The sequence below is a fragment of the Pollicipes pollicipes genome, unplaced genomic scaffold (assembly GCF_011947565.3).
Source record: "Pollicipes pollicipes isolate AB1234 unplaced genomic scaffold, Ppol_2.1 Scaffold_5724;HRSCAF=6776_pilon_pilon_pilon, whole genome shotgun sequence".
Classification (NCBI taxonomy): domain Eukaryota; kingdom Metazoa; phylum Arthropoda; class Thecostraca; order Pollicipedomorpha; family Pollicipedidae; genus Pollicipes; species Pollicipes pollicipes.
Genome location: NW_023596746.1, coordinates 22,867,069 through 22,985,704, shown reverse-complemented (window position 1 = coordinate 22,985,704; position 118,636 = coordinate 22,867,069). Strand labels below are relative to the sequence as shown.

At 52.5% G+C, this 118,636-nt stretch overlaps 1 protein-coding gene across 4 annotated transcripts; it reads left to right on the top strand.

The window, feature by feature from the left end:
* The first annotated feature begins 49,367 nt into the window (after nucleotides 1–49,367).
* Hr39 (Nuclear hormone receptor FTZ-F1 beta) lies at nucleotides 49,368–116,512 on the top strand. 4 transcript variants are annotated; one of them, XM_037225599.1, is made up of 12 exons: nucleotides 49,368–49,543; nucleotides 66,022–66,069; nucleotides 97,289–97,672; nucleotides 106,087–106,223; nucleotides 107,349–107,438; nucleotides 107,703–108,462; nucleotides 109,124–109,323; nucleotides 110,833–111,039; nucleotides 111,980–112,121; nucleotides 112,335–112,451; nucleotides 115,199–115,443; nucleotides 115,775–116,512. In XM_037225599.1, the coding sequence occupies exons 3-11, from the start codon at nucleotides 97,534–97,536 to the stop codon at nucleotides 115,435–115,437; spliced, it is 2,031 nt and encodes a 676-aa protein (XP_037081494.1). In that variant the 5' UTR covers nucleotides 49,368–49,543; nucleotides 66,022–66,069; nucleotides 97,289–97,533; the 3' UTR covers nucleotides 115,438–115,443; nucleotides 115,775–116,512. The 4 variants fall into 4 exon arrangements, with proteins under 4 accessions (XP_037081494.1, XP_037081496.1, XP_037081495.1 ...); XM_037225601.1 differs by lacking the exons at nucleotides 49,368–49,543; nucleotides 66,022–66,069 and adding an exon at nucleotides 86,294–86,391; XM_037225600.1 differs by lacking the exons at nucleotides 49,368–49,543; nucleotides 66,022–66,069 and adding an exon at nucleotides 86,443–86,548.
* The last annotated feature ends 2,124 nt before the right edge of the window (nucleotides 116,513–118,636 follow it).

Here is a 118,636-nt window from a genome sequence, read left to right as displayed (position 1 = left end):
TCAATATGACTCCAGAGATCCCCAAAACTAAGAAGAGAGCTAGAGACACCAAATTGACGGGGTAGGTAGGCCTGTATGTGAATTCAGTTGTATCGAATTTGAGGATCGGGCCTAAGAAGGTGTGATCTTGGAGTCAAATAAGGTCAAATAAGTCTATACTCGGATCGGTCTTCGAAGTGCCCTTAGAGCACCTCATGTAGCCACCTTTAACCAAGATATCTTTTTAATTAAAAGACCGCTGAGGTGCGTTTCTGGTCAGCGATCTCCTGACTATCAGGAGACCACAGTGACCAAAATCTACCAGAATGCTCTGATTTTTACTAATTAGGTAGCATCAATATACTAGGAGGTATGCTCCTGATATCAAGAGGTTGATCCAGGTCGTTTTAGGTCAACGATCTCAGCTGACCTTTATTAAGTCCAAAATGGAAGACGAAAAGGTTTCAGAAAATGGAACCGATCAAGAAGCCTGGCGTCCTAATGGAACGGGAGTTTGAACTTTAAACGCTCGTTCCATTAGTGAGCTAATTTCATTTGGGGCATCATAATAAAATGACGTCATATTGGCTCCCATTCCATTTTTAAACTTCGAAAAGGGAATGCTTAATCTGACTTGTCGACGTCACAAACCCGAAACCGTTTTGAACCCGCGTTTTCGGACCAAGTATACTTATCTTCAAACGGTCCTAAAGGAAATGGAACGGCATTGACCAATACTCGACCTCAAAGCGAATAACGACTTGTTCCTAAAGGTACCCGATAAACCTGATGACAATTAACTCACCACGGTCCCACATCATTTCACACCCCACTAAAAATGGAGCCCGTAAGCACCCACGAACGCACCGCGCCGGACGATGGCGTGCTTACGAGGACGCCATACAGAAGTACGTAAAGCGACCTGGCGACAATCGATGTCGGTGAACATACGACAACCGCACACAGCAAAAATACGCCCCTCACCCCTCCCCCCCCCCCCCCCCCGGGCGTCTCCGCAGAGTATCGCGCGTCCCCTCCGCCGGGGGCAGTGGTGCTCCGTTCGGCACCGCGGTGCTCGGTGAGGATGACGGCGGCTTCCGCAGACGGGACCGGCGACGCACGTCAGCTGAGGAGGAGATAGAACATGTCAGTCAGCTGAGGAGCAGATCAGAACACGTCAGCCGAGGAGCAGATCAGAACACGTCAGCCGAGGAGCAGATCAGAACACGTCAGCCGAGGAGCAGATCAGAACACGTCAGCCGAGGAGCAGATCAGAACACGTCAGCTGAGGAGCAGATCAGAACATGTCAGCTGAGGAGCAGATCAGAACACGTCAGCTGAGGAGCAGATCAGAACACGTCAGCTGAGGAGCAGATCAGAACGCGTTGCCTGTGAGACGACGTCAGAGTTGCCCGGCCTGACTATCACTTGTTGGCCGTGTGCCGCCAGTCGGAGGTCGCTGCGGGGCTCCTGGTGGTCGGCACCGCACCCGTCGGATACCGCAAGTCACATGTGGCCTGAAGCGGCGGAGGTTTCGGGATCAGTTTAAAATGGTAGCTACATGTGGTATGCAGCTGCCTCTGCTTACCTCGGCCGAGCGTTGAGAGTGACTTAAGTGAATGCTTTAAGGTTGTAACTGCAATTCCAGATGCCACGCTCAAATTTCTTCGGCAACCTCTGACATTCTAGCAAGCCTCTTGGAGTTCCCATCCCCTTTAATGAGTTCTTAGTGCCGACGGCAAACGAAAAATGGGCACCGTTATAAATAAGCACGAGGTGTGGGAAAGAGCGAAAGTGACCCATGTGTCAGCTGATAAGGCAGTCGTAGATACAAGCGACCGATGTTTAAGAAAGCGGCTGAAGAACTTCTTCACGGACAGGACGAATAATATATTTTATATCACAGCACTGATGTTTGAATGTCTTAAGATGTCCAGTAAATTGGGCTTCGGATGACTCGTTCAAGGAGTCAGCTGAGATTGTAAAGTTCATTTCCAGGTGATGCATGAGCTGGCGGAGCTGGATTGGCCCTCGTGGACGAGTAGAATTGGTAGTAGAGTAGGTAGAGTAGACGCGGACGAGTAGAATTGCCTTATATTGCCGGCGGAGAGCACAAGCAATATACTGACTGCAACCTGTGCGTGAGCATCCAGTAGAGGCTTCCGCATGCCAGGAAAATGGGTATGTTGGATGGTGGTTTATCATGTTAGCGTATCTCATTTCTAGCGGTCTAGTGTCTTCCAAGATGTGTTACCTATGTTTTGAGCTTTTCTGACTTTGTTCTGCAGACTTCATTTTATTTGTTTTCGTGTGAAGAAAAGTAGAAGGATGTACCGAGCTTCATTTCTAACTAGCATAGGGTTTCCATCTTCAGCATATTCCTTTTTACATATTTTGTATCATGTTACAAGGAAAATACGGTCAGCTTTGGGCGCGGCTTGTGACTCATAGCAGTTTGTTTTGTTACATCAATTAATAACTGATATAATCACAATTTATTGATTGAACTGATAATTGACACCATAATCGGTCCCAAGCCTTCTTCCTCCAAGGACACCGAATGGCAGGAGGACAGCAATGTTGTGCTTCCCCCCTGATGAAATCCTGGATTGGACCTGGAGCTAGAGGGCGTCAAAACGGTCATTTTGAGGCGCCATAACCAATATGTTGAGGAGACCCTTTATCAAAGTGGGTCATTTCAAGTCCCTAAAGCTAAATTTAAACAGGGACCAAAATTCATGCACACAACAATATATGTGCCTTTCACCCTGGGCAAAATTCTGGATCGGTCTGTTCCACGACGGAGCACCAAAAGCTTCCATTATCGGGCATCATAGCTTTCATTTTCCAAAGGCACACATTTCCGAGGCAACACAAAGCATCCTCTCCCCTGGACGCCCTGAGGTTTGATGCCCCGACAGAGGTACCAAATCTCATCGCAAAGGCGTAACAATGCTTTCATTTCGAGGCAACCATAACTGTTATTTTCAAGAAGCACGCATTCCAGAGGGCACCAGAATGGGCCCCGACCCTTTACTCTGAAAGAGCTGGGCTTTACGACGCACTAAGCTGCTAAGGCTATGTGGCATCACCTGCCTCTCACCCTGGCGGGAAGGGCGGGCACTTCCTTTACAGCAACAACAAAAACGCGCGGGCTTTACAACACCCCCTTTGCATGGAATAAAATGACAGTGTTTCCCCCGGAGGGTTTTGACATATCCAATGTTCACCCATGCAGCTGGTGATAACCCTAGACTAGGCAGCCACAAATACTTGTGTCTTGACAAGTGCGACCACCTAAGCCCGAGGTGCGACAGAAGCGGTGGCCCTAGGCCTCTTGGCACCGATATTGACGTTTAAAATATGTGCCCGGACCCTGCGCCCTATAATGAATTTCAGGGAAGTTGCAGGATCTGCTCCTACCTGCTGCTCATCGTTGAAAAAGGGGCCAATGTTTTTTTCAGCGGCGACGTTAGCAACCTATAATCTATATGAAGGCTCATTACAGCAGCGACATGAGGCCTGTGAGGCTTTGTTACTTCAGCCCTGCATGTACAACCAGCCCTGTAAGAGAGCAAACACTTCGCACTGGTTTTCCAGCCTTATCTCTTCAATGTTTGGGCGCGAAATGTCAAAAATGGTAAAAAATTGCATCATTATCGCCATCTCGAAGGGAGCTTGCAGTCTTCAAAGTGCGGCTGAGTAATAGCGTTGGAGAATAGACTTTGTCTTCTTCATAGGCCTCGTATGCCTATGTTTATACTTAATATTCCATTGTTTTATTGGATCGCATTGGCTTGGGTTCAAAGTCAGTACAAAATTGTGATGCATGATGCAATTACAGAACGTAAAGCTTAAGCAATTGTATGTGGCAGGGAACATCAAAGCCATGTTGTGGAAAGCTCTAATATCTCTCACAATGACGATAAATGGTTTGTGCTTTCCAGACAAGATTGCAACGGTGGCGTCCGGAATAACATTGACACCGGAAAACTACCACGGAAATGTTGCGTCGGCACAAACTGAATAGATGTATGTGACTTACGAGTGAGCGAGTTTTATGGACTTTAAACGTGAACACTTCGTAATCAGATGCAACGCAGTTGGGAAAAGTGTTAGGCTTCGACGGGAGACGTGAACTGCCTCTCCCCGCTCAATCCGGATACTGATTTGGACACAAGCAAGTGTAGAGGAATCTGGTGTCCGAGATATTTGCTATCCATGCCGTACAGGATGATCCACATGACACACGAGCAATACGGAAAGGTGTCTGATGCGGTGCTGGAAGCTTTACCAAGCCATCCAGCTGACTAGGTAATAAAAGATCGGAGCACGCAACACGTTTATGTAGGAGGATCTCCATAAAGCTTCATTTTGGCAGATCGCGGTAGCTAGTTACGTGACATGATTTTGACGGACTCCCACCTCAGCACTCAGCTTTTAGTAATGTTCGTTCTTCCTCCGTGAAAAAGCCAGTTTATGAGGCACGAGTAGATGGCAGCTATGGGACCTATGCCAAGAGCACTGGTACCTATGGCAAGAACATTGGTACCTATGGCAAGAGCACCGGTACCTAGTGCAAGAGCACTGGTACCTATGGTAAAAACATTGGTACCTGTGGCAAGGGCATTGTTACCTATGACAAGAGCACCGGTACCTGTGGCTGGAACACTAGTACCTATGGCACTGGTATAAACAACCCTATCGCACAAAAGGACATGACAGCACACTTACAACCTCTTGAATTTAGCCGTCGAGCATCTGCAGGCAACGTTAAAGATAGACGCCGCTCGGTACACAAGGACTGCTGTCCTGCCGCCGTGCGCACTGCCGGGAGGAGGGAGTGGGGGGGGGGGGGGGGGGGGGGGGGGGCGCAGATTATGGTCCATGCGGGTATTTCGATCACTGGTCCGCGTTTTAGCGTATGTTTGAAATAAACAGGCAAGACCCTGCGGTTCATCTCGTTCTCGGGCTTTGTGCGCAGCGATAACAGTTTGTACGTCACACATGTGGCGAGGCGTGGCAAAGCGAAGGTCATCCCGCGCGCCAGACACGTGGTCATACTTTCGGAGGCCGGTAACTACTCTGGTAACGAAGTTAACTACTTAAATCAGTCTGGCCTCGTTTACAAGCTGACTCCTGGCCATAAACACGAAATGCAGTATCTCACGTGCGAGATGACCAGACACCGCACTATGGTCAGCAGCACTCGTCGCGGGAGGAACCGTCTTACGCGGCGGAGACCGATCAGGGTGCACCCTTTTACTATATCACTGACGTGTGCGTCCCAGCTCAGGTGGCGGGTCAAATAGCACACCTAGGTTTTTACGGCCAGGCTCTCCCGAACGGTCTCCCCACCGATCCGACACTGACGGGGGAAAGTCAGCGGGTGTTCTGTCGTGTGCCAAGGAGAAAGAGTTCGGTTTTGGATGCGTTGAGCTTGAGACCGTGGGCATGGAACCACGATGCTGGGGAGGGCAGGGTGGTTTCCATGCGTTGGATGAGAGAAGGGAGGTTGCGTTAAACGTTGGATATGAGGATTTAGGTGTTGTCATCGTTCTGGGTCACATGAGCGTCCGGTGCGTGCAGGCTGGGATCGTTGGCGAAGATTATGAATGATAGAGGACCAAGGGCTGGTCCCTGAAAGACTTCCACGGTACTGCGGAATGGCTTGGAGACCAGTCCGTCACCAGAAGAAGAAAAGGTGCAGGCTGACTGGACATGGTCAGAAAGATAGGAGGAGAAACAACCCGGGTCAATGTTAAAGAGCTGAAACTTGGAAAATAATAAGGAATGACGTTAAAACATTTACTGAGATCCAAGAGGCACAGGATTGAAAGATGACCACGATCCATTTTGGAAAAAATTGCTGTCAGTCACAGGGAGCAGAGCAGTCTCAGTGGAATGGCGGGGACGGAAACCATCCTGGGATGAGGGCAGAAGGTGGTTGTGGGACATGTAGGTGAACACCTGGCGCTGCGCCACATGCTCGACAACCTTGACCATGACAGGGGCGATAGAAAAAGGACGGTAATTGGAGACCAGGGTTAGATCACTGGATAAAAATAGCATGAGCCAGGGAGTGTTTCCAAGAATTCGGCAAATCGCAGGAGGTGAGGCAGGTGTTGATAATATGGAGAATGATGGGGCCGATCATCTTAAAACAGAGCGGCAGGATACGAATACAAATGCCATCAGATCCACACGCCCCAGGACGCTTCATGGAGACCATGACCTCGTGCACTTCACCAAGGGTCGTGCCAGTCACCCGGAAACGGCGAGCGCCCACACTGGGCAGGCGATATGGGACGGCAGGGGCTGCCCGAGACCGACCACATTGGCTGCAACACGGGGGCCGACTTTGATAAATCATGTTTTTATTAATGTTTTGAAATAGTTCATTTATTAATCATTTATCTCGTTTGGCGTCGCGGCTGGGAGGTTGCGAGCACTGCCCTTTTTCCCGCCAGCAGCGGGCGGACAATGCGATGCAGAGAACTGCTCCCGCGGCCGCTCCTCAATATCCGTCGGGCAGTCACGCCTGATCGCCGACCTCACCGTCCGGTCCAGATCGCGGAAAGCCGGCGATCTCCCCTCGCGGCGCAACACGCCCCTCCGCTGTGTCATGAGGTCAAGGGTCGCTGGGGTGACAGCTGGCACGCTCGTATTCCTCCATGACATCAGGTCGATCGGAGCGTGTTTGTCGATGGGTGGTGTCAAGACAGACCAGCAAATGGGACCGCATATAAATGACCAATGAGCGCCTAAAAACACCGGGCCAGTCAACATGGTACAAATCACGAAGCACGCAAACATGGACAATCCGTTTAAACAGTCGAATATGGATGCGGAGAGACTTGACACGACACTTTGGGAAAACTAAGAGCGTGAGAACAAAATGGCACTTATGCACTGCGAGCACTGGCACCTATGGCTAGAGCACACTGTAAGGACACTAACTCTCTCCCTCCCTCTCTCTCTCTCTCTCCTCTCTCTTCTCTCCTCTCTCTCTCTCTCTCCTCTCTCTCTCTCCTCTCTCTCTCTCTCTCTCTCTCTCTCTCTCTCTCTCTCTCTCTCTCTCTCTCTCTCTCTCTCTCTCTCTCTCTCATGTCCTCAAAGAATCACTAAATAATCAATACATAATCAATTTCATTCGGGAGTGGTCATCATCTACACAGCTGATTTGTCTAATATAGGGGAATATAATGCGCGCATTGACAAATAACCTGCTTTACTTTCCTGCACTTCCCCTAAATCATCCATTGTATGAGGAATGCAATTAAAGGTATGAATTGCCACCAGATGCCTGCATACTCCAGCAAATACAATAAGCTTGAACCGCATTCGAAACACAATTAGGCGCCTCTTGGTAACCAGGTAGTCTCTGAGTGGAGAAATGGGCCCTGTTCAGCTAAAAGGACCACGTGTACCCAACGGGTCATGCGGGTGTAAAGGGATATGAGCGCCTGAAAGACCTTGAAGGCTCCGCGGGCCCCTAAGAACCCAGAGGTTATCTCAGCGGTCAGGAGGCTCATCAGCGGCCAGGGCGGCCCTTCAGTAGCCTGACAAGCTCTTGATCCGCTAAAAGATCCCTGGGTGGCCAGAGAGGCACGAAGCAGACAAGAGAGCATTGTGCGATTCCAAAAAAAAACTAGCATCCGTAGGGCCCTTGAGCTGTCGGAGGGTCCCACGACCGGTCAAAAGGGACTTTTGGGTGATAAAATGGATCTATGGGAGGGGTGCCAACTCGCATACACACAAAAGCAAATTTGCAAGGGATTGTGAAGATATAAACATAGCTCTGACAGCCAAATCGATCGTTGAGCCCCCAGTGGGTCATCAGCCACCAAACAAAAGCTTCGATGGGCAGAATGACCCACCAGCGATCGGCGGTTCCCTTTCGTGACCAGGTGGTCTGAGCGACTAGTTAAGTCCCCTCGGGATCAGAGAGGGACCCCACCCACCAGAGGCTCTTCATCGCCCAGAGGGGTCCCTGAGCGGCCATAACGGTCCTGATCAGCTCGAACGGTCGGTGGGCGGCCGGACCGCAGCTGCTGACTCTGTATGGCGTCAACTGTTTCTCTCCCTGGCAGCAAACGCGGACACCCGAACATAATTGGACCACGTATCCATGGTTCTCTCGGCGCGCATCTCAAACACTTCATCAAAACGGTCAAAGAGAACCTGGGTAGTGCCGGGGTAATTTTGGGTGCTGAAGGGACTTTTAAATTTCAGAAGAACCATAGGTAGCTAACAAGCCGCTGAAGCGGTCTGCATGCCCACGGTGGCCAGATGAAGCCCACTTATACGCCACGGCGGCCTCAGGGTGGTCAAATGAGCCCTAGCGAGTAGGCAGAGGATGGCTCTTCCCATTCGGCACGACCATTTTTCTTCCCGCTGGACGCAGCAAAAACAGCTCTCCAAAGAACCGAGGTTTTCGTTGTATGCAGTCAGGGGAGAATGGACGCCCACCGCCACCCTTCCCCTCTCCCCATTCCTCAGTATCCCACAGGACCTTGAGTCATAATTTGGCGTGGGGCATGCGTGTAATATCTGGGTGCAATACTATATCTTGTGCAGCAAGATATTTTATTGTTTTCGTATGGGAGCGACTGACAGGGTATGGCAGTGGAGTGTTATGCAGGCCGATATGCCCAACCGTCCATCGTGTCGGCTCCCAGTGACATGGGATTGATTGAAAATCTCGCATTGACGCGGTTTCTCAGTAGTGTGGCGGTTGGCAGAGCTGCCGAGATTGGTTCGAAACCAGCCGCCGAGCTTGTTAGTAGACATTATAATATCACGTCACAGGACATAACAATTAGTAGCGAGACTAGCAATGACACTGGGCTGTAACAAATGATGTTTCGGACTTAAGAATGAACAGAACGGCATGCGTTAGAACATGATTAATCGCACGGAAAACAACACGCAGAGAAACCGTAAAGTAAGTACAGATTTCAGAGCTTGCTGACAATTATACGTGTTTTAGCAAAGGTGTAAAAGAAATCACGGTCAACGAAAGTTTTTTGGTCCACACAACGGCTCAATGACAACTCTCAAAGGACGTCGTTAGTTTGTCGCATAGCTGTGGTTAAATAATTTGTGGCCCGGTCTGTTCTAGAAAATATTTTTAAAAAAACAGATGGTCTAGCGCTATACACGGGCTAATTGTTCCTGATTTAACTCGCCAGAAAAGCTTCCTACGTGAGAAGCACAAGCCTCTGCCGAAAAGAACAAATGGGTTATGATCACTTGGAGCATGGTTATACATGCATGTGCCATCGCATACAATCTTCATTGATTTAAAACGCTTTACCTAGTAAGCCTTCCTGAAAACAACTACCGCGTCTGCAGGAGCTTAAAGGGAGCGTTCTACATTTGCATGGGTTTCGAACTGAACCGGCCATCCTGAATACCATTCCGTGCAGTTCACAGCCCTGCCCTTCTTAAGACTAAGTCCCTTTATTTTCTGAGCTACACGCCCGCGAAAATTGGGAGGGTATTTCAAAGTCGCCTTGGCATTCATGACGTCATAGTAATGTTATTCAAATCCTACCATTGCATAGGCTATACAGCGATTAAGGCCAATAAAAAAATTATGGTCAAGTCGTTCATATTTGTGAGTGCGACTTCCGGTCATAATGGCCCCCAGTTGCTTGTCAACCAATGCCATAACGTAATCAAACAATGACGTATGGATGAGCGTATTTGCGAAAAGTAGAAATTGTGGTGTCTAGAACAGTCCTTTCTGCTAAAAGTACACGAATAGTTAAAAGTAGGCTGGTTTCATCAGATCTGATATCTGCTTCATTGTCCTCAAAATATAAATACTTCAAACCAAATGTGAAACATTGCCTTTAACTTAACAGTATCATATAATCTTTAATTCAAACGGCGATGCATACCAGGGTAAAAGGCGCCGGGTAGAATCCACTGCATCATATGAATTGCAGTACAAAACTAGAAAGACACTAGATATGCAAGTTATGTTAATTTTCAGTTTGTCCTAAACATTTCGCAACCGGTAACTGAATGCAGCGTGGATGCCACAATAGCAAGTGCATGCAAAATTGAAATGTTCGTCACGTACACAATTATTGTAAGAATTTCTCAAGGAATTGCACACCGCGTTACACCGAGAGCATGTATTAGCTGCTAGCAAGCCATTCGGTACGGTCCGCAGGGAACTGGTACAAATGTCCGGCTTTGACCTCACACGCCAGGCCTCACACACGACCTTTGGCTTATGGATCTGGTACATTACCGAAGAGCTTCTGAGACTACTGAGCATGTGTCGAAAGTCAGAAAATTTTCCGCGCATCATGCATGAAGAGTTTTTCCCGGTACGCCGTGAGAGTTTGGCTTCTCTAGCTAGAAGTGGTCAGTGGATTGGCGCAAGATACTTAAAATATATTTATTTTAGTGCCGGTTCCACCAAAATTGGCATGTTCGGTCCATAGCTCTGTAAAAAGTAGGTCTTTAAACGCGTGAAGCCTATGGCTAACCAGAAACGTACGTCGTAGAATGCGTACTTTTGCGTACTTTTGTGAAGGTTGGATGCAGATGACATGATCCTCTCGATAACTTCATTTTGCCTGACGAACCTCGCGGAATGCGTTCTTGACAATCCCCCCAAGTGCTGTTCTCCACCAGTTGCCGTGTTTATTTTGCTTAGGTTGCGACCTACTGCGCTGCTTCTTCATTCAAGACAAGCTGCATGTTAGCTGAACTTTCATTCACTTTTCATTCATATCTCGATCGACGATCTCAGATTCACACTGCGTCAGGTGACGGAACACTGGTGCTCTCAATCTCCCGTGTTCCACGAGTCCGCGCACGCGCACGCGCCGAGCGTGACTGAACATCGGCGGAGGCAGCAGCCTGCGAGGCTTTGTGAGCGCGCAAATTGGCTGTTTCGGCTGTTGACGCCGCTTTTCGCCTCGTATAAGCGACGCTGACCTGGAACACCGGCCATAAACAGGCTGCAGTGCGCGCAGCAGACATTATAGGCTTGCTCTGAACGAAGCCAAAAGTCATTAATCCTAATTGTTTGGCCGAGAATGAAAATCTCAGACATTTCTGAATTACCGTTGTGCTTTTTCTGCTGCCACTGAAGATCAGCTTTGTGGCTGAGCTCCCCTTGTCACTTTTGACGCAACAAAATCCCCTCGTAATTGGACGAGCTTCGTTTTTAACGGAAACTTAATGTGCGCTTTCACATCAGCAAAAGATGGTTAAAAAATAAAGGGGAAAACAAGAACGTACGATTCTATCCTCAACAGAGAGACGACACTTAATATGACTTCCCATCAAAACCCTGCTGGTAGCGAGCCAGTAAAACAAACGCAGAGTAGCTGAACGTCATCAAAGACTCGGACGCAGCGTGCGCACGACGGTCAAACTTCACGAGGTGTGCCGCTACGCTATAGACATCCCCCCGATATCCCGTCGCTAGTTCAAGAGTTCAGCTGTGTGACGATGGCCCCGGGTCGGCACTGGCTCGTAGTGATGGGGTTTACCGATAAGAGACGAGTCGCGCGACCATCGATCACATATCGATCTCCCGCATCAAGGAGGATCACCTCTCCGTCAAAGGGGCTCGGCTCCATGTGCGGTGTCACGCAGCCACGGCTTCAGGGACGTTGCAGACGCGTGCCGCAGAGCGCCGCGCATCAGTATGAGCTGACCGGTGGGCCTGCGAGTGCCGGCGGGGTATGGACACGGACATGGGCATGAACATGAACTAAGTATGGGCACGGAAATAGTGGTTTCCTGCCGTCAGGAAGATATTTAGTAATAATATTGCTTTTATTTAATTTTCGTTTCGTAATATTGCAAGGCTTGGAAGCTATTTGATTTCAGGTGTGGTCATCTGTTAATTGTGTCTTGCAGCGGCCGTGACTTTTTCAAATCACCTGTGCGCCTTTGTCGCACGTCACTGTGCAAGACGTTTGGAACAACTTGGTCACCTACATTGCGAAGAAAAAAGGTGACCGAAGCTGGACTGTGTCGGTCAAAGACTTAGACTTGAAGGGACCATTAAGTCGCAGACGCTTTTGGAACTCCCCATGCTGTCTCTGACATATGCTCTGTCAAAGGGCTGTAATTCAACTCAGCGCCGCAGAGAAGTGCCTTACAAAAGGCTTCGTGACCCATGAAATGCGACCTTCGACGATATCAAAGGCTTGAGGGCCGTCAAAAATAGCCTTTGCTACTAAGAGGAGGCTCTGGACTGTACCGCCTCATCTCACAGGGGCGCCTCAAGCTTTAAAGCGTGCTGTGGCTGTGGGGATTGGATTCCTCGAGCTGGGGAAGTGGATCCTCTGTATAAAGAAGGGCCAGACTACGCAGGCGTCGCTGTCTCCACCACCGAACCTGTCTATGAGCTCAGTGAGACTTCCAACCCCAGAAGTTTTGGTCCCTGATAAGGGTCTGGTAAGACCTATCTTGAAACAATTGCGACTTCAATATTGATAAAGAAGTTCATTACAGCGATATAAAATCACACATACAGTATGTGCATCAAAAGTGGTTACTAATTACTCCTCCTACGCCATGCGTGGATTATTAAATGTCCAAACAAAAGTTTAAACAAAAGTCGCTGTCGTGAATCGTTGCGTCAAAGCGTTATGGAAAACGTTTATGCATCAGAGCAACGTAAGGGCGTCTAGTTTACTGGTCACTATTGCCACTGGACAAACTAGCCAGCGGGAATATTACAGTTGAAAGAGGCTCTCTTGACCACGTGTCACCCTTCCCTTCCTCCTGAGTCTTATATGGCGCAATTATGAAAACCAGGGTTCCTTCGATCATTAAATGTACCCTTGTTCCAATCTGCCCGTCGCCTGAGAACGGTCCTGTAAACCACACACTATTCCCACCTGTTCACGCACCTCCCCTTGAGTGTGGTCCTGGGTGTGCCACTGGGCCCATCTGTTCTATACGCCGCCGCCAGTCAGCAACACGTTGCTCAGAAATCCCGGTGGATTTGGCCGTAACGCCGTAATGAAGCTCGCGGTGAGCGGGTAGCCTGCGGCAGGGTCGCGGTCCGACACGTGGGTGTAACGCATTAGGCGCGCGGGGTGATTGCGGAAGCAGGGCCGGCCCACGCCGTGGCCGACACGCTGGCCTGGCCGAGCCTGTGCGCGCTTCCCGCCCTGCTCGGCGCCGAAGACAGGCCGGCCTCATCACGGCACGGCCGACGGCCCACGCGATTAGTGATGCTGGCGCCGGCGCCGGCTGGGTCAGCATAGATTATCCGGCCGGTCGACGCGCCCCGGCGGTGCCGACCCACTCTCGGGCCCGCGCCCTGGCCGTCCCGACCCACTCTCGGACCCGCGCCCTGACGGTTCTGGCCCGCCCTCAGGCCCGGGCCCTGACCGTGCCGACACTCCCTCGGACCCGCGCCCCGGCGGTTCTGACCCGCCCTCGGACCCGCGCCCCGGCGGCTCTGGCCCGCCCTCGGATCCGCGCCCCGGCGGTGCCGACCCTCCCTCGGACCCGCGCCCTGATGGTGCCGACCCTCCCTCGGACCCGAGCCCTGACGGTGCCGACCCTCCCTCGGATCCGCGCCCCGGCGGTGCCGACCCTCGCTTGGACCCGACCCCCGGCGGTTCTGACCCGCCCTCTGGCCCACGCCCCGGTGGTGCCGACCCTCCCTCGGGCCCACGCCCCGGCGGTGCCGACCCTCCCTCGGACCCGCGCTCTGACGGTGCCGACCCTCCCTCGGACCCGCGCCCGCCGCCGCCGCGGCACGTCCTGTTTTTATAGCACGGTGGCAGGTGGCGGTGATTGGAATTAATTAAAACGACGCACGTCGCGTTGTACGCCCGGTGCAGGGAACGATCGACATTGGGCAAGGTCGGACAGAGTCCGGGGCGAGGAACGGCCGGTGTCGGGGCAAGGGTGGGGCAGGGCTCGGTGCAGAAAAGGATGGTGTTGGGGCAAGGGTGGGGCAGCGCACGGTGCAGAGAATGACCGGGGTGGGGCAAAGATAGGGCAAGGCCCGATGCAGAGAATGGCCGGTGCTGGGGCAAGGGTGGGGCAGGGCCCGGTGTAGAGAATTAACAGCCTTGGGGCAAGGGTAGGGCAGCGCCCGGTGCGGAGAATGACCGGTGTTGCGGCAAGGGTAGGGCAGCGCGCGGTGCGGAGAGCCGGGTGCGGAGAGCCGGGTGCGGAGAACGGCTGGTGTGGGGACGAGGACGGGGCGGCGCCCAGGGCAGAGAAAAGCCGGTGTTACGTCCAGAGGCGGGCAGCCGAAGCTCGCCATTTTGCTGGGATCGGTGCGATGCTCTGGTGACTGGTTTCAGAGAGGTGTGCGCCATTCGCTGACTTCGGCAGCCGACTCCTTCATCGGAGAAGTCCTGTTCCCGATTCAGCAAACAAAACCTTCACTCAGCTCTTTTAGGTGGTTGTGCTGCCCAGGCAGGTCATTGGGCTCCGATCGGTTACGCCTAGGATCTAACGTCGCCTGCCATTATTAATGCTATCAGATCCAGCCAGATCGTTCATATCCAGTCGGTTCAGTCACATCCTGCTGCCAGGTGCCGTGCGAAGTCGTTGCACGACAGGTCCAGGCACGTCCTGACGGCCAATGACCAGCTAGTTGCATTCGTTACAGAGATGTCTTCGCAGATACTGCTGCATCTACCCTTGATTGTGTTTCTCTGTTACGAGCTTCAGATGATGCACATGCTGGGACGCTGTGTCACTTGCTTGTAGACGAAAAAAACTACGAGAAAAACACTGACGTTCAGCCAACATTTATCCAGATCAGTTCGCATCAGGCTCGCAACCAGCTGCAAAAATACCCGCGTGAGTGAGCGCCACGGAGCAGCTCCTCGATGTGGCACTCAACGCGGGAGGAGGGCGAGAGTATGCAGCGCAACGAGTCGGGTAAAGCCTGGACAAGTACGTCCCTTGACGCCCGGCAGGCCCTGCGCGCGGCCACGTGCTGTGAGGGCGCACGGCATCTGTCGAGCACGAGCGCAGCCAGGAGCGGCCCGGCACGGCGAGGGAGCGGCCCGGCACGAGTCTGTCAGCTGACGTCCGGAACGTGTTGCTTACGTCGGCCGGGTAATCAGCGAGCCTCCTATGCAGGCTGCCGGGGCCGCAGCTGTGCCCAGGGAGGCGTTATTTGCATTCTCCTCGCGCCTCTCGTGAGGACCGAGCGCCGCGCTACTCACAATGCTCAGTCGACCAATGGTATCCTGAAAGCATTGGGTTGGCCACTAAACAAGTTCTGCTGCATCTATTTACAACTTGATAATGCATATGAATGATGAATTGTTTTCTTTTTTGTTTCTTGGATAAGCGTGTTCTTTTGTAATTCATCTCGTAGCATTTCGCTTCACTGTCGCCGTCGCTCCGACTCCACAAAGGTCCGTTGGCAATCAGACTTGCAGCGCCTTTAACATGACACAACTCAAAGCAAACGAGACCTCTCGGCACGCGTGGCCAGTCTTGACCGCCTTTGCTCGCACCGCCCTCGCTCGGCGTCACCGTTCGTCTGACGCCGCAGGCTGTGACCACGTGACCCCGTCGGGCCAAGTGCCGCGGCTCACCACGAACTGCCCTGTCGGGCGCGCGGGCGGACGGAACACGACACTGTGTACTTTTGAATTGATCTCATGGTAAAAAGAAATGAAATCACGGTTGGATAAATGACTTTGATAAACAGTGTCAATCACTCAAGGCGATGCATGAATAGTTCCCTTGGAACTTCCGATTATTGACGGCTAAGCTTCACACATTTAAGCGACGAAGATTTTTAATCTCAGTTCTACATTTTGTTCTTTTGTAAATATTCCTCAAACACATCAATCCGCTGCATCAATACGCAACCGTGAAAAAGCGGGCTACTTACTTTATTTTCAAAAGTATCATACATTTTCTTAACTTATTAATTGTGCCTATTTGCAACTTGTGCTGCACGTGTCTTTGTAATGCGTCTGATAAGATGCATTATGTTCGATATACATTATGTCCCGTGTTGAGTAGGAAGCATCCTTATCAAGGTCCTAATATTATCAGTCGTATCGAGCAAGTTGTTAATCGCTCAAACTACGCGTCGTAAGCCCGTAACAAATATAAAGGCCGTAAGTTGTTCAGTGCGTTAGCAAGAAACATTATTCACATAGATAAGACAATAGTATTGGCCTTTTTCGGAAAAAAACAGGAAGAATGGAAATATAATTAGGTTGGTGTTTCCGCAAAACGTCTTTATCGAAACAATAGCAGGAATGAACTCCGATGATACGTACACGTAGATGATGGACATTGATGTGTTTGATGAAGTGGGTAAGTGCCAGAATTTTTTACACTTTCGCAACATTTTTTATGCAGACATTTTGACACAGTAGTGTGCTACAAACACCACAGAACACATACGTTGGAAAGAGCAAGGCAAGCTAAATGTATTACTTTCACATTGATGAGTAACGAGTCAAATGAGATTTCTCCCACAGGACTGGCTACTTCAATTCAAAATTCTAAGCTATTCAGAGCCATTTCGAGAAAACCGATATTACTGATCCAAGCGTCCGCGTCTGATGTAGCAGTAAGTGAAAAGCACAAAAACGCTGAGATACTCCCCTTAAAAGCAACAGTTGGACTGTGCTGCATGAGCCGTCTGATTTTTTGGAATGTGGAATCGTCACGTATGATGATTCCATATCCCGAAAATTCAGAAGTGAATTCCCTTCCGCTATTCTTTCGATAAAGGTGTGTTGCCGCAATATCTAACAAACTATCTTTCCATTCTCCTTGTTTTTCCGAGGAATAAGGCTACTACTGAAAATATGATGGGATATATATATATATATATATATATATATGTGTGTGTGTGTGTGTATGTATGTATACATGTATATACGCATATATAGACATAGTGTAATATATATGATAAATAATACACATAATGGCCAATATGCGTAGCGCAAGAAATACCAAAAGAACGAAAAATATCGATTGTTTCGCAGCATTCTAACTCAATCGATCATCATAACCATCAACATCGGAACTTATTTACCGCCCTGTCGGAGAGTATATAATGAAAAAGATGCAACTATGAACAGGCACACTGTGCGCATTCAATATACATGAACGCATCACCAATCTGCACATAAAATGTGCACTAGTTTTCTGGTCCCTGGGTCCGTTCTTGCCAAAAGCCATCAAAATGACTCTGTCACACCACATTAGGGCTGAACTGGGGAAAGGAGGCAGCTATCTATCCTTCCGCAGGCCGAGTTTACAAGCCACCCCAATCTTGACCGCAGAGCAAAAACGCGGATCCAGCAAAGCTCTCAGCAGCCTCGCCCAGGCGGTGGGCGGGCAAGGCTAGAGCCCACAAAGGGGCCCGGCGCAAGTGTTGCCGGAGCAACACAGGCTGTCTGAGCACACCAGATCGAACCTTATCCTGCATCCGCGGTACACGCAGAGCGCTGAGAATGGCAGTGTTGTGCGCTCGCCGCGGACGTCTGACTGCTGCTTCTAAGGAGGGTATCGGAACTTTTGCACCTTTCACTTGTTGTTACCTGAGGCGCGCACTATTGGATCAGTAATGCCAGTTTTCTCGAAATGGTTCCGAATAGCCTAGAATTTCACATTGAAGTAGCCGATCCTGTGGGAGAAATCTCATTGGACTCGCTGCTTATCACTATGAAAAAAATACATTTAATTTGCCTCGCCCTTTTCAACGCGTGTTCTGTACTGTTCGTAGCACACTACTGTGTCAAAATGCTTGTGTAAAAAATACGAAAGCTTGAAACGCTCTGGAATTTACCCCAGTGGCTTTTTCGAGGCGCGATGTGGCTTTGGGAATGCATCACATGATCCATGTGACGTGCTGGTACAAATTTGACCAACCAATTTCTCGGTAACAGGCCATTGCCCACGGAGCCAATCACACGCGTTCTTTCATTGGCTCCAGCAGACGTGCACACAGTCGTTATCATGATGGTAGGCGTGACTGCAGGGAAGATGTGTCGTAGCACGAGGAAGTGCCGTTACAAGCGTGGCTGGCGCAAATTGGAACAGAAAATGATTAAAATTGATATCCTTATTTTGTCTTGACCGTGCTGCAGTGGCACCACCCGGTGCTGTTACAAGACGTTACTAATCCTGAGGTTTCACTCGCAGGTGGAACACTACCTTTAAGGCAGAGGCTTGCTAGGCCCACATAACTCCACGTCTGTTGCGGTTGGAGCGAATTGTGCGCTTCCAAAGGGAAGGTCCGGGGCCTCAATGGTGCGCCACAGGAAAGCTATCTCCCGTGCCGGAAGGGGGAGACTTCTCAAATAAAACGTAAGGTGGATTACGCGCGTGGTGCAGACGTGCGCGCTCGTGGGTACGTTGCGCAGCTCCGGATCTAGCGCAGCACCTAAATGCTCAGTTTAGGCACGTTCGGCTAATCTTTGGCCGCTTCGGTGTCATTCGGGTATCCCTAGTAAGAGCCTGCCTCTGAAAACAAACCCATGGCTTTTGGTGCGTGCCGGATTGGGATGTACAGCCTTTAAACGCCACTAACTGGCGACCTCTTCAACAATCCTAAGCATAAGAATCAGGTGGTGCGCGTTGCTGGAGAGGATGAGGATATCGTCGAAATAACACACTACTGATAGGTGATAGCCATGGGTTTGGGCGCTCCAAAATCTCTGTGGTCCAGCTGTCTGATGAGTGGAAACAGAAAACATTCGAAAATTGAGGTGACGAAGTGACGAATACCTATGACTAATACGCCTGTAAAGCGGTTAGCTTGGCGAACGTTGGCCGCCTAGCATGGATATGAACTCCGGGAGTTGATGTTTTCTCACGGATGGAACCTGTTGGTGAGAAACATAAGCTTCATGCTAGTCAAAACTCGCCTAATCTACGAGCATTCATCGATGTCATGGAGAATTCATTCAGCACTCGTGTAGAAGCCATGGATCATACAAATATGTCACAGTTCGGTGCGTTAGAGTTTCACAACAGGTACAAGAGGGTCACTGACTGGCTGATGTTGGTTATCACTTCCTTACGAGCACGTTGGAAGTTTTACACACGGGTTAATATTATAATAAAAGGTTCAGGATTTTGTCAAGCCAGCGCACATTTATTGGTGTAGAATGGCGACTTAACACGGGCCCGGGTGGCTGGTTGGATATCCTTCACTTGGGTGGTAGGGGTCAATTTAAACTCCCATCTGAGATCTCAGGAACTAAGAGAGCTAGAAATTCCGATTTCATAGAGGGTATTGGCCTGTACCTGAACTCACCTACGTACAATTTTGAGGTCCCTAAGTCATCACCTTCGGGTCATATAAGGTCAAACAAGGTCAATCTCCGGGCTGATCCCCGAAGTGCCCCCAGAACCTAGATACCTGTTCTAGGCAAAAAGTATCTTGCTCATTTGAGGTCAGTGGCTTTTTTTGACCTTTTGAAGGTCATGGTGACCAAAAGCATACAAGGCTGCATTGAGTTTCGCATTTGAATAAGCGACAAATACTACACTCAGCAGGATGTTCCTAACAGCAAAATGTTGACCTGGGTTATCAAAGGTCAGCGACCTATTCTGACCTGTGAGAAGCCAATGTAAAATGCATAGCGCGGTTGCTACAATTGCTGAATTGGAAATGAGCACCAGAACCTACCCAATACAGCAAGCCATAAAGTAATAAAACAGATTAGTTTTGATCTTTGTCTGACATTCAAAACTGACCTTAGGTCAATGTAATTTGTTCATTCAATTGTTGTGCTACCTAATAAGGTACCTCAGTGGTGTATAGCTTCGTTTAACACTCCGTTGTTGGATCAGATTGAACGATTCTCTATAAATTGACATCGCAGAATCCACGGTCGGACTTTGACCTGCCGTAGGTCAGCTACCTTACAGGATACATATAAATTTATAGGCAACAAATCCGCTATGCAACTGTCTAGAGCTATGCAAAATTTGGTGCGACTACGCCGCGTCGTTCGGAAACCAGTCTGAAAAACCTTCTGGAGGTCAAATTGACTCCCGACCTGAGTGCGCGTTAAGGCATACTTCAAATGCAACCGACGGGGAAGCCGCCGTACATCCCTTTCTGTAGAGCGGCAGCGACCGCAGTGTCCACATCTGCACTTATGGCTCAGGGAACAATCAGAATTCGAACCCCACCTCGCCACGTGGGAGCCGAAGGCTCTAACCACTCGGTGTTTTGTTCTTTGAAATAGGTTGCTAAAAAAACAGATGTTCCTACTTTACCTGCTGTCACTTATCAACGTCGCTGCAATGTTTCACAAGGTGTATTGACTTCAAAACACAACCCGCAAAGCCAGTGGGCGTGCCGTTGTGCCGTAACAGCAGACTCTACTTTGCAACAGCTGTATTTCATAAGTTTTTTTCATCGAAATCTTTGCAAATCATTGTTTGCTAAATATGCATGGCTTCTTTAACATTTCCAAGGCAAGGCGTTTAAGCCTTAGGCCTTCAATCATCCCTGGGGCTCGCCTTTTCCTCCGCAATGAATGAATGAACTCAATCCGAAGGGCTAATGCCGCCCGCCGACAACATACGATGCGTACGCTTTCTTTCGTTCTGCTTAAAATACTCGGCGGCGGCGACTGGGCGATTGACCGGTGGCATTTCGACGTCGCGAAAAAAAAAATACTGACACTTTAGGCCAAGTGCGTCTTGGAACGGAAAAGTGCACGAAATGATAAAAATGTGTGGTTGAATACGGGCGATGAATCGTCGCGAAAAGTGATGCAAATTTGGCCACGACCGTAGCGACAGCTGTGGGGGCAGCGGGCTGCATTCGGCATCATTTTCTACATGCCGACATTCCTGGCTTGCCAGACGATTATTGGCGCAACCGCTCGGCGCACAACTTTGTGTTAGACATGGACATGTTGCTCAAGGTACAGGGGATATTTTGCTCTGTGGTGCGTATCCAACTGCAGAGGATGCCTTGCTCGACGCTTTAAAGTTGGATTCACGCCTCCAGCTGGCCTGGTTGCGGAGCTAAGTCATAAAACGTGAAAAATCATTGTCGAAAATGAGTGAATCCATATGCGGTGTTAACGTGCACGGGGCAAGCAGCATGTGCAATCACCCACGTGGCGGCACACAATGCCCTGTCGAACTCCCTATCTAAGCGTGTTAATTTCGCGTCGCCCCGGCTCGCGATTGCCGAAATGCGGCGACGGTTCCGAAAGCCTCCTCGCCGGCTCAGGTGCGGGTCGCTTTTTCAGGCTGCCTACGCAAAATCAATGGGGCAATGAACGCAATCGGCACCACGCGCCACTCGCTGTCCGTTGACCTTACTGGCACGAAGCTTGCTACTGCACGTTGTCTCGTGCTCAGGTGCACCGCGACAAAATTTCATTTTCAAGCGACCCGCGTTTTGGCTTCCTGGCCTGCGGACCACCTTCTTCCCGTCGAAAAGTTATGTAGGATCGTGGATACAGTGTCATCGCGCAATGGTTCCTTAAATGCAATAACGTCACTAAGTATATGAAACAGGTATGATAGCATAATATACTATATTCCATGGTCTCTCAGACAGGTGGAAAATTAATGCTTATTTTCCGGTGACTGCAAACATCTTCCACTGAAATTTCTAAAATGCGAGGTAGGGCGTGCCAGACACAAAGGCGCCTCTTAAAGGGAGTGTGCAAAATGTTTTCGGTTTTCTCAATGCATGCCTAAGGGGGGTTCGACAATTATGCTTGGTTAATTTGGGTTGCTGAATGCGCATTTGGGTCTTGCGACAGTTTTTATTTATCTATTTTCATCGATTCCATCGGTGGCTGTGCGTGAACAGATGCAATCCTAAGAGATAAACCAATCAGCGGGCAGGAAAAGACGAATGCACTGGCTTACATGTGGCGAGAACGGCGCGCTAGAGACATGACCATTATTTTGGTTGCCAAGCAACGCAGAACAATTGCATCTCCCTTGAGTCCGGTGCAGCCGATTGACACGGCTCAATGCTTGTTCCCCATATCAGTATATAGTAGCCCGACAGGAATTGGCGCGTATCAACCGACCAGCCTTACCATACGCCTAAACCCGTACACTTGTAGCCCTCAGCTGAATGTAAACAAAAAAAGACCAGCATAATGGCCGCCGCCGTCGCCGGGTTCGCAAGCTGCTGTCGGCGCTGACAAGCAGCATCCTGAAAAAGTTATTGGCTAGAGCTAACGATACCTTCTCACTGATGTCGATGTGTTTAGTAGTGAATATTGGCTGGGACTACCCGATAATTTAGTTTTTTCATGCAAACCAAAGACAGTTTTGGGTTTGTAGCAATATCTCGCCAGTGGAGGCGAATTTGTAGAAACCAATGACACCAAAATCTGTAAATCAAAATTCCCTGGCATCCTAAAGCACGGTCAAAAATATCAACTTGACTAGACATTTCCCTTTAATAAACGTATATTTCCTTATTCCCTTTAATATGTCACCATTATATATTTCCCTTTAATAAAAGTATAACAGTAATAGTATAAGTAAGTATACTCCCTCTAACAAACGAAATATAATTTGCCGTCCTGTATCTATCCGGCACTCTTTTGCCATTTCTGCATTCGGTGTCCAAAACGATGTTTCGTGTCTTTAGAGGCGCCTCTGTATTTAGCGTGCCTTGTCCAACACGCATTTTAGCAATTTCAATAAAGCATATGTTAAGTCACAGGGAAATATGGATGAATCCGCTTCTGATTCGAGACGCCGTCGAATGCCTTGTGCTGTGTTATTGCATCTGTTTTGTATGGCTGTTGACGTTAATGCATTTAACGAAACGTTGCGTGATGACAGTGCAGGCGCAATTCTACCCAAATTCTCAAAAAATGGGAGCAGATTTGCCCGGGAAAAGGCTGGCAAGAAGCAGAAAATGCACAATACGCTGTCATGTTCGCTGATACAGGTGGCAGAGAAAACCTGCTGCCAGCAGTCAAATTCTCCAGGTGCGCCGTGCTACCTAGCAGAGTCACGGGGCCAGCTGTGAGTCTCTGAGGCAGCCGTGCGATCCGCGATTTTTGTGGTCGATTCCAACGAGGCCTGTTGGACTGACAATATCAGTGCCCGCATATTCATCGAGTGCGCGGAAAAGTTAGTCGCTCCGCTCACATAGGTTTGTAACCTCTCTGTGAGTCCCGCTGTCTTCCCGGGGAGGTGGAAGGAGGCAAACATCATGCCAATTTTTAAGGAAGGCGACAAAAAGGAGCAGTTAAATCACAGAAGTATTTCCGCGTGCTTTCTCTCTTCAGAAAGATGCTGCAGCGGGTCGCGTCTCATAAGCTGTTCACATCTCGCCGGTGTTATACGATTATCAGCACGGTTTTGTTCCTAGGCGCTCGTGCAGCACGAAGTTACGTGTTTACGTCAAATTGGTTTGGGTGGCCATGTCGGAAAGATGCCAGTCGGATGCCATTTGCATTTTTTATTTGGCTGCTATTTGGAGAAGTAACCATGGGTTTCTGATCCGCAAGCTCAATCATACTACCTGAGGGAATCTGCACTACAGTCGCTTGTCTCGTATCTGTCCGACAGGTGTCGGATGGTTGTCGTCAACGGAAAAACTCCCGATTGGAAGCTGGTGACCTCCGGCGTCCCGGATTTTCTCACTGTTTATTAACAATCTTCCGTGCGTAACTGAATTCAGCTGTCTTGTGTGTGCCGATGACGTAAGAACTGTCCGCAAAATTACATCCCCGGCTGACGAACGGCTGCTGCGGAATAATCTCGAACATTTGGTAGCGGGGCCGGTCAGGTGGGTCCTCTGGCCAACTGGCCCTCAACCTATGACATATGAAACGTTCTAATGACCCCCAGGCGCGTTTTTGTCCTGATCAGGGATTACAACGATAGAATTCAGCTTGAACACGTGCGCAAAATCAGGGACCTCGGCGTAACGCTAGATACCAAACTAACCTTCGCTGCACATGCCTCTGGCAGTGTCAGTTAGGGCAAGCGAGCACTTGGTCTTCTTATGCGGTTAGTCCACGTCGGTAGCAGCTGGTCAAAATTCAGCCAAAGCGCGGTGACGGCTGCGTATCTTACAAACGTGCGATCGGTTTTAGAATATTGCAGCGTCATCTGGACGTGGCGGTCAATGCCCACACAGTGCGATTCGATCGAGCGCAGCACAAATTTCTCATTTGGTTGCTTACACACGCATTCTCCGGGGAGACAGCTCGTCTTTCTTATCACAGCCTTCTGCTTCATTTCAAAATCCCATCGCCCTAACAGCTCGAAGAGTGCAGCACGATTCACCCCTTCTGAGAAATATATTCCAGGGTAAACTGGACACTCAAATCTTGCTAGGCTTTTTCCCTTTGCTCTTTTCGCCTCGATCGACCCGCACTCGAACTTTGCTCACTGTACCTCGCGCTCGCGTGCAAACAGTACGCGGCCTGTTTTGCAAACTGTCAAGCGTTGGGAGTTCTTTTTTAGCGAGCATCGCTAGTGCGGATATCTTTCAGAACAGTTTTGTCATTTTTAGAATTCAAGTGATCGGGTTTGTTTCAATTCTGTAGCATCATTACTTAGCTTCAAGGAAAACCAAATAGGCGAGCTCATTTATGACTTGTATAAAACAACGAAGGGTTTTATTCAAGCAATCAAGCAAACACACAAGACTACAAAAAGACTAATTAACCGTACATTTGCTCTGGCATATCTCAAAACTTGCATAGCTCATACATCACACACATTCATGTCGTTGGAGTATGATAAAACCATTTGATGTAAAACAAGCAATGTTACATATGGTGTCCATTGTAATGTGTTCGTTATGTCGGGGAACAGCGGGGCATGATAAGCCCGTTTAGTATATCATTTATGTTCTATCCGAGCAAAATATTGGTATTGGTGGACTATTGGAGTATTTGTGGACAACCCCGTGCCCATGTGCTTACACTCACTGAGACACTCGGTTAATGGTGTAAAATAAAATTTGTTGGCTTGGAGAGGGTGTGGATCAAACACATAAAATATGGCAGATTCAGAGAAAGTGGGTTGATGGGCTGGAATTATTACACCTTCAGGAGAACTCAGCACATAAACCAGAGTCTAATGTCCAAGATGTGTTAAATAATTGTCCTAAGAGGGGCTTTTCCACAACCAGTACATATTCGTCGATTCTTCACTTTACGATAGGACAGGAAAAAAATGTTCCAGACTAGAACAGACTCAAATGGAGCTGAAGCGTATCATTTTAGACTGTTGGTAATTACTATTAACCGGACGGAGTAGAATTTACACACACGTGTATATGCATATACAGAGAGAGAAAGAGAGAGAGAGAGAGAGAGAGAGAGAGAGAGAGAGAGAGAGAGAGAGAGAGAGAGAGAGAGAGAGAGAGAGAGAGAGAGAGATATATATATATATATATATATATATATATATATATATAAACGTGCTTACAATGACATCGTGCGTGTCATGTTCGCAGATGCATCTTCATGCGGTGTACCCTGAGTAACGCTTATGGAACAAGAGTTCCAAAGAGGATGGCCGTGCCATGGTTTTTTTCTTGCCGACCATTTACCGGTGCTCAGTCAACAACAGGCATCGGGCTCTCCAGGCGTGGTGCCGCCGGGTAGGCCCTAACCTGATCAGTGCAATGCCTGTGGGACGCACATCTCCCAGTGCGGCCCAAGACTACTATGATCTATGACTAAACCGACGCGTGGCTGTTACTACCCTGAAAAGAAATATATTTTTGATATCGACACACACACACACACACACACACACACACACACACACACACACACACACACACACACACACACACATACACACACACACACATACACACATATACATATATATATATATATATATATATATATATATATATATATATATATATGTATATGTATATATATGTATATGTATATGTATATATATGTATATATACACATATATATATACATATATATATACATATATATATATATATGTATATATATATATGTATATGTTTATATATACATGTATTTTTACTTATTTATAAACAAAAAATGTGTTTGCGCCTTTAAAATTAATGTTAAGTTTTTAAAGTGTATTGCCATATGCATATATATATATACATATATATATATATATATATATATATATATATATGTATATGTATATATATACATATATTTTTACTTATTTATAAACAAAAAATGTGTTTGCGCCTTTAAAATTAATGTTAAGTTTTTAAAGTGTATTGCCATATGCATATATATATATATATATATATATATATATATATATATATATATATATATTACGTAGGCATTTGTGTGTGTGTGTACAAGCGTGCGCGGAGTGTAGAGCAGCCGTATCTTTCTGGCCAAAACCAGCTGCCAGCAGCCAGGGCGGCCGGCCATCTGCATCGGCAGCGGGGAGGCCATCCCTGGCACCGAGCTGGGGCGCGGCGGGCGGAGCGGGGCCTGCACTCACGTCTCCTGGGAGCCAGGTCGACCGACGGCGCACGTGTGATGGCCCTGGGCCGGCCACCATCGACCGGCACCGCGCCGCGGCTGCTGCGAACGCCGCGCCGATGAGGCCAATTCGCCGTCATCCGAAGGCAGCCGGCTAACCGCGAGACGTCTCCTGTCGGCCACTGAGGCAGTCTGGCGGCGAGGGGCCCCAGATATCACCGTCCGGCGCCGTGAGGCGTCCAAAGACTTCCCCTGACGTCACATCCGTCATGAGCGTCCGCCGTGAGGTGTCTTCATAGGGCACTCTTGAGAACCGTGTGACCGCGAAACGTCCCTAAACGTCGACAGAAGGGACCATCTGACCGCGAGACATCTCCAGACGTCGACGTAAGGGACCATATACCTGCGAGACGTCCCCAGATGTCACATCCGTCATCCACACCAGTCGCGAGGCGTCTCCAGAGTTCTTCTCTGAGAACGGTGTAACGGTGAGATATCCCCCAGACATCAAGAAAGGGGATCATTTGACCGCAAGGCGTCCCAGACGGCGATTAATTCCTCTCTGAGGATGGTCCGACTAAGAGGCGCCCTTATGAGCAGAACGGTGTGACGATGAGACATCCCCCCAGACATCAAGACAGGGGATCATTTGACCGCAGGACGTCCCAGACGGTGATTAATTCCTCTCTGAGGGTGGTCCGACTAAGAGGCGCCCTTGTGTGCAGAACGCCAAAATCACATAAGCACGCTGTCCCGTAGAGCATGAGCGCAAATATGGGAGAGGGGGGGGGGGGGCATGCAACTTATCAAAATAAGTACGCACCTAACGCAACGTAAGAGCTTAACACTGAACGATTGTACTTGACAGCAGTCTTCTCAATGATCAGCTCGTCCCAAACATCAAATATGAAATCATCGAATATGCTTGCTTCCTGACACGCCAGCTCGGTCAAACCTCCTGGCGTCGTTTAGGGGGCTCACCACCGTTGCCAGGACACGGCCCGGTACTGCACCGGCCTGCGCTGACTTTTTAATTCGCAGCAGCAGCATTTGATATCGTGACTCAGCTTTGCAACCACTTCCGAGTAAATAATTCACCTCAGACGTGCATTAAAGGCCTGCTGTGGCCGTCTGGACTTCCAAATCTGTTCAATGAACGAGCGTAGTCTAGGGAATTGAGGACAAGGTTGGAAAAAGACCAGTTCGTTTGGTCGCAGCGGCACACCGACTGTGACAATCGTTTCGACCACACCGACTGTGACAATCGTTTCGACCACACCGACTGTGACAATCGTTTCGACTACACCGACTGTGACAATCGTTTCGACCACTCCGTCTCCAACCGTCTGAAGATGTCGTCTGGACTTAATACGGTGACGTTATCCCGTCACAAGCGATAGCATTGACAAAGGCGATGGCCGATAGCCGGGACAAAGGCCCGGGCGCGGTGGCGTGGGGGGGGGAGGGACGGGAGGGATAGAAGGTGACGGAGCACTCGGCTCGTCTGAGAGCCCAGATAGGGTTGCATCCCAGTTGCCGAAATAAAAAAAATGGTTGATAAGCTGAGGCTCTACGGTAAGAAGACGGCGATTCACCGTCATGATTTGAAACCTGCCAGACATCACCGACCGGGCACCCAGGGTCGTAGCAGCGGGGCAGGAGTCTCGAGCGGCAGACGACGCCGGTGACGTCGCTGGGTCCAGCTCGGACGGGACCACTGACAGCATCAGCGCCTGGAGAGTGCACAGAGCCAGCACGACGGTACTGGGATACAGACGGCCGCCGGCCTTGCCGGGCCGGACACGAATGTCATCCCGATCCAGACGCCGTGAGGGTGAGTGGTGCTCATGACGTCAGGTGGTGGCCCACGCACGCCACGACGAATTCACGTCAGTGGTGCTCGACCGTACGTGGGTAGACGTCCGTGCCATCAATGCTCGCGATCTTTGCTAGGCTCAATCGGGGTCAAAGCATTGTTTATGCAATATCAGATGACGTCCTGAAAATTACGTGAGCTTTTCTCTCAAGCACGCGATTCCATGGGCTAGGGTGAACGAAATTTGTCAAGAGCAGTGCTACGGCTACTTAAGGGCATGGTCATGCCAGGCCATGATCACAACCTCCTAAAGAAATGTGAGTAGATCTTTCGCGATGTACCGTGCCACGTGGTCTACTGTGCTTACGTCACAGCGGTAGTTAACGATCGCATGCGTACTGCATTCAGAATCAAGACCATTCTATGCCGCAGAATGACCTCAGGTGTCCTGAAATAATTTCCTTAAAGCAAATAGTACCAGCATAACGTGATGTGGGTGTATTCACCTTAACTTGCCACAGGTGATAAGTTGCATATTTCGAGCTTTGGCCTGTTAGTGATTCGTGGATTGATCATAAAAGTAGGCCTAGCATTCACCATGCCCCGTCCAATTTGGACGATATTCGTCACAATTATTCATCTATGGCACAAATTGCACCCAAGCAATTTTTAGGCCTCCAGGTCCCATGGGTCACAATACCAGTATTACAGAAGTTGATGTAGTCTGGAAGATTGAACCTGAAAATATATATGATCTACAAACCGACTGTTAAGATCTGATCAAAGTTGCAGATTTTTAAAGCAGGTGGTCTGCCACATCCATTACAAATAGAAATTAACACGCTAATTTGTTGGTCTCGTAACTTTGTGTCCTATTCTTATATTCGTGACCTTTTCAAGATTATAGTTAATTTGTTGCTGAAAGATGCTCGATGCATTGCCCAAATCATCAGATGCAGTTTTCTTTGTAACTCTGAATCTGTGCCGCTTCACCGAGGTCTACAGTGAAGTCATGATATGAGCCTGCACGTATTTTTAGTGCATGAGACGTAAAACATAGCCGATATGGTGATCATAGAAAGGCTCGTCTCCAGTCAGAAATGTTGGCGATATTCCGAAGGGTGCGAGTGGGCGTGAAGGTCACGCATCGGTCAGTGACCTGACCGTGGGCAGCGTTGGTAAATGAGACGTGGTTGCTAATCGATATGCTGTCATATTCAACGCCCTTCTGAGAAGAAAATTATGAGTACATAACCAAGTAAACAAAAAAGGAGACTATGTTGCAACTTCAGTTTTCGGTGTTCTAGCACTCGCACCAGAAATGTGTTTGGGCCGCAATGGGCTGGTACCTGCTGCGAGCATAGATATTGTTTGTTCTGCAACCGGCCGAGTCAATCGCCGGGAACATATCGCTGTAATTTTTTGCATCTCCGCTTTGGAAGGTAGAAAAATGTCTCCGTGGTCGTATCTCCACAGCAACTGGCCAGTAAACCATATAAGTTGGTGTTGCTCTCCCGGTAAACGAGTCTCCGTCCCCGCTCAGTGAGGCAATAACACAGCTGACGCGACGCCATTACGCGGCCAAAGCGTACTTGCAGTAGTTCATTGCAGCTGCGCAACCACGTTCCTTGGTTTCCCGGGTACAACGTTGCAGTTTGTACGGGAAATTGTCACCAGAGTTTTGATACCACGCGTTCAAAATGTGGAGCTAGGCATACGGGAATCGCGTTACTTCTGAGACGGATGCCCTGGGCAGTATAAGCACAAATTCAACTTTGCGAATATCTGCCTTCATGAGAAAGCTTTTGGGCTGCTATGTGAATGGCATTCCTTTGCTACCCTGCATGGAAAAAAATGTAATACGACGGCATCGTTGGATCTGTCAAGCGAGCAATATTAGGTGTCTGTTTTCAACAACGGATGGAAACAGAAAGGTTAAACCCAAGCGCCTTCTTGCAGTCTTGTCGCGAAAACCTCAGTGCAAAGATTAAGTTGGACCGACATCTGCGGGGTGCGCGTCTCGTGAAAGGAGTTCACACGTTCCACCATTGAGTGACGATGGATGAACATGTCGCACAGCCACGCTTCTTGACATTTTGACAGACCACCTCCCGTGTGGTGTACCCTACTGCCGCCAACGACTAGGCGTGTTTCAGCTGCAGACGCTTGCGAAGCTCCACGTGGAAGTATACGTCCAACATACGCAGAGATATTCTGTGTTCATGTTTGACGTGCAATGCATTGTGTTATATGTGCTGATTTCGCCAATTTGAGATGTTTGTGCGGCAGGAGCATATGCATAGGAATCACAACATTGACACATTTTGTGGAGCACACAGGAATAATGCGGCATGGCTATTATAGGTTTTTACGGGTAAGATTTCCTTTAGCCATCCACTTGCTGTCCATGCATCTTCGTCCATACTCACCCGCTACCCATTCCCGAGTCACTTTTCCCGACCAGTTATTCACCCGTTTGCATTCTCCCAGCACTTTCGTTAACACTGTGTAAAGATTTCATGCAACGTGCACCAAAATTCATCGAATGGGACTGGATGCGACAAAAAATGGCATAATATGCCACTTCGTGAAAATTCTACCCAACATATCATGACCATGTTACCAATATCTATTCCCGCGCCCGTGATTTCCCCAAACTCTGTACCCAACCCAATCTATTTCTCATGCAATGCGGGTACCCACTGGTTGACCCAAGAAGCGAAGTCCTCCAACGGTCATCATATAATGCAAAGCAACAAGCCGATAATGAACATTTCCAGACTACATTGCAAAGCTCACAGGTGTTGGTGACGAATGTATGTGGTCGGGTGTTGTCACCTTTACATCATCCGCTTTCGCGCTCATCATGATAAGCTAAAAGGTGTCATCAAAGTGACACATATGTCAACTAGACACGACATTCCACCTGCACCTACCGTTTAAGGTCGGGTCACGGACTGACACGTGCCCCACGTGACGCCACACATCCTCCAAGACATTACCGACGCATTGATTGGGAGACGAATTCTCAAATGATATCCATATCAGATACATATATATACATATATGTATATATGTATATATATGTATACACATATTTGATGTGCATGCATATATATATAAATATATATATATATATATATATATATATATATATATATATATATATATATATATAGGAACCGCGGGTTTTCAAAATAGGACTTTTTGGAAAGGTTATGGGTGGAACAAAATGACGCGAGATCGTGGATCAGGTCGTAAAAAAGACCAGAAGTGGTCGTCATTTTTTTAATGGACGCAACCAAATCATTCGTGATGAAGTGCTGCGTTGGAACAACGATATCTAACTAACCATTGCATAAATACAAATTATTTTACGGTTCAACTCTCCAGATGACCCCCCCCCCCCCCCCCCCCGTTCGGGGAGTTAGGTCTTGCGACCTATGCGACCGAGATCGCGTGGATGTAACACGCGATAAAAATAAACATATGAGCCAACTTTGACCGAGATTGGAAAAGTCATGGTGAACATGCTTGGGTAATCTATCGTGGAATCTGCGTTTTGACGGCGGCAGGAAAAAATCCTTAGACCTCTGACGTGTTTGCCCGCTTCGCCGTCAACGGATAGACCATAATCGCTGGCGCGTCTCGCCGCCCGGCTTCCGCTCAACTGTGAAGCATGTCTATTGGCGGGACGGCCTGAAGTGGGATGTGACAACACGGGAGGTGACCCGGTCGGACTGGGTGTGACGGATCAATCTAGGCAGTGGCCATCGTTCCGCTCGCCTCAAGTCTTGGTTAGAAATCCAACGTCTACTGCAACTGGTGCACCGCAGATGCTCGGGGTACCACCGACCGCGTAGAACACAAGGCAAAGGATGCCTATGCCCCCGGGGCACAGCTACAGGATGTTACTTTGCGTCGCATTTATTTGTATAACGTTTCTGTGCACGGAAAACTGCATGCGTAAAAGTTCGTATCACATATCTTCGCATAGCGTTCCTTCGTATGCCAATCTTCGTAAGCGCAAATCTTTGGAAGTGCAAAATGTCTTGCGGACTCACCTTCGTCGCGCAAAACTTAGTATTCTAAGCAAATTTGTCCAGAGGGCTTCGCTCCGGTTCGATGAAAATGACTTCGTGTCAGCGGATGATTAGTCCTTCACTCCGAAGATATTTGGGAAACAGTTCGCGGAGGAAACAAAGGCCACTAAATTTTAAACTAAGGATTGCTGACAAGTTGTCATTTTGCTTGAAGCTGCTGTACGAGGAAGTAATACCAATGCTGCTATCATAGCGTCCACATCACAAAACTAGCCGCTCATTTCCGAACTTGTATGTTATGCTGGTTCTCCTCTTTTCATTTCCATACTTGTAGAATTGGCTTTTTTGATGGTATTTGCGTGCCATTTGACGCGGCGTTCAAGAAACGTATCACCTTGTTAAAAAACTTATCAGCGTTCAAGAAACGTATCAACAGTCCAAATCTAAACGCGTCGCCTATCGTGCATCTCCAAATGTTGCGTAAATGTACTGAATCTTTCACAACAATGGCAATGCAGTTGGCTGAAGCCGATGGTCTTTTTGGTGTTTTAAATGTGGAACGGCAGATGGTCGCTGCGCTCGGTCTTATTCCTTCCTCAAGGACCAGATACCGCTCCCCCCCTCACCCCACCCCCACTCACAGCTGCTCTGACCGATGCTAGCCTCATGAAATATCACAGCTAATTCATGTATATCTGTTTTATTGCTTTTCAATTGACTGTAAGATTTAAGTGGCATAAGTCCTCGGAGAAACAGGAATTTCGGAATAGATCAGGTGAATCCATATTGGGGATCGGTTATGTCAATGGAATGTCTCAATACTCTTCCCCTGCCAATTTCGGGGCTTTTCTGTGCTCTAAAAATTGCTTGCACCGTACACCGTACAACCCTGAATTTACACCGTTGCCTACACCGTAGTAAACTATAAACCGGAACCGCTTTCACTTGGCCTGATAAATAAATATGAAATGAAACACTCCGATACACATGTATGGACAATGCCTAGACCTGCATGATTTTATGGACAGTGCATGCGTTCTTATCACAAGAAGTAAACAATCGGATGTAAAAGCGTCCTCAAAACGACGATTATAACACCACGTTTCGTAATAACTGGGACACCTCACGGCGCTGTGGACCATGCCCCTTAAAACGCATCAATGCCAAAATAATTCTGAGCACGCTACATCGTAATGTCCCATCAGCATCATCAATCCATCAACATGAACACGGACGACTCCCTCGGTTATGACAATTTCTGGAAATGTCTTATCAAAGTCTCTGCCGGCTGGTACAGCAGAACGGTGGGGTGGATTTGATGCTGAGTTTTGACTGATTCAATGAGTCCTTGTGCCACAGCTTTCCAGCCGACCACTGCGCCTGCAAAACACATTGCAAATTAAAAAACACAAACACAACACAAATAAAAAGCAACCAATTTGTGGGAAGAGTGTGGCAGATAATACAGCACACTAACAAAATAATACAGCACACTTCAACCATTGTTTATACCATCGTCATGCCAACTGCCCACACTATTACACTACAGTAATTATCACATATTATACACAATATCACACTGCCAGTCTGAGGCTGCAGCCTGTAGCAGGGCACTGTGGCCTGCGTGGTTATAAGCGCCTGGGCTCTGCACAGTTATTCAAAAGGTCTGCAGACCTTTGGCATAACCTTGCCCTTTCCTTTCACTATATTTTTTTTAGTTCTTTAAAGCTCCGTCAGCAAAGTATTTCCGTTTGAGTATAATTTGTCAGCATCAAGCAATAAGTTCCAGAGAAAGCTTGGTAAAACTTTGTCTTCCGGCTTTCCAGCTGGAGGTGCTCGGCTGGGACGCCGGCCAATGGCGGAATAATAAGATTTGGAACTGATATTGCAGTCTGTTTGGAGAAGAAATAGTTCAGTAACGTTTCAACCAGAAGTATTTAAATGACCACGGCCTTACACTGATTCAAAAAGCTTAGCAAACTGCGGCAGGCATGCATCGGCCTTTTATCATCACGGGCCGGGTTCACATGTGACCTCAGCGGTCGAAGCAGCGGAATTCGGCCGGACGGTTATACCTCAAGTTCTAGGGCATTGGTTACAAGTGAAAATGCTGTGCACATTACCGACGTCTCGCAAGAAGGCACCCAACATTGTTACCAAGGAAACAACATTTGGTGTTTTGTTTGTTATGCGCCAGATCATATGCCAAAAAAGCTGACAAGCTTTCGCAAGCTTTTTGAAACTCAAAAAGCCAATATTACATACAAGTTTGAAATCATTGCCAGATTTCGTTTTTGGCCGGTGTCTTAGATGGAGCTCTATGTTAAAGGAAACTATTTTGTGTTCTGACGGTAGGATTTCATCAGCTGTCGCATCTGGAACGCATTCCGTGTGTTTAATGTACCTGATTACGTTACCTGGCATTGAGCTGCCTTAGATTTGTCCTGATTTGTCCTGGCAACCCAGTCAGGACAAAATTGGTCCTGACTTGCCTTGCCCTGATCTGTCGTGACAACTCAGCCATGCCATTTGTTACATATGACTCTATTCTGTTCGCCATCTTCTTTTGTATTTTTCCTCTGCAGCAGCTGAACAACGAACCATTTGTTTCGCTTTAGGGCGAATGAAACCTAACTACGCAATATGCATGCAAAGCTTGGCAATCACAATACACATATGCGTCATACTACGCCGCTGATCCAAGATTTTCAATGCAAACAGATGCAGCGCACCTTTCTAAACGAGCCTTTTAACTTTGTTTTAGGGTGCGATTTATCAGCTGAGCATTGTGAGTAGCGCGGCGCTCGGTCCTCACGAGAGGCGAGAGGAGAATGCAAATTACGCCTCCCTGGGCACAGCTGCGGCCCCGGCGCCTGCACAGGAGGCTCGCTGATTACCCGGCCGACGTAAGCAACACGTTCCGGACGTCAGCTGACAGACTCGTGCCGGGCCGCTCTCTCGCCGTGACGGGCCGCTCTTGGCTGCGCTCGTGCTCGACCGGTGCCGTGACCCCTGCACGTCACGTGACAGTGCGCGAGTTGGTTCGTGAACGGGCTGTAGCCGTGGCCTCCGTCTACCGCGGCCTCGTCTAACACGCTTTGATGACCCATTTATCGTTAAAGCCTTCTAGCAGTCCTCTCCACGTCCGCAACCCTGAATTATTTGTGATAGCGTGGCCGCCTCGGGGAAAGAGCCGTTCGATTGTACTTGCATTGTTGATGATGTCTGAGCAGCAGGTATCTGTCACGTGACAGGGTCATTTTGTCCACCGAACACCATCAGTGCGCTGCCCAACCAGAGGTGATATCATCTATTATGAAAACTCTTCGGTAGGCGAGCGTGCTGCGCAGTGGAGGCAGTTCGATTTGGCCGACCCGGCGAGACCCTGATCGGGTATCGGCTGTTCGTGGTCGTGTCTCGCGCTCGCTGTGACGTTTTGCATAGCCGGCCGATGACGTGAACTATCGCCTAGGCGTTTATGCATTAATGTACGCGGCAGCTAAGTGTGGTAGGTTCTTGATTCCAGCCTGAGCTCGCGTGAGGACTTACTTGAGATTAACTCTAATCTCATCATGGGGCTGGGAAGTGAAGTCTGAATTCCCTCAATAGAACTAGTGAGCTGCAGCTTGGCTGAGTTTCTTAGGCATGCTGATCGATTGAGTAAAAAAGTGTGTGCCTTATAAGCTATAGTTGGAAAATGCATGTGAAAGGGAATGTTCCACATTTGAAAATATTGATGCGAACATTAGATATGATAAAATAAGCTCACTTATAACTAATGGCATGCTCTAAGTGGAAAAGGCTGCTCTCAACAGCACAATTCCCTTGTAAAATGAATATGCCACTCAACGTGTCATTGCTTGTTCACTTAACTGTAGTTTGCCAAAATTAATTGCGAGCCATTTAACGATCATTTTATCTATAAATAGTGCTTACAAACGCCAGATATGAACGACTCGACAAGTACATTTTTCTTGGCCTTGGCTACCGCATGGCTAATGAGATGGCAGAATTTGAATGACGTCATTAGGGCGTCGTGGATGTCTGAGTGACCTTAAAATAGTCTCCACGAAGTACTCTACACACTTTGCAGACGTGTAGCTCGGCATCTAGAGGCGTTCAGGTACTAGGAAGGACAGGGCTGCAAACTACACCACAAGGTGTTCAAGATGGCTATTTGGGTTCAAAACCCCATTGAAATGTGTAACACCCTGCAGACCGCACGTTCTACCGGACTTTCATGCCAGCGGCGATTTCTACGTTCGCATGGAATGAGTACCATTCACAATTTCCAGCACTACCTCTCACGTCAACCTCTTTTCAACTGCGTGCGAGGGAAGCGTAACGTATAAAAGTAGAATGAATTACAAAATCTGAACCGCCATCCGCTAACAACTGCTGTGGTGACGTCACATTAAACTTACCAGTGGGGCAGCGCGGTGAAGTCGGTGGTCGCTCGGTCCGAGTGCGATCTGTCGGTGCACACGACCTGGGCACGAACAGCTTACCTTCCAACAATTGTACGAGCCCATTAGGCGAAGATAGGTTCTCAGGAGTGGTATAGTGTGAGAATCGCATGGGGTGTCACGTTAATTCGCGGTCACTTGTCGAGTGGGGTGACATCTAGCATCTGAAGTTGTAACTAGGTTCGCGCTGGATGCGGATTTTACTCGCCGTTGGCCCCGCTTGACCATCAGCTAGCACGTGCATGGATGCAACTATGGAGTGGGACAGACAGACAGGAATATGTGTAAATCCGTAATGCAGATAAGTTAGATGGTCGTCAATGGAGTTGAAAAGAAAAGTCAACGCCGGTTAGCTCGGTACCTTGCTGGTTTCCCTGCCATCATGTGACAGGCTACACCCACAAAGAGACCAACCTCGGGCACGGTACGGCGTCTGACCTTCACTTGACGTGGCCTGGGATGGCGTGACCTAGAACGGCCTGCACTGGCACCACATTCAGACCGTGATAAGTTTTTAGGGATGCAGCCGCATCAGCGAAATGCAAAATCCACCAGCTCTATCGCGCCAGCACATTCCCAGCAAGCTGTGTCCTGAACGCGGCCCTGCTGACGCCGGCGGTACACAGCGTCTTTGTGCATAAAATAACACGTTCAGCATCACCGGATATTATTTGAGCTGTAAAACGGCACTATAAACCACAATATTCCACATAAGTCTGGTGCGTGCATTTCATATTCTGGTATACGTTTTGCTGAAACGTATCAATTATTGAGGTTACAAATAGGATGCATGCATGGATTCCTTACAAATGTCTTAATGCTAGAGCAACTTCTTTCTTCCAGTTCAGAAACCACCTATCTACCTATGTTAATAAATGTCTTCTCAGTAAGATTGTTGGTAGTTTTTTTGGGGGGAATATTTTGCTGCACCATTTTTTTTTTCGGAAAATGAGTCCCCAATTGTGATACTGATCAGTTATTGGATCTGGAGTTTAGACAAACTTGGGGGGCTCCTATACCCATCACATTACATTGATTCGTGCGAGTCATATAATCAAATATAAGTCTCAAGGCATAAATGTTTCCATAAGCAAGCACGTCATTTACTTCATGGATGATATCAGTCCGCAGAAAAGGTAGGCAGGTACGTCAGTTTAAGAAACAAAAATATCAAATGTAATTATCGGCTACATGACTCAAAGTGTCAGAGTCAGAGTCATGACTCAAATTGTCCAGCAAGCGTCAGATATGACGAGGTAAGTCTCTTATATTTGCATATCTTTTATAAAAAATATTATATATATAAATATATATATATATATATATATTGAAATAAACTTTATATAATATATCACATTATAATATATGTACTATCTTTTATAACAAAATAGCAACCAATCTTTTATAACAATTAAGTACAAAACTGTCCCAGCCAACACAAATTCCCTGTTTAGTAAATATGCTCCTCAATGCGCTGTTTGATTGAGTCGTCGTACCTTGCACAACATTGGTTGAGAGCCAGCTGACGGCCGTTATATTTGGATGTCATGCTCGCGAACGCCAGATATAAACGACTCAACAATTTTATTTTTGTTGGTCTTGATCACCGTACGGCTAATGGTAAAAGATCATTTGAATGGCGTTATTATAGCATCGTGAATGCCTGTGTAGCCTTGAGATAGCCTCGCCGAAAAGTCTCCTCATCTTCACGAGTTTGTGGCTCAAAGTCTGGAGGGGTTTAGATCTTCGGAAGGGCATGGCTGTGAACCGCACCGAATGACCTTAATGATGTCTATTTCAGTTCAAATCCCCATACAAATTGGAACATGGCTTTAAAGCGCATCAATTGGCCGCCACCGTCACCGTGGTCACGTACAGTGCCTGAGCTGTGCCCCTTCCCCTCACTGTACCCACCGCCCAGCTAATGCTCTTCAACCTGCACCTGCGCGCCTTCTGCTCAGCACTCGTCACACGCTCGCTGCGAGAGGGAAAACCTGCAAACGCTCCGTGAGCATTGGTCGCCTGACCATCAGCTTGTCAGCACCGACAACTGGCGCCCGACCGCCAGCCTGACCCTGCCGGCAGCAAACAGGTCAGCGCCTGGCGCACCACCCACCACCGACCTCAGCCCCGACCGGACCGTTCGTGCAGCCGCGGGCAACGCTTTTGTCCTTCGACGGGCCTTATTTAACTGTTAGTGCAGACATTCGACCACAGATGGCACTAGCTACCGTGCTATTTGCCGACCGAGACAGAAATGTGGTGGCGCCGGATACGTTGTCACCCAGCCACGTGGAGCTGTGCTTTGCGCCACGCCTGCTGTCGCCTGGTGACCTCCTCACTCGGAGGCTGTGGTATGCCGATGGTGATAAGCGCTGACCGCACGTATTTTATACGTTAGGCTGGCGACTGTTCTTGTTGTGTCTGTATTGGTAAAGGCGTGCTTTGTCGTTTTTTACGAATGTTATGCAAATATGACCGCAAGCATCCGTGATTTTCGAATATATATAACGTCGACTTTACATGGTCTCTGAGAGGGAACAACAAAGAAATCGGAAAAGGTGGCACGCACGAGTGATGCCGTTAGGTTGGGAGATCCCAATTCCTACATTTGTACCTCTACCTGGCTGGAAACTTGGGCCCCCTTTCGCCCAAATAATCGCCACTTTACAGGACGCCAAAGAGACAGGAGCGTCACAAACCAAGTAGGGCGGCGCACTTAAACCCAGGTATATAGGTGACGCCACGTCTGGGGGGTGAGATGCCCAAAAGGCACACAATGCATCCAGGCCCACGTAGCGTGGCATATCCCAATCTCAGGTAAAGCCGTAGGCACGGAAGCTATCACGTCACGCAGGGACTTGGGGCCTCAGTCCTCTCTGCCAATATTTGAGAACGTTGTGCACCAAACTTACAGTGGTGCATTGCAAAAGCCGGCACAACGTGTCTCTGAGCCACTTTCTTTCTTCCGCTTTCTTTCCGCCCTCTTATAAATGGGAAGATCACCCAGAGATGTGTAACGTTATAGGCATGTCACGCAAATTCCCTCCATCATTGGCTGTGCGGTGCTCATGGTCATGGAAAATATGACCACTTAAGGATTGACATTTGAGGTGATACAGCACAAGTGTCCGTAACAGTTAGATTGCGCGCTGACAGCATGTCTTGATCACGAACCGAGCTTCACCATAAATAACACAGCCATTTGGACAACTACTGGATATGATGGACATGCTGCTGAGAATTTATGTTTCAAGGGAGTGTTCCCATTTGTATAGGTTTTGAACTGAGATAGCCAATTACTTGGTGATGTCACCCCCCCCCCCCCCCCCCTGTCCTTCTCAGGCTTCAAATCCTCTGGTTTCTCAGCCAGGTGCCCACGAAGTTGTGGAGACTATTTCGTGCAGACTATCTCAAGGTCACCCAGGCATGCATGACGCCATAGAAACATCACCCAAATACTACCCCCTCATTGGCATGCGAGATTGAAGACCAATATAGTCATAATAGTCGAGCTATGAGTGTCTGAAGTGCATGGGCGCGAGTTCAGAAACCAACAGACGTCAGTTGGCTCTCGACTGCTGTTCTGCATTGTATGCAAGTTTCGAACACCATTCACATTTTGTGTTAAATCATGCAGTAAATTGGACATTGGTACTAGTTATTCGAAAATAGGGCTCGTAATCCAATAACTCAAAGCGCGATAGCCGATCTTGTGAACACAGGTAAACAAGGTAAGATCACGGGTTAATATGCAAAAATAAGATGAGGAAGAGCTAAAACACGAGCAAAAAAAGCGAATTCTCTTCTCAGATTTTCTGGGATTCGAAATAGGGTCATCTTTTGCGATATAAGCACTGTACCAACTGAGCTAACTGCGGAGGACGATTTTCCCTTTTGGAACCTCATGGAATTCATCTCCTGGATATTTGGGGATTTTCCCCTAGACTTTGACAGCATGTTGGGCTGATGTCTATGCTCGCCTTACTGACAAGGTTGTGAGCCAGTGTCATGTGTGTTGCATCCTTGATCTTCCTGGCTTTCCAGTGTTACCCTCCGCCGGTGATGGCTCCTTCATCCAACGCTGGTCGGTGATGGCCGACTGACCATACATACTCCACCGCACCAAACTTCAGAGTCTCACCCCGGTGGCTGCATTTCTGTGCTATTCCACCCTGACCAGCAGAATTAGACTTATTTCTCCTTCGTGAAACTTGCCACGGCTTCATAGATCGGTGCATATGCAGTTCCTCGTGCGCTTCGCAGGTGTTGGGGGCCTTACTTTGATAAGTGCTCTCCGAAGCGTCGGGCCGTTTCTGAAGCCTGCCCTGATGTTGCATCGTCCAAATATCCTTTTTATCTTTTCTGACAAGCTCTTGTTGCATGGAAATTATGCCGATGCTGTTGGCTTTTTCTTTGCTTACTCTGTTTTTCGAGCACGTCCTTTGGGCTTTCGGTCCATGAAGCCTTCCTGATACCCTCAATCCCGCGGAACGTCTCGTTTATGTAGGGAATTAGCCATCACGCACACATGGCATGAAATGTGATGGCATAAAGGTCGAATGCCAGCCAGTCCTTCTCGGGACCTACTACACCGAACGACGGCCGCAGAGTTAAATAGCCGAAACACTGTACAGATACCTGCGCACCAGAACAGGACGATAGCTCGAACAATTGTTCCATCCGTGATATTAACACCTCGTCTCAGTCCTTCCACAAAAATGTCACCTTTCACAGATCAAATTGGAAGATGGGCCGGGCAATGACGCATCGAAAAGGGTACAAATAGGCATTAGTGCCCCCCCCCCCCCTTAAATACAATGAAAGGGACCCCAAGCTTCAGCAGGCAGGTGCAACTAAATTCAGGCACATCCCAGGATGCGTCTAAACTGAAGTAGAACAAACCAAAAAAATAAAACAAGTCGACGGACACGCCGAATATTGCCGGACTGCCCGGAAACCCACAGGGTGGGGCTACCTTAAAGGCCAAACTCAACAGTAGATGGAAGAGGAGCGCTATTAAACCTAGTGAGAGGAACACCCCCCGGTCTAGGTTGAGGACAGCTCACAAGCGAGCGCACACGAACAGCCACAGCAGGGCGGCCCAAGTTAAGGCGGCGTCCCCAGTCCAGGCAGTTGGTGCCTCCAACTGTCTGAGCTCTGGCGCAAGCTAGCGTGCTAATTCCCAGTGTTCGTGTAGTGGGCGAACTATTTAACGGTTTATTTAGCGGCGAGCGCCAGTTTCAATAAAATTAAAGAAATTAAATGAAGTGCTTGAGGTGGTTAGTTACAGCTCGGGAAACCCGAGTTGGAAGTTTGCATTTTCAATATTATGCCACTTTCAAGGCATAATTCAATGTCAAACTTGAGGGGTTCTCAATATTACACAAGAGGCACAATATTAAACGGGAGCGTGTTCGGATATTTTGCCGTGATCATCCTCTTCAACAGGTAAACAAGTGTGCGTCAAAATGTCTGCCGCTGGGCGACGATCACACTCGTCACTGAAGGCGTTCGCTAGCAGGCAGGCCAAGTGGACCTTGGTCGCCGGTTGGTTGTGTTGCTTCGTGAAGAGGCTCCTCCAGCGCGCATGTAGCCATGGCCGGATACTCTCGCATGGTGGTGTTGTAATGACTGGGTCTGGTCTGCCCCAGCACACGGCCTGACTCATATTCTCCTAGCCACCAGCCAGCCGTCCTCCCAACCCCTCTGCCCGGCTGTGCCCGGGGGCACTGCCCACAGTCCGTATGCGCACTGCAACGCCCTCACGACATCCATGTCCGCTACCCGTGAGCCGGACGGCGGTCACCCATCCACGCCGCACACACGCCGAAGAAATGTGTGGTGGGTCAAAGTCTACTTACAATTTGAGCGGGCGAGGCATGTATAACACGGCTGCCCGCAGACAGTCGTGCGTTATAACGGGCTGGTGCGTCCGTCTCCCTGGTCAGCCAAAGCATGAAAGTGAGGCATACTCGACACTCGATTGCGAATAATGTGTGTTTCGAACAGGCTTGAGTTTTTGGACTGGCGCAAACTAAGTTTGGAGCTCACCCGTCGCGCGCTGTCTCCTGTACAGTCCTCGCCGTCGAGCGTTGAGGGATTTCGCACGATGGGCGCGATGGGTGCGATGGGTGCGATCGTGCGATTTCGCACGATTTTGACTTCCCCGGCAGGTGATTTCGCGCGGTATCATATAAATTGGTGAGGACACTCAGCACACAACACGACAGCCGCACGTCTAACGCCGTTGAACGATATTACAAGATGCCGATACGCTAAAAATAGTCAGACAAAGAATACCGATCGCAAAATATCGACGCATGGAAAAGTGGCAAGAAAACTGTTGATACGCCCAATATCAATTTGGCAATATATTGACACGCAATGTGTCGATGCCGTAAAATACCGACATGCAAAATATTGACATGAAAAATTTCGGAACAGTACATCATTGATATCAGCTTTTTGGAGCACGAGCGTTGATACGCATGAACAAAAAATTGCACGCCCACAATCACCATAACTTTGTGATATCTGATTCTCCATTTATGATGTCTACCTCGGCGCACTGATCAAAACAAAGTGGAAAGAACTCAATAGACCGAACTCAATACAGAAAGTGCGGATTAGTCTTGAATTGCAAGCGTGTCGATTTCTGCGGGTGCGGAGCGCACGAACGAGTCTCATGCTTCTGGCGCGCGCAGCAGCGAAACAAGCGGCACCAGAAAAGTAGCAGTAAAGCCGCTCGTCTGGGGAACCAGAGGTGCGGGTTTCATGGCCCATGATGCTCTGCCTTCCTGCCAAAGCGGGAGGCAGGCGCGGTCATAAAGCCCCAGTGAATGTAGCCGTGCCATATTTCTAGACGTTTCCGACACCCGTGCTCCAAAATAGTTGAAGTGGGTGTTTTACGGTGTCGATGTTTTTCATGCCACTGCTTTGCGTAGCAACATTTTACGGTGGAAGTATTTTTGGTGGTAATATTTTTGGAGTGGATATTTTGCCCGTTGATGTTTGACGTATCGGTGTCTTGTGAGTCGATATTTGTGGTGTCGATATTTTCAGGAGATCTTTCAGGATATTCTGAATAGGATACGCACATTGCAGATATATTGCGGTCGACATTTTGCCAGTCGATATCTAGCGTATCGGTAATTTATCCAGCTATCGTTGGTCCGCGATGACATGTTGGTAATTCAAAGAAATTCGCTTGCAGGCCTACTGTTCGAAGCTTGGGTTGCCGATTGGTTATGATAACATGTTTGTCACGTGGCTTTTCAAACGCATACACCGACGATATAAGCTCCGTGTTGGAACTGGTCATGGAACAAAGCACTGCTGGACTGAACTTGGCATAACGTAGTTAGGAGTCCCAGCAGTCAGTGTGACACACGCAGTTTCCTCAGATTTGTCTGTACTTTTTTGCAGCCGTTGCTGCAACTGTCGTCAGTCAATTATGATATAGGATTCTTATAAGATGGTCTGATACGATAGTGCCTGAGCCTCACGCAAGGCATCCTATACAGTCTTGTAAGATTTGTAATGGATGACATTTTTGCTGATATAAAGGATTTGCGAATGAGATTCATAACGATAACAATGCATAATGTGACCTCGCCAGTTAGCAAACTGTCGTGGCCTGTTTGCAAATTTTTAGACCCACTAGCAGCACGCACTATTTAATCCCACGGGCATGATCTTTATCTGCTGTTAGGTATAGTTCCAGGCATCCTTCAACAACTCCAAGCAAGGCAATATCCGAAAATATTTCATGAGATTCTGTCATTGCTGGTTCCATATTTGTTTACAAATAAGTGGAGGAGAGGAGGAGTTGCTTTCATTTTTAGCTTATTTCCATGCAACGAACGTCCGAATAAACATAGCTCTCAAGTTTGACAAAATTTTGGCGACCTCTCCACGCCCCTCCCGGCTTGAGAGTCGTTACCGTCAACAGCAATCGATTCTTCACAAAATTTGCATTACGAGCACAGCAAAACCCAAAAAGGTATACCAAGTGGTCACGACGGCCACGTTAGCGCCAAAAAGTTCTGACGCGTGAGGGCCGCGGTGCCGTGACGCCGCCGTCAGCCCGGGGCGCCATCTGGGAGCGCCGCCGCCAGGGAGCAGCAAGAGCCGTGGCCGGCGTGGCCGCCAGGGGTGGCCTGGACTGTGTTGCAACGTTGCGGCCGCCAGGCGACGTCCAGGGTTGTGACCCACCCGTCGGGCACTCCGTACCATGGTCCTAGAGGTGGGTCCCAATATAACAGGCATGAGGAGGGTGGCGGCTTTGGGGAAGGGGGGGGGGGAGATCTGCTTTACCTTGTTTGTTTGTTTGTTTGTTGCTTTGCCTGAGGAGGGTGGCGGATTTGGGGAAGGGTGTGGGGGGGGGGGGGGAGATCTGCTTTGCCTTGTTTGTTGTTCAATAGCCGTCGTAGGCGGCGGATTGTAACTACGCAGATCAAAATCACGGGCATGGCATGGTCACCAAAAACATTCCAGCCATTCGGGTGGTCATATCATGACATCATTCGACCCTCTTATCCTCTGCCTCGCTTCATCCTTCATCCCCGTCACGCCCCGCTTGTACGGGACAGGCTGCATGCGAGTCAGCCACGAGTGGGCCGCGAGGCCCGCTGGGGAGGGGCGCCCTGACCGGGTGTCCAGCGCTCATGCACGGATAAAGTTCGGCGGCTGGGAGCCCAGGCCCTTGTAGTCTTGCCCCGCTTCTATCCATTGTCTTTCACCGCACAGCTCCGAAATAATCATTTCTGGCCGAAAGATCTTTAAATCAAACAAAGAACCCTTTCATGACACCCGACGCACGATACTCTACTGAGAGCTGCACGAAACGCAGACAGCCGAGCTGAAAGGTTTCGATCGCCCGTACCGAGCATAAGGGCTGACAAAGGTTGTCAGCGGGCGTCATTACTTTACTCGTGACGTGACGATGTGCTGTTACCCGTGACGATGACCGGAGAATATATGAACCTACGGGACATAACTGCTCAAACCATTTTGCTCGAACCCAGCAACAATACACATTTTTTTAGATCAGCCTCAGACGGAGAGTGCGGATTTCAGCAATTCTGTTTGATGGATCTGCGTTGTCTTCTGCTGCTAAAATATTACTAAAAACTTAGTCTTTGTAGCACCATGCTCCGTTGTAGCTGTCAGGCTACCACGTGTTCCCCTGAGGGCATGCAGGCTCTCCTTAAACGTGCGTCTTCAAGAAATTCATTAAAACGGTGACAAATGCCACGATTTGTTCCACCTGCGTGAAATACCCGAAGACAAAGGTCACAAGCAGCCTTGTCTCCGACTAAATTTTTTTTGAGCCGGCTCAGGGCTGGCTCACATGCTTTAGGATCTGATTCAGCTCATGACTCATAGCTGTTCCGAATATTTTGATTCAGCCCAGTTCAGACTCATCGCTTGCGTTGCATCATTTGACTCATGTCCCATGCGGCTTGCAAAATTAAGGATCCGATTCAGTTCTGGCTCGTTACCTTATGATCTTTGCGGCATACGACTCATTATATATATATATATATATATATATATATATATATATATATATATATATATATATATATGTGTGTGTGTGTGTGTGTGTGTGTGTGTGTGTGTGTGTGTGTGTGTGTGTGTGTAGCATAGGATGGCAAATATGTACAAATAGCCTGGTAGGAAGTTTGTTGTTTGAACCTAGCAAATGCCGTGCAGCAATGTTATTCATGTGATCTGCTACCAACCAGCTCTTGCAAGTCTAAGATGTAGGCTAGAACATTCTCCCGTGTACCCACGACCCAGATCCATTAGTTGTTCAGCGTGCAATGCGGACCTGATATTTATTTCATAAAGTCTTAGCGACAGCATGCTTACAGCAGTTCAAGTAGTGAATGATTGGTCAAGTGTGGATTGCTTCATTGGTGTGACGATTCACAAGGAAAAGTATGGCCAGCCGTTGGATTCTATAGGTAGAAGATAGCCTCTCACTGATTTTAGCATAGGATATGGGAGTGCAGGATGACTATACCATGTAATATCCTCTGGCTTCCCGCTGGCAATAGGCAAACTTTAGATCAAGATCAACAATACTGTGTTTGCTGCTTAGAAATTGCCATAACAAACATTGAGCTGGTTTTGCAAAGCACTCCATAAAATTGATGTATGCCGTCCATTTAAACCCACTTAAATGCTTTCTTAATTTGCTTGGGCCGTGCTGTGTTTCTCCATATTTCCATTGCAATCCAAACCACATTACTCACTGTTAGATTGATAAAAGCGATTAATTTATGAGTCAGGCCATGGAGTTGACGAAGAATGTGATTCAACTCATGGCTCAAAAGGGCATTTTCCCAAAGAGCCGACTCAGTTCGCGACTCACCCCAAAGGCGACTGGCTCGTGGGACAGTTCACGATTCAGCTCGAGTCGAACACAAGCCTGGTTACAAGAGGTCATACATGCGAGGTTCTTCCATGTGCCTTTGACTTTCAGCCCATTGACACACGTGTGGCAAATTCTACTGCCAGGTGGATATGCTGGTGTCTTGAGGGTGATCGAACTAGCATTGACTTAACAACAAGACTACTGGTCCACACCACCCTGAGGCTGTGTAAATTGCTCGATGGTATGGAGGCAGTCACCTAGTCGCATGGTTCGTCATTTGTAAACGAGAGTTACAACACACATAATTTTGTATTACATTTTACGGCCTTTTCGCAAACCTAATTTAGCGTTAAAATCTAGAGCGTGCAGCACAAGCGGTAGACATCACTTGGTGTTCCGGGTATCTGTCAATTTCTCTGTCCTTCCGGAAAACAAGGCGCAGTTTAGTACAACGCTCACGGGACTGGGAATCAGAAATTGCATGCGCCAATCCCCACATTCGTGATATAAGGGTTTCTGTCCTAGAGAAGGGACGAATGTGATATGGTATATCCCTTTAAGGGCCGCTGGATCGACCAGGACATTTCATCCCATGTCGTCAGAATGGCAGCTGGAAGAAACGCGATGGAACGGAATAATAATATGGCTGCTGTAATGGAATGCATGCGCTGCTCTACACGCATGGCACGCTACGCACTGCAATACGCGATGGAACGGAACTGCCGTTCAGCCCCTGACCGGGAATAATAATATGTCCCTAGTGTTCCTCCCACGGAGCCCCTTGCCCGCAAATAAACTAGGGTTCCCATTAGCGTTGGACAGAGTGGGTCGGAATGGGTTAAAAACGAACAAGGCCATCTCGTTACATTAAGAGGTTTGAGCCTGCGCACCTGCCAGCTCGGGAGCAAGGACAGCGATGGCCTGTGTTGCGGTTTCCATAAAACCGAATGGCCGCTGCAAGTAACGCCGAGCGGCGGGCGCCGTACGCGCGACAACGATCGTCTTAACATAATGGTTCCGAATGTCTTTCAAGATTTATTCGTACCGTTCAAAGATGAGACTGGGGACATCTTTTTGCAACTTTGAGGTTCTCCTGTGGACAGATTAACAGTTACAGCAACACGAAGGATAGATATTCCACCTTTACTCAGCTATTCTTCCACTTCCATCACCACATTCCAGCACAATTTCACGGTGCTCCTAGGGCCGATCCATTCTTATCACTAGCCTAAAAATCGAACAGGGTGAAATAAACCACCAGACAACCTTCTAAATGTGCATTTGGTGATTTTGAACGTTCAGGGGTACTTTTTTCAAATGCATCATCATTTTCGTCCACCCGTTGGCCATTGTTCGGTATCAGCCGCGGTGCTGGCGATGCGTGGCCTTTGGAGACTGCAACACCCGGCAAAGCGGTTTTTGTTGCTAAGATTTGTGAGCGTATGTACCCAAAACTATATCACATTATTTGTATCACTAGTTAATCCTCACTAAATGTCGAACATTTTCAGACAAACGCGGCATGGCCATGTTAATACAACTTGTTGACCTATTTCTGTCTACTTTCGTGGGGTTCTTATATCTCTGTACGGCCCACACAAAGATTCTGACAACACTTCTGAGTTCCATTGGCCTAGCAAGAGCCCTCTGTACCATTGTCAAATTAACGGCGCCGGTGATTTATTTTACGTAGTCGATAAGCGCATGATTTATTCAGTTCAATAACTAAAAAACCAGGCAGCAATGATCTCGCGGTACCTTCTGGCTTCTATACCTGTGATAGAAGGTGACAATGAAAGATATGAAAACGTGCCCCCATTAACAAACTGGCCATATCCATATCCGGCATTTTTTTGTGTGGGGGGGGGGACCTTTGTCATCAGGGGACCCTCAGTCCGCACTGTGCTGCTTCCTTTCTAAGACTGGCTGCGCGCCTGCTTACAATATACGCCTCCAAGAGGGCATCAGATATGACGCATCACGGTGAAGATTTTGCAGTGATCAAAGCGGTAGATTCTGCCACCGCGTTGTCTGTTTTTGCATGCTAAATATTTCGTTCGAGTTTTTAAGGTGTATAACCCTAGGTCATGTCACGATGCTGTCACATCATGCTCAAATAACTACATTAAATCAGTTGGTGAAGGTTGTACGGTAATCAGATGAGGGATTTTGGAGAACAAGAACGTGAGGTTGTTTTGCCGCTTTTTAGTCCCCCCCTTTAAACTACCCTTGGACGCGGTGTTGAACTCCGAAGAGTCCCACGTTCACCACGTTTTTAATCACACTCAAGGCCGTTAGGTATCAGTGATTGTTGGAGGCACGTACCTGATGTTGATAGGTGCGCATTGACTTAACGAAGAGAGACGCGGTGCACAAGTAAATAGAAGCCTGTATCTGTGCCTCAACTGTTGTCAAGCTACGTAGGCACTTGCCTGACTCAGGTGAGAATCGGGGCAGAGCAGCGTGTGACGGTGTGTCGGACGATAATGCGGCTGTGGGTGTGGCAGCTGGTATTCACTCGACTTGTATGTTGATATGCCTATAAGCATGATATACACAAAAGCTTGCGTTCTTGGGCTCCATGGACTGTCACACCAGGTGGTCTTAGTATTGTCTTATACTGCTAAGAGAGCATAATTCTGCAGGTTAATTATATTTTTATTGTTTTTCTTTCCTAGTGCTCTGTTTTCATACCAGATGTCAGTGGTGTGTACCTATGCAATTCCTTTTTTGATACAGATGCCTGTTAGTGTGTTATATTGACAGGAATGTGCACCCACATCAATGTTGTGGTATCTGTTGCTTCTGGTGTAGCAGAAAAGGGGGTGGGTATCATATGGATACAGAATGCTAGTAAGCCTGAAAATCAGTGTGCAGGACATAGGTCTATCAAACTATGCAATGTTGACAATATGTAAGTGGAGGGATCATGATCATTGTGTGTGCTGCTTGGCTTGGTTGGTGCTGCTTTTTAAGAACCATCAGGGCTTAAACCTGGATCTCTGTAATGCTGACCCAGTATGTTACCTTGACATCAATGAATGTGACAAGTTTGGCATAGCTACTTATGGCTTTGTGAAATTTGTTTTAAACTGAGAATATACTTTTGTAACAAAATTCTCAAATACTCAGAGCAAAACTATGTTGAAAGTATTTCCAGCCAAAAAAAAAACACCTAAACTATTTCATGTTAGTTGTATAGATTTGGGATCAACTCAACTAGATGATATTTTTCTCTCTTCTGGGAGGCAGGGAGCTAATAATTTTTAGATGCAAACCAGTTTGCTTTGGCTACTATTTATTGACCTGTAAGCAACCATTATAGTTAAAGATTTTATGACTAGGTGTGATTGCATTCCATGGATCATTGCCACAGTTATCACAGGAATGAGTTCCTGCAGTCATTGCAGAGATGTCTGCGGCACTGGTGCGTATCATTTATAGTTCTTTTTCAGGTTTGGGAGGCATATACCTTTATGAAAGTTGGGAGGTCCTCAATATATCCAGTGCTGGGTTTTTGACTAGTCCCATTCCTTATACTCAGAGACAATTGATTCCATATATGACATACAGGGAGTAATAGTGGGCTTTGATGAAGCATGACTTAAGTGTAACAAGTGGAGGGCAATGCTATGTATGGCTCAGCTATGTATGGCTGCATATGGCTCAAACCTTATGTCTGTTGCCTCTCTTGCCAAATAACACACATGCACACACACACACACACATCAGTATTTTGTACCTCTAGCTCAGGGAGGGGCTGAGCAGACTAATCTTTTTACTGCATTATCCATATTATCTAGCATGATATGACCAGATTGAGAGGTGGTGGTGGTGGTAGTGTTGGGGAGGGGGGATGACCAAAATGTGTAATGCAGGTTGTGGATGGATCTCCAGCATTCTATTACATGCAGAGTTCTAAAGACCAGCAATAACATGCTGAATTCTAAAGACCAGAATCCTACCCAGTTTCAATGTGTAATACAGCCTCAGTCATGAGTTATGTTTTATCTGGGCATATGCAGTGCACATCAAGCCTTGTCTTACACCTGTTTAGTGTTGCCGGATTGACAACTTGAGAAAAACAGCTTCTGCTCATAATGACTGTTATGCCAACAGCAAATCTTCAAGCACAATTTTGTAGCTTTAAAGGGATTGGGTCCCATGAAAAGTTCTCCGAGTAGTTACATTTGCAACAAGACAAGTTATAATTTGATGAGGTAGCTGTCTTGTGAGCCCAAACAGGTGCAGGATGAGAAGCAAGATTCTCACTGGTGTATTGCTACACTAAGCTGACCTCCATTCAGAAGGTGTGGATGATTTTGCTCCTGCTGAGAAGAAAATTGACAGATTTTTTTGAAGACTAGGCTAGAGTTTTGGAACTGATTTTGCCTACAAATATCCAAATAACCATGAAGTGACCTAAATTTGATGTCCATGTCCTATTTTCATCACGGCATTTGACGAAGACGGCGAGACGGTCATCGCGAGATACCATGAGGGCCGTCACATTTCCCACCTCAGATCACGCCGATCACCTAATCATGCAAAACATGTGGACTGTTGGGAGAAGCTCATTGGATGAATGGACTTTTATAAATCAATGTTTGTTATCTCATTCAATGTGCGTTCTTTTGGGGTTTGTGCATTTCAGAGGTGACGACTGCAGAGTCGGAATAACAGTGCATACCCGTAGTCCTGTCCATGATGGATGACTGCAGATAGCACAACACAACTAGCGGAGTTTGCACCCGCGACCGTGCGCGAAAATGGCTGTGTAGTATGTGATAAGCGATCTTAGTGATTCATGGTCCCCGCGCCAATTGGACGGGGAAGTTTCGACGCTAGATGAACATTGCACTTATGTGCCATTAAAAAGGATGATGAATGACTTGCTCTGTTGACGGGGTGGAGGGACTTCGTGGAACGAATCCAGTAATGCATTCAGATTCGGGACTGGCGCCGCGTCGTTTGGACAGTGAGGAGGGTCGCAAGAACTTTGGGGATCAATGTCACATGCGGGTCGTACAGGAACCACGATAAACTGACGCTCACCTAAACAGACGCACTGGACACAAGTTCTAACCAATGGGAGAGCAGTATCGACAACAAGCGTCTGCGATTGTTTTGTCCTGAGTCTCCGCTCGACGAAACAAGAGAAGATAGAAAGTCGGTCTTTATCGCCTCCGCTTCGGCTAGCGTCCCGAACGCGCGACGCTCTTCTGTTTGGAGGTCAAGCGACAACGTGTCCTTGCTGTGACCACTCGCTATCATTTACCCACGTGCTTGTTCAGGTCCACCTTGAAGCTGAGCGGCAGCGCTGGTTTGGCCATGAGGCCACAGGGACGTTGTCTGCCCTTCACCATTGGGCAGGATCCGATCTTTGACGCGAATATGGCTTTGGACTTTCGGAAAGACATCAACGGTGTAATGATTTGCTCACCTGTTTAGAGGTCCGTGGCACTGGATAACTCAAGCTTGGTGAGTCTGACCATGGCGTGAAAAGCCAGCGCGCGTACCGCGTAGCGATCCGCGCCCGCGCCCAGCACGGGAAGATTCCGTACACAGTATTGAGCGCAGAATGCCCGCTGTATTAGAAGCGCCTTGCGACGAAAATCGAATAGGTTTGGCAGACGTGCGTGCACAAAAAGTCAGCTCTCGCGGCGGCGCGCAATATTTGGTGGTTGCGCGCAGAGTAAGACCACAGAGTCTATTCCACGAAGATCAGTGCAACGGAGACTCATGATCGAATGGCCGCCCTCCAACTGCCGTATCCAGATACGCCTGTTTACGTGCGCAGCAAAATGCTGCTGACAAAAGGTGCAAGCACAGCGTAGTTCTTCGAATCAATTAGGCATCGCTTACATCACCCCACGTCACGAACAATGGGGGTAGTTTTGCCTGTTGGTGAAAGGCTTAGCCCTGCCTGGTGTAGTAGAGTGCCATGACACTACGGTCCGAGGTACTCCCAATCTCAGTATGTTATGTTGGAGAGGTTTGGCTACCTGTGTTGTGGTTCAAGCACTTGGTAATTGCGACTTACCGCACGTGAATGTAGTGTTTGATGCGTTTGACCATGGGATCTTAGAATGGGTGCTGTCCATGGTGTTCTATATTACACGTGTACTATTTTGACTCATGGGTGCTACGTTATAGACTGTTTCACATTCATTTCACATTCATTCACATTTTTGTTTGTCTAGACCAGTCTTACTTGCTGCGAACTTAACCCACTGGTTCTAAACGTCCCATAATACGGATGGTTTGACGTTGAAGGGTAACCGCTTGGCCGTCAAGCCCAAGGTACTGCCGTATTTTCAATGGCATTGCAATGTACTCACCAACAATAGCGTCTCTGTCGACGACTGCATTTGGCGAATTTATTACCGGATTGAGAGCAAGTACCTGGAAAACAATAATTCCAAACGAGTCATTGAAATCAGCCATTCTCCAAGCGAGTCGAAAAAGCTATGTTTACGCATTAGCACCAAAAATGTTGTGCCGGTCCAGTTACATGTGCTCGCTTGTTCACTTGTACGTTGTGTTTTGATTCATACCGTGGCTGTGACATTCTCCATAGGAAGTATGTGCGGTCGATGGCGCCCGTGACCCCTAGAATGATAGCCATGTCGTTAATGTTGGGTTGACCCCTTGCCTCCGCCCCGCCCCAGCCCCAACACTTCGACGTATGCGATTTGACACGGGTTTTTTGTCTACGGCCGCACCATATGTGAAGGGTGTTTAGATCAGGGTCTAGATACATTACTCTGGAAAATACATTACAATCCCTGCTGATGGCTCGTTCGCAGATGGAATTTCCATGCCCCTATTTCCAGTTTTTCTTTCTAAGATCTCATTACTTTTGTGGCCTTTTGCGCCAGCTGACCTATCATCCAGTCGCGTTTAGGCATGCTGCGGCGTGATGATGGGACCGAGTTGAGCAGCGTCGGTAGCCAAACCGCAATGGCCCGTCGTGGGCGGCGGGCGCGGCGGCGAGGATTTCGGAGGCTGTGCCTACGTTCGCGGCGACGGCGGCCGCAGCCGGCAACACCGCCGCCACTGCCGCCGCCGCCCGGCCGGCTGCCTCATTACTAGGCGTTGCCATGGCGACCAGGGTCAGTGCGCGCGCGCCGCGCTGTGCGGGCGGCGGCGCCACGCGGCCCGCCACTTCTGAGAAGGCTGGCCGGCTGGTGGCGGTGCTGGCCGCGGGGCGATGGCTCGGGTGAGCGGGAGCAGGCAGGTCACCCCGCGCTGATGGCCTGTGGTTTTGTGTAACCAACAGGTGGTTCTCAACGACCAGCCTTTCAAGGCCGTTCTCGCCTTGCTCGCGGCAGTTATCGTTGGCAGCGATGCACTTCGTCCTAATGTCGAGGTGGATTATACTTGATTGGCTGAAATCGCGTGCCGTGAGCTGGGTTGTTCATGCTGCGTCCTCCCGCTACGCAGTCCCTGAGGTGCGCTTCGCGATCTGGGTGGCTTCGTTTCGCGAGGGCCTGTCACCCCGAGCCGTCTCAGGTACAACGAAAGTGCACCGAATATCCGCGAGCCATGTGCCGTGCGGCAGATGCCAACTCCAGTCGGACGTGATCGCGGCTTCGAAAGGTGGCGTGGGCACCCTCTGGTACTCACTGTGTGAAAAGGTGACTTCCAGCGACGACAGCACAATATTGCGCCTTCGCTCTCAATGTGCGTGTGTTGCGCACGTCAATTGTTCTGCGTGCTGCTATTTGTTCTATTGTTCCTCTACACTTGTCTGCGCTCTAAAGAAAGGAAACAGTTCAATGCGAACTGGGTATGTTCAAGCCAATAAATACGGAACAGGGGAGGCAGTTCCAATGTTATGCTTCTCCGGTGGATCTCGCCACAGCCTTACGGTCTGTAGTGTGGCCGCAGTCGACTTCACCAGTACGGCGCGCTCGCGTTGGTGATGGTGGCCCGTTCGACGGTCAAATGTGTGCTCAATTATCGCTGAGTATAGGACGAGCGCCCTCTAAAAATAAAAGGCATAGATAGAGGCGAGAATCCACGACTATTTACTATTTGGTTACTTACGTTACGTAATCGATCTGTCTGCAGCGCCGGTTTTGTTTTGTTTGTTTGTTTTTTGTTTTTGCTCAGGAGCCGCCGTCTTTCGACCGGCTTTTTCCTGCAGTCTGCTTCCGCATCGCTGTCGGCCAGGGGTCCGCGTCGTAGCCCGTATTTCCTCGCTCCGGTCGAGGGGCGCCATGACGTCGCATCGTCTTCGGAATGCGCACACACGTAACACGGAGTAGTGATCCGTGGTCAGTGACTCGTCAACTGTCAACCGCTCAGCCTTATTGAAGCCTTTGGGATCAGAATTAGGTTTTCAGTCATGCACTTCGACTCCTGGTGTTGCCACCTCATAGCCCCTTCAAGCAGCTACGTTTTTATCTACAGGGAGTGTTCGACACGAGTATGGGGTTTTGAACTGAAATAGCCATCTTGAAAATCACTCGGTGCAGTTCACAGCACTGCCCTTCATAAGACCCACATCCCTCTATTTTCTTAGCTTACACGCCCACGAAGATGTATGGACTTTTTGTGCGGCTTGTTAGGCGACCCAGGTATCCATGACGCCATAATGACGTCATTCAAATTCTGGCATTTCATTGGCCTTGCGGCGATGAAGGCCAAGACCAATGTTATTGTCGAATCGTTCATGTCTGGCGTCCATGAGCACGATTTCCTGATAAAACAGCCGTCAATTGGCTCCCAATCAATGTTGTGCCAAGCGCGATGACGCAATCAAACAATAACGTATTGAGTAGCATATTTACGGCATTGTGAAATCGTGTTGTCTGGAGCAGTTCTTTCCACTTAAAAGTATGCTAATTGCTATAAGTTAGCTCGTCCATCATATATGATGCTTGCGTCAACATCGTTAATTATAAGACATTCCTTTTGACATGTGCGTCACTGCGATTTCTACTTAAAGCGCTTCACAGTCTGGTCCGATTCATCACTAAAAATTGGGAGGAGTTACACTAGAGTCTGGCCGACCACTTAGCAGGTGCGAGGCAATTAATATTATGCTAGACAGGTTTTGATATGGCTGCTGTAATGGAATGCATGCACTGCTCTACACGCATGGCACGCTACGCACTGCAATATGCATTAATGTGTAGGAAGGGCAGCCAGCTGCTGACTTGAAGATCCATTCACGCTCGTGTCGTAGCCAGAGCCCTTATCTAACGTACTGCACCCATATATATATATATATATATATATATATATATATATATATATATATATATATATATATATATATGAACCCATATATCGGCACGTGCCACGGTAAGTGAAGGCGATTGCTGTTTTGTCAACACTTAACAGCTCTCGTCTCCTGCGCGTGGTGTGGAAATGCATGATAATAAGTCTTAGTCGAGGGCAGGTGTACTGCCTTTAAATGCTATCATTAAGACGCCGCGCGCATCTAAGGGCGCACTAGATAATGGGAGGCGCTACCAAAACCTAAGTGTTTGGAGCCAGGCTGTTTTGACATACCATACAATTTAGTAACAGCAATCAGATCTAGTACCGTGCAGGCGGTATGGCATCTTTGTATGCTCGGGCTACCGGATTGGACATCAATCCTTAGAAACGCCTAGAAAGGCACCCATCCTTGGTCTGGAATATCCGTGCCGGTCCGCCCATATCCAGCTGCCATCTGGCAACACGTCTCCCCGCCTCCTTCTCCACCGAACGGCGGTTAAGCGCTTAGCGTCAGGGTCGTGTCCACGGTAGCAGTACATTGTTTTGCCCAGGGTATTTTAGGACCGTCTTGAGGGCTCCATAACTGCGACCAACCGAAGCGGCCTTTTAACAACCGGCCAAGTACCCAGGAAATGGTCGCCTTGCGTCCCTTGGCGCGCTGACGTTGGGATATTCGAGAGCCGGCTATCTCCCCCGATAAGGCCTGCTCGGACCCGCGTTGCCCAGCACTGGCATGTTGTGCCGTGCTGCACGGACAGGAAGGTCGTGCGCGGCCCGCACCGGTCGCGGCTATCGTGAATGTGGTGCAGGCCGGCGCCTGGGACCCGGCACTTGAACGCTATCGTCGGCCCAACTCGTGTGCGGGCCGCCGGGCGATGGGTGCCCGCACGCGGCGTCTGGTGGCGGGCTCGACGGGACCTGCTGGGGACCGGCCGAGAATGGTCGCTCCGTCCCAGGCGTAACGTCAATGTGGAGTTTTGAGAGTGGTCCCTTTCCATGCAAAACTGAGCAGCAATGCAGTGATAAGGGGAGGAAGGATTCATGCCCTGCTTTATTTGGCGGAAGCCTTGACGGGACATTGCCAATGCGTTGGCGCTTTGTGCCGTTTGTTGAACGGACTATAGTCACATGCGCGAAGCATTCGCATATCTATGGGGATAACCATTTTACAAACGAGTGAAATGGTAGACAGGCCGCGTAGGGCACGTTTTAAGGTAGGCGTGCTCAGTAAAGGAGGTTCAAAGGTCACGTCCTCCTGCCGTTGCGCGGTTGACCTGAGGCGCACGGAAGACGGCGACAGTTTGCGGTGCGTCTCCGGTGCCAAGGATAGTGAGACATGCACAATGAGGCTGCATGGAGAACAGTGAGACCTAGCGATGCCCTCGGTACAGAGGACAGCGATACCTGGCGGTGTCCCCGGTGCGGAGGACCCCGAGACATGGCGGTGTCACTGGTGCGGAAGACAGTGAGACCTGGGAGTGTCTTCAGTATGTTTTCCCGCTCGGTGCTGGCATGCGGGTGTCACGGCAATCGCAATAGTCGCGAGGTGCCCAACGCACGTCACAAACCTGTTCTGCCACCCGGCTGCCGCTCTTTCCGGCCCCAGCTGTAGACAGTGCCCGGTCAGAGGACGGGGCCGAGGCTGGCGTGAAGGGCAGGATCCCGTGCAGCGACTCTCACCCTCATGACTGGACGGTCCGAGATCAGTGCGCAGTGTGGGTTAGGTTTAGAGATGGCAGTTTCATTCCAGTTTTTTGTGATTCCAAAAATGTCTTATGTTCATCGTGGAAGTTGGACGGACAGGGGTAAACATGTTTAGAAATTTTCGGGCAGCCAATATCATTGTCATGTCAAAAATTCACACGCATCTCGTCGCTGGTTTTGAAAATGATTTGATTCTGGAACATGAACAAGTTGTTGATAGAGCACACTGGAAAACGCAACTTTTGGAACATACGATGGGCCCCCTCATCGCGTGTACTGTCACGCATTCCTTGGGCTATGGGATTTGATTCGTTACTACTGATGATTTGAGAGAGTTCGGACGATTCTTTACCACTCACCATCTAAGCTGCCGCCGTTAAGCTTGGTGATAACTTAGCGGGCAAACTTGGATAAGAATTGTGCATTGTGGATGTTTTCACGAAAGCCTGTGATACACATCACGTGCCCACGATAGTTTTACTCCTTTTCATTCGTTCGAGTGGGGAAACGCAGCGACGCGAGGAGGGACTGGGGTTATCGGTTGTACGTAGTATGGCCAATTTTCGGACGGACAGATGATCCATCCTTGGACTGTTGATTGAACCTTGGACAAGACCTTCCAGAAATCGGCATCTCTGACTGGGTTTTAGATCCCCGTCGCCAGTGCACCCATTTTTGAGTTGCGGGACTCTCCTGCCGCCGTCACTGGCCGACTGCAGGTCTCCGCGACCGCCGGCGCTCACGTCGCGGGCGGCTGCGTGCTGCTGCGTTGACCACCGCGAGGCATCTCACAGTGGCGTCTCACGAGACTCGCGAGGCGTCTCACAGTCATCACAGACCAGAATGAGTCCGCGACAACCGTGCTGACGACCGCCGGTGGGTCGTGCTGACCGTGGCGGGGTGGCATGTCGGCTCCCCACCGTCACATCCACCGCGCTGCGCACCCTCTGAGCCGTCGGCTCCCGCTGCGGCAGCTGGGCTCGGACGCGCGGATGACCCAGCCGCTATTGCTGCGGCGCGCTCTCGGTGCGGGCCAGGCCTCTGTTGTTCGTCGAGGATGGCCTTCAGGCGAGCCGTGCCGCTGCGTGCCGGTGCTGCAGCTTGCGCGCAGTTATGTCAAGCACGGCCCCGTCCTGAAGCCATCGCCCTGTGCCTGTGGTTTGGGGTTGTATTTTTCTCTGCGTGGTATATTTCATTCACTGCCGTCTGGCTTTTCTTACCACTGACCGCATCCGTTTGACGCATAAACTGCGTAATCCCTGAACACTGACGGCAACTCGTCTAATAGGGCTAGCTCACTATGCGCTGGCCCCGACCGCTCGTTAAACATGTCTCTACCTCTGCCTTTAACCTTGAGCGTCGATTTCAAGAAGTCGTACGTGGTGTTGTGCGCCTTATCCCAGATACCCAAGGGTCTTTTTATGAGGAGTGAATGGATATCATGCCGACTGATCCTCAATAATTGAGGGTGTGGGTAAAAGAGGCGTGATGGTACAGCCAGACGTTCTCGTTTGACGCTTGTGTCATAGTGCGTCGAAGAACGCGTTTCGGTTTTTGCCGCATTCAACATAACCTTCCCCTTCCTCCTGGTGCACTTGCATAACACAAGGTGATATGGAGACAGCAGTTAAATGTACTACTCAGCATGACGCAAAATATCCAACTGAGACCTGTGGCCTTTAGTTACAGCCAAGTATGCGCTGGATCACGCAGTCACTGCATTCCTGAAGAGGAGGATTTTTCCTTACTTGTTGCGTACCGGCCCCTCAGCACGTCACCAAACATTAAGAACGTTCGTTGTAATGTCGGAGGCGCATGCGATGCGTGAGGAAAGTCGCCCCGTGGTGCGTTGAATTTTGCCGTGCGTGATTGGAGGTATTATGGCCACGCAAGGAGAGAACGCCTTTGCGGTGTGCTACGGTCAGGCAGCATCTAGCGCGGGCCGTGCGCTGCTGCGAACCGACCAAGCCGCGCCCGCTCTGATCTGCGGGTTGGAGACCCGCGGAGTGAGACCTGTCTCACTGCGGACCGACCAAATCGCGCCCGGTCAGGGCACGCCGCGCGCCTCGGCAAAGCTTCGCTCGGTCCTAGCCATCCCGCCGACCGGCACCTGCTGTCCGCTATGTGCCCGAGCGCCTTCCATCCGCCTGGCGGGCGTGCCTGACGGGCGCACTCGCAGGCGCGCGGGGCTCGCGTCGTGCGCCGGGTCAGCGGCGGTGGCGTGCCGTCGGCCCGACAGAGGTTCGGGCGGCGGCCGCCCCGCCCCGTTCCGCGGCCTCCTCTTCCCCGAACAGGTCGACTGCCGGCGGCCGACGAGCATTCCGGCGGGCGGACCGCGGCCAGACACGTCCGGCCGCGGTCCGCCCGCTCCCCTCGGCAAACACAGGCAGCCGCGCACGCGCCGCGCGCCGTCGGGGAGCTGCAGAGGTAGCGCCGGGCGCCGCCTTACTGTCCTAGTCATGATAGGGGGTTGCGGTTGCACCACTGTCTTCGGCTCATTTGTGTCCATTGTTTTTTGTGTTTTGTTTGTAGTCTTTTGCACCCTCCTGTTGTTACTTGCATGCATGATGATACATTCTGCACGGAGTCAATGCATGGAATGCCTCATGTTAAATAGATACGGTATTCCGTCTAGGCTTTTCAGAACTAATCTGCCTTTGAAATGTAAGTGTGCCACCATGATCTCTCGTTAATATAAACCGAACCGTTGTTTCGATCAGCTCTTCAGCGGTGACGTAGACGATTCCGCACAAGCATGGGTGTAACCATGTCTCTGATAATTGGAGAGGTTGTAACGATTGTAATCACGTCTGATATTAGCGGCCGCCCTCACTCGAGCCAGTGTAGCGACCGAACTCACCCGAGTCAGCGTGGCGGCCGACCCACTCGAGCCAGTGTGGCGACCTCACCCGAGCCAGTGTAGCGACCGAACTCACCCGAGTCAGCGGGGCGGCCGACCTCACACGAGATAGCGAAGCGACTGATCTCACTTGAGCCAGCGCAGCGGCCGCCCTCACCTGAACTCCCGTAGTGATGGGAGCTGCAGAGACCAGCGCAGCGGTCGGCCTCACCTGAGCCTCCATGTTGATGGGAGCTGCAGAGGCCTCGCCCGAACCTCCGTGGGGATGGGAACTGCAGAGGCCGGCCCGAACCTCCGTGGTGATGGGAGCTGCAGAGGCCAGCGCAGCGGGCGGTCGGGCCTGAAACCCCGTGGTGATGGGAGCTGCAGAGGCCCGCCCGAAGCTCCGTGGTGATGGGGCTGCAGACGGCCAGCGCAGCGGGCGGTCGGGCCTGAAACCCCGTGGTGATGGGAGCTGCAGAGGCCCACCCGAACCTCCGTGGTGATAGGGGCTGCAAAGGCCAGCGTGCGGCCGACCTCAGGGCCAGCGTAGTCGCCAGACCCGCTGGGTCCGGCTGGGCAGCTCGCATCACCGGAGCGAGCCGCGGCGGCTCTCACGAGCCGACCCCATGTGAGACAGGTCCACGTCTTGTGCCAAACCAAGCGCAGCGTCCGGTCTCTTTAGAGCCAGCGCCGGGGACGGCTTCATTGGAGTTGAGACGACAGCTGGTGCGCCACAGCCAGCGCGGCTCTCAGTATCATCGAAGCCAGAGCGTTCATCACCTCGCAGAGGCCAGTGGGCATCGCGGCTGGGGTCATTACCGGAGCCGGTCCAAGCGCGACGACGTAAACGGTCTGGAGGAAGAACTAATGGTGTTATATGTCCGCCCGACGAGATTTGACTTGCCGTGGTGCAGCGCCAGATAATGTGCGGTGCTAAGCTTAGAAAGTTCTCAACGGCCTCAGATTCTTCAATCTTGGTAGAGCGGTTTATTTATACACAGAATGGGAAAGTGGAAATTTGTCATATCTATCGCTCTGCGCATACACGACTTTGCGCGCTTCTGTCACGAACAGTACCCTACCATGACCTTCGGTAAGCTTGACATAAGTGGGACCTTCACTTGCTCAGCAGGCACATCGACGGCCACGACTGCGGGAGTTGGAGATTCCATTCCTGATGATATCTGACTTTTCTGGGCACTGGAGAGGAACTATTTCATCAGACCGTCACTGCCCGGCACGTAGCTACCGCTGAAGGCTGGAGATGGAAGGAGGGAGGGGGGAGAGGGGCACTACCTGTCTGAATACGCATCAGACTGATGCCACCGTAATATAGTTGGCAGGTATGTGACATAGACAGTGCTAACAAAAAGTACCAGAAACCCTGACTAGCTAGTAAATGAAACCGTGACTAAGAACGAACTGAAACCGTGACCAAAAAGTACCTGAAACCGTGAATGATTGCAGATTACAGCAGCGATTTAAGGTGGCTCTTGAATCGAATCCAAATAGTTTTATGACTTCGGTAACTATGAGCATTTGATTGAAAGTTCCATGATTTAGGGAAGTCGGGTGGCATGGCACTTCTACCAAGGAGCAAAATCAGGAAACAGTTAATCGTGTTTAGGCCATTATTTGATTAGGCTCACCGAACGGAAGTAAGCGAACGGTTTCTCAACCTTCAGGTTATTGGAATCGATCGTAGGACATGCCACTGCAACATGTCAGCCAGTGCACAATACATGGAGACCTGACTCTACATACAAGGAACGTTTTGGGTCATATACTCCACAAGAGCACACGTTCCACAAAGCATTTCGGTGCTCCACTTTCGCGACGGGTGTTATCACGCTCACGCAACCCACCACAGCAGCAGGGTGGATCCGCTGAGCCGCGTCGGATCGGAATGCTGAGAAGTGAAACAGCATTATCAGCGGATGCCATCGCCTCCTACCACATATTCGAGTCAGATTAACTCACAATACCAGGACGCAGCGACCACCTGGGGTTGAAGCCACACAGCACGCGACGACAGCTCAGCACTTTCTGGCGAGCCACATGCTGTGCATCTTGTGGGTGCCAGTTATTTAGTAGGTCCTTCTTCATCACTGAAATGTTTCATTGTATCATCTTGCTGTGTTATGACCCAAGCTATGTTGATTGTAATGTCTGTTGCCTTCTTGTGTTAATAATTTATATTTTCTTCCACGAGGTGTCCGGCAAAACCCAAGGTTCTTAGGAGTTGCCACCCAATGGCCTGCAGTTAATGCGATTATTGCGCAGTTGATTCAAATACAGTTCACGTTGTGTTTCTAGCAGTTTCTAGCATTTAATTGGCATGCTTATCTTAACCCTATTATTAAAAGTGCCATGAAACACAGGAAGCATGTCGGCCAGGTATTTACATGTCAAAAGGAATACAAAGGTCAAGGGACAAGTGACAGACTTGAAATCTAAGGGACACTTGTACATGATTATGTGGTGTGATGTTTGTAGGCTTAACCCTTGCTGGACGCAGGAAAGTCCTGACAGGCCCCACTGAGGTTTTTCATGAATAACTTGGCAACCATAAACGCTGTGCTGTTTTTTAGCAACCCAATGTATTAAATTTTGACCCGTTCTGTCAGCACTTTTATCCGAGCAGGCCGTAACGTTTGACATGTTTATGGAGGTCGTTTTTGTCAGGTTTCTCTCAAGTCGACAATCGTGCTTACTGGTTGGCAATTTGGATATGCCTCTTGCTTTATTATATCTACAATTGGTTTTGACGCTGGTTATATCGGGCTGCCGTCAGTTATATGGGGCATGATTGTCTGGAAAGGTGGTGGCTCAGGTCATCAGAGGTCGAGGTAGTTCGGATTGTCTGGGAAGGTGATGCCTCAGGTCATCAGAGATCGGGCTGGTTCGGATTGTCTGGGAAAGTGATGGCTCAGGTCATCAGAGGTCGGGCTAGTTCATATTGTCTGGGAGGGTGATGGCTCAGGTCATCAGAGGTCGTCAGAGGTCGGGCTAGTTCATATTGTCGGGAAGGGTGATGGCCCAGGTCATCAGAGGTCGTCAGAAGTCGGGCTAGTTCATATTGTCGGGGAGGGTGATGGCTCAGGTCATCAGAGGTCGTCAGAGGTCGGGCTAGTTCAGATTGTCGAGGAAAGTGATAGCTCAGTTATCAGAGGTCGTCAGAGGTCGGGCTAGTTCAGATTGTCTGGTAGGGTGATGACTCAGGTCGTCAGATGTCGGGCTAGTTCAAGCATGTGCAAACGTTCTTTTATGCGGGAGTTATGGTGCCTTTTTGTTGCAAAAATAGTTTGTTGCGATCCACCTGTGACTGCTTGAACGCCATTTTGACGAACATGGCGTGGCAACGAGTGAACATGTGGGGTCAAAATCACGTTACGTCAGCGAAATGTAAACTATACCTAAGTACCACTAGGTATAGGTTGCGCCGTGGCCGATGCAGAAGTGCTTTTATCGTATGTGTGTGTGTGTGGGGTGGAGGGGGGGGGGGTTACCAGCTTTGCTTATGGGTGCTTCCATGCAAGCCACATCGGTCTTGCAAAGGTCAAGGAAGGCCATGACCTTGAGTCAGTGTTTCAATACGCGACCCCGTGGGTGGCAGGGATGTAAATATTTGTTCATGCTATTACACCTCCGGCATGGGTTTACTGTCTGTTGCTCCTCCCCTCTCTCAGAGTCGCCGGATCAGCGTCGAACCGTGCAGCGGGCAACCCAGCGTTCAAGCACCTAGGCTTGACAAATGGGCCGGACAGGTCGGATGATTTAGTTGCGGGGTCAAAGGGCTACGGATCAGCGCCAACGAATTCTGTGCGGAGGCGTCCAGAGAGGCAGGATTCTGGTAGCATATGTTTATATTTACATTCTAGGCACCCCAGTGGAAGAATTTTGAGCCGCTGCCTTGAATTGTAAGTGCCTGTATTAGTGCCCATCTAAAGTGGACTGCCGTCCCCCGTGAACGGATATATCTGTTTCACTATGGGGCTAATGAAGCCTGAGTGCGCTGGTTTGCCCTTGACCTGCATTGCGTAAGAGCCGCATTATTATGATTATTGGAATACATTGCAATATGCCGTGACCTTGTCTGACCTGGGACAGGTCTTCCACATGATTTCAGCTATATGCCATTTGAAACACACGTCATATTGGGCTGCCCGTCGTGATGTTGGTGGCTTATCACATGACGAGTATAGTAAATGTTTAGCCTGAGAAGGAAGCTGACCTTGATCTGTCGAATGTCACATGCATGCAATCCAAATTATTCCCAACTGAAAAATGTCGGAAAATTCAAAGTTGGTTTGTACGACGATCGTATCACAAATGTCTTTTGTATAGCAACACATGCATGCGTGCCGAAAGCAACCTAGCTCGACCCCAGAGGTCAAAAGCTGACGTGAAAAGAAGACGGGTCGGTTCAACAGTTTGGACAAGGATCATTGTGTCGGTCGTTTCCCCTCACCTCATCATGTACAGTATGGCACATACCGGTAGAAGACTATATATGAGGCACTCCAATGGACATTTCCTATATGGCGATGTTTCTGTGACCTGAGAGATCACTCATTTGACCCTGAACCGAAGACCCGGGCATCTCCACAACCAGCAGAGAAAAAAGGCGTGCTGGTGGTCGTGGACTTGCTTTTGGTTTATAAGTAATTATGTCGGTTGCTTTTTGTTTATATGTTTGTCATTATACACATTTCCTCTGGTTTTCGATTGGACCCGTTAATGATCACTATCGTGACCTGGAAGGTCACGTATTGACGCGAATCACGATATCGGAAGTATTTAGAATGCTTGGGCACCGAATAGTGCACTGTTTTTTATCGCGGTGCTCTATCTGTATTACTGCAATGGTAATTAAGGGCGGGGGTCTGTTAGGCGCCCCCCCCCCCCCCGTCGGGCGGGTGTAAAGATGACCGCGCCGTGCGAGGGATGCGAGCCAAACAAATGTCCTTAAGTGCCCCTAACTACCTCTTAAATTTTTAGCTCAACAGCACGCCTCGTCGGGTCCACCAACCGGTAAAAGGCTCCGAGAGTCAATGTCTTGTCAGATTTAGTGTTTTGTCAGCTCAGGAAGTTGCGTCCGTTGCCGCTATGCCCTCTCATAGAGTTCCACTGTTTCAGGTGCTACCTTCTGTACTTGGGAAATTGGACAGCAGACTCACGTCTCTAGTAAGTGCTCATGTGTCTGCTCAGTGGCGAAGGCGGGTCTTCAGAGGTGAAGGAGGGGGGGGGGGGGCAAACGCGATTTTTGTATGTTTTTTTTCAGTGCGACGCTACGAACCTAACGCTTATTCTCTTCCGGGGTGGATTGGCTGCTTCCCCCTGCACCACGCCCCCCCCCCCCCCCATTTTTCCGTCCTTGCTGGGCCCTACGGCTTGAGCTTCTTGGATAGCGAATTTTGGGAGCGTCACAAGTTTGACCATCGGGTGGGAAGTCATAGTCTGAGACGATTACCGCGCTCTGGAATAATTACACTGTTCAACTTTCGGCGTTATCAGTGACGGTGTCATTGTATGGATATGACACAATGTTATGTATTTAGTGTCGGCCTATGGAGGGCACCAATGAGGGAAGAAGTTGCAATAGCGACAAAGTGCCTTCTGGTATTGGATTCGGCAAGTCATCGGCTGATTAAGGGCGTACAGAAAAAAACTACCCTAACTGCGTACCCAGAAGAGAATGGGGAATATTATTAGTTTTAAAGCACCGTCAGCCCCGACAGATATATGGCAGCGAAAACATGGGCATTTGTAAGCAGTGGCTAGGTCAGGGAGGAGCTGTTTAGGGCCATAGTACCCTCCCCTTCCTGCTCTGGGGGAAGGATGGCTCCCGCCCGCTATATGCCGCCTCGGAAGGCGGCGAAAGCCTCCTAGGACCGAACACCTTAGTGCGACTTCGGCCGTTCGATTCTTTCAAAAGGCTGCTAAACAAAAACGGTCCTTTAGGCACCAAAATAGTATCCTCAACCTGAAAAGGTGCTCTGAATCCAGAACACGGACCCCTTGGCGACAAAGCCCCCTGGCTGCAACGATGGGTGTAATAACCACTAGAGTGTTGGGGTGCACGACCTAGTATGGCCCTCTCCTTCGGAAAATTCCGGCTACGCCACTGTTTGCAATGACTTGTTCAACTTACCTTTCAGAAACTGTTCGACCAAAATGTTGTCATCCATCCTTGAAAGTACCGCTACCAGACCATATGGCCCGTGTTAAGCCAAACCTAGCGGAATGGTCCGCTTAAGGAGCCGACGTCTGGTAACAAGAAAAACGTGGCACGTACCAGCAGGAGATGGTGTAACTTCCACTCATTGATCACAACAGCGATTCTTGCGTTGTCCCGATTCTTGCAAGCCGAAGGCGGGCTTCGTACCGGACACAGTTACAACAGAACACATACGGATTCGCGTCACCGTGTCAGGAACGCCGGATGACCTTGAAAAGTTGAACATGGACGGCTGCCGACCATATCGTACTTGTAAACGTTGCGAATGTGCCGCACATACGACGATACTTTGATAGCCGTGCCGCCGTTGAATTATCCGTGCCGCATTCGCCGCGCACACTCATTCGTCCTTCGGAACGCATTTGGGCGCGTCAAAAGGTGACCATGTTCACCTTTCCTGAACGCCTGCAGACGCGGACAAAGGGTCTCCCAAAAACATTCGCCGAAAACGCGTGGTGATGCGTGATTTTTGGCGCAGCGATGCGTGCTTCAGGCGTGTCCTCAGCGTCCTCGGTAACCGAGTTTGGTGTGAAGCCTGCTAAGACCTTCACATTTTGTCTTCATAGATGCCTTGGATCCAGTAAACACCACGCTGACGCCAATGATTGACAGCCTTACGAAAGCAACAGGGTCATTTTAGCGAAATACGAAACCGTACAAGCCATCAACGAAACGCAACTTCCAAACGATTAGACCAAACAGCGCGCGTCCGGTCAGCTGCCGGTGCTGGCTGTCGGCCCTGGCCTCTTGGGCATCCTGTTTCCTTGGCTGTGGCATCGAGGCGGACTGATGGCAAGGCTAGTGCCGGCCGGTTGTGCCGAGCGGCTTCGCCAGCGAGTCGTGCAGGCTCCGCCGGCGTGAGTCACACTGGCCGGCCTCAGAGCAGGTACCGGTTTGGCCAGGCATGTCGCAGCAGTATCACGCCGCAACGCAGGGTGGCCCCATCTGGCGCGGAGGGCAGGCGGGCCGCTGATGCGCGGTTTAAACCGCAGTCCCGCGGCGTCCCCCCCCTCTCCCTCTCCCTCCCGCCGCCCCCGTCCGCCTGACGCGGATGGCCGACGTTCTGTGAGCGGGCCACCCCGGCGTGGCGTCCTTTCCACAGCGCTGTCTCTGGCCGAGAACAAGCGTTTCTCTGATTAAACGTCGCCGCCCGGGAGTCCCTGGAGTCCCCCCGCAGGCACGGAGGATCGGCATCCGTCTCAGTGATTCCCGCCTCCAGCTCCACACTCCTGATGCGGCGTAGCGGCCGCGGCCATGCCCATAAAGCGTCCCTCTGGCGGCGTCCGCGCCGGCCGCCGATACCGTCCTTGACAGGTTCATTCCCGCACGGCCAGCGCGGCACCGAGCAGCCGCCGCCGATGTCTACACGTGCGCGGCCGCAGAGGCAGTGGGCAACGGGCCGGTGGCGTGAAATGAGGCTCTGCTCGGAATTCGTCGGCCGAGCGGCGATGATTCAAAAAGCGCGTGTCATTTCGGGTGTGATAATTGGCTCGCTTGGTTCATAACGCGTTAAACCGGAAATGTTGTGGTATTTTCAATATTTTCACATCCATCGTTCCATTTTGTCTTTTTCGAAAGTTTCGGCAAAATGAGCCATGGGTGCAAACTTTGAAATACGATGACAATGTGTGGACGCAGACATGGGCAACTTACGAACTTACCTTTCGCCACATTACCTATCCGACTATTTATGGTTCGTGGACTTGTTAGGTTCTCCACATACTTGTACCCATACCTGCAATTTCCCGCAAATCTGCACTCTCACCCCATCAGTTACCCGTCGTATCTGGGCCCTAATCCCCCGGGCTCACTCAGTTCATGAAGGTCGGCGCTGCGGGCCGCCGGCCAGTGAAAGCACGTGAGTGGATAATTTTGGGCGCCATGCCACGCCGCACCGCGGATGTACACCCCAAACCGTATGGGTTTTCGCGTGCTTTTTATTTTTTGCGTGGAATTGTGTTGTGCTCTGACCTTTTATCTTTTAATTTATATGTATATTTTATGTTATGCTGAAGTATGTCCTAACTGTGTCCTGAACCGCAGGATGTTTCGTAGGTACGTAGCGATCTTTCATTGCTTGCTCTCGTCACCTTACATTTTTTGTGTCGTGTGGCTCACTAGTTCGCTTCTTCACCGCCTTGCATTTTCGATGCCGTATGGTTCAACAGTGCGCTTCGTTGCCCTTGTGGTTTTTCAATATATATGGCATGCACCGGTGTATTTAATGAGTTGCTGGCAATTTGTTAGATAACACAACTTATATTCAGAACATTTCTATCATAAAGTTCACGCATACACCATAAACGGCGCCCAGACCCCATTACGTTCCTGAAGCACCGATTCGAAAACGCAAAGTTATAGATTTTCGGGGAATGTTTCACAACTGCGTGGATATGCATGTTTTCGCCGCCTTTACGGGGCCGTGTAACAAACCAGATTTCTTCATTTACTTGAGTAGTTATCTTAAGGCATGGAGCATGTAGGTATGGTATGTACACTTCCTGTGTAGTTATTACTGAGTTTTATTGAGTAGCACACAAGGCTTGAATTGGGTTGCTTTTTCATTGGTTGTATACCAGTCGATATTTAAAAACATTTTCGGCTTACAGCAGGTACGCATACGCCGTAAATGGCGGCCAACTCCGATTACAATCCTGAAGTACAAAAACCCAAATTTTGCTGCACACCGGACACGGAACACCACTTGTAATCCAGCCAGGGAAGTCGGTCTGAAGAACAAAAACCCAAATTTTGCTGCAAACCGGACACGGGAACACCACTTGTAATCCAGCCAGGGAAGTCGGTCTGAAGAACAAAAACCCAAATTTTGCTGCACACCGCACACGGGAACACCACTTGTAATCCAGCCAGGGAAGTCGGTCTGAAGAACAAAAACCCAAATTTTGCTGCACACCGCACACGGGAACACCACTTGTAATCCAGCCAGGGAAGTCGGATGTGGATCTAGTCCGCTTACGGAAGTTACGCTAGTATCTTAAACATCAATATATTTTATATTTTATCAATGGTGCAGGTTGACACCAGTGTGTCGCTCGCCCATGCGTATTGCTGCCTCCTCATCTACACAAACATTGTCTTCGCCGGTGGTCTCCTGTCTCGTGACTTGACTTGCTTTATGTACGCTGGCTGGATTGCCCCTGATGGTCGTCTGCCAACCTTAAAATATGGTTACGCAGAGAAGGACGCCTTTACCCCCCCCCCCCCAAAAAAAAACAATTGATTCGCTGGCGTGGATGGAATAACACTAATCTTGCAGCAGTTTATCATGCATAGCACCTGTATGCTTCGGACAAGTTTGTGTTATCCATTGCGTGCTAGCCACATGCTGTCAGGCCACATGCTAAGCGTAACGTCTAAAATTTTAAAAGGACACATCCCTTCAACTAATTCATTTTCGCTACCTGAGTTTGCATAATTTTTACTTGTGAAAATGTGAAGTTCCTATCCTCGACGGATCACGATTAATGACCTTTGAGGTCATGCTAGTGTATCGCGCAATAGCGTTTAACAACTTCTGTTTCTTGCAAAAATCACCCGAAAGGGATTTCCTACACGTTTTTTTCATGCGTATCACTGAAGTGCATTATTATCATTCGGTGACCTGCAAGGTCAGGGCATCCAAAGTCAAGCATTTATGACCAGATTTGACCGTTATTGGTTTGACCGATTTGACCGTTACATCCTTGACCGTTTGACCAGTTTTGGCCTTGCGATTTAAACTGCGATGGCATATCTCTCATGGCATGAGAAGGCATTTATAATGTTGTTTCCACATTGGTGTGACGTGTTTTATGAAGGAGAACGGCCCAACGGAGCAATCATATTTATCCCTCTGACCTGACATTGCATATCACAGCTCAGTTACATGGTGTCTGCTAGTCGCTATCTGATAGTTGTTTTTTGAAGACCCTTCGGCGCAGTATTCCGCTTTTCCGGACACGCCCATCTCATGTAAATTGATCAAAGCTTTCCATTTTCGGTATTCGCGTGAGTTGCTTAGTTTTTGATTTTTTGTGGTGGGGCCTTTCAGCCTCCCCCCCCCCCACACCTTAGGGTGAAGGTGAAAACGCCCTTAGGAGAAGGGCTCAGTCAGTGTTGTGCGGTCTCAGCAGCATCCATTTTGCACGGTTATATGCTCTGCTGTAATTGTCATAGTTCCATCTGGCTGCGAGCCGTTGTGATTATACCCGCTGGTAAAGCTACTCGCAGCGCGGGCAGCAATGCACGCCATAGGCCAGCATCACTTCTAAGCGTACCGTCTAAAATTTTAAAAGGGCATATCCCTTCGACTAACTCCCTACCTTGAACGATGTCGCATTACATATGGTCAGGTGGGCATCCGACACCATGATTTCGAAGAACACGTCCGTATCATGACAGCGGGAGGTTTTCGAAAAAAAAACTTCAGCTAATGCGCTGAATACGGTAGGAAGTTTGTTCATCGCGGCCATGTACGTCTTTTTACGTCACTGAGTCCTGCCAAGTTATTTAGTTTTATCATTCGCACAGTTTTAGTAGAAAATGTGCACCATGATGGAGTTCAGCGATGGTGATATTGATGCCTTACTCGTACCGTTCAGTTGGTGTTAGGCCACTAAAACACGCTTCCTATATCGAAAGAAGCGCCTTGTGACAACGTGACTATCACCTGACTAAAATGCCATCGGAAGCATCATTGGTCATGCTTGCCTAAATGTATTTTCAACGCTATGTCTACTGTTGAAGGCGGCAGGTGTTCATACCATGCTGATGACACAGACATCGCTGTTTCCGGCCCATCGCTGGTGGTATACGCAGCTGTATCCCGGCCGTAACTGCACGTAACAAATTACTTACATGATTCGTAACAATTACGAATTACGTGGAACAATTTGGCATTGACCTGTCTACAGCTAGCTCTCCTTGTAGTAACGAGAGGAAAAGCGAATCTAAGCCGTGTCAGCCGTCATGAGATGGACATCTTTTTAAGCAACATACTTACCATTAAGTCCTTCATTAAAGGGATGTAGTAGCGATCCGTGCATGCACACCTGGTGCATCATATAGATATCGCGGCTGTATGTGCAGGCGTGCTGATTCGCTCAAGTCTTCCTCGCGGTGTCCATAAGAAACACTGTGTCGTCTGCCAACATATTTATCCTCACTTAACTCTTCTGCTGTCTTGCAGCAATTCGTCGGCCTTTTTCCCCGCTCTTGCATATTTTTTGAACGGCTTAGATCTACGTAGCATCACTGCAAGCAGAGACCAACAAAATTACAACATTTTTTCCTCCAGAAATTGGGGATGATGAGGCCAGCTTTCAGAAGGGTGTGGCAGTACTACTTCCCGTAAATCATAGTTCAGAGTCCGTGTCGTTCCGATGTGACATATATATATATATATATATATATATATATATATATATACATAAAAAGACTGCCGTGACGCTCAACTTGATGAATGGAAGATCCAGGCCACCATTATCAAGGATTAAAATTACCTACTTAAATACGTGTTATAAAATTCCGCGACTAAAAATGTACCTTTCCCTCTCTTGATCAAACTTATTGCATGATCTTTCCCGGAACGGTATCTTTTCTCAAACAAAATGGAAGTTGAAAACACAGGAATCCATTACACTTATGGTTGAAGCTGGCAGTGTTCATTTAAAGCAAATATTCCACATTTGAAGATCTTAAAGCAAGCATTATATATGTGACGTTGAGGTGCTGCCAAACCAGCCATGCAAAATTGTTGTCATTGCTCTCACTTGTAGTACTTTAGAGCCGAGAATCGGCAATGCGGTGCCGGAAGTGTTCGCTGGGCCAAATATCGTTGCACGCTCATATTTTTGCTCCTCTTCGGGGTAATTTTTTAGCCTATTTATCCGAGAGTTTGAGAGTTCAACTCACATTCAAATTGTTAGCTATCGGCTTATTCTCAAGCCATTCGATTACACGTCTTATGTTTGTAATAAGTAGCAAGTATGCCCAGCTTGTATTATGTAGCATAAAACGCGATTTAAATGAATTGTGGTTGAAACGTACACGGCTTGCTCAACAGTGATTAATAGCCAATTGACGTCCAGTATACGTGGGAATCCTGCTCACGGACGCCAGAAGCGAGCGGCTCGACGATTATATTCTTGTTGGCCTTGAACCCCACATGACCAATGGCGTGGCAGGATTTGAATGACGTTGCTATGGCGTCATGCAGGCTTAGATGAACCTGAAAGTCTGCACAAAATAGCCTGCACATTTTCGCTGGCGTGTGGCTAAGAAACTAGAGGGCTTTAGGCTTTAGAAGGACAGGCCTGTGAACCGCGCCGCATGATTTTCGACATTGCTATTATAACGGTAGTTCAAAACCCTATATAGCTTTGGAATTCGTCCTTTAATCGGTTGTAAATGTTTTTAAATCGGTTTGGCATAGCATAATGCCGCGTAATTATCATATATCTCGTCGCATCCGTTTCATCTTTATTCTAAAATATGCATATTTTATGTTACACACACATATATATATATATATAATATATATATATATATATATATGTATATATATATGCATATAACGGACGCCATATTCCAAACATGGTCACAAAAACGGTTTCGGCAGCCCACAGCCCTGTGATGATCACTGATACGAACATATATAAAGCGCCGAAATTTCGCCGCGCGGGTCCATTCACATAGCGACCCTACTACCCATAGCTTTCTGGGTATCATCGAGGAGTTGCCCCTCCCTGAAGACAGAGAAAACGCTTCCTTTTAAGTACAGCTTTTGGGAATAGGTGCAGCATTCAGAAGTTCCCCTTTATGGTTGTTGCTGGTTGCGCCATCGATGGCTCGCGATGTCCTGATGCGTCGTCCTCGAAAATTCGTTTCCCGGACGGCTCTCTCGAGGCTCCCCAGTGCCTCAGCACAAGGGTGGTGAATCTTAAGCACGGTTTTGTCGATCCGTAACATGTTCTCATCGCTTGTTATCTACCTACCGTAGAATTTGTATGCGCATGGTCGCCATCATCTGGGTGCCACGCGGGATGTCTGTTGGAAAATATGCCGACTTATATGACCTGTGCCGCCGGCTCGCGCCATCTGCTGAGTGTTCACATCGGCACTGCATCTCAGTCGTGGTTCGTCGGAGCAGGGCGTCTCGACTGCGCGGACACACACATGTCCTTTTTGCGCCGGCTGTGTTTGCAGGAGTCGGCCGTCCTTGGTCACGGCTTGCGCCGATAGCGGGCCCGATAGCTTGACGGACGTAAGGGCCAGAACGTATCGCCATTTTTGCCGCGGCCGACCTTGTGGCTGCGGCCAGTCCCGTTCGGGAGGCGATCTCGGGAGCACGCCGAGTTTTGCGCACGTTGGTGAGAAATATCAGTCGGTTTTGCGAGCGTACGCGGCATGGATGGTGCAAATGTGTTGCTGGTGACGGCTTGGCGTGCTGCTGATATGCCGGTGTCGGTTGCAGCATTTAAAACTGATAGGGAACGGTGTCCTAATATAGCGCTATCTGGGACAGCAATTGTGCTAATGTGGTGCAGCTGTTGATAGCGACCAGAAGCGTGGCGAATTGTGGTCGCAAGGGTCAATTTTCCCGCCTTGGAAAAATGCGCGTTGAAGAAATATTGCGGTTCTTCTGCGGGTGCCCACTGATGACGCTTCATCCCTTCTTATGCGCGTGTCTGTTCGGCCTCGTCTGATTTTGTGGCCCATCAGATTGTTCCAGCTGGATTGCTGAGGTGGCGTGACATATCCTGACTATCAGTCTCGCGCACAGTCGCATAATTCGTGTCACCCCGTATTGTTCGCGGTTCCAGGCATTATTTGTTGGCTTCATGTCACGACATATGGCGGCTTTGCAGAGGCCTGGGTTGGGGATTTCCTCCTGCCGACAAAGTCCGAATATAAGCAAGAAAGGCCTTAAGCGCCTGGTGTTTCGACATCATGAGTTTGGAGTTACGCTGGCAATAATCGACCCTCAAAACACCAGGAGGTTCTGGATGAAGTTGTTGAGGCAATATCGGCACTATTGCCAGGACTTGACGTTTCAAGCTGCGCCAAGGTCACGGGTATATGATAGAAGATCCTCGAATAGTCACTGATGCAAGAAACTTATCGCCAAAGCAGCAGTTGCTATCAAGCATGTATAGATCGTCGGTGTCAGTTTTTCGATACACTTAGTGCCATTAGCAGGGCAGGACATGACAGACGTGCCTAGCTATATGGCGGTTAGGAAACAGGACTACATTGAAACAGCGACACTAGGCCACCTTGCGGACGTGTGGCGGGCATCATCAGACTTGTGGCTGGCAAACCATAATACCATGCTCGGTAATTGTGCTCACGGACGCCTGATCTGAACGGCTCGATGACGGTATTCTTTCTGGTCTTGAACGCCACATGGCCAGTGGCGTGGCTGGGTTTGAATGGCGTTGCTTTGGCGTCTTGCATGCCTGAATGGCTTTGAAATAGTCTGCACGACATAGTCTGCACATCTTCGCGGGCGTGTTGCTCAGACGCTAGAGAGTTTGACGTGTTAAGAAGGGTAGGGCTGAATGAGCTGAACTGCACCAAATGATTCTCAGAATAGCTATTTTATTTCAAAATCCCTTTCAGATGTATAGCACTCCCTTCAAGCACTGCATCATATATGAAAAAGCCAGTTCTTGAAGTGTTCAACATCCCGTGAAAAACACCTTCGGGGGATTTTAACCTGTCGGGCCCCCAGCTTGCCCAACATTAACCATTTATGTGGAATGATGCAAGTTAAACACGTGTGGTTTTGAAATGTTACATGCGGATATCAACCGCTGCTTTGAAGCCCCGCTTATCTCAGCGATCTTCCCAGACGCTGCCAAGGGGTCGAAAGGTGGGTAAAGGAAGTGGCAGGGGGCATCAAACGGAAAGGGGGGGGACGCCCTGGACGTCATGTCCTTATTCTGACCAAAGCCTGATCCTCAACCCCTCTGCCGATAATGAACACAAGAAACGAGTTTTATGATTGGTTTCGACCGAATAGTGATCACTGATACCGGCTGTCAGTGATGTTTGAGGTTTGTTATTTGTTGCGTGTTACCGTGCATTCCATATATATTATTGCAACTCAATTTACATATACTGTTACTGTACTTTACTGTTACTATACTGTACTGTATACTGTACAGCAGCATCAACAATTTTGTGACTATCATAGATGGTGAAGATGGTGAGTAGACGAAGATCATGGTCATGGTGATTTCCATGAAGATGATGCGCTTTAATGACTGCTGACATAATGCACACAGTGGTGGGGTGACGCCGTCTATCGTGTGTATTTAACACCACGGCGAACGCAAATGGCTCAAATCGCAACAAGTTAAGGAATGTTAGTCGAAACTAGACCCCAATCCCGAACACCGGGCACCGCGGCAAGACGATACCGACTAATTCAGGCGGAGAGGACGGATGGAGAATTGCTGCGAGCATAGCAGATAAACGCATAGGTTGGTCATTAATCGACCGAGAAGCGGCCACTGGCACCTGTTCCGAAACTTTGAATCCCATACATTTTGACCAAAACCGAGAGAGATCAGGTCACGAAAACCGTGTGGACAAATAGTTCAGCCACGTGTTTTGATACAAAGCGCGCAAACGTAACATTGGTGGATCAGGGAGGAAACTGCAGCAAGGACGTTGGGGGTTGGACGACTCAAATTCCAATCCGGACGATTTCGAACGGATGATCTCGGTGAAAATGTTGCTCTGTGACATTCCAGCAGAGTTCACATGTTGCAGACAGCAACATGTTACAGATGTGATGCCAGGTATGGGCGAAGAACGGTTTTTATGTTTTCTACGCATTTCAACGCAGTTCCAGGCAAGAGTGTTCCCCGCACACTTCGCATATCCTACATTAGCATTTGACCTGTGTGTTTCCAGAGGTGGATAGAAGTGAGTCGTTCCACGCTAATCGATAAGCTTGTCCCTCTCCCCTCCAGTTTCGGTGAAGTTTGACAGTTGACAGTTGAAACGAAAGGACAGTTGAAGTTGACAAGGGCGTAGAGGGTCCGATTGTGGCCCCCATTTTATGTTCGCGTCCTGTCTTTGAATGTGCAAGGGCTGTATGGTGTGACATTGGTGGGACTTTTTGACTCAATGAAGTCAAACTTGAAAATTGTTGGCTTCAGAGTTAGGTGCTGGTAAGTTTTCTAGTTTTCACCCGACGTGCAGCAATATACAGAAGGTGTAGCAATAACCGCCCGCCACAGAGATGGCGCCAGTCTCAGCGCAGGGCGGTTTGAGAACCACCGCCCCATGACCCGGGCCTGTTTCACAAAGACAAGGGTACGGTTGTGCGGTGCACACACGTGAGTTGTATTCTTGTAGGCGTAGTCGTCCAGTAGTCTCGCTGCTCTGGCATGTTATCGGCTCTTAAGCTGCGAACAGATGGAATAAATGGCTCGAAACGAACGATGTTTACGCCCACCCGCATACGCGACGCGGCTTGAGGTGCCGTTATTCACGGCATCGTTTTGTGAAGCGGGCCCACCGCCCGGAAACTGGAGAGCCTGGTCAGACCTTGCTCCTCACTGGTCCCACTGTCGGGCGCTGGACATCCCACGTATTGCTGGGGCTGCGATGGTTTGCAACAACATGAAGTTTATATAAGTATGTGGTTCAGCGTCATGGTATAGTTGGCATTTTGTGCTGCGTTGTGACATGCCGTCAAATGCGCAGACCTGGGTGTGTCATGTGTGTGAGCGCACGCGTGGTGTGGCCAACAAATTTACATTAAACATTTGTCTCAGCCAAATCATTGCATTTAGAACTAGACAAAAAATGTGTTGGATCGGTCACGAGATGAAGTGACGAGGACCACACCGCGGCACAGGGAGGCGTAACGATGTGGGTACAAGCCCGCTGTCAGCTGTTTGTGCGCTACTTCTTATAGGTTTAGGCGGGACATGCACGCTTGCTGATGAAAATAATTATGAACGTCAACGTAGCGAAGTCGGTCGTTGTTCATTCATCGACGTACGATATTAGCGTAATGGCTTCTCGCAACCCGGTGAAAAGGGACGTCTTTGAAGGGGCCGCGGCCTCAGGGGCCTGCAGCTGAGATAATTTGCATGCTCCTTGTTGCACGTCCGATTCAGAGGGGTTACCTCCGATTTAAAGGCAAAGCTGCGGCAGGTATGAATGTAAAGTCCCGTTAAAGCGTTGTATTAAAGCGGCCGCATCAGCACAGCAAGCGGTGCACGCGCGGCATACTGAACATGCTGCACGAATGGTCAAAAGTTGTCATTCTGGTGGAGGTAGGTAATTTGGTGTGGGGAGGACCGAAATGACTTGGCATGAATTGGTCATGAACTGACTACTTTCCCACCGGACCAGCTACGCAATGTTTGTTCGTAGCGCTGGTTAATTTGTTGCTTGATGGCGGGATTACGTAAGCTGCCGCTGGCCCGGGCCCGTGAAAATGGGGTCAGCGGGGACGTAACAGCTATCTGGTCGATTTAGTGAGATTGAGAGGAAGAAACATCAGCCAGTAGTTCCGAGAAGTGACCAGTTGCCGCCGTGACTGAGCCCGCCCTGACTTCTGCACTGATGGGTTGGTGCTGTTTGTTGGCACATTCCGGCGTCACTTCGCGAAGGTTATAGGTTACGGCCCGGTGATTCATTCACGAAAGTAGCTGAGTTTATAATTAAAAACAATTATCGGACGCCAATGTACAAAATCGGTCGTTGGTTCATTCAATGACGTCCACTATTCGTGCAATGTTCTGTTGCAACTACAACGCCATTTACTAGCACCAATTCAGACTCCTGTATTGTAGTAAGACCACCGCTTCGTTCAACTTTCGCTAGTCCGAGTAGCTCAAAGGCCATGCACCCTTTGATAATATGGCATGGCTACCAGGCACTCGATTGCTTGGAACCACCAACTGGAATTGACGCCTAGTTAGGGATTGCGACCTCTTCCACATAAGTAGCACGGTTGCCGGTGAATTTTGCCACCAACTTGAGCCGTTACGGTGAGTTTTCTGCGCGGGAGGCATGGTGCTACACTGCGTGGTGTCGCCGCACGTGCCTCATATAAGTGTATTTGACGGGCAATACTGCACTGCAACACTTTCGTATAAATGTAATGCGGCCATTCAATCCTCAGCGCATGTGAACTTGTGTGCGCAATTAATTCTCAGCACGAGAACGTGTCTGTTCACACTGGACGGACTGATCCTGTGCTCAAATGTGCTCACCGCTCAACTTTTTCCACTCCATCCCCATTAATGATACATGTGAAGCTAGACCATTTGTACGAAGGCGGTCCAATCCCAGCTTTTTCCGAAGCCCAGTTTCGTTGAGCGAGCGCCGCGGCCTGCGGTGTGCCTGGTCGGCCTCGGCACGGCCGGCCGGCGGAGGTGGGGGCCGGCCCGACCGCCACGCGCTGCGCCGATCGCACACCAGCCTGACGCAGGCAGCGGCTGGCAAGCTGCTCGGCCCGCGGACAGTGGCGCCATCTGCGTCACGGGCGAGGATTTTTCTCGACTGTACGTGCGATATGAGGGCTAAGAAAAGCTCTGGGTATCTCGAGTTGTCCTGCGGTATGCAGTATGTGTTTTGCCTTATCAAATTTAGATGTCTGAGGCTTCCGGCTACTTGCGGTTTGACCTTTCTGATTTTGTACCTTACAAGGTAAGTGAAAAATCAGGCTGTAGCGAATGCCAAGTTTGTCTTTGCAACGTTTACCGTGATTATCTTCAGATATATCGGTTGGTTGGTCGATCCGATTAGAGATGTCGTGGTCATGTCCAGTTGTATCCAATCCATATGGTACTTTTCCTCTCTTACAGGGCAGCGCTATGTGAGGCCCGCGTGGGCAACAACCATGTCCAAGGAATCGAACGATATTGCTGTTTGTTGTGACCTTGATCTTGAATGACCTTACCCCGGAGTGACAAATTATTATGGCTTTCAGTATGCATTGGTTTGATTCCAAAACTACATTTTGTCATGAAAACAAGCTCCATGGCAAAACTTAACACGACTAGATTACGCCACGATCCCAGGTCTAAGTATTGGGCTTGGTTGTCGGCAGCTGGACGTTGGATACGCCACATTCGATAGCATATTCTTTCCTTAATAGTGTTATCTCCGTCAGATTCACGCGCATCGGTAATCTTCCTCCGATGAGATGGGAGTTATGTGTGTTGTCATTTGAGTTAACATTCGGCTTGAGTGTCTCCTCCCTTTTGCGTTAAGGTGATGTCATCTAGAAGTATCCACTATGGTGCCATATTGCACCATGCATTTGCGTACTATCTGACAGCTCGGCGTGCATCCAGAGGTCCGAAAATTTGTGTGTCCAAGTGCGAGATGAAATTGTAAGACACACCACACCCTTTCCGAGGAAAGGAAAATGATTTCTGAAATCGTGATAGCCATTGTTGAAGCACCAGTCCTCATTTGGCCGGTAGGTTTTCACTTCTTGATGACACCTAGCCCGACTCCAGGCTACCGCATTTTGAAGAGGAAAGGTTCTCGCTTACAGCGCGCCTCATGGTGAATTTGCTGTGGCGCTCGGTCGGGCTTGAGGGACGCCGACAAGCATCGCCAGCCGTGTACTCGCTGTCGTGTTCACTGCGCTGGGTGGTGGTACGTGGTTACGTATAGCCTTTGGATTAAGGTATCTTGCACAGTGTTTTGGTCGGATGGACAACGTTTCTGTGAAGCGGCAGGTGTCATTGGGGTTTTTAATGTTGGAAATAGCCGCCAAGTCGTATTTTTCTCCAGTAGGTCTTCGTGACTCGATCTTCGTGATCTTCGTGGACTCGGGTGGCCGCGTGTGAGCCAGGACAGCAAATAGCCTCCAAAGAGTGCCGCTTTCTCAGGTGCAATGCCGGTTTCCCATGCCGATTTATTTGTCATGCCAATGCCGATTGATGTAAAGGGAGTATGTCACCTTTTTGTGCTTTTCATATATTCTTAGATCAGACGCGTACGGTTTGATCAGCAATTCCAGTTTTCTAAACAGCCTTCTGGATGGCTCAGAATTTCGATTTGAAGTAGCTGTTCTTGCGGGAGAAATTCATTGGATCCCCCGTTCACCACCATGAAAATAATGCATTTCATTTGCCTTGCCTTTTTCCGGTTGTGTGTTCTGTAATGTTTGCAGCATACTAATTTGTCAAAGAAAATTGCGTAACAGATGTTAAAGAGTACGTGAAACACGCTGTTTAGACGAAAAGATATGTGAACATGAAGCTATTACCCTGCAAATTTCACGAAACGTTATATTTAGGCTTTGTTCCCCCTTATGGTGTTTACCACAGTGGCTGTTTTTGATGCGCACTTTGCTTTTGAGAATGCGATGACAATATGGTCCATAGAAATGCACTGCTTCAAACCTCAACAAATGTACCTCTTCGCGGCAGGTCTTTGCCACCCGCCGGGTCAACCTAGAACATTCTTTTATTCGCACCGGCAGAGGTAGCACGTTGGTTGTCATGACGACGGCGGCCGTAACTGCGGGAAGAAGCGCAGCGTTGTTGTAAAGCGTTGACAGTGCCATTTGGACTCGCGTGCAGTTAAAATTGACATCCTTATTATTTCTTGTCGGTGCTGCATTGGCACTGCTCATTATTAGATTAAGTGGTCCTGAATATATTTTTGAAATGTGCCCCAAAGGTGGGACGCTCTTCAAGGAAAGCCATGAATAATCTGTACTCCAAGTGTGTCGAGTCGAATTAGCATTTTTTCATGGTGGGCGTAGGATTATAGGGAATTTCGACTTACATCGATTGTTAGGCCCTTGATTCTACAAATTCACTTCCGTTGGCGAGATATTTTATGTGCCCCAAATTTTTGTGACAAGCATAAAAGTATCGGGTGATCCCCAAACGTTTTCACCACTGATCCGCCGCTCGTATCGCGAGCATATCGCTAGCGTCAGGAAATGGCTTCCGATAAAGGAACTCGTCAGCACTGCCAGCAAATTCCGAACACCCCGACTGCGGCCATCCTGCAAGCATGTGTTTGTTGTTAGTTTTAAAGAAGGAATGAGAAGAGATATTAATTAGGAAGAGGTTCGCACGGCAGGCGCTGCTTAGCGTGAGCTCTGATCTCATAAGTCCAGCCATCCAAATGGTTTGGATTAGGTCTTTAAAAAAGATAGATCATGCAAAAATGTCAAGTTGAATACCTAAGTGCTTAGGCAATTAAGACCATTTAGATTTTTGACAGTGACTGCATGGCCACTGCTGCTGCTGATGCTAGGCCGCTTACCGTTTGCCCAAATTTTGATTTATTTCTTTCGGCCTTATTTTCAATTTTTTGTTAAAAAAGCGGTTTTCTTAGTACATGTACGTTCAAGCTGAAACCAAGGCACATTTAAGTGTTGATGTGCAACATTTGTTTAAAACAAAAACGTTTTAAATCGACACAAATCATGGTATCATACTAGAGACTCGTGACAGCGATCTGCGAAATTCATAGGATAACGGAAGCTTCCCCAATGGAATGACAGAGATAAATTGATTTAGGGGAAAGACATGTCACATGTAAAAAGGATTAACGAGTTTGAAGAAAACGTAGCATATTTGAAGGATGCAGTAAGTTCTGTGGTCATTGTTCACTGCCAGCGGTAGCAAATCTTGTGTTTTGTAAAGGTTCACAAATTAGGGCAATGCGAAAAATAGATGGTTTTAATCTAAAGTAGCATCATTTGTAGTCAACTTAAAGTAGTGGTACATTTATGCATGTTTTGTGTTGGTAGCAATGTGATCTCACAGTGTTTTGAAGCTTGACACCTAAAGTGCAACTTTCACCGCATTTCTTTACCTGACTCGCACATTCATAGTTAATCACCTGCAGTGAAAACTAAAAAATATATCCAAAAGATTGTCTTGCCAAATCTTTAGAAATACATGGCTTTCTGGGAACAGTGCTTGTAGCGTGAGCGTTGGCGCTTGCCGTCTGATCGCACAATTCTAGGTGCATGACGGAATTTGGTGCCGAAAGTTTAGCGTGCCGCAACTCTCGGCATGGTGGGTCCTGCCATTACCTGACCTTTAGCTCGGCGGCTGCCACCGACCGCATGCCATATCTATTCAGGGCAAATAGCCAGCGTCTGGAGGGACTGAACCCACCCCGCCACGGTTGGTTGATCGGAAAGCAAGCGCTCTAATCAACTGAACCAACTGGACGAGGGCAGGTAAGCGTTGCCATTGTGTTACTTCCAGCACGTCAGGTTTATATATCAGGGTCTCACTGGTACATATTTTTTCTCAGGAAGGCTCATCTCACAGTGGCCCGAATGCAGCTGCAGTTTACACCACTGACGCCGCATAAGGTCTCACAACTGGCATCTAATCGTCCAAGTCAAAACAATTAGGATAATACACCCTAGCACGTGCTCAGATCACGATAATTTCGGACCCTACACTTCCAGGATTTCAGTACTGATTGACTTCTAGCGTGCTTTGAGTCTTCGACCACGGAGCCCAAGGCCTTTCTGGCTCACAACGAAGGCAATTTTTACGCAGTCACGTCTTTTCTATAATAAGGGGAATGCACGTTGTCATTTTCCCCGCGCACTGTGATGTCATGCGATGTCATTTGTGTTCGTTGAAGTGAAGAAGCTTGGCACCAAAGCAACGGCCTACGATCAGCGGGCTGTGGAAGCAAGTCTTTTCGTGTCGTTTTCATTTGTCTAGGATGCGCTATTAAGTGTCGCACGTACTGGTCGTTTCCGTCCCATCGATTGGTGCAATTCTTCCCCTTAAATAACTGTGTTCGCACTTGTGCAGCGCATACAGGCATCGAGACCATGAATGAAAAATAATTGTATTTAATTATCTTAGTGAGAACCGTCAAAAAGGTACTGCATTGCTGCAAACATCAAAATACATGCCGGGTTGTGTTTTGAAAAACCGAAAAGACTAGACACGCTCCTTTTAAGACAAACTGTGCGGGATCGACGTTTAAGGTCAATCTTGGATGTTATTAGGAGGTGAATTTAACGTCTGTGGACCACTAGAGTCGTGGATTCGCATTTTTTTGGCAATAACTGCGCTAAGTTCTCCGCCAAGTTATTGTTAGAAACACCATGCTGCTGCCTTGCATCATGCACCCATTCTTAAGTGTAGAGGTTCTTAGTTTGAGTGAGCCTGATACGTTGCCATCAGCACAATTTATTAACGCGTCACGTCGGATATGTAGGATTCTGGGTTCTGGTTCTGCGAGTTCCATGTATGGCTATTTGTTCCATGGCGTGCGAAACGGTGTTGGTCTGAACATGCAACGCCTGAAATTGTGAACTCGCATCCGTTGCTCGTTCGTATCGGGTCATGCGAAATAAGTTCACGTCCTTTTCCCCCGCCTACGCGGCTTGCAACAGGAGCGGAACTCTGCGGGGTCACGCCATGGAATCCGTTGTCAATATGCCGTGCGTTGGGCGGCGGTGATTGATCGCTTGCAGGGCGCCTGGCGGCTGCTCTTCATCGCAAGTGCCGTCCGTGAGGCCTGTATCAGCGTGATCGCTATTGACACCCCGCTCATGCTGGTACCCAGGCCGGCGCTGTGGGGTTGGGGGGAGGGGGGGGGGGCATGCGCCGCGTTCTGGGCAGTTGGCGAGGAGCTCGAGAAATCTAAAAAGACGACACACCGTCCGTCGCTCGGTCAGATTCGCTGCTCAGGACTCTCCGGAAAGCTGAGCGAGGCATTTGGTGTCATGACTTGACATACTATCGGGCTTAACCTAGTGTGCGTCATGGCCTGTATCCCTTTGTTTCGGGGCACGAGATGAAATAGCAAGATGCATCTCAGTCGTCCTTAGCGAACAAGAATAATCCTCGAAGGCATGAAATCGCGAAGGAGATAATCCCTCATCTGCATGGAAGCAATACGGCAATACGGTGAACACGCCCTAAAACCCCAATTATCACCACCCCCATCTGCATTACATTGTTGCTGCAACAGACTTTCAGAAATTGTTGTGGATGAGAAAGTGCACAGGGACCCACCTACTATCCGGTCGTGGGTCCCCATTTACCAGCAAAACCCTCCTCCCTGGATCAGACTGTTGGTGTGGGACTTAAAATAACTTCTGCATAGCAAGAGAGGGTTATCGACAGGCTGGAAGGCCTCCTGCGGGGAGGGGGGGGGGGGGCTTAGATACTGCGGATGGTCCTTCCCGGCCTGGGATGGGACGGAGGACCCGCCAGCGGGTCAGCAGGACGCCCGCTGGGAGCACTACCACAGTGGACACGTGTGTGGGGAGGTGCAGGAGCGGTTGCAGCAGTGAAAGTGGGCGAACCTCCTTGTTGAGATGTTGTTAGCTGCGATATAAGTCCGTTCAGCAGCTGCTTCGCCTATTGCGTATGCTGTAACATCGAACGCGCTACAGGAGTGTATACCTATGTTTTAGTCAAGCGCTTGTTGCCCCTACCCCGCTGATAAGATAGACTGCTGCCTTTCGTAACAAGTTTTAATTTGGTACGGGTTTCTCCGTACATGCCTCGCTTCAAGGTGTGCCCTCCGTTCAGTTGAAAACGAGATTGAGATTGATTGCAGAACATCGCGCACAGTTGCTGAACTGCCAGGTTGTCGGGGCGGAGGAAATCGTCTTTTTTATTGGCGTCAGATGACCAGGGCAGTTGGTGGGCCCTAGAGCCTAATCGTTATCATCGAGTCCCCCCCCCCCCCCCCTCCACACACACACATTTGGAAAACTTGAACACTCGACTTATGGCGGCGGATGAGCAGAAACGAACCGCGGACAAGCTTCTGGGTTCTGAGCGGCCCGTTACGCTTCGCCACGCCGACCCGCTGGACCGGCTCAGTCTCCTAGGCCGATAGAGTGTACTAGCGCTCGGCCCTAGATCCGAATCCCGTCGATGGACCGAGCCAGGCCGCCGGATCTCTAGCGCTGATCGGGCGGCGGCGGCGGCGGCGGCGGCGATCGGCGAACAAGGCCACCAGTTCGCTGTCTGACCGACAGATGGCGCGTCGAGCGGTGGCTCCCACAGAGGCCCTACCCGCAGCCTTGTCAAGGTCTAACACGGACCAGGTAGACGGGCTGTAAAGTTGGCGAGGCGGGGACAGTGGCGTCTTCCGGTGGCACCGAGCGGCAGCACCTTCATTCCTATCAGCACGGGCGTCTCCTCAGGTGGAGCCTAGCACCCGTTACCATCAGTCGCACCCGTTACATCTCTCCCACGCGTCTCGCGAAGAAAACGCGCAGCCCAACCTGGGACGGCCTTTGGTCATTGGTGTCTACATGGGTGAGTTTTTACGTGGGGCCGGGCGGAGCGCTGCAGTCAGTGCGACCGGTGCCGTGAGTGGAGGTCTCAAGGTGTGGCGTTGGCAGCTGGCCCGGCCGCCAGGAGCTGTCCGCAGCTTTCCGCAGCCCTCCACAGCGCCCGGCCGCCAGTGTCCCAGGTAGGAGGCGAGCGCCGGTGTCGGAGCGCGGTCACTGACGCCGGGCCAGGTCAGGCGGGCCGGCCCGTTAGGTGGCCGGGCCGGGGCGCCCACCTGTGCGCGACCTCTGGCGGTGCCGCCTGCTGCGCCGCCGCCGAGCGCGGCCACGGGGCAGAGCGCCGCACCTCGGCACGGCCGGGGTTCACCTGAGGCGGCCGCGTCTGCAGGTGGCCTTGGGTGTCGGCGTTGGCTTGTCTGGTTTTCGCAGCCCGAGTCGGCGGCTTCGGTTTGGTGAAGGAAGCATCTGCCGTCCAGGGATTGTTATGCAAAGGATTTCGGATTTTCAGAGCCGTATGCGGCACGAGTACATCATGTGGGTCCGCTGCGTGTGGCAGCATGCTAATTGTGTTGTGAAGTCGGCCTGTCGAAACCCGCATCTTTTTAAACGTTAAATGCCCTGCAAACAATGCCCGTGAAGGCCAGGGCGCGTCCGGTGTGGTGGCCCTGGCGTGCCGGCCGCTCCGCGGGCGTCTTGTGTCGGCCCGCTCTGCCGGCGTGGGCTGCTGAGCAGGGTGACGTGGCGTGCGGGCCGCGCCGCGCCGCGCCGCGCCGCGCCGGGCCAGGCAGACGGCGCGGCTGGCCGGGCCGCCGCCGCCGCCGCCGCCGCTGCCTCAGGCCGTGTCATCAACCCTGGACGGCAGCGCCGCGGGGCGGCTGGCCGCGCCGGGCCGCGGAAAATGGCCGCGCCTGGCCGGCCAGCGGCGCCCGCCGGCCGGCGCCGCCGAGCCCGACCGGTCGGCGGCCGGCCGGGCCCGGTCCGGCTCTGACGTCAGGCGGTGGGCGGCGGAGGTCAGCCGCGCTCGGCTCGCTCCGGCCACCGGCTCTGCCCCCCGCAGGTCGGCCCGGCTGCTGCCAAGTCCGGCCCGTGCCGTTCAGCTCGGTCTGGGCTCTGCCCGGCGCCGGTCCTGCCCCACGTAGGGCATACAGGCGTCCCGGCCTGTTCCCCGTACCCTGGTGACCTTCCCATGGTCTGCTCAATGTCGCCCGTCCTGTCAGAGCCACGCGTGCCGGGATGCACCGGAGACCGGACGGCTGTGGATCGCATGAAGTACATTATTTGAATTAAGCACCGGAGAAACGTTGGCGTTCTGTACGGACTTGAAGCAGTTCACCATGCGTTGCTGGGATCATAACTGCTATACGTGGACCTTTTCACTGGGAATGAGAGAAGTGCAATTATAAAATAATCTAGCATCGGCGTAATTAGACCGCTTTTGGGGCTACTCTCTGGTTCAAGCCGTAAGCGTGGAATCCGCGCTTTGGAACTTCGAATTCCGTTATTTACTGACGTTTCTAAGGTGCTAAGTTGGGTGTAATTTTAGAGCCTCGAATGAGTGAAACTCATCCACAAAACTGTAAATTTGTGAATGTGTTCCTGATACCACCAGACCAGCATGATGTTGATTCGCAGTAAATGTTGATCGATACCTTAATGGAAATGTAAAGCTACGCGCTTGCTTTTTTCATTACAGGCTTCCGCTGTCCGTTGCTGTCCACGTTCAGGTGTTATTGTATACTGCCGGCCCAACTTGGTTAAGCCGTGAAGCTGTCTGAGAGATTATGCCTTGTTTTAAATCGTACAGAGCCTGGACGTCACGTACACGTCTGCCAGATAGTCTGGGTCTACCCTAGAATGCCTGCGCACCGCAACGTAAAAATCACAGCGGGCGTTGATGTGCTGGCCGTGAGGTTCATGTTGAAGTGAAAACTACCGGGTCTATAAAAACCCGAACCTGTTTGAGGATTGTTCGTTATTTTCCTTATGCCAGTCTCAGTCTATTCTCAGGTTGAGCTTCACAGTGCTGGACACGGACCGTTAAATTTTTGCATATGTCTGGCCAAATTTGCCTTTGTCCGCGCCCATTTTTTTTCGGACCAGTCATCACAAAGCAATGATGGCATCCTTTCCGTCCAGCGTTCGGAAGATTTGCAGTATTGTGCTCCACGTGTGAACTCAACGTCTCAGCTTTTTTAGCCTGGACAACGATATTGCAGTCAGGCGACGGTGGTCTCCAGAGGCCTGCCTTTTTATAGAGTTTCTCGTCCTTCGTGACAGCTATCTTCATTTCAAACATGTTTTGTGGTTGGTTTTAGTAACGTTTGCCGTACGTATCCCGTAAGGTAAAAGTGTACCCCGCTGCCTTCCCGTAGGCTGTAGTGTATGGCATCCACTCCGCGGTAAAGGAAAGGCCTCCAGCTCGTGTTTCAGCCGGGTCCTGGTCTTTTGACCGGTGTGGGGCGCTGTCCTGCCGTGCTGAAACGATGGCTCGATTTCCAGAGCATCTCAGAATATGTTGAGCGCCGCGGGGTGCCGGGAAGAGTTTGACTCGCGCCATGTGCGCATCACCAAAAATAGTCTTTTGGGAACAGCTGGCGTGTTCGACGGCCATGAAGACTCAAGCTCATGTGGCAGGGAAGTTCCTTGATATATGAATGATCCGCAGTTCTGTTCGGATTGGAAACAAGCAAAAAAGCTGTTTGAATGAAGCGCTCTGTTTTCGGGACAGCCGATGCATCCAAAAGGCCTGGCTGGTACAGCGCAGTTAAAAGTTGTCAGGTTTTCCGCGGTGGGAGCCGAGGCCAGTGGAAATTTGGCGAAAAAATCAAATCCTAGACGTGTGGTCCTTGGGGTTTGAGACTTTGGACCGCTCGGCCACTTCGGCAATCCCCGGCGGATGTACTGCGCGGTTGAAAACCACAATGCACAACACGGTCACGGTGTGAGAGGGAAGGGAATTTATGAATTCTAAGTGCATGATGGGCCGGAACAAGCGGAGACTTTCCGAGGATTAAGTGATGAATTGCATGGCATGGGGAAAACGAGTGGGCTAGGCTTCACGTCATTAAGGTATTTGCCCCATGTCTTCTCTTTCCTGGCTTTTACGGTCGGCAATGGCCCCTGACGGCGCCTGGGCCAACCTGATCTACTGTGCAGCCACAAGGTGTCGCCACTGATGCCAGGTTATCGATCTTCATTTTGCAGACTTACCGGTTTTCCGCCATGCATGTTATGTGCGACAAATGCATCCAATAGGTGGCCTTGACAGGTCAGAGATGCCGCCCACCGGCTCACCCGAGGCCGTTCTGACATTTGGTCGGCGGCCGCAGACTGGCGCAATGACACGCACAAACAAACGGCTCTCATCATCGGCGGCCAAACGGACGCAGGACGCACATTGCGGCGCAGTGCCCCAAAGGATGCGCTAAACATCTTCAAATGGTGTAAGGCCGCTTGACCTCGGGTGCGGCGCACCGCGGGCTGGCTCTGTCCAACTGCGGCTTTTTAGTCAAGAGTTTGTTAGCGAACCGCTGTTTAGTGTGCCCTTCCAGCTTGACGGACTTCAGCACATGTTACGACGCGTGAAATTGCGCGGCGCACCGAATATTGGTCTTTATTTTGCTGCGCTTTTTGACTGGTCGGATTCGCCCTGTTGAGCGATTTCCAAGATGATTTCCAATAAGCGCTGTTCAGTAAAATGATGCCGCATCAAGCGCATCAGTCATGAAGTCATGAACAAAATTAGCTCGCGGAGGGATCCTCCGATTTATGGGGCTATGTTTGTCGGAAAGTAAGTCCGAAATTGAATGTTTCTAACCGTTGTGGAGCAGTGGATATGAGGAGGCAAGTGAACGCTTTAGATAAATCCTTCAGATGCATGAAAATGTGTAGAATAGTAAGGCGCCTCATGGGCCGTGGGACGAACGAGGGGAAAACAGAGACGCGAACGGTGTCAGTTATAGGTAACACATACTTGTCCGGGTTTGACGACTGCAGTGGGGGGTTCGCCTATCACCAGTGTTTAGTGGGCGGAGGTTTGCCGATGCATTGTCTGGGAGAGGCCGGGTATTGGCCTGGCCTGGCAATTGCAGGAGATGAAATCAACGAAATCGTGACAAATCGCGGTTTTGTGACGGCTGGTGAGGTATTATGGAAGCACAAATATTTTGCGTCGGCGTTGGTCACAATTGACTGGACTAGACATTCCTTGAATTTGTCATGATCCACTCCTCGGCTTCGGGGGTAGTGTGAAGCGTTCGAGGCCGGTTTCAGAAAACGTGATATCGGCGCACCGGCTGATTCTGGTGCCCCTATAAGTCGGGCATTGCTGAGATGGCTTAGTGTGTTGTAAATGATCCGTTCGTCTGCGGCGTCCAGATCTTTTCACATCTGTATTTGTCCTGGATTCCAAGACCTGACAGCAATCCATGAAAAACGCACCACAACGGCGGATGCACGGCTTGCGCTCGAGATGACGTGACTGGCCGCACACACCGGTCCCAGTGTGCCAACACCGTTCTCTCCTCCGTCAGAACGTGTTGAGCCTCGTGCCGCTGGGACACCTGGGTCGACGAGATCGGGGAGTGATCTCGCTCCGTGTCGAGCATGTTTTTACAGTTCGGAAATGTGACGTTCCAATGCCAATCGCTGGAATATATTTTACCCCAACTGCAATGTTGCGGGAAAATCGCGCCTGATCAAGTAGCTTGTACGCGATGTCCGAAAAATTACACAGCGGTGCTTTGAGATAATTGCGCTTCTTGCTGCAGAAAATGCGCGCCAAGCTGAGATTACTGCTTGCAAAGGTATTAGCTATCAGAAAACGTGACGAACGGGCTGGGCCCGGCCGTTCAAGTTTGGTTTTTCAGTGTTCAAGTAAGACTCGCTCGGCTTGCGGCCTCACTTGTAAAAATAGTCAACAGAATGCCCGGTGTTGCGTGCTCAGCAAGCCGCCTTCGCCAGCCTGTCATGGATTGGAGAGAAAGGTTGCGCGTATTTTGGCGAAATCCAGACGCTCAATTTTTAGAAGGGCGGCACGCACTTGATGGTAAGCCGCCTGTACTGTGCGGCGGCGTCTCGATAACGAGCTGTCTGCATTGTTCACTAAGAATGGTGGTAAAATGCACGCAAAGAAGTCAGCGATTTTGAAAACGTCAAATTTGTTCTGAAGGTGCGAAATATTTATGTGAAGGCTATTGGGTCAATGCCCGTGACTTTTGTGAAAGACATTGGTCAGGCGGCATCAGGATGACCCTGTTGAACTCCTGTCAGTGCAGTCCGTGATACCGCTGTATGACGAACCAAAACAAATGGATTGTGCCATTGTTCATTCAAGGTCAAAGTTACCCAGGGACAACCATATGGTGTAACGCTCGTTCAAGGTTACGGCAGGTCAAGTCATGGCATCGTTCAGGAAGTTTTGAAGAGTGTTAGCGAACGAATTTTGTAACTTGCAGGGGACCACGGAATGGTCCTACGCGAAGCTTCAATTCTAAGTTATTGATGGTGAAGGACCCTTAGGTGACGTCACTCCACCCCCCCCCCCCCCCTCCCCCCGCTCGTCGGTAAATGGTGACATGCCTTGACCGGAATGCGATTTAACCCCGGAGATCTGGTAAATTACGCAGAGGCGAGAAAAAGTAATTTGACCCCGTTCGACCAGATTTGACATGTCGACTCCGGAATACTGTTAAACAAGTGCGTGAGAGTTGTAGAGAGCACATGTGGCGTCCTTTAATTCAAGCTGAAGACAGCAAGGGTGGGATCTGTCCAAAATCCACCGTGAAAGTGCCAAAATCGACCGCGAAAGTATCCTACTGCAAGGTGCTCTCGATGTAGTTTGACTTAAACTTGCACTGAAATATGCGTAAACACAACCTCAGGGCATTAATGCAACCCCTACCGACCACGTTGTTTTGTTAGTGAGCCGTGATGTTTAATCCATGCCGGTTTACTAGCCCAGTGTGCGGCTGGAAGGCACACCTCTCACCGCCTGCTTTCGAGCCGGCCGGCGGGATCGGCTGGCCCGCTGTGCGCCGCTGCGGCGACCGAATCGTGTGGTCGTCGGGCGACTGGCCGCGGACCGCTACCTTGAAGCCCACCGTGTACCGGCTCGCGGCACGGCATGGCACGGTCTTCCGAGGGCCGGCCGGAGGACGCTGACTCGTGGCTGTCCACGGACACGGCATCAGCCCGTTACCTGCACTAATCAGCAGATCTCAATGGAAGTCAGAGATTTTAGGCGAAGGCCTTTGCAGTAAGCAGATGTCAAACCGGATTTCATACGCTCGGAGCTCGAGCACATCCTCATGACGCAACTCAAGGTGCTGCTCGAGAGGTATGTGTTGTGTAAGAGCGGGCTTTGTTGCCAACCACACTGGATTTCTTCGAGAACACTAAGTACCAAAATCAGCGCGGCTCGAAATGCAACGGCAATTTTTGTATTGTAAAGCAGAAAGACCTGTTTGGAGCCTATTACACCGTTTTCAGAACTCCATTCAACAGGCGTTGGGTGGCCCGCAAAACTCGCTCGTCACGCCGCGGTCCTTTCGTTCCAGTGCAGGCAACTGGCATGCGGCTTCCTCACTCCCCGTACCAAACGGTCTGCGCTGCTTTTCGTACCACTCCGTGAAGCGGACGTAAACACTGCCTGTCCCGGTTTGCGTCTGTGTTGATCCGTTACATCCGTTCGTTGGCGTCTGAAGGCGCCGCCATGAATCCGGCGTCTCTGCTCCTCCTTCCGCGCGGCTAGCTCCGTCCGCGGTGTCCCAGCAGCGTCGGCCGGCGTTCAGCGGCGCCGGCGGCGGCGGTCGGAGAGCTGAGCGGCGGCGGCGGCGGCGCTGTGGTCGGCGCGGCGCCGCTGCTGGTGGCCGGCCGGCCGGCCCTTCGTCGGCCGAGTAACGGGCCGGGCCCCGCCGACCCTCGCCCCTCCTTCCGCCGGCGCCAGGGCAGATGGGCGGCAGCCGCGCCCAAGGCCGTCCCCGCCGCCCAATCAATGCCCTTTGTTCGGCGCGAGGTGCGACTGAACGTCCGCCGCCTGCGCACGTGCCAGACGGGGTGCGGCACACTCTGAGGGTCTTTGAACGGCGCCCGTCCGCTACTGGCTTCGCCCCGATCGGGTCTCAAAGGACGCCCTTGGAGGAGTCCGGACGGCGCGGTGTGTACGGGCGCGGGCGGGCAGAGCCCGACCCCGACCCCCGTCGCCATCACCTGTCGGGCGGCGGGCCGACGGCTGCCGGCCGTCGTGCCGTGGCCGGTGCGGTGTGTGGCCGCGCCGGGGCCGGGCCGCCGCCGGCGCGGTGTGCGGCCGGCGCCGCGGCCTCCGGCCGGAGTCGGTCTTCGGTGGGGTTTCTGTGGCGGCCGACGCCGTGTCGAGCGTGGGGTGAGATCACCACGGCGGTGGGCCGGAGGGGACCCACGCCGTCGCGGGCGTCACAGGTCGGGGAGACCTTAAGCCAGGCGGTTGGGGATCCCGAATAACTTTGTGGTCGTTGGGATCGCTGGCTCGCTGTCTGGCGGCTGCGGAACGCTGAAGACTGAAGGCGCCCGCCTGGTGCCGCCGCTGAAATGACGTCCGGGGCCGGGCACGGGCGGGCCCCGTGCGCGGCAGCCGGGCTGACAGGGCTGGGCTGGCCGGACGTGCCGCGACCAGCCGGCGGCTCGCGCTCCGGCTGCGCTCATGGCTGGCGCCGGGGACGCCGGGCCGCTCCAGCTGCAATGGCGGCGCGCTGCTGAGCGTTGAAGCGCCGCGGTGAGCAGCAGCTTTGGACGAGCGTCCATTGGCGGCGAGGAGAAGCACACTGTCTTCAGGCAGCCATGCGCGAGGCATAGCCAGGCGACCTTGTAGCGCGGTTCCCGGAAGGTCCCGTGCTCGGGTGGGCAGCAGCAGACAGCAGATGTGGCTGTCACGTTCCTTCAGCTCCGGACCGCGCCGTGCGGCCGCCGGAGCCGCGCGCGCCGCGCCAGCAGCGGCGGCCCTCCTCCCGACTCCGCGCCGCCGGCCACGCAAACTGGTTGCCGACTCCCCTGGAATGCCGCGCGGAGGCCGCACGGCGGCCGCCGGCCGCCGGCCGCAGCGGCCGGGGTGCGTGTGAGCGGCCGTGGTCCGAGGTGCGCCCCACCCCGCCCCCCCCACTCCGCTGCTGACTCACGTCGCCGGCGCGCAGGCAAAGGTCGCCGAAGGGGGAGGGGTCCGAAAGCGACGATAGTGCGGCGGACGGCGCGACCGAGCCGACACGGCCGCGTCCTGAGTCAGTCGGCAGCGGGATGAATCAGGGGACGGGTTGTGGCGGCGGCTGCCGCCGCCGACTGGCCATGACTCAGCCAGGCCGCGGCCGCCGCCGTCAGCGGGAGCAACAGTCGGCGCCGCCCCGTGGGAGGCTGCCGCCCGAACCGCGGCCCTGGCCGCCCGCCCGCCGACTGCGACACTTTCCAATACCACGGCCGTCACGGTCGGCGCGGCTCGGACGCCGGCGGCGCCGGGCCGACGCCCCTGGCGGACGGCGCCACCCGCGGCCGCGCTGGCTCGCCGGCGCTCGTCCAAACCGTGCGCGAATGTCGGCGAACGGGTCCGGACCGGGTCATGTGCTCCTTACAACTGGCTCTGCCGCGGCAGGATCTGGCGACGGGTCGTGCGGTTCGGCCATTCTCGCAGCGGTGTTCTGTCACCGGAGCTCGCCGCTACAGTTATGTTTTGGTGTCACTGTCGTTGAAGTCAGAATATGGACTTCGTCACGGCTGTCATAAGACGCGACCTGAGCGGTCTTCGGCGTATGCGCCGAGTTGCTGGCAGTGACAAAGTGCTGCTGTGCCACGAAGTTTTGATCACGCTGTGTGCCTTTGGTGGTCGGCGCTAGGAAGCTGGCAGCTTTTTGGATCCGTCGACTCCAGGCTGTGACGCGTCCCACTGAGTCGCTTCGATACGCCACCGTGCCCCGTGGCGTTCCCGCGTGCCGACTCGGGCCGCGGCGTCTGCTGCCCGTCGGGCCTGTGGGCGGGGGCAGGGGGACGCCGCCGCCCGGCTGACTCAGGGCCGTCCCCGGATCGATTCTCGCCTGTGCGAGTGAGTGAGGGGGAGTGAGTCAGGCGGGTCGCTGTCCACCCCTGAGCGGGGCGGGGAGGGCGACTGATTCACCCCGCCACCCCCGGCTATCGATCGACCTGCCCCTGCCGCCATCCGACCACAATGTCACCGGTCTGGCCTTTGGGTGTCCGAGCCACGTGCGGCGCAGTCGCCCCGCACTCGTCGCTGACGTGCTGGGCCGTGGCACGTGCGGTCACGCCCCCTCCCCCTCGTGCGTTGCCCCGCGCTCTCCGGTCCGCGGCCTTCCAAAGCCTGGACCGTCACGGCCTGGACCGTCACGGCCTGGACCGCCTCGGCCGCCGCCTGCCTCCTGCCTGTGGACGCCGCCGGTTCCCGTGGATGGATCACTCGCCTGGTAGCCGGCAGCACCTGGGTGTCGAACAAATGCAGCTGGCGTCCCTTCGCTGCGCTCCGCAAAAACCGCCCGCGTTGTCGCCGCCGCCGCCTCTGAGGGGCGGGACCTCCCCCCCCCCCCCGCCCTCTCCGGCTACCTCTCGGCCTGGCCGACCGAGGTCAAGAGGTCACGGTCGGTGGTCAGGTGTGGTCGCTGGTCACTGGTGGCGGAGGCCGGCCGCCGCGGCAGCGCAGTCGGGCGTGGCCGCGTGACGCCGCAGCTGACCCCTGTCATGTGCGCCGCAGAACGTCGCGGGACGCGGGGCGTCGCCAGAGCGCGGGGGCGGGCAGCGGTGCACCCCAGCGGCGGGCCCGGCTCCGCAGGGCACCTCGCTCGTGGTGTACGGGCTGTGATGTACTTTCTTACTAAAGGAACACGTTGTCCGAGAGCCGGGCGGAGAAGGTCCTGTCGCCGCACGCATTCGACATGTCTTCACGCAATGTTTTCTTTCTTGTATTGGCGTGCTGTATGACTGATCGATCAGTGAACCTGATACTGGACCGTTCGCCGCTCCCGTGGGGCTGCGCAGGGTCCCGAGGCGGGCCGATTGGCGGCGTGGTCGGCGTGCTCGTGCCGCACCCGCGCGGCCCGCCCCGCCCCGGCCGGCGGCAGCGGGGCGGTCGGAGGGGCCCGCCGGGGTGACGGCCCCCGCTTCGATCGGCCGCGCCCCCGGGAGCGCGCGGCCGGCGGCGCGACGCCGGCCGCACGACCGACCCACTCGGCCGCCGCCGCCGGTCGGGTTCGGAGGTGGCCGCGCTCCGACGGGCCCTTCTGGTGTCGACCGTCGGTCCCGCCGACCGCCGCCGTCCCGCCGGTCACTGCTAGTGAGCCAGCCAGACATCAGACGAGCGGCTGCTCGGGAATCAACCGCTGGCCCGCCGGCGTGCTTCGTACTACGTGTGTTCCGAGAGCTGTGGGCTGTTCCTCTTTACTGTCATTCTGGTACATTTAAGGCTCCGCATGGGTAATGAATGCATGTATTGGCTTGTGTGGTGTTCCTGGGAGTGCGTAGGGCGGTTCCCTGTCGTTTCACCTCACTTGTGCCTACACCGAGTGGCATGGTCGGGGGTCAGGCGAACACGGCCGTGTCCCGCTGCTCCCGTCTCAGGCCCGTATCAGCAGGGCCGGTGACGACAGCCGGGCGGACGGAGAGCCGGCCGCCGCCCGCCGGGGACCCCCCTCCCCCCGCACGTGGGCCGCGCCTGGCTGCCGACCTTGAGCTCAGAGGGGGGGGGGGGGGCGAGGGTCGGCGGCGCTGTTGCCGGGGCGGCGCGGGGCCGCCGCTGCTCTCGTCATGCCGACCGGCCGGCGCAGCGGACGGGTCCGCCCGGCCGACGGCGACGGGACGTAAGCCCCGGGGCTTTGCCGGAGGGCCCCCGGGCCTGCCGGCCGAGCACCGGGCACCGGGCACCGACGCCGGCGAGCTGACCTCCCGCTCCGTTGCAGGTGCGCGGCCGCGATGGCCGGAACGGCGCCGTAGCGCGGCGCGCCGCTGCCCTGTTCCCGCCGGCTCCCGAGAGCGATGGCCCAGCGGGCCGACCGCGCTGCCCCCACCTGCGCCCAGTGCTGCCCGGCGCGTCCGGCCGACCGCGTGAGACGGACTCCTCGCCAGCGCGTCAGCTGAGCGCGGCAGAGAGCGGCGCAGTACCGGCAGACAGGCCGGCGCCAGAGTGTGCGTGAACGGCGGCGCCATGAACGCCATGGACGTTAGCGAATCGGCCGGACCGGCCGCCGCCATGGAGACGGACGTGGCCGCGGCGGCAGCGGCCGCCGCCGCCGTCGGACGACCGGTCAGCGTGATCACGGCAGACGTGCAGCGAGCCAGCGCAGGTCAGTGGCGGCCCCCGCCGGCCCCCAGCTCCCCTCCCCCGCCCCACCTCACCGGCCTGCCGCCAGACTTGGACAGGCGTGCAGCGAGCCAGCGCAGGTCAGTGGCCGCCCCCGACGATTCGGACGGCCACGTTCGGGGTCGGGGCACGGCCTCGCCGAGGACAGATGGCCTACGTCAGTCGCACCGCGTGTGGTGCTAACCAGCTCAAGTGTCGTCCCGTGCTGTCAATGTGTCATGTCCTTGGGCGGATCCCGGGGATGAGACCAATCCTCCGTCTGCAATGCTCCTGCGACGGGCCTCGATTGTGTGCTGCTGGCGATTTAGCCCGTCTTCATCCTTCGCGATGACTCATGTGCAAATTCAGCCGGATTTGTTGTGCCCCTTCTCCGCAGCGCGTCAGCTGGCGTCTGTGCGTCATCGGATGCTAACCCTGGCTAATACGCCTGCCTTTGTGTTGCATCAGATTATGCCTCCTCTCGGGTAGTTATGTGTCCTTGGGATGTGTCGACCGATATGGCAATCCTGCGTACTTTTGGTCACGTCTCACGGCTGACGGCTGACGGATGAAGCAATGGCGTGTAACACGTTGCACGAGGATAAGTCGCAGTTTTCACTGGTAGGCGTTCGCGTTGCACAGGCGGACGATTATACTGTTGTCTCGCATGCGCAGTTATTGTCGCGTAAATTCAGCAAATGGTACCAAAAAACGTGTCGCGCGGTGCGAATGCGTCCAACAAAGATTATACATGACGTCACGTAGGCTTAGGTGTTCTTTTTGCGCTGCGAGTACACCCTGTGTCTGTGTTTTTCCATGCACGTAAAAACATACCAGCTGCGACCTTGATAACAGAAGCTCGTACGTGCTAGTCATTTCACCTTTACTGAGATCGTCATTGATTTTTAACATATTTGTCTCTGAAGTTTCGTGCAGGTTTGCTTCCGCCACCTCTGCCGATATCTGTACACTGGTCTCTGTCAACAATTTCATTTAAGCGTAGGACGTCAATCAAACATTTGATTTAGTTCCTAACCTTGCAGTCAGCATGCTATGTGAGCGAATGCCTTAGTCATGTCCTGCTCACTTCTTTCCAGCTATATATTGCCTAAGCATCCAATGTCTCACGGAATTTGTGGCATTGCCTGAGTGGATAATACCACTTAAAAGACAGGCAGCATTCTCGGGCAGACGTTATTGCTATACTTGTACGTAACATCAGAAGCGGTGCTAGGACGATTGCGCTGAAAGATAACAAACACCGTGCAAGAGCCCGACTTTTTCCTGGAATTTGCACTATGGCATGGCGGCTAATCTGACATACCGGCTTTCTGTGAGATACGCAGGGTGAAAAGGTCCAATTCTAGCGACATTGTCGCATAAAATGTCTCCGATTTATTAGGATTGTATATTTCGTGTACTTGTGTATAGTGTTATGAACTGAGGAGACTTCCCACAATTTGAAATATCCAGTATTTCTTGTCATGTCTTGGCAGTATCTCTTTGTAATTGAAAACAAGAGGGGGAATTTCTGGTACATTTTGGCGGTGGCTGTTACTTAAATTCCACTCTGCTTCTCATTTGTACCTTGACACTGGTCCGACAGAATTAAAGATGCGATTTAGTACTATAGGAATTCCATGAGTCGCATGCTTGTCTTACTGCCGTCGTAGTCACATCGCTGGTGTAAGGCAACAAGGCTGTGCATCACGTGTCATCGATGACATATTTCAACACATTGCACGCATGAGTCTAGAAGCAAGAGAAAAGCGTAATGCAGATTGCTCTTTAACTTAATACTTGCGGGTTAATGCCGGGTCAGATTGGCATCACAGCGGGCTTTTGCGGGCGAGATCCTCAGCTGGCCGGAGCGGGGTGGACTGCCGCTTGACAGTTATGACAGAAAGTTGCGTGTCAATTACAGACACCGCGTGACGGAAAAAATACTTGATGGCCAAATGTTTACCCAAACACCATGATCCATTCGGTCCAGAATCACGAGGATTTCGAAAGGAAAGCGCCAAATTACAAATCAATGAAACCCCGCGCATGGAAAATCCATCCTCGTTGCAAGCAGAGACGCTGCGCGCGTCGCCGTCGGCCAGTGCGATCGGCAGCCGGGCCTGTGCTCCCAGCGGCGGCAGCAGGCCCGTACCGACCGGCCCAGGGGCGCGCCCTTACTGTACGACCGCGACTACCGCCGCGTCCCGGTCCGTGCGCAAACAAACACGGCGCCCTGACCTGGCGCACTGGCTCCAGTCAGGCGCGCGCGCCGGGGCTCAATGTTGACATCACGAAAGTTAGTCGTCTGGTGCTCGAGGAAGAAAGCTGCCGGAAATGATTGTCCCGTCTTTGAGGGCATTTAAACAACGATGGAATGTAACAATGCGAGATACGCGGGCTTTTGCATGGTTTTCACAAGTCTCGGTATTTGTTTTAGTTATTCTCTAAGCGCAGGAATTTAAATCGCCAAAGAAAAGTTTCGGTCCGTTTCGGCTACACTGCACGTGATGTTTCAATCCACCAATCAAGTCCATTGGCCTTGGAATATTCTGACCAAGTGGAACGTGGTCATCATGCACCTTTTTGTAATCGTGCTAACCGAATACGCCGAGTACGAATAGGAAACAGTCTGGGTGCTGACTTCGACAATCGTACTTCCTCAGAACCCTCGTCGACATGCGCGTATGATAATAACAGCCAAGCGGAGCATGCCTATGCTTATATCAGGGACCCACCTCACTAACGCGATATGAAGTTGGGCCAAATTTGGAAAATCTGGGTAGCTTTTCTCGACTTTTTGATGCGATGCCGGCATAAAATTGTTTAAGTTGTGCAATCTGGGTTACGGGTGTCATGCCCACCCTGGGTTTCTGGCAATCGGGTCCGTGGTAAAAATATCAAAATATTATTTCCACATTATTGTGTTGTGTTTGGCGGTACCCTCTGATTTTGGAAGGTTTTAAAACTTCAGTGCTGACAAAAAAAACATGATTTTGCGTGTTAAAGTTGTTAACCACAAAAGCCCGTCAAGTCTGGCCCACAGCCCGGCTAACATCCCATGGGCTCTTGCCGAGTCAGATCTGGCAGGTTGGCGAGCTAACAAATTGTGTTTGTAGTCTGTACCTGTGGTCCGGAGCGATGGTGGTCTATCGCGCCGGCTTTGTGGGTGATTGTGTGTGTTGTGGGCTGCGTATCAGTGTGCGGTGGGTCCGGCTTGTGCGAAACAGTGATATCCATTTGATGTAGCATGGAGGTAGTGCGCAGTGTCCAGCGGATAGGGACGTCAGGACAGTGTCTCTTCGTGTGTGTCTCGGTGTCATATACAGATAAATATATATGTATATATATATATATATGTATATATACATATATGTATATATACATATATATACATATATTATATATATATATATATATATATATATATATATAATGTATATATACTGATCATTCGCGAGCTCGTCTTGAAGGAGACGCTATTGGAGCGTACTGAGGAAGAGACCAACGATCTGTCAGCTATTGCTTTGTAACAGATGCTTTGATGAATGCCCGATGTTTGATGCATAAGGGAAGGGATGCAAGGGAACGGTTACCTGCTGGGAAAGGAGAGTGAATGGTGGGCGTGGATGGTAAGTGCCTGGTGTGTGGAAAGAGAACGAGTAGACGAGATGATACGAGTGAGCGGCATGATGCCTGAGTGACAGGAGACTGGATGGGTGGAGGAGGCGGCCGTCACCAGAGCGGCGCAGCCTGTGACGCGCACCGCCGCCGCTGCCGCAGACTCGAGCGGCGGCACCGACAGTCCGCAGCCCGAGGGCGGGTCACGCCGGCCGTCCGACGGCAGTCAGGCTGGCCCGGGCCCCGGCCCCGGCCCCGGCCTCGGCCCCTGCTCGGGCCCCGGCTCCGGCTCTGGCTCCGGCTCTAGCCCCGGCCCCGGCCCCGGCCCCGCAGCGGACCCCGACACGCCAGACGGTGGTGGGTGCCGGCGTAGGAGTCGTGCATGCTCGCTAGCGCGCACAGACTGGCGCGGCCGCCGGTGCCCCGCACACCCAGCACGCCAACGCCGACCTCGGAGGAGCGGGAGAGGGCTTCAGAAGACGGACTGCAACGCTGTAGCGCCACACGTTCAAGCATCGTAGCGATACAAACGGATCATGGCCGGCCCAGGCCGTCATGGAAGCCACTGTTTTGGACTCCACGTAGCGCCCCATCGTCCCCGATGACTCAGATCTGTACACGGTGGCGCATTCCAAGCAGCCCCTCTGGAGATCCCTGCCAGGCGGTCACATCTGTCAGGCTATCTGGGAAAACTGCATCGCGTCACGTTCCCCCAGGCCCCCCACCAGCTCGATAGTGTGACGCAGTGCCCAACAGCTCCCCCCCCCCCCCCCCAGTATACTACAGCAGTCTTCACCACAGTTAGAAAGTCGGCTAAGGGCGGCGTGCTCAGAACCCGTTTGAGGCAAAAAATATCACCGGGCTTATGCTAGATTTTGGGGTCAAGCGAGGTTTTGTCAAACCCGCTGACCCCAGGTCTCGACGGGCGCCTCTCAGGTGAGGCGAGCTGTGTTTTCATTGCAAGAAGAGGCGCCGCGAAGCGACGCGGCCGGAGGCCCTGTGATTAACAAGCCAAGAGTTTGATGGGATCCGATTTTGCAGCATAAACTTCGTTACGTGTGGGCGGGCTGTTAACTTATTTGTTTACCGAGTTGCATAAACACGGTTGAATTCATGGAGTCTTCGTAAAAGGAGCAAAAAGGGAGTGTGCCTCGTGCGCTATATTTACCCGGTTGGATCTTGTCAGCCGACCTTCGTCCTGGTGGGGTGGGCTCGACCCGACCTTTCGCGTGCATTTCCTGCTTGTGTGGCGAGAGAGCGCGCCGCAGGCAGGGGTGCGCCCAGCGAGAGAGAGAGAGAGAGAGAGAGGCGGTACATGTGCGTCATTAGCGTAGGGCCGGCAGAACAAGCTGCTGACTGCTGCTGACTGACGAGCCCTTTTGAGATCACTGCGTTTGGGAGTGTTAGGATGGTCGCGCCGCCATGCACACGCTGCCTCCTTTGAACGGTATGTTTTTGAAAGGTAGTGGTTATTTGACGTCGTTGAGAAAGTACTGCCAGGGCGTTGCGCTTGGTGAGCGTGCTGGGCAGTATGCGACAGGCGTAGCCTGCTCCTTAGCGTCCAGCGTCGGCTTGCGATGGAAACCTGGTTTGAGAGACCTCTGTACCGCCCTCCGCAGTACACTACGGGTCCGTGCATTCCTTCGTGCCACAGTTGCCTGCCGGCGTGTGGCACAGGGGCCACCGCGCTGTTGCACAACATAACGTTTCCCAGGCCACCCAGGAGTCACCGTCCCACAGCACCTGGATCCCAGGCGACTAGACTGCCACGCCCACGGGTAACCACTGCGCCGCCGACACGAGCCTTGAAGACTCGGGAGCTGCCCCTAACGGCAGCACCGCTTATTGACACGGGTAGCGCAGGCTCAAGGGCCGGCGCACGGCCAACGCACGCTTCATCGGTGACTCGGGGACCACTGCTGCGACACGCGGCCCGTTCAGGAGACCCGGGGGTCCCGTCATCGCGCGGCGACCGTATAGGTGCTGCGGGGATCACTGCACCGCGTACTACCGTATCTTGCTGCGGCAGGGACCACTGTCAGAACACACGCCCTGGTACACTCCAACAACAGGACGCGCGCCAAAAGCACGCACCGGCGGCCCGTCTAGACCCGACTTCCGTCCATTGCACGGCGTCCTGTGATGTGGAAGCACGCGGCTTGTGGTAGCGCCGTGGCGGCTGCATGGCTTGCGGGCGATGCGTGGCGGCCGGAAGTCCGGTCGCCATTTCTCAGTGACAGGGCGCGCAGAACCCCCGGCCATCGCCTCTCATCCGGGTCGAACGGGAGTGGGGTGTCCGCTAGTGGGCACAGTCGGCCACAACTCGGATGCACGCTCTCGTTGGAGGCTGCGCTGTTGCCCGATTGGGTCGCCGCCCCCCGTGGGCTTTGGGCTGGTGCCGCCCTCAGCGGGCTCTGGGCTGGGCGCCGCCCTCCGTGGGCTCTGGGCTGGTGCCGCCCGCAGTGGGCTCTGGGCTGGTGCTGCCCCCCGCCCCGCCCCTCGCCCCTGCCGCTTGCGGTGCGGTGGAGCCGCGGTCGGGCGGCCGTTCCGCGCGACCGAGCGCTGTGCCGTGCGCGAGCGCTCCTTCCCAGCGGCCCCCCACCCGGACCTGGCCGGCGGCGGCCGGACAAGGTCGCTGCCGCCGCCGCCGCCGCCGCCGCTGCTGCTCGGGATGCACGGCGCGCCGTGTCGGTGACTCACGGCAGCGGCGGCCGACGCGCGCGCGCGCGCGCGCGCGAGCGAGCCCCTGCCGCCGCCGCCTTTCACCGCCGCCACGAGTTTCGAAAGACGCGTCGGGAGGTCGGCGTCCGAGCGGCCCCCCGGCCACTGACTGCGCTTAGTGGCGATCACCGGGTGACCGGTCAGGAGTGATCGCCGCCGGCCCGACCGGGGACGATCACTGACTGCCGGGCCGGGCGAGCACCGATGCCCGGCGAGGGAGCCGGGGTCTGTCCGGTGTTCTGGCAGGGAGGGGCTGGGGGCGGACTCCCGCCGCATCAGGCCTGCAGACGCGGCTCGGTACTCTGCCCGGTTGCGAAGCCGCTCTGTTTGTTTGACCTTCCGCCGCGAACTTGGTAGCCGGTGGTGTTGGCAGCGGCGCGGCGGCGGCCCTGCCGACTATTTACGAGTATGAGGGCGGGGGGAGGGGGAGCGTGACATCGGTCAGGGGCCGCGGCTCGGGCCATCCCCGCCGGTCGGGCAAGGTCCGGATCGTGACAGCCCCGGCCACGGTGTGCAGCTCCGGGCCAAGATCGAGTCCCAGAGCGATCAAGAAACGGCTTAGAGACATCTCCGGTTGGGAGAAGAGGAAGTCCCCGGCTGAAAAGGCGCAGTGCTTTGTACGAGCAGACACTCGTGGCCGCACTGACAAGCCACTGGCTTCTGATCAGGTCCACCGTCGTTGAGGGACGATGCGTTCTTGATCAAAGGCCGACTCAAAGTGCAGATTAAGCGGCATAGGTAATAGCGCTACGCTGCGGCGGGCCCGGGAATTGAGGAGCCTATTAACAACAGTACGTTATGCCCTAAGGGCTCTGAGAATTGGCTGTTTCTGCTTCGCGCCTCTGCCGAGAGCCAGCACTTGCCTACCACTGTGAGGTCTAGGCTCCCGTTCCGTGTCTTGCCTGTTTGAGTGTCCGCGCTGTAATGGCTTTCCTGCATATGTTGCCTGCCAGTGACGCATGTTGGCTGTGTTGTCAGAGGCATGCGCTGCTTGCTCTCAGGAAATGCGCAATATCTGGCCCTTCACTCCGGCCTCACCAACACGCTTCTGCGAAGTGCGGCCGGCGCCGGCGCCTGCGAGATCGAGGTGTGCCGCCGCGGAATGTCGTCCCCCTCCCCCTCCCCCTCCCCTTCCCGCCGGACCGGGCTTTCGCCATGACGAGCTGTTGAAATGCTTCCAGCCCAGACCCATTGGGCTATTGTAAATCGTGATGAAACAGCGCCGCCGCTTGACCGCAATGGCTGGTGGTCATTGGCTCAGGCAATCGATTAGCTAACGGCCAGGAATTCCGTTGCACCATCAGCGCCTCCGGAGCGTCTTCTGCATAGCTTCGGCGCTGTAACGGTCTTCCGTCTGGAACGGACGTGGGGCGCGTGGGCCCAGTCCAGTCGGGGCTTATTTGACCGCAGAGTATTTTTTGGCCGAGGCGCGACGCTCGCTCAGGATGTTGTAGGTGGTGGCTGACGTAATGCCCCTCTTTGGGCTTGTCGCTGTCGTGGCCCGTTCTGTCCTGTTGCGCCTGGCGGCGGTGACGTTTTCACCCGTGCAGTTTTCCAGGGCCACCGGTACAGTAGAACCGGTTGATGGTAGACTATTTACGTCATGTTTGGCATGTGCTGGCAGCTGGTCGTCGTGTGCATGCATAATGTCACGTCGCTGGGACATCACATTCGGCGTCAACGTTGGGTGGTGCTATTGAGGTGTTTTATGTTTTTCACCTGGCACATTTGTGGTGTAACATATAACTATCGGTGTTTTGTGTGGATGCTAAAGCGTTTTGCGATCATCCTCATTGATCGTCGAAGATCAAGCAGCGTTGCTGTATGACTTGCCGTTAGTGCACTTAGTCCTTGGATATTATATTCGTAGCTCCTCTGTTAAAGTCCTCGTAATTCCTTATTCGTCAATGGGTGTGTGTGCGTGACCGGGTCTGGGCCAGTTGGTCCGGGCACGTGACACGATGACCGTTCTGCTGTTTCGTGCTCGCGTCCAGAGACAGCTGGCGTCGACACGGGCGGCCGTCTGGCGGGGTCTTGCTCGGCGGTGCCCTCTAACGGCGGCCGGGCGTGTTTCAGTGTCGGGCGGCTGGCCGCCAGTGGCTGCTGGCATGGAGCAGCGGCCGCGGACCGACCGGCCCATGAGCTGGCAGCCGGACCCGAGCGACCCAGCCAGTCTGCAGCTGGAGGCGGCCATCAGTCAGACACACAAACTGGTCAGTCCGTGTCGACGCGTGCGCGCGCTCGACCGCGCCGCGCGACCAGCGGCCGGCCGCGCGCCGCCGCACCTCTGGCGGCCGGCCGCCGGCCGCGCGCTCTCTTTGTGGCGGCCCAAGGCTGGCCGGCGCCGCGTCAGCCTTGGACCGGACGTGGCGGCGCGCTCGGCCGGCCGGCCGGCCCAGCTGGCGGCGGCGAGCGCCCGAGGTGCTGAGCCGTGCCGCCGAGCCCATCCGGAATGCAGTCCCGTCGCCTCGCGTGTGACGCGCTCCTGTCGGCCGGCACGCGAGCGCGTCGCCGGCCGCGCCGCGGCGTGAGAGCGGCGCGCGTGTTGCGCCCGCGCCCACCCGCGCCACACGAGCGCGCCCGACTGTCACGGCAGGAGCGACGCGCCGCGCCGGCAGGCGACGTCTAGCTCATATAAACACAGCCGGCCCTCTGCCGAAAACTGCCTGCTCACCGGAACCTAGCCTTGGCGGATGACCTTGCCAATGACATTGGAAGGTGGCGGCCGGGCCGCACGGTGCGCGATGACGCGAGATAATGGCGGCCGTCGGACGGCGACGCGGTCGTCGCTCGCCGCCGGCCGCTCGTCGGCCGCCGCCCGTCGGCGACCGACGTCGGGCGCGGCTGTTGGCGGCCGCCCGCCGACGGACGTGCCAACTATGCGGCGCCGGCCCACGCACGGCCGCCGCGCCGGCCGCCAGCCAACCTTGGTCGACCTTCCGCGGCGGCGGCCTTGGTGACCCCGCCGCCCTGGCAGCCCGCCCGGCCCGGCCCGCCCGCCCGGCCGGCCGGCCTTCTGTCGGAGCCGTGTGCGGTGGCCGTGTTTTTGCCGGCCGCGCCGCGCGGGACCGCGCCGCGCCGCGCCGGCCGCGGCTGCGGGCTGCAGGCACGACGTATCGATTTACACCGCGCCGAGATACGATATGCCCGCCGGCGGGGTTGCGACAAGCGACGCCAGCCGGCCGCAGGTGCGGGGACCGGCCGGCCACGCCCCATCATGTCATGTCTGGCGCCCGCTCTCGTCCCCCCGAGCTGGTGACGCCTCCTACAGCGCGGTGGCGGCGTCCCACCGCCGTCAGCGTGTACAGGCCCACAAACGAGCACCGTCCGTGTTTCAGGCGATCAAGCAGGAGCTGGACGAGATGGTGACCAGTCCCGCAGCGCCCGATCACCACCACTTCTCCGACACAGACTCGACCAACACCAAGGTGGGTCGAGCGGTCCTACGGAGGTCAGGGTGGTGCCTGGCTGCTGCTGCGGCCCTGCACGCGACTCGGTGCACTGAACCATGTGCATGGCGACAGGGCGATGCTGAGGTTAGCGACGAGAGCAGTGTGTTGCGGGAGCGCTGCGCAGCGGCGGACGGCGCTGTCTCGCTCTTCACGCCGCGCCCCTGGCGTGCTCGTTGTTGTGCATGTGTCGGTGCCGGGTCTTCGGTCGGCCGACGCTGACGGGACCGCCGCCTGCCGCAGACGGACCCGGAGCGGCCGAGCAGCCCCGGCCCCACGCGCAGCGACTCTGGCTGTGAGGTGAACCACACGGGCCCGTTCACGCCGAGCGCGTCGCCCCTGCTGCCGCGCAGTCTGGCCTACCAGAACTCGCCGGACCTGTCGCGGCCGGGCCGGCTGTACTCGCCGACGGCGTCGCCGCTGCAGGCGCGCCACTTCTCCGGCTACTCGTCGCCGTACTCGCACACGCCCAGCACGGGCCTGTCGCGCAACAACTCGGACGCGTCGCAGTACGGCGGCTCGCAGTACTCGTACTCGTCCGTGTCGTCGCCCATCTCGCCGGGCCAGTACTCGCCGACGGCGTCGCCCAGCCAGGGCCGCCACCTGTACCGGCAGAGTCCGATGCTGGGCCGGCACATGGAGCACCTGCTCGGCCAGCACGGCGGCCCGCTCAACCTCACCCAGTCGGACAGCGAGGGCTGCGAGGACAAGGCGGCGCTGGCCGCCGAGCTGGCGCAGCACTCGGCGCTGACTGCCCAGTCCGGCATCAGCCGACAACAGCTCATCAACAGCCCTTGTCCCGTGTGCGGCGACAAGATCTCCGGCTTCCACTACGGCATCTTCAGCTGCGAGTCGTGCAAGGGCTTCTTCAAGCGCACCGTCCAGAACAAGAAGAACTACGTGTGCCTGCGCGGCGCCAGCTGCCCCGTCACGATCGCCACGCGCAAAAAGTGCCCGGCGTGCCGGTTCGAGAAGTGCCTTAACATGGGCATGAAGCTGGAAGGTGAGTGGCGGCTGGGGCGGGGCCGGCCGCGCGCGCTGTGGGAACGAACCGACCGGCCGGCCGGAGGGGCCGGCTGCAGCCGCAGGCCCGGTCGGCCGGCCGTTGCGCAACCGCGGCGGCGCTGCAGCAGATGGAGGTCGCCCGACAAGGCCGGCGCGCTCGCCTCCCGTCACGAGCCGCGCGCTCTGGCCGACAATGCCAGGCGCCGGCGGACGGCCGGCGCACTGTTCGCCGAACTGTGGCCGTCTAAAAAGTGTGTGAGCATGTTGTACAGGATCGACTCGCCGCAGGTAAACGTGAAGGGTTTTTGAGCGGCGAGCACGATAGCCTCGCTATTCTAATGACAGTCGTGTTTTTGGCATGGTCACTTTCCTTCACGCAAGCGCGATAGTCATTGTACCGCTGGTTTCATTATCTGCCGCTATGGCCAGTTCGTGCCCGGCGATAAGCTACGGCGCGACACGAACGGGTCGCCGGCTTGAGCACTTTATCGGGTGGGTGCCTGCACACTGGGCCGCTCTGCCGCGGCCTCATTTGCCGGCGGGCGGATGCGCCGTCCCAGGATGTGTCGACGCGAGCCGTGGTCTGTCGTTGCGTCGGCCGGCGGTGCCAGCCGGCTGCCGGCGGGCAGACTGACTGACCGTCTGTCGTCGGGCGGCAGCCATCCGCGAAGACCGCACCCGCGGAGGCCGCTCCACGTACCAGTGCTCCTACACGGTGCCGTCGTCGCTGGTGCCGCCGTCGGCCGCCGCCGCCGCCGCCGGTGCCGCGCACGAGGGCCTCCACCCGCCGCACGTGAAGCTGGAGCCGGCCGAGACGAACGGCGCCGACGGCCGGCCCGCCACGCCGCCCCTGCTCAAGGTACGGCCGCAGCGCGCGCGCGCCGCTCTGGGTGGCCGCCGCTGCTCGGTGCGGTCGGTCGAGCCTGCCGCGGCTGCCGCTGACGAGACGGCGGCGGCAGCGGCGTCGTGACTCAGATCGTGGTCGGGTCTGCGCCGCCCCCAGTCACGGTTAACATCAGACTCGGTCGCTTTTCGCAGGATTAAGCCCGGCTGTGCCCATTCTCAGGGTACGCGGCGGGGCCCAGCCGGTTCAGCTCCAGGGCGCAGATGCCGTCCGTGTTCACCGTATCCAGTCCGTCCGTGTTCACCGTATCCAATCCGTCTGTGCTCACGGTATCCAGTCCGTCCGTGTTCACCGTATCCAGTCCGTCCGTGTTCACGGTATCCGGTCTGTCCGTGTTCACGGTATCCAGTCCGTCCGTGTTCACGGTGCCCATTCCGTCCGTCTTCACGACACCCAGTTCGTTTGTGTTCACGGTACCCAGTCCGTTCGTTTTCACGGTGCCCATTCCGTCCGTCTTCACGACACCCAGTCCGTCCGTGTTCACTGTGCCCAGGCCACTCGTGCAGTCCCACAGGTAGACGTCGTCAGGCTGGCTCTGCTCGCTGGGCTCGGGCCGATCCGCGGCTATCAATTATCTCGATGCTTGGAGAAACTCCTTTCTCGATAGTGCTGTAGAAGCTGTTCGGGGTATGTAACAAGTAGTGTTGTCCCAGATCATTACACGACGGAGCGGGGTTCCTGTTAATGGAGGTCCGGGTTCACCATTGCGAACCCACGGCTATTCAGTCCCGTGTCCTTGACGTAATTAAGTAGCAAAAATTGCCCGATGCCTGCGGTTCGTCCTGAAAGGATGCAGCGTGCGCGTTTCGTGTTGTTTGAATGGAGTCCCGCCGTGCTCGGATCCCAAAACGGGTTTGCTTCTCGGACGCCTCATGCAAATGGTCGACGGAGCCATATTTAGAGAGCTCCCGGGAGGATTTGCGACAGCGATCTGCGGCCGGGCCGTGTCGGCGTGGCCATTTTTGGCGGCGGCCTCATCTGCAATCTGGCCAGCATCTTGTTGATGCGTCAGCGCGTGTGCTGGGTAGATTGGCGTCGCTGCTCCGCGGCCCCCGAGCGGGCCGTCTGTGGTCGGGGTGCGCCGCGGCACCGGGAGTGGCCTGTGCCGACCTTGTGGCGACCTCGCGTGGTCTCCAGTGGGGCGCCGGCTGCGCCCAGTCGGCGACCGTTTTGCCGCGTGACTGCCGGAAATTGTTACAGATGCCTGGGTGGCGGGGGTGGCGTCATTCGGGACGGTCGCGCACTGCGCATTGCTTTGTTTGTGATTTTCGGTCAGTGACTATTGTTTCAAAACTGCTTTGTGTGCTCGTTGTCAGTTCTTTCTTTTGCCGGCGGTGCATGCGATGAGCCTCGCCGCATTTTTGCGCGCGGTCGCTGCGGTGGCCGTGCTGCCGATGCTGCGGAGCTGGCGCACCCGGTGCCGGGGAGCTCGTGCGTGACCGTGGGCCGCGCCCTCCGCCGCAGCAAATCATGGAGGTGGAGCACCTGTGGCATCCGTCGCCGGCGGACAGCGTGCCGTCGCCGGCCTCCTCGCAGCCGTCCGGGCTGGCTGCCGCCGCCGCCGCCGCAGCCGGCGCCGGCGACTACAACAGCCTCTGCAACATCGCTGACCACCGGCTCTACAAGATCGTCAAGTGGTGCAAGAGCCTGCCGCTCTTCAAGAACATCCATGTAAGCCCCGCTCGGCTGATGGGACGCGCCTGTAGGTCGTGTGTGCGCCGCTCCGGGGCTCTGCCCGGGAAAGAGGGGGAGCGGGCGCTCGCCGCCGGCGTCGGCGCGGGCTTCCCACCGGCCCGGATATCTGAGCGGCGAACCTCGTAATTAAAACGTGCCGGACTTACCGCGCCCACGGCTCAACACGGCAGCCAATGGGACCTGTAGCGCCCGGGTCACGGGCAGCCCCGCGGCGGCGCCGTTCTTGGCCGCACCGACCGGCTTAGACTGCGTCGCGCCGTCAGCCCCTGTCGTCGGCGAGAGGGCTGCTGGCGATGCCTCCTCGGGCGCACCGTCTCGGGTTTGAGCGGTGAGCCGGCCGGGGCCTAATTTATCCAATCTGCATAATGCCTGGCATCACGAGAGTCGCGCCTTGTTCGTGGCCCAGTGCCCTACTGTCGCCGAGCCGTCTGTCGAAGGGACTGAGGGTGCGTCGTAAATCGTCTGGGAGACACGTCCTGACGTGGAGCGGCTCTTGTTGCCCGTCTCCGTTGCCGTGTGCTGCGCTTGTTTCCGGACCTGGTCCTTGACCAGCCTGTGTTGTCGCTGTGTCTCCGGCTCGCTACGGGAGTGCGGCGGCGCCCCCGGCTGGTGCCTGCCACTGGCTTGTGTCAGGTCGTGCCAGATCGCTGTTTCCCTCTGCCTGTGAATGTGACGATGGACGTCCAACGTTGTGTTGATCGTCGCCTTTCCTTCTGAGTATGTCGTGTTGTCATTTAACCGTACCTCAATGGCTCTGTGATGCTTCGGTGGTAACTGCCGGCTGTCTCCTCCGGGCTGTGCCGTGCCCTGGTGCCGACCGTGCCGTCTCGCTCGCCTCTCGCCTCCCGATGTGTGCGTCGGTGACGGTGTCTCGCTAACCGTGCCCGATGTGTGCACGCGCGCGCGTGTCCGCTAGATTGACGACCAGACGGCGCTGCTCATCAACACCTGGTGTCAGCTGCTGCTGCTCACCTGCTGCTTCCGCTCGCTGGAGACGCCTGGCCACATCCGGATATCGCACGGGCGCTCGCTCGGCGTGCAGGAGGCCAACGCCATCGGTACGGATCCCGCCCGGCCGGCCGCCGTGTCGGCACGCGCCAACGCTGCGAGCGACGCATCTGTCTCGAGCGGACCTGCTGGAGGCTCAGCCACGGTGTGACGCGGCCGGAATGTGTTCCGTTGTGTGACGCCCGTGCACCGCGTGACCCGCTGCGTGTGTGTCCGTGCGCCCCGTCCGGCGCGGCCGCGGCCTGACCGGCGTCTCGCCGCAGGCGTGGGCCGCTGTATAGAGCGGATGATCGGCCTGACCGAGCAGCTGCGCCGGCTCAAGGTCGACTACTACGAGTACATCGCGCTCAAAGTCATCGTGCTGCTCTCCTCCAGCGGCGGTGAGTCGACCGCCTGGCTGCTCGGCTGTCGCTCCCAGGCAGCCCGGCTCTCAGGAGGTGGTGTGGTGCGTGATGTGGAGATGCAGGAGCAAACCGTGGACAGATGCGTTTGGCGTGTGGGCCTTTGTTTACACAAAGGCATATGTGTGCGCATGATCTGAACTGTACGGAACGCAAGCTCTTCATCTTTTGTCAGGTATTGATGTGATCTAGCGGTGCGTATCCTGTTGGTCGTCCCGCTCTGGAGTAAGCCGCGGGGGAGGGCGCGTCGCACGGGGAGGGGGTGTCACGCCGCCGCGCCTGGGTCGTGATGCTGGGGTGGTCCGCCGCTGGGGTGTCCGCCCAAGGACGCGGCGGCAGTGGCTCGACGCCGGGGCTTCCCCGCGGCTGGCCGGCCGACGAACACCAGGATGTGTCGCGCCAGGGGGTGTCGGGGGACGACAGAAGTGCCCTTTCGTGAGGCATCGCGCTGAACTTTCTTCGGGTATTCCGTGACTAAGCACGGGACTTAGAAAGGATACAGCAAAAGGTCTACATACTAGTGGCGGGAGGGCTTCTACAGTATCGGATCTCCTAAAGACGTCTGCTGCCGGCCTGCCGTCGTCATTGGGGCTTTACGGCGCACTCAGCTGCTGCGGCTGTATGGCGTCGCCTGCTTCTCGCCCAGGCAGGAAGGGCGGGCACCGCAAGGAATCGAACTCGGAACCTCTGGTTTCCCAGACGCGCAGTGATTAACGCAGACGCGTCAACCTCTACACTGTCGGCACCCTCTGCCGGTATGCTGTGGCAGCGCAGCGGGGTGGTGACGGTGATCCTGCTGGTGGGTCCGGCGTGGGTGGCCGCCTCGCAGCTCGTGGTAGCTGGGGGACAGGACGAACGGTGTCCGCGGCTCGTCTTACGGAGTTATGTCGTGAGCGTGTGCCGTCTTGTGGGACCTAAGGAAGCTAGACCCGGAGGCTGCTCCGGATCTACCCGCGGGTCAGATGCAACCAAATGTGTTGAGGCTGAAAATGACTGTCTGAGAAGTTTTTACCAAGGTTTCTACCACATTTTACCAAGGGATGTGCCGATTTAAAGAGAGAAAGCGATTCTAAACCACAGTCAGCTGGTAGCCCAGTGTAATTTTCAGGTCTAGCTCCCCGACAGTTCAAAGTATAGTTGATGAGTGAAGAAATTGCGCGCATTGAGTGGCTTCAGGAAGCAGTAAGCTTACCCGAAAAGAAGAAATGTGAGATGAATTTTTCAATGTTTTTTTTTAATGAAATGCAGTTTATGATGACGTTAATGTGATTCCCTCGGAAGCATGTATGCAGAGAAGCTAGGCTAAGCTCCACATTGTTAAGTACGTCTTCTAAAGTTGTCAGTTGGCCGCTGCCTGGCACCTGTACCTGGGCGTCACCATCATACGGAGCAACGTGAACACCGGCAGCCGAGAGACAGTTACTTAGAAGCCGCAGAACAAAAATGAAGAAGGGCCTCGGAAAACTCCGGACACACCGTATTTCAGTGGAGTTTGATGAGGCTGGTGGTCGCAATCGCACATGTCGGTGCATCTCTTGGACCAGTAAAACCGGTAGTCTGATACCAATCTGGACAGCTGTTCCCGTCTCGGGTCAATCTAGTGCATTGTCAATCATGCAATACAATGTACAATACGTACAATCCCTTGAAGGAGCGGAAGAAGTGGCTACGCTATGAGCGCTGATGGCTAAGTGTACTAAAAATGACAACGAAATGAATAGGCGGCAGCGCGTTGGGTATTACGCTCTGATGGAACCGAGCTCGTCTTGCTCTGGGGTTTCCAGGTCAAAGTCGCCCATCGCAGATCGCATACGTCTTGTTTCGATTCAGTGACATCGGCAGGATAGCCGCCGCGGTCCTTTGCCGTTCCTTCAGCGGTGTCTCTTGTGTCGCCGCAGCGCCGCGTGGCCGGCCCTCGCCCCATGCAAGCCTGTCGGCCGGTGAACGGGCCGTCCAAGGTGTCAGGGTCTCGTTAAACCACCTGTCCCCCGTGCTGGTGCTTGGTGCTGAGGGAGCCGCGTGTGACCCGCCGTCCCCCTGTCTCGGACCCATCGGTGCTGAACGAGCCGCGCGTGACCCGCTGTCCCCCTCCCTCAGACGCGTCGGTGCTGGAGGAGCCGCGTGGGACCCCTTGCCCCCCCCCCCTCTCCGTCTGTGCTCAAGGAACCGCGTGTAATCCCTTGTCCCACTCCCTCAGACCCGTCGCCGCTGAATGAGCCGCGTGTGACCCCGCCCTCAGACCCTTCGGTGCTGAGGGAGCTGCATGTGACACCCCTCCCTCAGACCCGTCGGTGCTGAGGAAACCGCATGTGACCCACTGTCCCTCCCCCTCTCCGTCTGTGCTCAAGGAACCGCGTGTAATCCCTTGTCCCACTCCCTCAGACCCGTCGCCGCTGAATGAGCCGCGTGTGACCCCGCCCTCAGACCCTTCGGTGCTGAGGGAGCTGCATGTGACACCCCTCCCTCAGACCCGTCGGTGCTGAGGAAACCGCATGTGACCCACTGTCCCTCCCCCCCAGACCCATCGGTGCTGAGGGGGCCGCGTGTGACCCGCTGTCCCCCTCCCCCGGACCCGTCGGTGCTGAAGGAGCCGCGTGTGACCCGCTGCCCCCGTCCCTCAGACCCGTCGGTGCTGGGGAAACCGCATGTGACACACTGTCCTCCCCCCCCCCTCAGACCCATCGGTGCTGAAGGAGCCGCGTGTGACCCGCTGTCCCCCTCCCCAGACCCTTCGGTGCTGAAGGAGCCGCACAAGGTGTCGGCGTCGCGCGAGCAGGTGCTGCAGGCGCTGCAGCAGTACACGATGTCGCACTCGCCTGAGATGCCGAGCAAGTTCGGCGAGCTGCTGCTGCGCATTCCCGACGTGGAGCGCGCCTGCCAGCTGGGCAAGGAGCTGATCGCGTCGCGCAGCGCCTCCGACGGCCCCACCTTCGACATCCTGTTCGAGTTGCTCAGGGGCGACTGACCGCAGGTGAGGGCGCGCCGCCGTCCGGGGGGGGGGGGGGGGGCTCCGACGAGGGTGGCGCCGGGTGGCGGCGTCTGGACGGCGGCGGTTCAGGCCGGTGCTCGATGTTGGTGGCAGGTGGTGATTCGGATTGTGAGCTGTTTGGTAGAAGCAGAAACGAGTTCGGTGTGCGTTGAATGATAATTTGGGTCTTCAGTTGTTTCATGTGACGCATATGGAGGTTCCGTCCGTATCAAGTGATGATTCTGATCATGAGTTTTTGCATCATGACTTGCTGGAGACGGAGGTGACGCGGGCGCCTTGTGACTGACACACTCGCGTGCCCCTGTGCCGGCAGGCTCCTGCTCGGGGCCGGCGCCGACCGCGCGCGTCCCGTCCGGGCCGGCTGCTCGCTGGTCGAGCCGCCGCCGCCACATTCCAGTCGCGTCGCCCGCAGGCAGAGCGGCGCCAGTGCCAAACCGCCCCCCGTCCCCCCGTCCGCACGTATCGCTTGGCTAGTGTTTGATACCGCCGTGTCGGCGCGCCGCCGACGTCCAGCCCACCAATCATGTTTTACATCGTGGCGTCGAGTGTCCGCTTTGTGAGGTGCTATTTGTTACACGCCCGCCGTACTAGTCGCCAAGTGATTTTGTGTTGCTCGTTGCCGTCCGCGGTGCTCTCGCCCCTACACGCCGTGCAGGGTGCGAGAGGCGCGCGCGGACCCCGGACACGTCCAGGGGCCCGGCCGGGCGCCGCGCAGGTGCCGGCCGGGCCGCCGGCGCCGGGCCGCGGCCGGCGGACCGATCCGACCTGCCCAGTGCCAGCTCTGTCCGCCGGCTCCGGCCCCGCCCGGCTCCCGAACCCCGACCCTCTCGCACCGCGTCCCCCGTTGTTATTTATTGCTACGACAGCGAGACTTGTCCAAAGCAGCTATGTGCCGGATGGCGAGCCTTACTCATAAGTGTTGCTGGAGCGAACCTCCGATGAGGCTAAACATTTTGTATTGTTCGCTATTTTGTTTGTACAAACTGGTGTTTGTTTTTATGAAAGTGTGCTAAAAAGCCAAAAGCCATTTTATTAATACATTTTTATATTATCGTAATGTTGCGTGTGGCTTTGTGAGTGGCCGGCAGGCCGTCACGGAGCTTGGCGCCACTGGGCCACGTGGAAGCCGACGGCACTGGGCGCAAGGCATTCTGGAGCGGGCGTTGCGCCGCACCGGAGGGAAAATCAGAGCAATGCGGCGGGGCGCCCTGGTTCAAGGCGCTCCGCAGCACGGGCCTCGAGCCCGGCCGCCGAGGGTCGTTTCGCTCGACACCAGTGCACCGGCGCCTCAAACCACGGGCCCGTCAGCGGACGACAGCGCGAGACCCGCGGCCTCGGCGTCCGCTACGAGCCCGGCCTGAACCGCACGACGCGTCAGCCGTCGCGGGGTCACTCGTCTGTCGTGCGAGAGTGCTGCACTCTTACTGCGGGAGTCCCCGGAGGCGGGCTTCCAGCTGTGGTGCCCGTGATGTTTGGATGCTGGGAGCCGACGGCACGGGACCAGGCGGTCGTCGGCTTTTGAACACGAACACATTTGAAATAACCAAAGGTGCAAAATACGCGTAAAATACACATACACTTAGAACAATCGCGAGTGCAAAATAGCCTATCTAGTTGGCGTGCCCGAAAACACCGATACACATGATATATTAAACTTTTTGTGAGGTTTCACTTCACCACTCGGGGCCCATGGAAAACAGCAATGTCAATCGAGGTAACCAGATGACGCCGGAAAAGGAGTAATGCACCGCTACTGGGCAAACAATGAACATATCAAAACAGTTAGACCGTCAACCCTGTCTGGTTCATATTGTCGCATCCAAGAATGGCGCAGACCAGGTGTCGAACCTCATTTGTATGGCAGGATCACTGCTTGTGACCGTGGATCAGGAGCGGCTGATTGGGGCCGAGGAGAGTGGAGACAGGCCGATTAATTTTACTTTGACCCAAGCTTGGCAAAGTAACATTAGTCACGTGCTATTGCGCAAAAGGGGCGAGCAGGAGCCCGTGTTGTTTTCCCTCTCATGCACCCTTCTGCCTTTCGGTGCATGTCCTGTGTATTTGAAATGGCGCCTAACCAGACTCGCCGGGTGCAACATGACAGAAAGGTTCACTCCTCTTCAGAATTTGTACTCATCACTTCTCCTTCCAAAATAAATTTGAAATCAAACCGCCTCCAATGTGAACGCTCACCGGACGGGAAAGGGCTGCACGCTCCATCCCCCAGCGGGGCGCAGCACAGGCCGCCAGTGGAGGCGCACCGACCTTTTCCGAGGGAGCGGTAAGCAGAACCGTGCGTCTCTTAAACAGCTTTGGGAGCCTCATAAACAGATCTTAAACCATCATATCCCATCCCTCGACTAAACAAATTTCACCGGACTTCGCCCACTTCTCAAAAGGACTGTTTTAATGTGCCTTATTAAAAACAACCTGTTGACCTAGCGGGATCCCCGGTCCTTCTAAATAGGACCTTCTCGGCTTTCTGTGCTCTTCATGAGACATTCGTTGCATCTGAGTTTTTTTTATAATCACCTGGGGGCTCTTATCAGCCCGTAAAATCTGTATGCCACCTGGGGGCCCTCATGCGGCCGATGTTGCCTCCCGCACACTTTGAGAGCCCTCCCCCTTTCTTTGATTTTATTACATGTTACGTCTTGGTCATCGCGGGCCCCCGGGATTTTCAGGGGGCCAAAAGATTGTACTCCCACAGCCAATGGTAAGAGGGCGACTGCACTCCAGCCCCCCCCCCCCCCCCACACCACACCTGGTGGCGCAGCCCCCGCATCTATTTCAACCTGACTCAGACGTGGCGCGTTCCCCACGTCTAAGACCCGGCATCTGCGTCAATGAGTAGACCTGGACAAGTGCGTGACTTGTCAATGTCAGCTCTAGGACATTTTAGTTCCGTCGCTAATTTCGTCGACTTGTGCTATGTAACCATGGGACTGGACGATCCTACGTTAAGATGCTGGAGCAACGCAATGGACCGTTCCGTAAACTTGGATGAGTGGGAGATACCACTAGTACTGGATTAAGTTGAAATCTATTTCAGGGACGTACGTCCGCAAACTAAAATTATTCATGACTTACATATTCCATACGCATATCACGCCGACAGTCGATTATAACGCTCTGATCAACACGCGACACAGGTTTTCCCTTGCCCGGGGGGGGG

Excerpts from the sequence above, each read along its gene's own strand:
- Hr39 (XM_037225599.1), top strand. The coding sequence starts at position 97,534 with ATGAACGCCATGGACGTTAGCGAATCGGCCGGACCGGCCGCCGCCATG. Across the intron at positions 108,463-109,123 it reads CATGGGCATGAAGCTGGAAG|CCATCCGCGAAGACCGCACC; the intron begins GTGAGTGGCGGC and ends GTCGGGCGGCAG. Across the intron at positions 111,040-111,979 it reads CGCTCTTCAAGAACATCCAT|ATTGACGACCAGACGGCGCT; the intron begins GTAAGCCCCGCT and ends CGTGTCCGCTAG.